The sequence below is a fragment of the Macaca nemestrina genome, chromosome 15 (genome assembly GCF_043159975.1).
Source record: "Macaca nemestrina isolate mMacNem1 chromosome 15, mMacNem.hap1, whole genome shotgun sequence".
NCBI classification, from domain to species: domain Eukaryota; kingdom Metazoa; phylum Chordata; class Mammalia; order Primates; family Cercopithecidae; genus Macaca; species Macaca nemestrina.
The window spans coordinates 86,603,400-86,739,185 of NC_092139.1; the positions used below are offsets into that span (position 1 = coordinate 86,603,400).

A 135,786-nucleotide genomic window follows, 5' to 3' on the forward strand; every position below is an offset into this window, starting at 1 on the left:
TCACCATACCCGGCCTTGCCCACTATTTTTTTGGAGACAGTCTCGTTCTGTCGCCCAGGCTGGAGCGCAATCTCAGCTCATTGCAACCTTCACCTCCCAGGTTCAAGCGATTCTCCTGCCTCAGCCTCCCGAGTAGCTGGGATTACAAGCACCCGCCACCACGCCTGGCTACTTTTTGTACTTTTAGTAGAGACAAGGGACAAGGTTTCGCCACGTTGCCCAGGCTAGTGTCGAACTCCTGGGCTCAAGTGATCCGCCTGCCTGGGCCTCTCAAAGTGCTGGGATTACAGGCCTGAGCCACAGGGCCCGGCCCACTATTTTTATCACTCAAGATTTTCGTCTGCAGCAGCTATTATTGGGGTGGCTACCTAATGGGAAATTTTTCTATTTCCACTATTCCTTCCACATTTATTGACAGGAAAGTTAGTCTAAGGAAGAGCTGTACCCTCACTTACTCATATCCTCCTTTTCCTTTTTTTTTTTTTTTTTTTTTTTTTTGAGACGGACTCTCACTCTATCGCCCAGGCTGGAGTGAAAGTGGTGCCATCTCGGAGCACTGCAGCCTGGAACTCCTGGACTCAGGCGATCCTTCCACCTCAGCCTCCCGAGCAGCTCGGACCACAGGCACCCGCCACCAAGCAGCTAATTAAAAAAATTTTTTGAGCCAAGCGCAGTGGCTAACGCCTGTAATCCCAGCACTTTGGGAGGCCGAGGCAGGCAGATCAATTGAGCCCAGGAGTTTGATACCAGCCTGGCCAACATGGTGAAACCCCGTCTCTACCAAAAACATAAAAATTAGCCGGGCGTGCTGGTGGCGCCTGTAATCCCAGTTACTCGGATGGGTGAGCCAGGAGAACCACTTGAACCCGGGAGGTAGAAGTTGCACCCCAGCCTGGGTGACAAAGCGAGACTCCATCTCAAAAAAAAAAAAAAAATGTAGATACTGGGGTCTCACTATGTTGGCCTGGCTGGTCTCGAACTCCTGGGCTCAAGTAATCCTCCTGCCTCGACCTCCCAAAGCTCTAGGGATTACAGGCGCAAGCCACCGCGTCCGGCCTAACCCTCCCTGTTTGGGATCTCCTGTTATAGTATTAGCAAATGGAAAAGCTCCAGACAGTTGAGCACACGCGTTCTTTGTAAATGATGACGTCTGATACAGTGATGCTTTCAACCGGGTTGTGTAACGCCTATGTGTGCACGGTCTCTTCTGCAGTCTCCACTGAAGGTGGCCCGTCTGCGCGTCCGCTCCCGGCTTACCCCGCGCTCCCTGTTCCCGGCATTCCCAGCGCTCCCCGCGCTTCCCGCGCTCCCCCGCTCCCGGCATTCCCGGCATTTCCCGTTCCCGTCGCTCCTCGCGGCCGCCGCCCTCCGGCCGGCGAGCCCCGCCCGGGCAGCGACTGTTAGCGCAACAGCGGCCTGGGGGTCTGGTCCCGCCCGCGCGGCCGCGCTATTGGGCCGCGCGCCGCGGACGCGCGCGCTACGCGCCACCGATTGGCGGCCTCCGCAGCCCGCTCCGCGGCTCCCCCAATGCGGGGCGGCCGCGTGCGGGGATTGGCCGCGCGCCGCGAAGGTCCGCCCTCCGCTCGCCCGGCGCGGCAGGCTGGTCCCGGCGACCGGAGGGTCTGGACAGGCTTTCCAGATGGCTGCGGCGGTCGGTCGGTGAGGCTCTCCCGGCTGTGGTCTGGCTGCGGGCGGCTCGGGTAGCCCGCGGGCGCCTCAGGTAGGTGCGGGGCGCGAGGGGCGCCCCGCGGGCGGGCGGGCGGGCGCTGCGGCCTGCGCGAGGGCGCGCCCTTCCCTCCCGCCTCCCTCCGGGACCGAGGCCGCGGGTGGGGCGGGGCCGGGGCGCGGAGCCCGGCCTTTGTGAGGCAACATGGCCGCGGGCGGTGGAGAGCGCGGGGTGGGGACCCCTCCGGGGCTGGGGGGCTGGCCCCGGGCCCAGGCGTTGCCGACTCTGGTCGCTGTCCGCCGGGGTAAAGAGGCTCCTCTCCCTGCGGGCCCGAAGCCCTAGCATCGCCTTCAGGCGGGAAAGGTGTGGGCAGGGACAGTGCTCGCCTGGGACCCTGCTGGCGTTAACACAGTTTGGGAAATCCAAGAAGTCGCCTAAGTCTTTTTGTCCACCAAATGCTCACTGGTTGAGTGTCACGTAGATAATTGGGATACGGTTTTATTGTAACAATGAGCATGGCGGAAATAAATGGAAGGTGGCAACCTGTTGACAGTGATGCCTGTCTGGTGTCAACCGATGGACTTGGCTTTCTTGTGGCAGGAGTCTGATTTGCCTTTTTGCATGCTTGCATGTACCTTGATCCTGTACGGCAGTCCCGTCTATGGCTGTCGACTGTTCGAGGCCAACCACCAGGCGAGGATCCACTATTTCCTGGCCAGACTAGACTCCTGGCTGTGGGTGTGGCCCAAACCCTGCTGCAGGCCTTCACTCACAAAAGGGAGTGAATGGCCAGCGCGGGGTACCCAGTGTTGCCTCTAAGTGCGGGATGTGAGGCCTGTTGGAGGATGACAAAAGGAACGGATGAGGTCATACTGCCGCTGGGTTGGGCGGGAGGCTGCAGCGGGAGAGACTTGACCAAAAAGCAGCATCCATGGCGCTGGCACTGGTGCTGGCCGGTCGCGGCCAGTGCCTCGGTTAGCTAGCACAGCAAGTGGACTAGGAAGAAGGGTGCTGTCCAAGTGTATGGGTTTTCTCCCCGTGCCAGGGGTCCAGGGGAGCTTGCCTTGAGCCCATTCCTGTCTGATGGTCCTGTTGGCAAGGCAGGGTTTGCATCCGGTGTTTGGTCAGCTGGAGCAGTGGGGAGGCCTATGGGCGGAGAGCTCCCCTTTGAGCCCTTTGCGGCCAGGCACTGTGTGGAGCACTTCCCAGGGGTTGTTTTGTAGTCTCACCACGACCTTGGGGTAGGAAATGTGCTTTCTGGCTGGCTTGCCCAGTCTTAGACTCTGTTGTTGTAGCCCCCTCCTTTGTGATGTCATCCAGCCTCCTGGCTTTAATGCCAACTTTCCTTGACATCTTAACAGCTCCAGCCCTGGCCTCCCTTCTAGGCTCCAGCCTGGTGTTTCTGGCCACCTCTTCTATATCTCCATGTGTTACTCTGGCGCCAAATAGCCATATCCAAACCAAACTCAAATCTTCACCCATGCCAAAACATTCCTTGGCCTGTCTAAAGTCCCTTTGATTCCTCTTTTTCTTATAACTTCATGCAGTTGACAGGAGGCCCTGTCAACTCACCTTCTATTTCTAAGCACAGACCGTTTTCCACCACCTCCAGGTTAACATCCTGGCCCAGCCTACCTAGTGAACCTCTAATTCTCTTTACTGTTACCTTTGGTCCTCACTCCTCATCCACCACCTATAGTTTTTCTGGACACAGAGTGATTCTTCTTCCTCTTCTTTTTTTTTTTTTTTTTTTTTTTTAAGACAGAATCTTGCCCTGTCGCCCAGACTGGAGTGCAGTGGTGCGATCTCAGCTCACGCAACTTCTGCCTCCCGGGTTCAAGTGATTCTCCTGCCTCAGCCTCCCAAGTAGCTGGGACTGCAGGCTTCCACAACCACCATGCCTAGCTGATTTTTGTATTTTTAGTAGAGACGGGGTTTCACCATGTTGGCCGGGCTGGTCTCAAACTCCTGACCTCAAATGATCTGCCTGCCTCAGCCTCCCAAAGCCCTGGGATTACAGGCGTGAGCCACTATGCCTGGACACAGAGTGACCTTTTTTTTTTTTTTTGAGATGGAATCTCACTTTGTTGCCCAGGCTGGAGTGCAGTGGCGCAATCTCCGCTCACTGCAATCTCCGCCTCCTGGGTTCATGCCATTCTCCTGCCTCAGCCTCCTGAGTAGCTGGGACTATAGGCACCCACCACCATGCCCGGCTAATTTTTTGTTTTTTTAGTAGAGATGGGGTTCAACATGTTAGCCAGGATGGTCTTGATCTCCTGACCTTGTGATCCACCTGCCTCGGCCTCCCAAAGTGCTGGGATTACAGGCGTGAGCCACGGCACCCGGCCCAGAGTGATTCTTTTAAACCATAAGATGGTATAAAACAGAGGTGGTGTAGATGCAAGCCAGCTTGCCTGCTTGTAAAGCAGTTCCATCACTTCCTAGCTGTGCGACCTTGAGCACATGAGTGAACCTTTCTTTCATAGTGCTATGTGAGAACTGGGTGAGTTAAAATGCTTAAAAGTGCTTAGAACAGGGCCTGGCTGAGGGTTGGTTGCCACCACTATCCTGGAATCAGCTGATGCCACTGCGTGGGCTTTCCTTTCCGGTGGCCCATCTCTCTCACTAAAAGCCAAAGTCCTGGCAGCAGCCTCGGAGGACCAGCCCTGATCCATCTGCCCTCATGGACCTGGCCCACTCACATTCCCTCAGCACACTGCCCCAGCTGGCCACACCACATTCCTGACCCCGGCCCTCTGGTTTTCCTCTTAGTGTCACCTGGAACTTCCCCTCCTCCCAGCCCTGTTACCCACCTGGCTTACTCCTCTGCCTTCATGTGGACGCAGGTCATGAGGCCTTCTTGGATCCTCCTTCCTAAAACTGCCTCCCCTTCTTCAGGCGCTTTCCTTGTTTTGTTTTTGCTTGAATACTTCTTGGCATGTGACAGTGTACATACTCTTCTTAGTTGTTAGCGGTCCATCACCCCCACTAAAATGTGAGCTCTGTAGAGCAGGGTTTTGTCCACTTTGTGTCTGCAGCATCTAGGATGGTGTGTGTGTGTGAAGAATGGAGAAAGCTTGTAGAGGGGAGGAAGGAACTTGACCAGGACTGCCCACCACTGAGCTCTGGGACCGGGCAGGTTTCCTGCTTTCCCAAGGAGCTCACTCACTTGCACGGCGCCAGGCTTCCCTGCTGTGCATTTCTTCAGGGCCGCTGCTCAGCCCCTATTAGCACCTTTGCTTGGAGTGTCTACTCTAGCTGCTGCTTTGCCTTCTGTGGTAGCAGGCTTCCCCATTCCGCCACACTGTTGGTCTCTAATCCCCTGCTCCTTGTAGCTTCTTCATGTAGCTTTTTGTGTCCCAGAATCACGGATTGACTCACCAGGGTCTCCATGGGACTGCCAGGTTCTGAGGTGTCTGGTAATCTGTGGCACTGGGCGCATTGACCCCTCGGTCTGTTCTCTGAAATGGTCTTTCTTGGTTGTCAGGAGACTGACCTCACCCCACTTAGTGTTCCTCATGCCTACCTGGTTGCCGCCCACAGCCTCCTGAACGTCTTCGGCACTTTATAGTCAGTTATGTGCTGTGTTTCCTGGATTATAGTCAGTTATGTGCTGTGTTTCTTGGATCCTTAGCATCTTTGATGGACACATCTTTCGAGATGTACTGTGTGAAATTCCCATTGGATTCAGAAATGTTAGGACATCCTAGAATCCAGGAAATGGGGTGACAGCACAGTGGTCATTGCCCTGCCAGTGTGTCCAGGCCCTGTAACCTTGTCTCTTGTCCATGTAGTGCGTTCCTCAGAGTAGATTGCCAGTAGATAGTTGTTCAATGTATTGAGTAAACCTAAACTAGTCTCTGGTTTTCATGTCGTGTCCCCTTCGAAGTACAGCCACCATGCCCTATCCCTTGTTAAATGTGTGATGTCTGCATCTCCTGTTCTTTCTGGGAATCTTGGGAGGATGTTATGTCATGCAGTGCGGTTTGCATGTGTGCATCTTTACTGGTGTGCACGCATGTGCATGCATGCGTGTTCCTGTGCACGTTCTGGGAGTGTGCATGTGCGTGTGTCTGCATGTGCTCCTCCTGCTCCGATGCAAGGTTTTCTGGCTGCCCCCTCAGACCCATCTTCCCTGCTTCATGTTGTCCCTTTCTTCATGCTTCCTCTGTAGTAAGGCTTCCTACAGTTTCGTCCTTAACCCTCATCTCGGGGCGGCCTTCCTCCTGTGGGTTTGGCGACTACCTCCTCAGTGCATCTTGGCCTTCCGTATCTGGGCCAGTCATGGCTCCAGAGTTGTGGCCTCGGCACCTTCAGAGCCTGCCTGGAGGTCCTCTCCGTTCTCCTCGCCAGGCTCCTGTCTGCATGCTGGAATTTGGGTGTCCTTCCTTGTCTTTAGTTCCCTCTTTTCTCTGCTCTCCACCTCCACTGGGTCAACAAGTGCGGTCAGTTCTGTGACACTGTTCTTGGCCCATTGCCTGGGCCTCTTTTACACCTTTGTCCTCTGGCCTGGAGGACTGTCCCTGTGCCTCGGGTGCAGTTGCTTCTGCCTGGCACAGCTGTGGGTCTCCCCTCTCAAGCAGAAACCTACTTGTGGCATGAGAGTCGCTTCACCTTCAGTGGCTCCTTATTGTCCCTAGGGCGGAACAGGCTGCAGATGGCACCCAGGCCTCTCTGTGCCTCGGCTCCAGCTGTCTCTTGTGGCTCCCCACCCCAAATCCTGGCAGGTCCCTTCCCCACAGCCACCCACCCCTCTCCTCCATCGGGAACAGAACTATGCTGCCACCTCTGGTGACCTCAGCACGCTGCATCACTGTCCCCGTCCACGTGCTACCCTGTGGGCCCAGGAGAGCCCTGGGGTCCCTGAGTAGCAGAGCGCCTGGCCATGCCTCTGAGGCCCCTAGTGCCGCAGAGTTGAGCTGAGGGTCTCGCGCTCGCCCTCTGACTGACCCAGCCCTTTCAGGTGAGTGGATTGCTGTGCTCTAGTGGCCTGAGGGAGGCCACGTGCCTTCTGTGTGTTCCAGAAAGGGTGCCTCCCACCGCATGCTTGCTTATCTGAGTTAGAAGAATGCTGTGGTGGGGTTTAGTGTAAATTTTTAAAATATTTTTTGAGCCTTATGATTACATAGTTTTTGTGTTTCTGAAGTAGGAATTAAAGTGGGCAGTTAACAAAATATTTAACTTTGGACTTAAGTTATAATTCAGGTTCTGAAGAAAAAAAGTAAGGTTAATTTGTTCTGATGCCTAAAAGGTCCTCTTAGGGAATATTATTTGAAGCCCTTTACTGTGCTGTTAATAGTGCTTGACTTTTAACTTGGTACCAGGGAAGTGGAAGGTTTCTGTCATTTTGTGATGATATTTTTAAATTTCTTTGCAGGTAGAAGAAGAAAGGTGCCACTCCGGCATGAAGACAGACTCGCTTAGTCGCCAATCACTTAAGCTGAGTGCATTGTGATTTCCAATAATTGAGGCAGTGGTTCTAAAAGCTGTCTACATTAATGAAAAGAGCAATGTGGCCAGCTTGACTAAGCCGCCAGCACACAGCGCGGCAGGACGCGCCTGGGTCTCAGCGGACTTTTGCATGTTAGCTGTGTAGATTTATGTGAGGGCTTGTAAAACTCTGGTCTTGTAAACTAGTCTTAAGCGCTTTTAATATGGAGACAGATGAGAGCCCCTCTCCGCTCCCGTGTGGGCCCGCAGGAGAAGCGGTGATGGAGAGCCGAGCTCGCCCCTTCCAAGCGCTGCCCCGTGAGCAGTCTCCACCACCTCCCCTGCAAACGTCCAGTGGTGCAGAGGTAATGGACGTTGGCTCTGGTGGTGATGGACAGTCCGAACTCCCTGCCGAGGACCCCTTCAACTTCTACGGAGCTTCTCTTCTCTCCAAAGGATCCTTCTCTAAGGGCCGCCTCCTCATAGACCCGAACTGTAGTGGCCACAGCCCACGCACCGCCCGGCACGCACCTGCGGTCCGGAAGTTCTCCCCTGACCTTAAGTTGCTTAAGGATGTAAAGATTAGCGTGAGCTTTACCGAGAGCTGCAGGAGTAAGGACAGGAAGGTGCTGTACACAGGAGCAGAGCGCGACGTGCGGGCGGAGTGCGGTCTGCTCCTTAGCCCTGTCATTGGGGACGTGCATGCTTGTCCCTTTGGCGGGAGTGTTGGTGACGGGGTAGGCATAGGGGGTGAGAGTGCTGATAAGAAGGATGAGGAGAATGAGCTGGATCAGGAAAAGAGAGTGGAGTATGCAGTGCTCGATGAGTTAGAAGATTTTACTGACAATTTGGAGCTAGATGAAGAAGGAGCAGGCGGGTTCACGGCTAAAGCAATCGTTCAGAGAGACAGAGTGGATGAAGAGGCCTTGAATTTCCCCTACGAGGTATGTTGGCAGCCCCTCCTTTAGAGGGCTCTTAGCAAAACCCAAAGAGAGATTTGGAAATTGCAGCATCTTTTGAAAGCAGGGAAATTGAAAAAAAACCAAAATCGTCTCTGAGGTGGAATAATGTTAATGTGGAGAAGAGAAAGATGTAAGGAGTCCACATTTTTAAAGTTTCCTAATGAAAAGTTTGGCCCATGGATAGGCCTTGCACCCCTGATCCAGCACCTGAGGCAACAGGTGCTGCTGAGACACTCCTTGGCAGTGTGTGCCCCTGGACCAGGTGTGTTGGTGTCAGCTGGTAGCTTCATCCCGTTTGTTTTTCAGATGATCATGCACCCTCAGGGCACATCTAGGCCCCGTGAGAGCACCTCCTTTCTGTGTCTGTTCTCAGGAATGCTGTTGAGCTCTCCTGGTGCAGGAGCATGAGCGCCAGGGGCTCTGGTGTCTGAACAGCGTGTTTTGCAGGATGACTTTGACAACGATGTGGATGCTCTGCTGGAAGAAGGCCTTTGTGCCCCCAAAAAGAGGCGAACAGAGGAAAAATATGGCGGAGACAGCGACCATCCGTCCGATGGAGAGACGAGTGTGCAGCCGATGATGACCAAGATTAAAACAGTGCTCAAAAGTACGTGGGTGGGTCAGAAGTGGTGGGTGTTCCAGGGCAGTGGAAGGGTGGTTGCTTCCTTAGCAGAAATGCTTTGAGAGAGCTCTGGTGCCAGGTAGTGGGCTGGGTGGAGGCATGTTTGAGGACAGGACAGTCATGTCTGAGGAGGGAAACACAGGATGTAAGGATGCAAGGACGTCCTGGTGCATGACCCAGATTCAGATCCTGGTGTGTGCTATGGAAACCACAGAGCAGCAGGCACTGTGCAGAGGAATAGGAGGGGACTTCTGAGGGGGTCAGGAGGAGATGTTGGTGCATGCCAGGAGCCAGCGTGACCGTCAGCTGGAGGGTGTGGAGGCCAAGGGCAGAGGTGGGTGCACAGTGAGATGGCAGGTGATAGTTGTGGTCCAGGTTCTGGTTCTGTACCAAGTGTCACAGGAAGCCACCAGAAGCAAGTGGTGTTACCTGATTTTTGTTTAACAACATGGCTTCTGGGCCACACATGGTGCATGTACTTCAGGTGGGCAGGATGGAAGTGCCCTGGTAGATGTGGCACTTCCGCAACTTTGAGTTGAGGGCAGTGGGGAGAGCACTTGGGAGGCACCCAGAGTTGCACTGTGAGGCTCTGTCATCGATGTGCAGGTGTTGGGGGAGTTGGAGTCGGTGGCTTGGAGGCACCTGTGAGGGTCTTGGTGGAGATGTGGGACTCGGTAGAGGGACTAAAGAGATGCACGGGGACTCATGCTCACAGGTGAGACCCCAGGCTGAGGGCTGGAGTGCAGAAGGTGGCAGGGTGCAACTGGGAGCAAAGCAAGGGGCGGGTGGCACATGGCCATCCTCCTTGGGCCATTGAGGGGACAAGTCAGCCATGCCAGGTGCCACATGTTGCTGCCTATGTCGTGTTGGTAGCAGTTAAGCAGGAGGGCTTTTGGGCCAAAAGGTTGCAGGCAGGGTAAACCTGGGGCTTCAGCTTCTGGGGCTGGGGACAGGAGGCTTGACCTCCGGGCCTCTAGGAGGCTGGTTTGGTGCTGCAGTTTCAGCAGGCTCATTCAGAAGGTAAACCCATGTTTGTCCTGCACAGCTCACAGGTCAGCAGCCATTCTGGCCTGGATGCCTGGACGCTCACAGATGGACAGCTGCATGTGATCCCTCCCTCAGGTGGCTGGGCCAGCTTTGTGTCCACTCACAGTCACAGAGGAGCAGCCCCAGCGGACCTGTGGCCCGTCTCTTGCCTGGCTCCTTATTCACTTTGCTTCTTTTCCTGACTTAGCCCAAAGCTGGCAGGAGGCAGCTCCATCTGGGCCTGACTCCGTGGGGAGAGCACCCCCGCAGTGTGCGTGCACTCCGACCTTTAACACTCCCTTCCTGGATCATCACCTGATGGTGACCTGGGTGTAGGTGTCAGGTCCAGGGTCAGGGCCACTTGGTGGGAACCTGGCCCTGAGAGTCACTGGCCCTTTTTCTCCTTATGTATATTTTTAAAGATTTAATTTGCTTTCTTCTGTTTTCTAATTTTTTTTTTTTTTGAGGTGGGGTCTTGCTGTTACCCAGGTTAGAGTGCAGTGGCATGATCATAGCTCACTGCAGCCTTAGCCTCCCAGGCTCAAGTGATCCTACCCCCTCAGCCTCCCAAGTAGCTGGGACTGTAGGTGTGTGTGGCCATGTCTGGATAATTTTTAAAAGGTTTTTGTAGAGTCGGGGTCTTGTTGTGTTGCCTAGGCTGGTCTTTCTAAGTTTTTAATTTGTTCCCAATACCTGTGAGAAAGTTAAGTTTTAGTTACATCTTTGCCTTATGCTCTTCCCAGCAGTCAGGCCTGGTGGCAGGTGTCAAGTTGATAAGTCGTAAACCTCTTCCTCACAACTGCCTATAAAGCAAAGAAGGGGTTGGGAGTAGTGCATTTAACTGACTTAGAAACGGAATCATTTGAAGCAGTGTTTTGTATGCTGCTGAGAGTGCAGCTCAGTTACAATGAAGACTTGTCACCTGGTCCCTGGGAGCAGTGGCTGACAGCCATGCAGTTTATTAGCAAAGCTCACCCAGCCCCAAGGCGCCTCTGGCCACAGCCAGGCAGACAGGAGAGGAGTCCAGTGTCTACAGTGCTTACCAGATGTGGAGGAAGGAGCTGAGGCTGGGACTTGTATCTTGCATGGACCTGTTCTGTGCTCCTTCATGTACTGGTTTGACACGTGTAAATTCCCACCTCAGGCCGCATGCTATCTGTCCTAGGCCTAGAGGCATAGCAGTGAGGAAGGAGAGAGGAACTTCGATTCTTTGTGAAGATTCAGATAAACACATGCATAGTACCCAACAATTTCTTGTGCAGGAGGTGCTGTGACAACAATTCCAAATGTTTTTACAGTGATTATAGGATGTTCTTGTCTTCCTGTGCAGGTCGTGGCCGCCCACCTACAGAACCGCTGCCCGACGGGTGGATCATGACATTCCATAACTCTGGAGTCCCAGTGTACCTACACAGAGAGTCTCGGGTGGTCACCTGGTCCAGGCCATACTTCTTGGGAACGGGAAGCATACGGGTAGGGGAGGCATCAGTCGTGACTTTAGGCTTGTAAGTTCTCAGACCAAAATGTGCACATCCCCACACACGGCACCGCAGCCAAGCAGAGGCCGGTGAAAGGCATCAGAGTTTCAGACTCTCGGGTTGTCCTTGTAATCCATATTGCAATTTCACTATCCACAGAAACACGACCCTCCTCTGAGTAGCATCCCTTGTCTGCATTATAAGAAAATGAAGGACAACGAGGAACGGGAGCAAAGCAGTGACCTCACCCCTAGTGGGGATGTGTCCCCTGTCAAGCCTCTGAGCCGATCTGCAGAGCTGGAGTTTCCCCTGGATGAGCCTGACTCTATGGGTGCTGACCCGGGGCCCCCAGATGAGAAAGACCCACTAGGGGCTGAGGCAGCCCCTGGGGCCCTGGGGCAGGTGAAGGCCAAAGTCGAGGTGTGCAAAGACGAATCTGTTGGTGAGTTTTGAAGGACTCTTCCTTTCTTGCTCCTGGGACCCATGAGCTTTGTTTTTCTAATGAAGGTCATCATTGTTCCTAGTTGTACTTGTCAGCAAGGGGCTGCGCACCTCCACTGTTGATGTGGCTGAAAGGCTTGTCTTTCTGTCCTTGCAAGAACCTGCCTGGGCGCAGCACCCTAGGCTCCTGTCCCTGGGCTCTGCAGGGCCTGCGTGGCTGAGGCTGCTGGGGAGATGGCTGCTGGCACTGGCAGTGGGCCCTTTTCTCTTTGGTTGTTTGTATGATCTTTCACTAAGTCTTGCTTTTTCAGTAGGATGTGCTCATGTGGCATTGTTTTGATTTATCTTGATGAGCTCAATGAGCCTCTTTAATCCATGACTCAGTGTTGGGAAACTGTCACCATTTTGTGGACAGTTCCCTCTTCAATCCTGCAATTGCTTGTTGGATGTATACTGGTGTTTCCCATTCTCTCTTCCATGTCTTTTAGCCTAGTCCCACCATTTAAGTCTTAGTTCTCTCTTCAGGTGCGGCAGGTCTCTGTGAACCCACCTGCTGGATTACTTTCAAAGAGCACTTTCCATTTTCTAGGTTTCTGTTTGTCTGTACATCACTACCCAGCCTGTCTCATAACTCCGTGGAGTGTGGGGTGCCCTAGAAGAGCCTGTGATGGGGGCTCTTGCCAAGGATGGGAAAGTGGCCTGGGAGGAAATGTGACAAATGCGAGACCCTGTGCAGGGAGCTGCCTGGGTGTGTTGCTGACTACAGAGGTGGCCAGGATGGCCAGAAGGAAAAGAGGTGGTCAGAGGTGGCGGGCGCATGGAGCCCGGGTGCTGCTGGCATTCTGGCACCTGTTTTGATGCAGGGAGGAGGTCCCGAAGGCCATCTGACTTTTTTAAGCTTTCTTTTTTCCTTTTTATTTTTATATTCTTCTTGCCCCAAATGAAGTAAAAGAACGTCTCAGAAATTCATCCGGAAGGGACCTGCCAGAATAATCTGAGCTGCTGTAGGGAGGGCTTCATTCTTTGCTTCCCTCCCCTTTGAAAGGGACGGGGAAGGGAAATAGTGTAACGTGACCTGGGCCTGCCCCACGCACTGGGCTGTGATAACCTGACTCCTATGTTGGAAGTTAAGTAATTTGGTTCTCTGGTAAATCTGGGACAGATCTCGAGGAATTTCGAAGCTACCTGGAGAAGCGTTTTGATTTTGAGCAAGTTACTGTGAAGAAATTCAGGACTTGGGCTGAGCGGCGGCAATTCAATCGGGAAATGAAGCGGAAGCAGGCGGAGTCTGAGAGGCCCATTTTGCCGGCCAATCAGAAGCTCATTACTTTATCAGTGCAAGATGCACCCACAAAGAAAGGTATAAGCCTCTGCGTTTTAACATCAGCAGACTGATTCTGTTTTTATTTCTAATGTGATGTGTTGAGGGCATGTTTTATGAGTTGCATTTTGTTCAAAGCTTATGTTTATCCCATGAATGCAGGGGTCTGCCACATTCATGGTGGTGAGCCCCTAGTTACTGACATGGTAACAGGAAGCTGTGTGCTGGCTTGTGGCACTGCTTCACACTTGCTGAGATGATCCTTTTTGTCACAGAGTTTGTCATTAACCCCAATGGGAAGTCCGAGGTCTGCATCCTGCACGAGTACATGCAGCGTGTCCTCAAGGTCCGCCCTGTCTATAATTTCTTTGAATGTGGTAAGTCTAACCTTCCCCATGTCAGTCCTAAAGAATCACAAGGTGTCACTTCAGTCAGGGCTGGGGAGGCAGGCGCTGACCACTAGCCCTCCTCTACTGGGATGGGAGGGAAGGGAAGGTAGAGAGCAAGGTGCTGCAGATGGGTGGCTGGTTTCCTGGAGCCGCGCCCCGTCCGAGTGGGTGGCTCTGCTTTCCCCTTCCAGTCTGTCCCCTCTCCCCACCTTCCTTTTGTCCTGCCCCATCTGCTTTGCTGGTTTCTGATCCTGTGTTGTCATGGACAGCCTTATTGAAAGCAAGTCCTCCCCACTGTGCACTGGGTCCTTTCCCTGGTCTCCTGGTGCCCCTGGGTGTCTGAAGGTTCCTTGGGCATGCATTTCCCACCAGCTCTGTTTTCCTTGGGCGCCCTCATCACACACCTTTGTGAAGACCACTCTGTCTTCCCCTTGGAAGCTGGAGCCTGGGGGTCACTCATCCTTTGGGGTGGTGTTTCTTTGGCAAGCAACATCTTGTGCTTTCCCATTCCGACAGTCCTGTGTCCGTCTTTCATAGACCTCAGTCCCTGTCATAGGAGGCTCTGCCCCTCAGCCTTCTGCCGTCCCTCTGGCTCACCATCTCCCATGTGCCCCATTTCCCTCCACTTTCCCAGCTATGCCCTTTGCTGCTGCCTGTCCGCTGCCCATCTCCAGTCCCAGGGAGCCCCAGGTCTCTGCAGTCAAACACAGGCTGACTCTCTTCAGGGACAGCCCCTGACTGTGCCTTGTCTGTCGCTGTGGGCAGACTGTCTACACGCTTTTAATGTCTTGACTAGTATGTTTTAAAACAAGTAATTTTAATTTTAAGAGAACCCAAGTGAGCCTTTTGGTGCCTCGGTGACCATTGATGGTGTGACTTATGGATCTGGAACTGCAAGCAGCAAAAAACTTGCGAAGAATAAAGCTGGTAATATGCTTGCTTGGGTGTCAAAGATACGTGCTGCCTGCTGTGTCTGCCTTGCTGCTTGGTTAGGGAGGGGCTGAGCAGTGGTGACAAGTGGCAGGTGTGGGTGGGGCATGTTTATTTTATTTATGTAATCATCTACTTTGATTTTTAAAATTACATGCTCATTGGAAAAGACTCAAATAGAGTAAAGTGTGAGATTTAAAAGTAGAAGGCCTCAGCCACATGCAGTGGCTCACACCTGTAATCCCAGCACTTTGGGAGGCCAAGGTGGGTGGATCACGAGGTCAGGAGATCGAGACCATCCTAGCTAACATGGTGAAATCCTATCTCTACTAAAAATACAAAAAATTAGCTGAGCGTGGTGGCGGGCACCTGTAGTCCCAGCTACTCAGGAAGCTGAGGCAGAAGCATGGCATGAACCAGCGAGGCAGAGCTGTGGTAAGCCGAGATTGCACCACTGCACTCCAGCCTGGGCGACAGTGTGAGACTCTGTCTAAAAAAAAAAAAGGAGGCCGGGCACGGTGGCTCAAACCTGTAATCCCAGCACTTTGGGAGGCCGAGACTGCCGGATCATGAGGTCAGGAGATTGAGACCATCCTGGCTAACACGGTGAAACCCCGTCTCTACTAAAAAAAATACAAAAAACTAGCCGGGCGACGTGGCGGGCACCTGTAGTCCCGGCTACTCGGGAGGCTGAGGCAGGAGAATGGCGTGAACTTGCAGTGAGCTGAGATCACGCCGCTGCACTCCAGCCTGGGCGACAGAGCGAGACTCCGTCTCAAAAAAAAAAAAAAAAAGAAAAAAAGTAGAAGGTGTCGGCCGGGCGCGGTGGCTCAAGCCTGTAATCCCAGCACTTTGGGAGGCTGAGACGGGCGGATCACAAGGTCAGGAGATCGAGACCATCCTGGCAAACCCGGTGAAACCCCGTCTCTATTAAAAAATACAAAAAAACTAGCCGGGCGAGGTGGCGGGCGCCTGTAGTCCCAGCTACTCGGGAGGCTGAGGCAGGAGAATGGCGTGAACCCGGGAGGCGGAGCTTGCAGTGAGCTGAGATCCGGCCACTGCACTCCAGCCTGGGCGACAGAGCGAGACTCCGTCTCAAAAAAAAAAAAAAAAGTAGAGGTGTCTCTACTGAGTGACAGCTGGGCCAGTATACCCCTCCCTAGTCCTGGCCCTGCACATATTCAGGGGTGTGCCTAGAGCCAACTGGGCTGTACTGGGCACACACTGTAGTGCTTGTTTGTTTTTAAACTGAGCAGCATGTGGGCATGCCAGGAGGGAGGAGAAGCGGGCCAGCGTGCTGTCGGCATCCTCCCCCAGTGGTGCTGGCTCTTACCAGCACTATTTCCTGAATCCTCCCACTCCATGTTTGTGCCTAGCCACACAGAACACCTGGCACAGCACAGCTCTGGGAAGGCCGTGTGTCCTGGTGAAGACCCACTGCCCTTTTGTACCATGCCCTTGCCATTTGCATTCATGCCGTGCATTCGTGGTAGTTGACGTTCTTTCACGAAAAGCCATTCGCCTCAGCGTCAGGGTTAGTTGGCCTCTTGTAGGGTGGTGTTGGATGTACACCAGGCCTTGGCACCCACAGGTCAATTCTTGAGGTATCTGTCATTGGCATGCGTTTTCCAGAAGACCTACTGCCCATCTTAGAGAGATTCTGCCTAAGAGACTTTTGCAGCTCAACAAAGTGGGTGTGGTGGAGGTTTTGACAGATAACTTGCAGTGGGGTCTTGTGTGGGGGTGGAGATGCCTTGGGCATGGCTGTGTGCTCTTCCCGTTGCGGGGTCACCCGCTTTCCTCCCCATGTGCTGGAACCTACTTCCCCTGCCCAGACTCTGGCTGCCTTATAGACATCTTGGCTCCATGTCTTGCCAGCACTCATAGCTCTGTGGGGTCTATGGAGCCATCAGCCGTTGGCTACGGCACCTCTGACCCCAGTGGCCATGCCTGTGCTCTGCCCTCCGGCAGCCCCCTCTAACGTCTCTCAGACCTGGCTGCATCTCTCCACCCACGCCAGCCACTGCCTTTGCCACCTGGTCTAGGTGCCTGCAGCAGCCTGCTCTCAGGCCTCCCTGTGTGGTCCAGGGCCCACGAAGCTGTTTTCTTGCGTACCACCAAAGTGGTTCCCTAACACACAGCTCTGAGCTCTTCCCTGCCTGCTCCCAGGACCCCAGGGTGAAAGCGCACATACCCAGTATGGCCTGTGAGGCTTTCCGGCAGCCTGCCCCACGTCTCTTTTCTTTAGAACGGGCTTTTCGTCTGTCCTGTCCTGACCCTGTCTCTGAAGTGCTGCCACTCCTCAGGGCCCTCGCTCAGCCCCTGAGCTGTGGGGATGGGAGGCAGCAGTGCACAGTTCACTCTGCAGGATGGTGAGAAGAGGGCAGCGCCCAAGCCTTACCCTCAGGCTCTTTTTTTTCATAGCCCGAGCTACACTGGAAATCCTCATCCCTGACTTTGTTAAACAGACCTCGGAAGAGAAGCCCAAAGACAGTGAAGAACTTGAGGTGAGTGTTGTGGTCCTGCCCTACTGGGAGCTGCGGGTGCAGTGTGGCTACCCTGCCCTATTAGTGTGAGTTGGGGGTGTCCATGGGCTGTGCCTATGCCTTCCATGCCCTGCAGGTTAGTCATCCAGCCTCCAGGTTCTTCTGTTTGTATTTTCATAAAAGAGGAAACTTGCCTGTCTTTGTATAGGCAGAGAAAAAATGTCCTTTTTCTTAGAGATTTTTGTCCTCTGTTTTGCAGCATTGAGTGTGCACCGTAAATGTCGGGTACATGTAGGTTTGTGATGGGAATGAATCTTTGAGGCAGAGTCTACAAGATTTAGATTTTTTTTTTTTTTTTTTTTGAGATGAAGCCTTGCTCTATCACCTAGGCGGTAACAGACTTTGATCCTGATCCTATTGCAACTTTCGCCTCCCGGGTTCAAGTGATTCTCTTATCTCAGCTTCCTGAGTAGCTGGGATTACAGGTGTGTGCCACCATTTCTGGCTAATTTTTGTATTTTTAGTAGAGATAGGGTTTCACCATGTTGGCCAGGCTGGTCTCGAACTCCTGACCTCTGGTGATTCACTTGCTTCAGCCTCCCAAAGTTCTGGGATTACAGACATGAGCCACTGTGCCCGGCCCTAGATTGTTCTTTATACACTTGACCCTTGAGCAATGTGGAGGTTGGGGCACCAGCCTCTCATGAGGTCAAAAATTCATGCATCACTTTCAGTCCTCCCAAACCTTAACTACTGGTAACGTACTCTTGACCAGAAGCCATACCAATAACATAAATAATTGGTTAACACATATTTTGTTATGTACATATTACTACAGTGGTCCCCAACCTTTTTGGCACCAGGGATCAGTTTCAGGGAAGACAATTTTCCTTTTTTTTTTTTTTTTTTGAGACGGAGTCTTGCTCTGTCGCCCAGGCTGGAGTGCAGTGGCCAGATCTCAGCTCACTGCAAGCTCCGCCTCCCGGGTTCCCGCCATTCTCCTGCCTCAGCCTCCCGAGTAGCTGGGACCACAGGCGCCGCCACCTCGCCCGGCTAATTTTTTGTGTTTTTAGTAGAGACGGGGTTTCGCCGTGTTAGCCAGGATGGTCTCGATCTCCTGACCTTGTGATCCGCCCGTCTCGGCCTCCCAAAGTGCTGGGATTACAGGCTTGAGCCACCGTGCCCAGCCGGGAAGACAATTTTTCTACAGATGGTGTTGGGGGGCGGGGATGGTTTCAGGATGACTCAAGCACGTCACATTTATTGTGTACTCTTAATTTCTGTTATTGCTACATTATAATATGTATTGAAATAACTATACAGCTCGCCATAATGTAGAACCAGTGGGAGCCCTGAGCTTGTTTTCTTGCAACTAGATGGTTCCCTCTGATGATGATGGGAGACAGTGACAGATCATCAGGCATTAGATTTGCATAAGGAGTGCACAACCTAGATCCCTTGAATGCACCGATCACAATAGGGTTCATACTCCTGTGAGAATCTAATGCTACTGCTGATCTGACAGGAGACAGAGCTCAGGCATAAAATGAGTGATGGGGAGCAGCTGTAAATACAGATGAAGCTTCACTTGCTCATTCACTCCGCACCCCCGCCCCCTTCACTCATGTCCTGCTATGCAGCCCGGCTCCTAAGAGGCCATGGATTGGTACCTGTCCGTGGCCTGGGGGTTGGGGACCCCTGATATATACTGTATTGTTACAGTAAAGTAAGTTACAGAAAAGAATGTTATTAAGAAAATCATAAGAAAAAATTTATTTACTATTCTTGAAATGGAAACATCATAAAGGTCTTCATCCTCCACATCTTCATGTTGAATAGCTGAGGAGGAGCGGGAAGAGGAGGAGTTTACCTTGGTGTCTCAGGGGTGGCAGAGGCAGAAGAAAATTTTTGTATAAGTGAACATGCAGTTCAAATCCATGTTGTTCATGCAGTTCAAATCCATGCAGTTCAAATCCATGTTGTTCAAGGGTCAGCCATATGAAGAACCATTTAAAACTAGCTGTGAGACGGGTGGATCACGAGGTCAGGAGATCGAGACCATCCTGGCTAACATGGTGAAACCCCGTCTCTACTAAAAAATACAAAAAACTAGCCGGGTGAGTTGGTGGGCGCCTGTAATCCCAGTTACTCGGGAGGCTGAGGCAGGAGAATGGCGTAAACCTGGGAGGCGGAGCTTGCAGTGAGCTGAGATCCGGCCACTGCACTCCAGCCCAGGGGACAGAGCGAGACTCCGTCTCAAAAAAACAAAACAAAAACAATAAAACTAGCTGTACACCTTTTTGGGTAAATGGTTATTTGTAGCAAGGGCTTCTGAAATTTTGAAGGTTGCATTCTTATTTATATAATAGCTTTATTGAGATAGTTTACATAGTATTAAGTTTGACCTTTTAAATTTTATAACTAAGTGGATTTTTGTATATTCAGAGTTGTATAACCATCATAACTACCTAATTTTAGAATATCTCGTCACCCCCAAAAGAAACTCCATACCCATTAGCATTCACTCTTAGTTCTCTCCAACCACCAAAAGCCACTAATCTGTCTTCTGTCTCTATATATCTGCCAACTCTGGACATTTCATATCAGTGGAATCATACGATATGTGGTCTTTTGTGACTGGCTTCCTTCATTTAGTGTGCTATTGTCAGCTGTAGGTTTTTATCAGAATAAGGAAATTTCCTTTTCTTCCTGGTTTGCTGAGAGTTTTTGTGGGGATGTTAGATTTTGTCAATGTTTTTTTGCTTCTATTCAGATGATCATGTATTTTTTTTTTTTGTCTTTTATTTTAGTAATATAGTGTATTATATTGGTTTTTGAATGGTGAGCCAACCTTGCATTCCTGGGATATATCCCACTTGGTCATGACATATAATGAATTTTTTAATATGTTGCTGGATTCATTTTGCTGGTATTTTGTTAAGGATTTTTGCATTTGTAGTTATAAGCAATATTGATCTGTAGTTTTCTTGTGATATCTTTGTCCAGTGTAACAACAGGTGCAGATATCAGGATAATACTGGCCTCATAAAAATGGTTGGAACATGTTCCTCTTTCTTCTGTTGTGTGGGATAGTTTGTGAAGGATTAGTGTTCATTTTTTAAATGTTTGATAGACTGTGCTCAGTGAAACCTTCTGGTCCCAGGCTTTTCTTTGTCCAGAGCTACTTAATTGCTAATTCAATCTTACTTGTTATAGGGCTGTTGTGATTATCTATTTCTTCTTGAGCCAGTGTTGATAGTTTGTGTCTGTTTTGGAATTTTTTTCCCATTCGATATAGATTATCTAATTGATTAGCATATATTTGTTCCTAGTATCCCCATATGACCCTTTTTTATTTCTATATGGTTGTGATGGTCCGTTGCTATCGTTCCTGATTTCAGTAGTTTGAGGTTTTCTTCTTTTTCTTGGTCAGTAAATTGTTACACTTGATATCTCACAGGTCTCTGAGGCTCTATTGTTTCTTCTCTGTTCTTTTTTCTTTCTGTCTCTCAGAGTGGATTATTTCAGTTGCCCTGTCTTCAAGTTTGCTCCTCTATCTTCTGTCGGCTCAGGTTCTGCTGGTGAACCCCTCTAGTGACTGTTTCATGATTTCTATCCTTTTTTTTTGAAATTCTCTATTGGGTAATGTATTGTTTTTATACTTTAATTCTTTTTTTATAAAGTTATATATATAGGGTCGGGCGTGGTGGCTCACGCCTGTAATCCCAGCACTTTGGGAGGCTGAGGCGGGCGGATCATGAGGTTGGGAGATCGAGACCATCCTGGCCAACATGGTGAAACCCCATCTCTACTAAAAATACAAAAATTAGCTCGGCGTGGTGGCAGGTGCCTGTAATCCCAGCTACCCGGGAGGCTGAGGCAGAAGAATCTCTTGAACCCAGGAAGTGGAGGTTGCAGTGAGCTGAGACTGCGCCACTGCACTCCAGCCTGGTGACAGAGTGAGACTTCTGTCTCAAAAAAAAAAAAACCATATATATATAATTTGTGTATATATATCTATAATTTTTATATATTTTTATATATAAAAATATATATATTTGTATTTTTTGCTGGGGATAGAGATGGGGTTTCGCCATATTGCTCAGGCTGGTCTCAAACTCCTAGGCTCAAGCAATCTGCCCACCTCAGCCTCCCAAAGTGTTGAGATGACAGGCGTGAGTCACTGTGCTGGCATTATACTTCAGTTCTTTAGACATGGTTTCTTAGTCCTTTGAGCATGTTTTCTGTAGGTGATGTAAAATCTGTTTCTGGTAAGTCCAGTCCTCAGAGAACGTGTATATTAAACTGCCTTTCCCTTCATGTATAGGCTGTCTCTATTTTCCTATTTCTTTGCTTGTCTCAGAATTTTTTGTTGTTGTTTAGAGTTGGACATTTAAAATATATGGCAACTCTGGAAATCAGATTACCCCACCTCCCTTAAGTTTATAGTTTTTGTCATATGTCCTTGCTCTCTATTTGTGACTGTATCAGTCTGCTAGGGATGCTGTAACAAAGTATCACATACTGGGAGGCTTAAATGACAGAGATGTATAGTCTCAAAGTTCTGGAAGCCAGAAGTCCAAAATGAAAGTGTCAGAAGGCTAAGAGAAGGCCTTTCCCCGTGGGTGAAGGATAGCGATCTTCATGTCTATGCCTTTCTCTCTGTGTGCATGTTGGTCTCCACATTCTCCATTTGTTAGAGAGACACCTGTCTCACTGGATTAGGCCCCACCCTAATGACCTCATTGTAACGTGATGACCTCTGTAAAGACCTTGTCTCCAAATACTGTTGCATTCTGAGGAACTTCAACATGTAAATTTGGGGGTGACAGTTTGCCTCATAATAGTGACTTTCCTAGACTGATTTTGTGAAGTGTGTATTCTTTGTGATTTGTGGCCACTGAATACACTGGCCCTTTAGCTGAGTGGTCTCCTGATGCTTGGACAGGGATTTTCTTTTGTTTTTTTTTTTTTTTTGTTTTCTTTTTTGAGACAGAGTCTCGCTCCGTCGCCCAGGCTGGAGTGCAGTGGCATGATCTCCACTCACTGCAAGCTCCGCCTCCCGGGTTCACGCCATTCTCCTGCCTCAGCCTCCCGAGTAGCTGGGACTACAGGCGTCCGCCACTGCGCCTGGCTAATTTTTGTATTTTTTTAGTAGAGACGGGGTTTCACCATGTTAGCCAGGATGGTCTCCATCTCCTGACCTCGTGATCCGCCCGTCTCGGCCTCCCAAAGTGCTGGGATTACAGGCGTGAGCCACCGCGCCCGGCCTGGACAGGGATTTTCTTAAATTCCCTGAGCCAGTAAGTCTCCCGGCCTGTGCTGAGGTCTGTGGGTCTGTGGGGCTCACCTGGTGTGCTCCGGTGGCTGCTAACTGTCTTAGCCTTTGTCTGCCACCTGCACAGAGCCTCCAGGTCAATCAGCTGGGAGGTTTTCCTGGGCCTGCATGCAGCCATCTCCAGACATACGCTAGAGCCTTTCAGAGGCCCAAGGACATATCCAACTTTTCCTTCTCGGGTTCTTGGCCAGCCTCTTTTTTGCCCAACTACTGCCCCAGCCTCTGGCAGCTGCAGGGTGAAACAGTTGCTGCTGACTCCTTTTGACAAATGCTCTGAGGAACTGGGCTGTTTTCACTGAGTGAGGTCAAATAAAGACAAGTCCTGCCATGAGGCTTTTCCAGAGAGTGGCCAGGTGGACCCAACAGTGACAGTTCTCTGGGCCTGGGGCCTTGAGGACCCTTTCTGCATTGAGTGGCTACCACAGAGCTGGGGAGAAGGGCTGGGAATGGGGTGAGTTAAGATGCCAGCAACTTCTTGTTCTTAGCAAGACTCATTGTCTTTCTTGAATCAACACTCCTCGGATTGTTGAAAGCCTTTCTTTACTTTCCAGAGTTCTGAAAGAATTGATTCTGACTATTTTTGCTAGTGTTTTTGTTGCTTTGATGGAGGAGAGCAGATTTTGAAGATCTTTATTCAGCCATTCTAGAACTACTTTATGGTTTTGTAAAGTTTTGTCATCTTTGTGTACTGGGGCTATTGTAAAATATGGTTAAGTGTCCATGGTAGTACTAACTTGCTCTTAAGTTTCTCGAACTCCTGGCTTCAAGCAGTCCTCCTGCTTCAGCCTCCCAGGGTGATGGGATTACAGGCGTGAGCCACCACACCCAGCCTTTTGCTCTCAAGTTTCTACATTTTTTCTGTGCTTTATGTAACTGCTTCATCGTGGACAGGCAGACAGATCGCAGGCCGCACTTGGATCAAGCACAGTCTCCAAGTACTAGCTGCTCCAGGAAGAGTCACATTTGTACCTTTTTTTTTTGAGATGGAGTCTCGCTCTGTCGCCAGGCTGGAGTGCAGTGGTTCGATCTCCGCTCACTGTAACCTCCACCTCCCAGGTTCAAGCAATTCTCCTGCCTCGGCCTCCTGAGTAGCTGGGACTACAGGCGCATGCCACCATGCCCAGCTAATTTTTGTATTTTTAGTAGAGACAGGATTTCACCATGTTGGCCAAGATAGTCTGTATCTCTTGACCTCGTGATCCATCCACCTTGGCCTCCCAAAGTGCTGGGATCACAGGTGTGAGCCACTGCGCCCGGCCACATTTGACTTTTATTTCTGAGTGATCCAACTGTGGGAAAGATGGCTCCCAGGGAGGCTTCCAAGGCCCTCTGGGGAAGCGCTTGCGTAGACCCCTGCCCACCAAGACTCTTAGCATGGGTTGTTGCAGATGATGGTGCCTGAGTTGTATGGGTCTCACGCCACCTTCCTGTTTGAGTAAAAGCCCTGCCTTTTCTTTGCTATGGGGTGGTGGAAATGTCCGTGAACCACTATGGGTTCTGGCACCAGAAGAGGGCCCAGCTGGGAGTCAGGTTCTCAGCCTCGGTTCTGGGGCTCTTCTGTGAAGTGGAGAAGCTTTTCAGAAACTATATTGCAAAGTAGTCTGAGAAAGAATAGGTTTCCCCAGGTGGAGAAGGACATGGGGGTGGGGCATGTGGTGGCTTCTGCTGTAGACTCGCCTGCCTGCGGCTTTTTCCACACCCTCCTCCGGGCCTCCCACACTACCGTCTGTCTGGAGCTAGCGTCAGATCTCCCCAGGTAAGGAGTTCAGTTCTGTGGGACTGCCACCACTTCCTGTGCCAGCTGCAAATGGGGACCCCGCCACCCAGCACAGGACCCCTTCTCATGCTTGGAAATTTGCTAGGACTCAGGGAACTCAGGAAGAACATTTTACTTACGAAGCTTATTTTTCATGAAGGGCTGAGAGTTCCTCCCCTCTAATGACACATTTGATCTCTCTAGGGAGCCCACCCTGAGCCATCTCAGCATAAGCACTGTGGTGGGGTCGTTTTGAATCACAGACAAACTTAGCCTCAGGAAATCCTCAGGGTTTTAAGAGCTCTGTTCTGGGAACCTGAGAGAAGACGATGTATTTTTATGATGCCATGCCTTGGTTTAGGGTGCCTTTTGTATGTGTCCCTCCTGAGAAGCTCTTTGACCCTCTGATTTGTATATATGTCATCTGTCATGTCCCCATTTTAAAATCTGTCAGAGGGGAAAGTAGCTTTTCCCTCAGTGGTAGGGCGCGGGTTTAGACAGGGTTGGCTGTCTCCTGTTCCTGGAAGTTCCTATTTGCTGGTCCTCCTGAGCGAGGCTCTCAGGTTGTGCTCCTGCCCCCTGCCCCTCCCAGCTGCCTGTGCAGAGGTGCCAACACCTGTCCTTGGACTGTCCCCTGGACAGCCTGGGGCGTGGGGTGGCATCCCCTCCTCGTGTGGACTCCAGAGGTGGGGCAGACGTGGCAGGAGGGTGGGTTGATGCCTGTGAGGTGTGGTGGCCACGTATGTGTGCTACTTGATTAAAAAGGGAAAAAGAGGAACAGACCTGGCATCATTTCCTTTTCATAAAGCTTGTGGTGATCTCTTCTTGGTATTTTGTTGCTAGCTGTGGGTTGGTGTTTCGTGGCTATTAAATTTAGGTATTAGTGACCAAGTGTTTTTTTTTTTCAACTTATTTTAAAATTTACATAGAGTTAAATTCACTTTTTCGTGCAGTACTATGAGTTTTGACAAATGCAGTCATGTAACCAACACTGCAATCAAGATGCGGAACATTTCTGTACACTCCCACATGCTCCTTTGTTGGCCAAACTCTGCCACCTGTATCCTCTGGTGGGCACTGAACTTCCCCTGTAGTTTTGCCAGATCCTGAATGTCCTCTCAGTGGAATCACATGGTAGGTAGCCTTTGAACCTGGCCTGTGGCTTGGTGTGGTATGATGTATCCGTCATGTGGTCATTTGTACTCCTGAGTGCTGGCCACCAGGTGGCTGTGCCCCTCAGTGCATCTCTCCATTCTCCCTTGAGGGACACTGGCAGGTTTCTAGGTTTTGGTGATGGGCAGTAAGGCTGCTGTAAGGCTGTCCAGGTCTGTGTGTGATGGACAGATTCGTTTCCTTCAGGTAAACCCCTGGGTTGGGGTTGCTGGGCCATGCGGCAGGTGCACGCTTACGTTAGCATTGCCCTCACACCTTTCTCAGTCACTAGGTGACCGTGGAAGTGTGTCTGTTTCGGGGTTCTCTACTGTCTCTTGAGCTGTGTGTCCTTTCACTGATGCCACACTTTGCTGATGACTTGAAGTCTTGGAATCAGATAGTGGGAATCCTCCGAGTTTGTTATTCTTTTTTTTTTTTTTTTTGAGACGGAGTCTCGCTCTGTCACCCAGGCTGGAGTGCAGTGGCCGGATCTCAGCTCACTGCAAGCTCCGCCTCCCGGGTTCACGCCATTCTCCTGCCTCAGCCTCCCGAGTAGCTGGGACTATAGGCGCCTGCCACCTCGCCCGGCTAAGTTTTTTTGTATTTTTAGTAGAGACGGGGTTTCACTGTGTTAGCCAGGATGGTCTCGATCTCCTGACCTCGTGATCCACCCGTCTCGGCCTCCCAAAGTGCTGGGATTACAGGCTTGAGCCACCGCGCCCGGCCGAGTTTGTTATTCTTTCTCAAAAAATTGTTTTGGCTATTCTAGGTCCTTTGCTGTTCCATGTAGACTTCAGAAACAGTATGTCAGTTTCCATAAAAAGTTCTGGGCTGGGTGCGGTGGCTCACACCTGTAATCCCAGCACTTTGGGAGGCTGAGGTGGGTGGATTACCTGAGGTTAGGAGTTCGAGACCAGCCTGGCCAACATGGTGAAACCCCATCTCTACTTAAATACAAAAATTAGCCGGGTGTGGTGGCGGGCACCTGTAATCCCAGCTACTCAGGAGGCTGAGGCAGGAGAATCACTTGAACCCAGGAGGCGGAAGGTGAAGTTGCAGTGAGCCAAAATTGTGCCATTGCACTCCAGCCTGGGCAACAAGAGCGAAACTCCATCTTAAAAAAAAAAAAAAAAGCCTGCATTTGATTGGAATTGATCCTGTAGATCAATCTGGGGAGAATGGACATCCTAACAATATTGAATTTTCCAAATCATAAACATAGTTCATCTGTCCATTTATTTAGGTCTTCTTTGATATCTTTCATGGGTGGTCGGCAGTTTTAATCACATAGATTTCATCACATCTGTGTATATTCTACTAGATTTATAGTTAAATATTTTATGCGTGGCACTGTGGTGAATAGTACCTTAGTTCTGATTGATTGTTTATTGCTAGCATACAGAGCTAGAATTTGTTTTATTTGTACTAACTTATTCTAGTAGTTTTTCTGTAGATTCCGTATCCAATTTTCTTCTTTTATTTGTCAATATAGTTAATTATGTTGATTTTTTAAAAATGTATTCCTGGAATAAGTCCTACTTGGGCATGGTTTATATTCCTTTTCGTGTGTTAATGGCTTTAATTTGCTAGTTCCCCACTGCATCTGTGTTCTGGATGTTAATGTCATGGTACGGTTAGTGTCGTCAAGTGAAGGGGAAATAGCCCTCCTCCTGAGTTTTTCAGAAGGGCAAGAGAGATGTAGAATTGGTATCATTTCTTCCTTAAAATTTGGGCCTGTAGTTTTCCTAGTGGGAAAGTTTTAAACTACTACTGTATGAACTACTAACTATAACTACGACTACTCTAAACTACTGTTGAGTTTCTTGAACAGGTGTAGGGCTGTTGAGGCTACTGAGATAGTTTGTGTCTTGCCAGGCATTGGTCCATTTCATCTAGATAGTGGAATGGAGAGGTGTCAGGCGTCTGTGGTGCTCCCGCATGGTCCTTTGGCATCTCCCAGGCACTGATTGCTTAGGTTTCTCCTGTGCTGTTTGTCAGAAGCAACAGGGATTTGTCTGCAGGTCGCTTCTGCCATCCATCTGCTCTCACGAGCTGGAGCCTCCACCTGTCCCTGGCGGGTTAACCCTCAGTAGCACATATGGCTTCAGGCAGCTTGGTGCCGGGCATCCTGGCTTAGGTCTTTTGCCAGAAACTTCTGAGCATGCTCTCTAGCTTCCACGGCCATGGCTTCTCTAGGGCCAGTCCCGAAGCCGCGGGGTATGTGGGTCCTTGTGGGCCGAGAGCACTAGACGTTGCTAATTGGTTGGCTGGTTGACAAGCCCTTGAGGTTCCAGGGCCTGATGTCTTGGTGAGTGACCTTCCCTGGAAAAAGACCCACGTTGATTTGTGCACTTGAGAGGAGCAGTGTCTTCTGGAGACCTATTTGAAGACCGTAGCCAAGCCATACTGTGAGGATTTTTCGCTTGCCAACCTCAGTGCTAGTGCCTTCCTCTTCCATGCAGTTGCAGCGAGTTGGCCTTCTTGCTGCTTACTGGAGTGGTAAGGGCAGAGGAGCTGCCCGCTGCCCTGTCTGTAGGGCCAGCGTCCCTGTGGAGTGGGCTTGCCACACTGTGGGGCCTGCACGGCGAGGTGTGTGAATCATTTGAGTCTAGGCTTCCTCCCTGCCCATGGGCCAGGCAGGCTCCAGGTCCCTGCAGACCTCTCCAGAACAGGGCCGGTGGGGGAAGCTCTGTGAGGGTGTGGCTGATGGGTAATCTCCAGTACTTCAGCATGTGGTCTTTTTTGGAAAGAGGATGATTACTGATAGAATTAGTTGGGTTAACATGAGATCACACTGAAGCAGAGTGGTAGTGTGATCAGGTGTGTCTGGTTTCTCTAAGAAGAGGGAGGAGGGGCAGGGCTAGTAGACCACATGAAAATCGGAGCAATGCTGCCATAGCCGAGGGGTGTCGGGGCCATCAGGAGCTGGCAGAGGCTCCCTGGAAGCTTCTGAAAGAGGATGGCCCTGCTGAGGCCTTGATTTCAGACTTCAGAATGGTGAGAGAATAAACCTCTTGTTCTAAGCCACTGAGTTTGTGGTATGTTGTCACAGCAGCTCCACCAGGGAGGTTGTCCTTGCTCCAGAGTGGGCTGGATGGCGTCTTCCTTTCACCCAGGAGGGGCTCTCAGCTTCAGCCAAAGGCCTAGTTGGGGAAGGCACAGCAGGCGCTGCCTCTGCACCTCAGCTCAGTGCAGCTTCCCTATGCCTCAACTGTGCAGAATCTCCCCATCCCCTCGAGTGTAACTTAGGGAACTTGTTTACCTGTATGCCTCTCTTGCCCTTCCTGTGTGTCTTCTTGGGTTGGCTGCAGAGCCAGGGTGATGACACTGTTGGAAGCTGCGCTGGGCTGGGCCACCTGGGGCTGGGCTCTGTGTGGCTGTGTGGGGCTTTGGCCTTTGGGGAGCTGGGCCTTTTAAGGCCAGCTTTTGGGTCTGGCTGACTTTCCTTCTCCTGTAGTCTCAGTTGTGACAATAGTAAAGCCTCTCTCCAAAAGTGCTTTATCTTTATAGAGTTCTGAGAAAGGTGCCTTGTAGATCAGAATCAGATCCAGATGAGGTGGGCCTGGCCAGCCAGCCATGTGCCTGGGGCTCTCTTGGGATGCCAGACTCCGTCCCACAGTGCTCAGGGCGGGAGGGTGCTGTGGGCTCTGGAGATGAGCAAGTGGATGGTGAGGTATGGAGCGTGTCCCATATCCGGTGGGTTCCTTGCAGAGTTGAGGGTATGATGTGCTAGGCGAGCTCACAAGAACAGATACTAAGCATCTGGGGAAAGCCAACCCCAGGCCCAGCCGTGAAGAGGCAGGCGGGCCTGGTGGGGACTCATGAGCCTCTGCTTTGTGTTGTAGTATTTTAACCACATCAGCATCGAGGACTCGCGGGTCTACGAGCTGACCAGCAAGGCTGGGCTGTTGTCTCCATATCAGATCCTCCACGAGTGCCTTAAAAGGTAGGGTAGGGGGGTGCCTCCCCTCCTGAGTCAGGTCAGGGGAGCTCCTCTCTGGCGTCTCATATTCTCGTGGCTGTTTGTCCTAAGGCAGAGGCATGGCCAGGTTTCCCTGGTACACAGCAACTCCTTGGCCCTGGCCACCAGTCAGTCCCGCAGGCCTGAATAGGGCGTGTGGAGAATTCCCCCCTCTGGCTAAGACGCAGTTGGGGGAGAGGCTTGGTCATTTCCCAAGGGCTTCCCAGAGCAGGCCTCCTCAGAGGCAGCTGGCTGCTCTGCTCAGGGGACACCACCTGTTGTCTGTTTTCTCTTAAAGAAACCATGGGATGGGTGACACGTCTATCAAGTTTGAAGTGGTTCCTGGGAAAAACCAGAAGAGTGAATACGTCATGGCGTGTGGCAAGCACACAGTGCGCGGGTGGTGTAAGGACTCCTTCCCTGCTGCCTGGTGGCTGCCGGGCAGGCGGCCCCTGGTGTGGCCCTTTGCCTCTGTGGCTTGGTCTCAGCTGCTGCCCTGGCATTGTCCCTGAGCCCAGCTGTGTGTGCTGGCCACCACACATTCAGCCTAAGGCAGACTTGCGGCCGTCCTGCCTGTACTTTCTCTGTCTTCTCCCTTTCCCCCGCTGCCATCCCTGTCTCTGTCCAGCCCTTGTCCCTGTGGCAGGAGGAAAGGCTCTCCTTCTCAGATAGCTGGCAGAATCCTGCTGCTCCCTGTTTCTGGAGGTGTGGGTCTTGGCGGGAGGGAGGCTCTCAGCTGTGTGGCTTTGAGTGGTGGTGCCCTTAGCTCCTGGACTCTGAGGGCTACTCTCAAGGTGGCAGCTGTGTACTGTGAGACTCAGGTGCCCAGAGCAGTGGCAGAGTGCTGCCTGTTCCTATAGAATGTGCCCTTGCTGGCGTTCGGGGTGTGGGTCAGGAGGGCTGGGGGCAGCAGGGGGCCCCGTGAGCACTGGGTGTTTGTGACACCCTTTCTCCGTGCTTGCTTTTTCTCTGTGTAGGTAAGAATAAGAGAGTTGGAAAGCAGTTAGCCTCACAGAAGATCCTTCAGCTGCTGCACCCACATGTCAAGAACTGGGGTTCTTTACTGCGCATGTATGGCCGTGAGAGCAGCAAGATGGTCAAGCAGGTAACTGGCCCTCAGCAGGTCCCAGGGCAGCCTGTGCTGCCACCCTGGAGCGTGTTCCTGAGGCTCTGTGCTCAGAGGGTTGCTCACAGCTGCCTCTCTCCTGGGCCACTTGTGTGGCTTTGTGGGCAGTGGGTGGGTCGTCCTAGCCACATCTCCCATCCCGGCCTGCTGGGAATGGTCAGTGAAATGTGGGTGATTGAGAATGCAGCCTGGGCCCAGCTATGTGGCTTGTAGGGAGATGGCTGAAGTGCAAGGCAGGGCCGGGCAGGAGATGCTGAAGGTGCGCCTGGCTCTGGGGTATGCAAAGGCTCAGGAGCCAGGGCCAGCCCTCCCTGCTTGAAAGAGAGTGTCAGGGTAGCTCTCCCTGGTACCAGTGCCCACTCCTGAGGGGTGGAGGGTAACATGGGGAGGTGAGTGTTCACGTTCCTCATTTTCCCCAAATGATTACAGAAACTCTCTGGGTTCTGGTCAGTGGAAGGGGAAGTAGGTGTGGAGGGGTTGGGGCTGCAGGTGGGGCGGCCCCAGGACTGTGTGGTGGGTGGGCCCTATGCCAGAGCCAGCTGCCAAGAGCAGGGCCTGCCTTTAGGTCCCTGAGACCATGGCCTCGGCACTGTCCCTGAAGAGGCCCTTACTCTGGACATGATAAGGGAGCGTGAGGGGGCCCACACGGGCCACCAGGGCGTGTTGAGGAACTTGAGGAGAGACATTGTTGGGAAGCAAATTGAAATGTAGGTAGCGCTTGCTTCTGCCTTTGCTGTGCATGGTCCTTGGCTCTGACGGAGGGAGAGAAGGCAAGCCCCACTCTGGCCCGGGGGTGGGAAACTTCCCTAACCAGGAGGGGGAAAAGTCCCAGCCTGGCACAGCCACAGCTGGGAGGAGCTCTGGCATCCCGAGGAACCACAGCAGCCTTGGGGCTGGCCTAAGACTTGGGGCTGAGGCCAGTCTGATGCTCCTCTGCAGTCATGATATTTGCAGAGAGCTCAGTGCCTGGGGTTGATGGGCTGGGCTGCAGCATGCTGTTCTTAACTGGCTGCGGCCGCACTCTGGTTTCTCTCCTTGATGAGGGCTCTGGGCACCACGAGCACCTCACCTCCCTGCTCTGCCCATGGCAGGAGGCCGCATAAGTGGCCTCGTGTGGGCAGAAAGGCCTGGCAGCCGTGGACTGCCCCTCACTCTCGCTGCTGTCAGTGGGCCTGGCATCACTGAGGCGGGTAGTCAGCATGCAGTTATGTGGCCACAGCTCCTGGCTGTTTGGTGTCTGCCAGGCCCTGGACGCGCCTGCCTTCAGGGTTGCAGGCACACAGCTGCTGGGCAGTGGGCAGGCCATGGAGCTACAGCCTGCAGTCCTGAGCGTGAGGTGCTGTACTTCCCAGGAGACGTCGGACAAGAGTGTGATTGAGCTGCAGCAGTATGCCAAGAAGAACAAGCCCAACCTGCACATCCTCAGCAAGCTCCAGGAGGAGATGAAGAGGCTGGCTGAGGAGAGGGTGAGTGCCACCCTAGCGGGAGAGCTGCTGGGCCACGGCCATTCCTGTGGCAGCTGTGGAGGGACAGCAGGCGCCCCTAGGACCCGTGTCTGAGCTGACACCTTGGAAATGCTTGGATCCTCCTTCCAAAATCAGATACAGGCTTTTCTTTGAGCTTCAACATGTGTGATACTTTTATAAATCACTTCAGTTTTGGTTCTGTTGTTAGAGAGCTGGCAGGGCAGCCTGGTGGTGGACCATGAAGGTCACAGCCTTGGTGGGCCACCTGGGTCCCATGTCCACCCTGGGTGTTTGGAGGTAGGTCAGTGCGCCTGCCAGGGTTGAATCTGTAGGGCTTGGTCCTGATGAAGCCCCTAAAGCCACCTTGGGAACCCCACTCAAAGAGGGGTCTGTCAGGCTGGCAGTGGTGTCGTCTGTCCTCAGGCATCGTCTGCATGGCCAGGGCGTGACGCACCCACCTGGGCCTTCTGGGTGGGAGTTAAGTGTGGCAGTTCCCTGGCCTGGGTGAGAGCCCCAGGAGGTATCTGCCACCGCCCAGGCCAGCAGGTCCCTCGCTGCTCCCTGGGGTGGGGCTTGGCCTCCTGGAGCCAGTGGGACTTTCTGGTTTGCCCCTAGTCGGAAGAGGGGCTGTGGGGCTCAAGGGCAGCAGGTGCAGGACACAGTGCTCCTGGCTGGGCCTGGGGCAAGCAAAAGCTGGGCAAGGGAGAAACACCCAGTGGGGAAGCCTGGCCTGCCACTGTAACTACACCCAAAATTCTTCACTTCTTGGTACATGTCCTGATTGCCAGGTAGGCTGCGCATGTTGTGCTCTGATGGCAGTCCAGGGGGCCTCTGCAGTCTCAGGCTGGCCTGCCTCAGGCCTTCCCTGCTTCTTCTAGCCTTCCCTGCCCTTGGGCTCCAGGGCCTCCTGGCATGGTCTGCTGGGCTCTCCCTCCACCTTGTGCCCTCCTGAGCCTCTGCCGAACCCCCCTCGTTGGCACCCCTGACCTTTGTTGTTCTTTCAGGAGGAGACTCGAAAGAAGCCCAAGATGTCCATTGTGGCGTCCGCCCAGCCTGGCGGTGAGCCCCTGTGCACCGTGGACGTGTGAGGGAGGTGGCACAGGCCAGGGCGCGGGGGCCGCCAGCAGCACTTCTGAGGAGACCGGCAGTCATGCATCGTGCACCACAGTGTCAGGCCTCCAACCCAAGCTCCTTCCCTGTGGCCAACCTGTGGGCCTGGCCTGAGGGTGGAGGCTCTGGTGTACAGGGACAGTCACGGCCACACAGCACACATGTGGAGCAGCGGCTCCCCCTGGAAAGCTCCAGGCCTGAATGGATGGACTCAGCGACTGCACCAGTGGCAGCTGGTGACTGTGGACCGTGGCGGACCTTGCTTCTGTGCACCTGCTGCAGGCTCTTTTTATGAAGGCTTTCATGAATTTTAGTATGTAATATGCACTGATGACACATGATACTTGGATGACAGATGAGAGGGGATGGCTGAGTCCTGTGGCTGGCCCGTGATGCCAGGTGGCCCATGTGCCCAGGATGCCTGCAGGGCTGCTGCAGGGACCTGGTTAGGAGGTGCACATGGTGCCCTGCCCTCACCTGCCTTCTGTGTTTCCCCTTCTTTGAAAAGGTAGAACAGAAAAGAGTATTTTAAACCTTTTTGGCTTAAAATAAGCAGAATTTTAGTATCAGAACTACCTTTCTGGGATTAGAGGCAAACCATCAAGGTGGTCCCTCTTCAGTCGGGACATGATGCCAGCGAGGATGATGTCCCGCCACCTCCTGGAGTTGCCCTGGCCTCCTAGGGCCCCTTTTTCTGATGAAGTCTTAACACCCTAAAAGCGCCTCTCTGGACACTGAGGCCCTCCCTGCCTTTCCTGGCCTCTGGCAACAGTTTTTTACAAAGATTTTTTGCAGTCGAGTCCGTATGTCCACCCATTGATTTTTAAAGCTTTTGTGATATCTTAGCATTTTGAAAGAGACTTTTACAGTGAGAGTAGAAGGTAGATTTGGAATCATGCATTTTAGCAAGTGGACCTGTTTAAACAGGAAGCAAGGGCCTTCAGTGTAGCCCATTCTTCATCCAGAGATGTTGACTGACAGCGGCTTCTCTGGATGTCCAAGGCAGCTGCCCGGTGCCCAGCTTGCTTTTCGACTGGTGGCCCCTGTGTGTGGGTGTGGGATGGAAATGTGTTCCTGCCTGAGTCTGAGGCACCAGGGTGTCCTCAAAGGCACCTATGCAGGGTGCCGTGTGCTTGTGGTGCACCATCTGAAGCAAGAGTCCAGCATTCTGCCGTGTCTGCCCTCCACCACACCCCCCACAGGTGGTACTGATGGGTTTTTGTTTTGTTTTTGTCAGGAGAACAATGTTGGCCCATGGGCCGCCCACAACATATCCCTCCCTCACCACCTGTGTGACCAAGGTTGGCTTCTGTTGACCTTTAAAAATGAAACCCTCAAGTTGCTGTAATTAGATACTTGCTTCTGTCTTGCCTCCTGTCTGCAGCTGTGAATAGTCATTTGACTGTGACTGTTGCCCTTAGCCAGCCAGATGCGCCTGTGAACCAAAGCTTCGTGCACATGTGTTCCCCTAAAGGTTGGGGAGCCTCGCTGTGTCTTGCTGTTCCCAGGCACCACCACCACAGCAGGTGCTGCCATACTCTCGTGGTCTCCGTGCCCCCACGCCCCCACCCCCACCCGTATGCCAAGTGTGGGTGTGAATCGTGCACACAGCCATGCTTCAAGGCTAGGGCAGGGGAGCCTATGCTGATGCCATCCAGGGCACTGGGCTGTGCCTGGAAGGCGAGCCTCAATTGTCTGAACGCATAAAGCAAACTGTCCAGAAGGGAATGGCTAATGTCTTTATTCTGAGTGTGAGAGGCTGGCACCCTGTGGACCCTTGACCGGGCAGATCCCCTCCTGGAGCCTCTGCAGGCTGCACCCTGCCTTTGTAACAGCTGAACAGCACCACAGGATGGCCCCTTCCTTGGCTGTGAGGGCAAGGCTGGCCACGGAGGGGCCAACTCTGCCCAGTGTTCTCCACCCCCGCGCCCAGCTGGTGCAATTCCCAGACTTATCTCTGCCTCCTCAAGTTTAAGTATCAAATCCAACATTCTGTTTAAAAGTAAGCTCTATGCCCTGACTCCCCTAGCTGTGCAGAGGGGCTTGCAGAGCTGCCCAGGCTGTCTGACCCTTTCCCTGGCACCCAGGCCCTGTGTTCAACCCCTGGCTCTCATCACAGAAATACCCCTCATTGAGCAGTTTTTTATTCTGGCTCTCATAGCCTTGGCTAGTCCACAAAGACCCCGCGGGTGGGGAACAGGCTGCAGGAGCCCATCTGCCTTCCTGGTCAGGCCCCCGGCCCCCAGCAGCAGGCCAATCCTGGTGGGGCGCAGGGTTCTGTGCCCTTTGGCTGCCTACCTCTGAATATCCTGGCCAGCAAGCCATGCCTTTGCCGCCCCTGGGGCCCTGGGAGCCCTTCAGCTCCTGTCCCCATGATGGGTCCTGGGCCTAGGATAAGGGGAAGGCCCCAGTTTCTTGGGTATCATCTGGGGGTCCTGGTGTGGGTTGAGCTGGAGGGCTGTGGGGCCCCAAGACCCCTGTGCCATTGGGGTGCTCCACCCTCTCGAACAAGATGAGCATCTCACAGTGCGGGGTCTGTGGGAACAGGTCCACTGCCACGGCCTTGACTGGCCGGAAGGGGGTGCCCTTCACCCGGTTAGATGGGGCTCTGCAGAGGCTGTGGGGGGAAAAGGCAGGCGCCAAGGTCAGCCGATGGGCTAGTCACGGGCTCCTGTGGGAGCTGGGGGCTTGGTGCCAGGCCTGGCCCCCGTCCAGGCCCCTGCTGACACTCACTCCACAAAGTTGCCCATGGCTGCCCGGGGGTTGCATGAGACGTACAGCAGTCGCCTGATGTTCTCGGCTCTGCGGATGGCCAGGATCACCTTGGAATCTGAGGAGGCAAATACCAGCTGGGTCCTCACAGCCAGAGAGTCCACAACCTGGTGAGTCACCCCATGTGTCCTCGTTCCCATGCCACCACCTCAAGCAAAAGCCACTCACGCAAGCCGGCACGGGGTGGGTCCAGTATGGCCACAAGGTGCTGGGAGGCCAGTCTGCTCACCAGGGCGGGCACCAGGTCCTCGGCCCTCCCGCAGTGGAACTCCACATTACTCAACTCTGAAGAGATGGCACGGCGGCCTGTCAGAGGGCCGCATGCCCTCCCAGCAGGGCCAGCCCTGGGGAACCCCTAGCCAAAGAGCTTGTTCGCTTGCTCTACCTGTTGGGTAGCCCTCAAGCCCTGGCCATGGCTGACGCTTGCAGCAGGGGTGGCGGCTGCCCCTGTCCCACCCCCACCCTCGGCCTTGCCACTCACCATTGTCCTGGGCGTTTACCCGGGCGTCCTCCACGGCCTCTGGGCATAGCTCGACCCCAATGACTCTCTTCACCTTCTGAAACAGGAAAGTGTGGTGTCGCCCCACCCAGGGCTACCTCAGGGAGGGGAGTGCATGGGGCCGAGGGCAGCAAAGAGGAGCTGGGCCTGGGGCATGATGGAGTCAGTTGCAGTGCCTTCGAGCTGGGGTCACTGCGGGTCTTGCGGGTGGGAAGAGGGTGCCCTCAGCAGGGCGGGAGGGCTCACCCGGGCCAGGGCCAGGCCAATGGTGCCGGTGCCACAACACACGTCCAGCACCGTGCTCCCTGCATCCAGCTGGGCCCAGTCCTGAATGACCGTGTAGAGCACCTCAGCTGCGGGTGTGTTCACCTGGGGGCAGGCAGTGCCCAGCATGTCAGTGGCTCCTCTCCTGTGGTGCCACTGGCGCCCTCTGAGGCCCACATTCCTGGTCCCTCAATCCTGCTGGGACCTCTGGCGCCCACTCCCCTACCTTGGTGCCCGACCCCATCCCTGACCCCATCTTGGATCAGCCTTGCTGATGCCCTCACCCAGCCCCCAGCTTTAAAAGCCAAGCCTATGCTGAGCACAGCCTCCTCCTTGCCCCGCTTGGTTGAGGGCTCACGAGGCCCCACAGGCCAGTAGAGTGCACCTTCCCTGCCCCAGCAAGGGGGCTTTGCCTCCCATAACTCACACCAGGGTCCCTGGATTCACCCAACTGCAGCTCCCACCCCTACACCTGGCCCTCCAGGAGGTCCTGCTGGGCCTGTCTCCAAAAACAGGGCTGCTCCAGGTCCCCACAGCTTCCTGCAGCAGTGAGCGGACAGTGAAACAGTGTTTCCCAGTCCAGAAGCCACCATGGCCTCCCTCCTGCCAAGCCCAGAGCAGCACCCCGTGGTAGTGCACTGAGGGCCACTCCTCATCCTCCCTGTGACAAGGGCCACTACCATGTGTACCTCTAGACTGTCACAAGTCAAATCAGTGATGACCAACCTCTTTCCTACTTCACCTCCCCTGTGGCTTCCCTGCCTGGATGCTCCCCCAAATCTTCCCACCTGAGCCCACTGTTCCCATCACGTCCTGATGGTGCGCCAGGCCTTCCTCAACATGTCCCCATGCCCACCAGGGACTCAGGGCTACCTGGAAGAAGGCGTGCGGAGAGATCCGGAAGGTCAGCCCTAGCAGGTCCTCATGGATGCACCGGTCCCCAGCCATGTGCTCCAGGGGCAGGCCCTCCTGGCTGGGAGTCTTTCTGTGGGCGGAGGTGCAGGTCCTTCAGTGTCACAGTCCCTGCAGGGACCCACCCCGCCCCACTCGGGCTCCTCACCGCTGTCCCTCCTCCACGAAGTAGAGGCAGGTCACTCCACTGGCCCTGCCTGGCCCTGCTGTGAAGTGCTGTGCTAGGGAGGCTTTCAGCTCTGCCAGCTCCTCCGGGCTCAGTTTCTGGAATAAGTGGTGAAAAGGTCCCATCAGGCTGTGCCGAGGCCCACCCAGGCCAGGCATCCTCCCCCAGCAGGGCCCCCGTTGAGACCTGGGGGTGGAAGTAGGCAATGGCCATGGCCTGACGGCGGCGGCTGGTGCGCACAGTCAGCTGCTTCCAGTGGCCGGTGTATGTTTCTGGGTCGTATGCCGAGTATGGAGTTGACCTGTGGGGATCACGAGCTGGCCTGAGTGCCCGGGACTGGGGAAGCAGCTCCCCTGCTCTCTCCTCTGGCCACACCTTCCTTCAACTGGCTGAAATGGCAGGCACTCCAGAATTCCCTGGGTGGGATCCCCACCCTCTGCTCCCACACCACACAGGACTTCCCAGGAGCCCCGTCACAGGTCCTCACCGGATGAACTCCTGGAAGGCCTTCACCACCTGCTTGGTGGCTTCGGGGATGTGCACGGTGTCAAACGGGGCCGCCACAGCACACGTCCCGCCCTTGTACTTGCCGAGCCGACAGCCCACGGTGTTATCCTCCCCATCCACCCCGACGCCAACCAGAAACTCACACTTATTACGATACTCAGTCTGCAGGGAGAGACAGCTGCACCTTACCCTGGTTGCCCAGCACTTGTGCCTGGAAACCCTGATTTCCCCACAGGGGCTGGCAGTCAAACAAGAGGAATAGCTGATAGCTATGTGATAAGTTACCAGAGAAAACAAAAAGATCAACAGGAAGGGTGAGCAAAAGCAAAGTTTTCAAATCCTGGGATAGGGGTTTGTGGCCACCGAAGTCTAGCCTGACCTGCTGGGGTGATGGCCTGACCCCCTCCAGTGGGCAGCAGGCCTTGTTGTGCTTGTGCCTCTGCTCGAGCAGCCAGGGCAGCAAGGCACGGTTGGTGCTCCCGATTTCCCTGTAAGAGGAGCAGATCTGTGGTTGGACTCCACCTACTGTCCCCCACCCATGCTAGGCCACTCCCCAATGTTCAGGCTCCCAATCCCTCCTTTCGGACCTCATTGTGCCCCCTGTAACATGGGTGTCCCACTCGCTAGCTCCCAAAGGGGCCGCCAGATCCTGTGCTGGGCCTCCCGACTGGTGCACAGGCAGGCTGAGGAAGCACAGGGCCGGGCAGAGCCCCAGCCAGGAGGGGTGTCTTGCGCCCTCACTCACTTGGCGAGTTTCTGCAGCACCTGCTCGCACTCCAGCTGCTTCCGCTCAAGCTGCTCAGCATAGGGCACTGTCCATAGAGGAGTCACCACGTCGGCCACTCGTGTTGCCGGTGGCTCACTCTCACCCTCCTGTCGCCTCCTCCTGGCCATGGGGTCGGCCTTGGGTCGGGCCAGGCGCACACTGAGTGGGCGGCCTTTCCAGAGGGCACCATGCAAAACGCGCAGGGCCTTGTCCCTCTCTGCAGCGCTGCGGAATGTCACAAAGGCGCAGGGTGGTTGCCCAAAGAGTTTGGTTTTGTGGGGCTGCAGGCCAAAGCGGCCCAGGAAGCGCCGGACGTCGCTGAAGCTGGCGTGGCGAGGCACGTTCTGCAGCTCCAGTTTGAAGATCTCAGAGGTAAACAAGTCATCCCTGATGTAGCTGTAGAGCCCAGGTTGAGGCCCCGGCCCTGTAGCTGCTCCAGCGCCCTCTTTCTCCACCTCCTCCAGGGCTGCCGGGTCTGCAGGGAGCACCGAGGCTGTAGGGCAGCTCGGGGCACTGCTGCTCTCCTGGCCACAGCTCTCCATGGGCTTTGGGCCCTGTGTGGGGACAGATGGGGTGCTACGGTGAGGACTAGACCCTGGGGCCTGGCCCCCCAGGTTCCCCTATGGCACACCCAAACCTCCGTCGGTGCACTCTGCACTCAACCCTGCCCCTCCCCTCCCCCATTCTACCCTCCCGACCCCATTCCCGTCTCCTTTCCTCCCCCATCGCACCCTCCTCGTCCCCACCTATTCTCTGGCAGGTTTCCTGCCCCACCCCGCCTCCTCCCACCCCATCCCCGTCTCTACCCAGCGTCTCCCCGCACTCTACCTCGTTGTCGAGGTTCTCACTCATCGTTCAGGCGGTTCTCCGCCTAGACCAGGGGTGCCACGGGGGCCGCCTGGTCACCTCGTCCTGGGCCTGTCACAAGGGAAGTGCTCAGAGGGGAAGTGCTCAGAGAGCCAGTGCAACGCCGCGAGGTCGCCGCCAGCCCCGGCTTCGACCCAGATGGGGCGGTACTCGAACCTGCGGTGCTCAGGTCCTGGTCTCAGGCTTCGGGCTGCACCGCCCGCCCGCCAGGGGCCCGCGCCGGCCGCACGCTTCGCCAGCCACTCTTAGTCCGCCAGCGCGTGCCGCGGAGGCCGAGCGTCTCTATGATCCTGACTTCCTGCAACATCATAGCCACGCGCCGGCTCCAACCACTTTAGCCAGCTCTTGGGGCGCGCGTGGCCGGGACGGAAGTGCGCGCAGGGGTCGCCGGGAATGCGCGCTCCTCTGGCTGACGGGCGGGCCGGGCATGCGCCACGGGCGTTTTGGCGGGAAGCGCGGGGCGGGCCGGACAATGAGAGTGTCCGCCGCCTGAGCCAATAAAGCTGTACTGGTTTTGAATCGCGGCGCGTTTCCCGCCGCTGGGGTCAGGGGTCGAGGTTCGGGTCGCGGGGCGGAGGGAAGAGCGGGCGGGCGGGAGGCGCCGGCGCCAGACGCGGAGGGAAGGAGCTACGAGTAGCCGCCCAGAGGCCGCGGAGCCAGCGACGACCGACCCAGCCGAGCCGCCGCCGCCGCCGCGCCCCCATGGCGGCCGCCAAGGTGCGGCCTGGCCCAAGCGGGGACAGGGTGGGCGGGCGGGGCCGGTGGGACCGGGGCCGTTATCAGCGGCCACGTGGGCGGCCCGCGCAGCAGCCACCAACCCCCGCCGGCCTGCAGGTTCGGCCGTCTGCTGGGCCTCGGTGGCGCGGGGTCGGGACGCGTGGGGTTTGGGGGCTCGAGGCCTGCGGAGTTGGGGCCTCTGGGGGTGCCGGCTCTGCAGAGGCCTGGGGGCTGCAGGGCGCCCGCGTGACCTTGGGGTGGGTTGGGGGCGGCCGTCGCCACGCGGGGCGGCCCCAGCCTCCGGGAACTGGTGCGGGCGGCGGGTTTCCTCCGGCTCGGCCCACTTGGGGCTTCCCACTAGTACGGTGCATTTATTCCTTCCGTCGCCCACGCAGCACTTCATTCATTCGGTTCTCACGTCTGGAACCGGCTCTGGCCTCTGTGGCAGAAGCTCGCGTTCCAGCGTGGGGCACAGGTCCTGGACGCTTCGACCCAGGCGGCGGCTTTGTTGGCTGAGGTGTATGGTTGAGTGCGGGCCGCTGCAGAGCCGCAGTGCTGTGGGAAACACAGAAGAGCAGCGAAAAGCTTATGTTTTCTTTTCCAGTTTGAGTCTAGTGGTGAAGTCTTAGGTCTCTTATGGACTTCTGGGTGACCAAGGCACGTGTTCTGGAAGACTCGAACCTAAAATATGATTATTGGTGCTCTCTTATCCTCTAAATTGGGTCAGGATTTCATGACTTTCACCGGTACAATTTATCTAGTTACTAACTTAATTTCTTGAACTGTGAAAAAATTGCTGGCAGAGCTATGAATCCAATGTAAATACTACCAGTCCTGTAGCGACTTTTTTCATTCTAGTAAGCAAGAGCACAACTATTTCCTAATTAGTAAAAGCTGAAATAGTTACATTTTGCTTTAAAGTAACATTTCAAAATCTATTTCGACCCATCATTGTGTCCTTTGATCTTCACACAGCAGGTATCGTCTGCATTTTATGGATGAGGAAGAAACTGATGCTCAAAGAGATGAGGCAGTTACTCCCAGGCCACTCTGCAAGTGCTGGCGGAGTTGTAGGGCCCCCCATCAGTCTGTGCACAGATCTGACTGATGTCTGTGAATCTGGGGGAGGGGCCCCAAACTCGGGTGTCTCGCTGTAGGCTCATGCACTGAGTGTATGGAGCTGGGCGTAAATGCAAACCTTTCCTAGCGTGGAAGAGAGGGCCTAATTTCTTGCTTTGGGGTGGAGCCCATCCTTGTAGCTGAAGTCCATTCACTGTCGGGGGGCAGACCACTGCAGGCACTGGTTGGGCTCTGGCTGTGAGCTGGATCCATAGGCCAGCAGTGTAACCTCTTTGTATTTCCTCAGGACACTCATGAGGACCATGATACTTCCACTGAGAATACAGACGAATCCAACCATGACCCTCAGTTTGAGCCAATAGTTTCTCTTCCTGAGCAAGAAATTAAAACGCTGGAAGAAGATGAAGAGGAACTTTTTAAAATGTAAGTAATCTGATGTCCCAGAAATAGGACCCTTTAAGGTTGAAGTTACAGCTTTTTTGGGTGTTAAGGTCTTGGCCTGACTTTTAATCAGACTGAGGTTCTTTAAAGAAAGGGCCTAAAGTTGCTTGATGACTAATCCCATGTGGAAATTTAACCCATTGCTTTTATGAATCTTCACCAGGTGCCCTTGCTGCCCTGCAGCCAGTTGCATGAAGGGCATCCCATTATTGCTGCTCTGTTCACTGACATGGCGGCCCCACTGCTGTTTCTTGCCACTGGCTTCTGAGGATCCAGGGAGTCCCTTTGGTTGAGCAGGGGATTTTAACTTTTTGCAGCAGAGTTCTTTGGCATTGTGAAGCTTATAAATCCCCCACCCGGTGTTTTTGTTGTTGTTGTTGTTTGAGATGGAGCCTCGCTCTATCGCCTAGGCTGGAGTGCAGTGGCGTGATCTCAGCTCACTGCAAGCTCCGCCTCCCGGGTTCACGCCTTTCTCCTGCCTCAGCCTCCCAAGTAGCTGGGACTCCACGCCTGGCTAATTTTTTGTATTTTTATTAGAGACGGGGTTTCATCTTGTGAGCCAGGATGGTCTCCTCCTGACCTTTTGATCTGCCCGCCCCAGCCTCCCAAAGTGCTGGGATTACAGGCGTGAGCCACCTCGCCTGGCCCACCCTTAATACACAACGTAATACTGCGATTACACGTGAAAATAGGTGATGGTTTAGTTATCAAAAACACCTGAAAAGATTCTGTACGTGTGCTTCTTGACACTTTCAGTTAAGAGCTATTCGCAGTGGTGGATACCAGCCTTGTGTCTTGTGACAGCGTCACAGCACTGCAGAGACTGGCCTGTCGCCTACACTCAGGATTGCAACAAACATCATGTTTAGTTACACACCGTAGTGAAATGAGATTGTAGTTTTTCCCTGTTCAAGTTCACGGAACCCCCCACCCTTGAAGTAGCTTTAAGAGTACAGGTTAAGGTTTGGTTGCTCTGGGGTGGGAGAGGGAACCAGAGAGAGTCATTCCTACTGTGAATTTCTTCTCTAAGGAAAGGGGCCAGGAGGGATACCTGGCAAAGGAGAGCTGTGTGTCACCCTTTGGTCACAGAGCGTGATGGACATCTCCCTGAAGCCACTGGGTGGCCATGTCTCCACTCTGCTGATGCATTGCTGCATCCCGTTTGGGAGTAGCTCCTTGCTGGGGTGAAGTGCTTGCCTCTATCCTCTCACTGCCCACGTCGGGTGGGAGGTGCTCCTGGTGGCCTGGGCCCAGGCTCTCCCTGAGGGAGGTGAGGCCAGCAGGGTGGGCCCGGGTCTTTGCGGTAAAGCCTCAGGGGCGTCCTGTTGGGGAACCTTGTGAGACAGTCTCTTGCCAGAATCATGTTGGGGCAGAGAGTGGAGTCGTCTGAGAGAGGCAGGTGGAGCTGTGCCCAGAAGGAGGGCGCCAGCCTGAGCCCTGAGTGCATTGCTAGGTTCTGGGTGCTCTGGTCCCCAGCGGGAGGGGCCGTTCCTGGGCAGGAGGGCCGGGTGTTGGCCAGGACCTATTGCCTGATTAGAGGCCTGGGCCTCTTCTGTGGGTCATCTGACCTCAGGTGACCTGCCTGCCTCGGCCTCCCAAAATGCTGGGATTACAGGCGTGAGCCATAATTCTCTTGGTTCTGGAACTGGAATTCAAGATGACCTGGAGTTTGTTGGGCTGCTGCGCTTTCTGGTGGTGTGACGGAGGTCCTTGGCCCGCACCTGATCCATGCTGTCCCTGCAGATCTCTGGGGCTGGGGTGCTCTTGCACAGTGACCATGGGATGCCCAGCCCACCCAGGGGGCTTCTTTCCCTACATTGGGCCATTTTTCTGTCTTTTTTTTTTTTTTTTTTTGAAACGGATTCTTGCTCTGTTGCCCAGGCTGGAGTATGGTGATATGATCTTAGCTCACTGCAACCTCCGCCTCCCAGGTTCAAGCAATTCTCCTGCCTCAGCCTCCTGAATATTTGGGGCTACAGGTGCCCGCCACCCCGCCCAGCTAATTTTTTGTATTTTTAGTAGAGATGGGGTTTCACCGAGTTAGTCAGGATGGTCTCAATCTCCTGACTTCATGATTGGCCTGCCTCGGCCTCCCAAAGTGATGGGATTACAGGCATGAGCCACCAAGCCTGGCCTCTTTTTTTTTTCTTTTTTGAGATGGAGTTTCGCTCTTGTTACCCAGGCTGGAGTGCAATGGTGCGATCTCAGCTCACTGCAACCTTGGCCTCCCAGTTCAAGGGATTCTCCTCTCTCAGCCTCTTCAGTAGCTGGGATTATTGGCACGTCCCACCATGCCTGGCTAATTTTGTATTTTTGGTAGAGATGGGGTTTCTCCATATTGGTCAGGCTGGTTTCAAACTGCTAACCTCAGGTGATCCCCCCACTTCGGCCTCCCAAAGTGCTGGGATTACAGGAGTGAGCCACCATGCCCGGCTTTTTTTTTTTTTTTTTTTTTTTTTAAATAGGGTCTCACTCTCACCCAGGCTAGAGAGCAGCAGTGGGATCATGGCTCACTGCAGCCTTGAACTCCTGGGCTCAAGGGATCCTCCTGCCTCTGCCTCTTGAGTAGCTGAGACTATGGGTGTTAGCCATCATATCCAGCTAATTTTTTATCTTTTTGTAGAGATGGTTTCTTGCTGTTTTGCCCGAGCTGGTCTCCACTGGGGGAAATATTGTGACTGTAGGTACAGTGGGGCGATCTCCGCTCACCGCACCCTCTGCTTCCTGGGCTCAAGTGATTGTCATGCCTCAGCCTCCTGAGTAGCTGGGATTACAGGTACCACGCCCAGCTGATTTTTGTATTTTTAGTAGAGACAGGGTTTCACCATGTTGGCCAGGCTAGTTTTGAACTCCTGACCTCAGATGACCCACCTGCCCCGGCCTCCCAAAATGTTGGGATTACAAGTGAGCCACCTCGCCTGGTCATCTTAATTCTTTTGGTTGTGGAACTGGAATTCAAGATGACCTGGAGTTTGTTGGACTGCTGCACTTTCTGGTGGTGTCGTGACAGGCAGTTCTTGGAGCCTGAAGAGGGGCTGGGGCGTTTGTGGAGGCATCGGGTCCTGCAGTGCAGAGTTGTTCTGTGTCCTCCCGAGCAGGCCCTGCATGTGGGCCACAGGTCTGCACTCTTACCTCATGGCTTTTCTTGCAGGCGGGCAAAACTGTTCCGATTTGCCTCAGAGAACGATCTCCCAGAATGGAAGGAGCGAGGCACTGGTGACGTCAAGCTCCTGAAGCACAAGGAGAAAGGGGCCATCCGCCTTCTCATGCGGAGGGACAAGACCCTGAAGATCTGTGCCAACCACTACAGTAGGTGGCCTTGGGCGGGCGTTCATGCTGGGCCCAACAGTCCTCAGCAGCTCAGCCTGGGACCTTCGGGAAGATTCTTTCAGGGCTGACTGGGAACTGGGGAGCGTGTTATTACATGGAGTGCAAGTTTGTGGTGTGTTTGTTGAATTTAAAACCAGAAATACGTTTTTCAGACGTGCCTCTGAACTCAGAGCAGGCCCGCAGCGAAGCTTAGAGCACACGGGGGTGTGGAGTCAGCCAGACGGGCCCTGATGGGAGGACGCGGCGCCCAGGCTGGGCTCGGGACGAGGAGTGAGTGCTGCAGGGCAAGGGGGCGCTGTGTGTGTGTGTGTGTGTGTGTGTGTGTGTGTGTGTGGTGTCTGGGGGGTGGGGGGTGGTGTCTGGGGGGTTGATGGGGAGTACGTATGTGGTATCTGGGGGGCTTTGGTGTCTACTGGCGGTGGTGTCTGGGGTGTGTGGTTGGGGGTGTGTAGTTGGGGGTCTGGTGTCTGGGGCTGTGGTTGGGTGTGGTGTTTGGGGGTGTGTATGTGGTATCTGGGGGGTGTGTTGTCTGGGGGTGTGGTTGGGTGTGGTGTTTGGGGGTGTATAGTTGGGGTTCTGGGGGGGTGTGTTGTTTTGGGGTTTGATGTTTGGGGGTGTGTTTTGTGGGTGTGTGTGTGTGGCGTTGGGGTGTGTATGTGGTGTCCGGGGGGGCTATGTGGTGTCTGAAAGTGTGGTGTCATGGCATGTGTGGTGTCTGGGGGGGTTGTGGTGTCTTGGGGTGTGTGTGTGGTGTCTGGAGGGCATCTGGGGGCAGTGTTTGGTGTCTGGGGGGTTTATGGTGTCTGGGACGGGGCAGTGTGTGGTGTCTGGGGGCATGCAAAGTGTGGTGTCTGGAGGGGTGTGTGTGTGATATCTGGGGGGGTATGTAGGGGGCATCTGGAGGGCAGTGTTTGGTGTCGGGGGGTTTGTGGTGTCTGGGGCAGGGAGGTGTGTGGTGTTTGGGGGTGTGTAGTTGGGGGTCTGGGGGTGTGGTTGGGTGTGGTGTTTGGGGGTGTATAGTTGGGGGTCTGGGGGGTGTGGTTGGGGGTGTGGTTGGGTGTAGTGTTTTGTGGGGGTGTGTGTGTGGTGTCAGGTGTGGTTGGGTGTTCGGGGTGTGTATATGGTGTCTGGAGGGGCTATGTGGTGTCTGAAGGTGTGGTGTCGCGACATGTGTGGTGTCTGGGGGGGCAGTGCAAAGTGTGTGGTGTCTGGGGGAGGGTGTGTGGTATCCGCGGGTGTGTGTAGGGGGCATCTGGGGGGCAGTGTTGGGTGTCTGGGGGGGGTTGTGGTGTTTGGGGGTGTGTGGTTGGGGGTCTGGGGTATGTGTGTGGTGTTGGGGGTGTGTAGTTGGGTGTTTGAGGGGGTGTGTGTTGTCTGGGGGTATGTGTAGTATCTGAAGATGTGTGGTCTGGGGGACTTGTGTGGTGTCTGAAGGTGTGGTGTCTGGTTGTTTGTGTATGTGTGTGTATGTGGTGTCTGGAGGGGTGTGTGTGGTATCCGCGGGTGTGTGTAGGGGGCATCTGGGGGGGTTTGTGGTGTCTGGGGCGGGAGGTGTGTGGTGTCGGGGGGTTGTGGTATGGGGGGTTGTGTGGTGTCTCGGGTGGGGGTGGCATCTGAAGGTATGTGGTGTTTGGGGGGGTGTGTGTGTGCGTGCGCGCGTGAGATTAGGGGTGTGAGGGTAGATGTGTGAGGTGCCCAGGCGCCAGCCTCCCCAATTATGGTGCGTTCTACCCTCACCAGGATCTTCCCTGGGGAGGAAACGGGAGGGGACGGGGTTGAGAAGGTGACCAGGTCCTGGGCGCCTGTGAAGCTACATAAGTAGAGGCCCTTGGGCAGGTTCAGCCAAGAGCTCCAGCCACCCTGTGAAGGGTCCAGCCTGGCCTGCAAAGAAGTGACAATAGGTTGTCCCAAGTGTGCCTGGCTGCCAGCTGTCCTTAGATTGAACCTGTGCTGCCCGGCTTGGTGGCATGTTGGAAATACACTTGTCCTGGGGTGTCCCTTGGTAAGCTCCCTAGTGTCATTTGCCGAGTGTGATGTGTGTCCGGCGGGGCAGGGCCCCTCATCCCAGGTGCAGGATGACTGCTGGCAGGAGCTTGAGTGGCTCAGCCCTTGAGGGCGATGCAGAGGGGTAGACAGTGGTCTGCCTGTGCCATGGTACCTCGCTGCATGGCCTGACCTGCCAGACTTCCTTGGGAACTGGCTCCTGGGTTCCCCGCCCTCCCTGCCCAGCATATCTAGTCCTGGGGAAGCTTGTACTCTGGCTGGTCCTCCTCCTTGAGCCCAATATGAATAATTTCTTTGGGGGGTCTTCCCTTATGCCCTGTGCTGCTCCCAGAGCCTGGTCAGGTTGTGGGTTATTGTGTGTGCATCATAAGTTGGTCCTGGGCCCCTAGGCATCTGGGCAGAGCCATCTGCGTAGCCAGTAGTGTCTTGTGCCCATCATGGGCCCTTAGTAGACAGGGAAAGTGGCAGTGGGTAGAGGATGCCCTCTGGGTAGGGTGTTGGGGAGGCTGTGGGCTGGCTCGGGGGCGGGGTGTGAAGGGGGCATGCAGGGGGCCTGCATCTGCTGTGGCGGGCTGCAGTAGGTGAGACCCCCCAGCTCCCAGTTCAGATGGTGACATGTGGGGTATCCTGGGGGTGCATGTGGCCTGGGCTGGGCCTGGGCACCTGGGATGGTCCGGGTTCTCAGGGAGCTGTTCTGAAGAGTGGTCACCTGCAGGGCCATCTCCCCTTGGGGCTGCCTGTGCCTGGGCAGTTGGGGTGGAGGCGTCCATTGCAGGCCGTGGCTCTGTCTCCTGTGTCCTCCAGGCATCAGTCATGGGGATGCATGGCCGTGGCCCCCAGTGGGCTCCCTTCTGGCAATTGCCCCACTTTCTAGCCTTCTGCTGCCCCCACTTTCAGACAGGCTGGCTCCATGTGTTGAGTTCCCTCAGGAGAGTCTGGACCCCCTGGCTTGTGCTCTGATGTCTGACCCAGGGCTTCTGACTTCACGGACGGGGTCAGGATGATCAGGGTTGGGCTTGAGTGCAGCCCTGGGATACAGCTGGGGCCTGCTTTGCCAGCTCTGCTTCTCTGTGTGCCAAGTGGTGTTGAACACTGCTCAGGATCTCCTTGCAGAGATAGCTTTACGGTCAGGGAGCAGGCTGCCCATTCCTGGTTAGGATGGTCCTGGTTTTAAGTAAATATGGGGCATTTTCAAAGAGGTTTGAATAAAACTCAGGCCCTGTGGTACTTTGTCTAAGCCTGGTTCTCCGACCCCAGACTGACCATCCCCGTGTTGTCTGAAGCAGACCCCTCAGGTTGGTGAGCAGGGTGCTCTGTGGCCCAGGGCTGGGTGGGCTGGCCTTTGCAGTCATCCCACCATCCTCACGAGCTTCTCTCTCCTCAGTCACGCCGATGATGGAGCTGAAGCCCAATGCAGGTAGTGACCGTGCCTGGGTCTGGAACACCCATGCTGACTTCGCCGACGAGTGCCCCAAGCCAGAGCTGCTGGCCATCCGCTTCCTGAATGCTGAGAGTGAGCCAAGGGGCCCTGGGGACCTGCCCGACTTAGGGCTCACCTGCGTGGCAGTGTGGCGGCTTATGTGCAACAAATGCTGTTGCCTTTTGGGGAGAGGGGGCAGTAACTGGGAAGTGTGTCGTGTGGGTTGCCCTGCCCCGCCGTTTGGGGGCCATGCCCAGACTGAAGCCACGAGCAGCGCCTTCCCCCTAAAACTCAAAGCTGTGCCAAGTAGCTGCTAAACAGCAGTGCCCCCTCAGCCGCCTTGTGGCTGGCACTTTGGTTTGCTCTCCAAGCTCCGGTTCCCATCAGTTGTTGCAGAGCCTGAGGCCCAACCCAGGGCTTCCTCCCAGTGCTGATCCTTGTGCCAGGCTTTGGCTTACTGGGGCCAGGGGCCCCTCATGGTTGCCTGGGTGCCAGCAGGGGCTGGCATCTCTCCTGTGGAGAGATCCACAGGCCCAGGCTGATCTCTCCCCTGCTCAGAGGTCTTTACAGTCCAGATCGTCCAAGCTGTGTCCAGTGGCTCCTAGAGTAGTCAGTGGGTACTGTGGCCTGGCGCCTGGTAGCTGACCGTCTGGTGCCGAGTGACCTTGTCCTTGCTCTGGGAGTGGCTGCCCCAGCAGCCCTTCCAACACGGTTGGGAGCCAAGACTGTGGCAAAGAGGCCCATGCCCCTTGGTTGCCCAAGGGTCTGTGCTCTTTACCGCTCTGCCCAAATGGTTACAGTTAGATGAAGGAGACAAAAAGCCAGGGCCGATGTCAGGTGGTCCAGTCCTTTTAGGTCAGAAATTACCATGAAATGGGTCTTCTGTGAATCCCAACTCTTCAGACCCGGCAGAGCATGTCCCTTCCACTGCTCACAGCTCTTAGGAAATCTCTCTCTCTTCCACAGATGCACAGAAATTCAAAACAAAGTTTGAAGAATGCAGGAAAGAGATTGAAGAGAGAGAAAAGAAAGGTGACGTGGTGCCATGGGTGGGGGTGCTTCTTTGCAGACTCACTCTGCACCTGACTGTACTTCCAGGCGGGTGCTTTTTCTGTCTGCCAGATAAACATTCCAGAGTGCTGTGGCTGCCTCACCTATCCAGGGCAATGCAGCTCCCTGGGGACACAGGTGCTCCCTGGGGACACAGGTGCTTCCTGGGGAGCCCTGAGCACTTGTCAGTGTTGCTGGCCTCACATCCAACTGGGCAGGCATTGGAGTCCAGGCATTGCCTGGAGCTCACCAGAAGGTGCTTTATCATGGCCCTCAGTTTGTCTCTCAGAGGGCTTGGTCACCTCTGCCGTGAGGCTGGACTGCAGCTGTGGTGGCAAGTGACCAGATGTCACTGAGCAGCCTGACCACGGTCTAGGCAGTGCTTGAATGCATCCACTTGGCTTCCTTTGGTCATTGAATTTCAAGAAGACAGACTCCAGGGGTGGCTTGGCCAGGCAGGAGTCTGTCCTGAGGGCGGGCAAGCCACTGTGGGTGGGTGACGGCGCTTGGGACTGTCCTGGCGAGGGCCATGTGCTTGAATGCACTGTGCTTCTGTTTTCTCACTGTACTGCTTGTGTTTTAGCAGGATCAGGCAAAAATGATCATGCCGAAAAAGTGGCGGAAAAGCTAGAAGCTCTCTCGGTGAAGGAGGAGACCAAGGAGGATGCTGAGGAGAAGCAATAAATCGTCTTATTTTATTTCCTTTTCCTCTCTTTCCTTTCCTTTTTTTAAAAAATTTTACCCTGCCCCTCTTTTTTGGTTTGTTTTTATTCTTTCATTTTTACAAGGGACGTTATATAAAGAACTGAATTCAACATTCAGGTTGTTTTTTTTTTGTTTGTTTCTAAGTTTTTGCCCTATTGAAGATGACTTCAGAAAATCCATTCCCCAGTCATGAAAATGTACTGTGCTAACTTTCTTTTCCATAGTGGAAACACTTATTTATAGTCATCAAAAATAGTGAATAAAAAACACATTTGGAACCTGGACCAGATGGCAGGACTGTGTGTGTACGGGCCCCTGTGCTGTGAGCACTGCTTGCGTAAAAGCCCCCCAGGTGTATGTCCAGGCCTGTCTGCAGCGCAGGTGGGTGCTGCACCTCACTATAGCCTCGGTTCCCGGGAGACACCCTGGTGTCTGAGGTCGTGTGTGTGTTTTGCTGTGGGTCTTGAAGCTGAGGTGTCTGAGCTGGTGCTGGTGAGGGAGCCTGGCCAGGGGTGTCTGGTGCTAAGTGTTGTATTGATGAACGGCTGTGGGCTGGGCAGCGTGGGCTCTGCCAAGGCAGGCTCCACTGTGCCTTATGGCCTGAACAGCCACTGCTTTTTTCTGTGGTGAGGAAGGGTGGGCTTTCTGTGTTTTGAGGAGAGAAAGGAAGACCACCAGAGTACCTTGGCTTTGGAGCAGGAGGCAGTAGCCAATTGAGTGGGTCTCTGGCATCGGCCAAGGCTGACTGGCCCCTGTGGTAGAGTGGCCCCTGTGGAGGGAAAGGCCAGTCCGGTGTGCTGGGTGGGGCTCAGCCCTGTAGCCCTTCTGTTGGAAAGCCTGTCATACCTTGACCTTGGAGAAAACTTCTGGGGTCTTGGCCTCCTGAACTTGAAGTCCACACTTGGCAGTGTTGGAGTTAGGGGCATCTGCAGTAACTTTAAAGAAGGAGATGTTTTCCAGTGTGCCATTGGGGGTTGTCACGTGTAATGGATTGTCTCTGCAAACACCATCTTAAGTGTGTGGTCTCAACTGCCATAACGTGCCCTGTCACCGTTTATCATGAACCAGACGTGCTTCACTGTGAGGCTGGCTGCCTGCTGCCATCACTTGCTCTTTTGTGTCCTCCACCTGGGCCTGGGCCCCGGCCCAGTTCTCTCTGGTCTCCATGTGCTGTGTCCTGTCTGGTGACTGCCTGCTGGTTTAAACACCAGTCCTTTGTCCCTCTGGGGCTGGGGTCCCCAACCCCTGGCCTACTGACCCGTACAAGTCTGTGGCCTGTTAAGAGCTGGGCCACACAGCAGGAGGTAAGTGGTGGGCGAGCGAACTTTACCACCTGAGCTCCTCCTCTCAGATAAGCAGGGCATTAGATTCCCATAGGAGTGCGAACCCTATCGTGAACTGCACATGTGAGGAATCTGGGTTGTGCACTCCTTATGAGAACCTAGTGCCTGATGATCTGAGGTGGACAGTTTCATCCTGAAACCACTCCCCTACCCTTGGTCCATGGAAAAATTGTGCACCAAACTGATCCCTGGTGCCAAAACAGTTGGGGACCACCGCTCTGGGGGATGTACTTCCAAAGGCAACTACTCAGGTTTGTTTATTTTTACATAAATGGGAACCACTTTATGGTCTCTAGCATCAGCCAAGGCTGACTTTGGTTGGCCCCTGTGGCAGAGTGGCCCCTGCAGAGGGAAAGGCCAGCTCAGGAAAGAAGGCTGTGCTGACTCCTCGTGGTTTCCAGTGCCCTACATGTTCAGAGAAAGTTCTTTGGTAATGAACTATGGAAATGATCCCTGAAAGTATGGTCTTTGCTTCTGGTTTTAAACAGCCCAACTGAAGACTCCTCACTGGCATCTTGCCTGTGTTCTGTGAGCTGTGGCCCTCATGCTCGTGGACGGCTTTTTAGCAGGTTGGCAGGGGGACAGTGGTGCACTTTGCACCCAAGAAGAGGTGAAGCCTGTGCCCCGTGCCGAGTGAGGTCCTCGTGTTGGGAGGGTGACGCTGTCCACTGCAGACAGTGCCTTGCTGTGCCGTGTCACCCTTGGGGCCACAGGCTGGGTACAGGTGTCAATTGGAGGCTTTGATGTCTGTGAAAGGGAGGGCTCCATGCACTGGCTGGAGCTTCCAGGAGGGAAGCCCTTGGCTAGGACAGGCACCCCACGCCCCCAGCACAGAAAGGATGTTTAGCATTCTGTATTTGATTTGGGGTTCTAGTAAAATTCCAGGCTGACTTCCTTCATCTGCAGATGGGAGAAATGTCTCCAAGGAGAGTCCTCAACAGTGGGAAGGCCCCTCGGAATGGCTGGGATACAGTGCCATCCTGTGGTGGGGCTGTGTTGCAGGGCGCATTTGAGGATGCAGCTTGTTGACACTGCAGGATGTGATGTGCTGCAGGAAGGGAGCTGTGCTGGCCCCACGGGAACACAGGGTAGGCTCTACAAGGACACCCATGTGGGCACTCACGCCAGCTGTCCAGCCCAGTGTGTTTCCAGTGGGTCCCCTTTGGCAGACAATGGTGAGCGGAATGGGGTCCTGCCGGTGCTAGGGACTGTGTGAGAAATGCAGTGTGGTTCAGCCTTCCATCCCAGGTCTGTCCGCCAGGTTGCAGGCTGGGGAGCCTCCTGCTTTCTGCTTCATTTTCCTCTTCCCTGGGATCTTAGCTCTTCTTGGGGAGGAAACTAGGCCATGGGCTCGGCAGCCATGCTGGTGGGGGAGGCCGGTGCTGACCTCACTCAGTTCTCTGTCTCCGGTAGTGGGTCTGTACTACTGGGGATCCCTCTGCCCAGGCCTCTGTGTTAAGGAAAAGGGATCCCAAGGCCAGATGCAATGGTTGACACCAGTAACCTCAGCACTTTGGGAGGCAAAAGCGGGAGGATCACTTCAGGCCAGGAGTTCAAGACCAGATTGGGCAACATGGTGAAAGACCCTATCTCTACAAAAAAATTTAAAAAATAACCTGGCGTGGTGGTGCGCGTCTGTGGTCTCAGCTACTTGGGAAGCTGAGGTGGGAGGATCACTTGAACCCTGAAGGTTGAGGCTTCAGTGAGCCATGATTGCACCACTGCACTCCAGCCTGGGTGGCAGAGTGAAACCCTGTGTTAAAAACTCAAGGGAAAAGGCATCTCACCAAGTAGGCCTGATTCCGCTTCTTCCCACAGTCAGCATTTGATAATTTACTCCAGGGTTCAGCTGGTGGAGGAAGGTGACTGTCCTGGCACCCTGCACAAAGCATGGACTTGGAGTCAGACCTGGACCCTGAGGGGTTCTGTGGTGTGTGCCACTAGAGGAGGCACTTCCTTGGGGAAGGTAGGAGCAAGGGGGAGGCTAGAGACGGGCGCCAAGTGGCAGGTGTGTTGCCAACCGAGAGGCTCACTCGTGGCCACTGCAGAGCCCAGGTAAGGAGGCATCTGCTCCAGTGGTGTCTGCTCTAGGCTCACCATTGTGCCCTGAGACCCCTCCACTGCCTTAGTGCTTGCGAGCACCTCCTGGATCAGGGCACCCTGAGAGCAGTGCTTACCACTAGAGCTGCCTGGGAGAAAGCCCATCACCATTTCAACAGCCACAACCCTGGACTGCCCACCCTGAGGAGCTGGGGCCGGGTGCTTCCCCAGGCGAGCAGGGGCCTCCAGGCCGAGGAGCCTCATGCCTGCACAGCATGGTAGGGCCGCATGGGGTTCTGGTTGTAGGGGAGCAGACACTCAGGGCTGGGGGTGATGGGTGAGGTCCCCCCCACAGATCACCTAGGGAGGAGTCTAATGGGTCTGGGTTTCAGAACTGGGGGTGATTGGGACATGTTGGCGTCGCCGAGGACAATGACCCTCACTGGGGAGGCTCCGGAGCTTGACTGAGGGTCTCCCGCTGGCGCCACCTGCTCTGCCAAGGGGAACCCACACGAGGCCCCGCCCACAGCGCCGAAGGCCCCGGTTCGGTCCACCTTAAGCGGCGGCGGGGCGGGTGGGATTTCCTGCGGGAGGAGACGCTCAGGGCCTATCGGGCAGGGCCGGGGCGCCGGGCTTCCCAAGGGGCCCGCCTCGGGGAGGATGGGGGCTTCAGCCTACCCTCTTTCAAGCCTGCAGTTCGGGCCAGAACGCAGAGGGCCTGGCGCCCGCTGGCCGGGCTCCTCCATCCCAGTCGCCCAAGGGAGGGCTGCGAGGCGGTCAGGAGGCAAAACAGCCACGACGCCGCTGCGGTGTCACACCCGCGCCCCCTCGTGAATGCCAGGGGGTTCCAGACCAGAGGGGTCGTTAGGGAGAGGGCTGCGCCCACAAACGCCCCCGAGGCCACCTGCACATCTCCGCGGCCCGGAACCAGGGAGCCCTGGCCTTCGCCGTGGTGACCACCGGCCGGCCGGGCCGCAGGGGTGCGTGGGTGCCCGGCCCCCGAGAGCCGCGGGCGCTCGCCGAGTTGGAGTCCCCGAGGCCGCGAGGCCCCGCCCCCTCCGAGGGTCCCGGGAACCGGTGGGCGGCCCCCGGGACCCGTCGATTCGCCCCGCCCCGTCCCTCCTCGCCGCGGCCCCCGGCGCCCGGTCCACCTTAAGGGGCGCGCTGACATCAGCGCGCCGCCGCCGCCGCCGCCAGTGGGGTGGGATTTCCTCCGCCGCCGCCGCCGCCGCCGCCGCGGGTCCTGCGCCGCGTCCAGCCCGCCCGCCCGACCCCGGCCCGACCCCGGCCGGCCCCGCCCGCCCGGCCCCGGGGAGGGATGCGGCGGCGCGGCGCCCAGGATGCCCCGCAGCCCCGGGACGCGCCTCAAACCCGCCAAGTACATCCCGGTGGCCACGGCCGCTGCGCTGCTGGTCGGCTCCAGCACCCTCTTCTTCGTGTTCACGTGAGTCGGCGCCGCGTCTGGGAGCACCGGGGCAGCGATGGGCAGGGCCCGCACAGCCCGGGAACGGGGGCGGCGGTCGCGGGGGCTGGCGGGGCCCGGGACAGTGGGCGGGCGGGGCGCCGGCTGCAGGCGACGGCAGTCCCTCTCCCCGCGCTGGGGCCGGGGGAGCTGAAGCCGTGTGCGGGCATCCCGGGCACCGGGGTGAGTCCGTTGTGTGGGGACACCAGTGCGGGCTGGGCACCTCGGGAGTGTCCAGGCAGGCCCTGTCCGGGAGTGCTGGGCCCGGGCAGGGGAGGAGGCCGGGCTGCTCTGGGTGTGGCTGCAGCCCTTCCCTCCCCATGGGGCTCCCGAGGGGACGTGGGCAACCCAGAGCCATGAGCCCTCCCTGCAGGTGGCTGTGGGTGCCTCTCGGGTCTCCTCCCGGCTGCCCGCCCCAGGCCAGAGTCAAGTTGTCCCCACGTAGGTGTGGCCTGGCCTGGTTGCCACATGCCTGCCCCACAGCCACTGGTGACCTGGGCCTGGCCCTTGGCCTCCCTCTCAGGAAGACCCAGTGGTCATCACAGTTGGAGGACCCAGGTCAGGCCACACCCAGGGCTCGATGTTAGCACAGCACCTCTGTGGTTAGCCATGGTGCACACCAGGACCCTTGAGGTCCTGTTTCTGGGAGTGAGAGCCCGCGCCTGCTGGACACTGGGCCCCTCCAGCCTCAACTTCTTCACCCAAGATACAGGCTGGCTTAGGACCAGAGAGGCATGTGGACAGCACAGCCTCTCTCTGTGGCTGTGGGGTCACCACAGGGCTTCTTCAGGCACAAGGAGAGTTGGGGGCTCCAGGCTTCGGTTGCACAGATCTTCAACCACCCACCCCCCTTCCACCAATCTGGGGTTGAGACATAGCCCAGGTGACATGAACGATGGCGACCTATTCCAAGGTGGGGCCACCCCTGAGCATGTGAGCCTGGAGAGGGGCAGGTAGGGGCTGCCTGACACTCGTCACCTTTGCAAGAATTTGGGGAGTCACCACATGCATGGCCAAGCTGAATCGGGTGCCCGTGGAGGCGAGAGAGTTACCTGCAGGCTGGGGCTGGGTGGGCACCGCAGGCTGCCAAGAGCATGTTTAAAAAAGGCCTGTGTGGACGGGCTTATTTCTGGCTCGGGCAAGCCAGTGTGTTCTTGTCACTCAGACAGTGCTGGTGTGGGGCAGAGAGAGGTGGGTGGTGGGCAGCCGGGGGAGCCTGGCCTGGGTGAACACATCCCACCAAGGCTTCTGGAGGGGTGGGCCCAGCCCAGTGCTGGTCCCCAGGGCCTCTGTCAGTGTGGGGGTCTGGCTTGGTTCCTTACTCCCTCCATGCAATTCAGTGTCCTTTCTCATGACTTTAAAAGTAATGTGTGGGCCGGGCACAGTGGCTCACGCCTGTAATCCCAGCACTTTGGGAGGCCGAGGCGGGCAGATCACCTGAGGTCAGGAGTTTGAGACCAGCCTGGCCAACATGGCGAAACCCCATCTCTACTAAAAGTACAAAAACTAGCCAGGTGTGGTGGCGGGCGCCTGTAATCCCAGCTACACAGGAGGCTGAGGCAGGAAAATCGCTTGAACCCGGGAGGCGGAGGTTGCAGTGAGCCAAAATCGCACCACTGCACTCCAGTCTGGGTGACAAAGCAAGACTCTGTCTTGAAAAAAAAAAAAAAAAAAAAGTAATGTATGTTCTTTTTGGGGAACTTGTGAAATTCAGAAAAAAAATATGCTAAGAAATTAAAATCAACCCTGCACACCCCCCAAATCCCATCCTCCTTGGACGGCTCCTCTGTTCCTGGCACCGCATCTGCAGCTGGCTGTGGTGGCTGCGGCTACTGGTTCCCTCGAGTGTGATGGATGTCAGAGGGCCCTTTCTGTGACTCTGCCTGTGAACCTGACCCAGCCCCAGGCATGGAGTGCTTGGGTGGCTCCCACTCTGCTGAGCACCAGTTTCTCCTCCTCTGTTCTGGGGTTCTGTTTCAGCGACACCAGCAGTCTTGAGGTATGGGGTTCCTTCTTGGGGCAGTGTGGGCCGTGCCTGCACCCAACCCTATGCCTGGCCTGTGCTGACCTCTGACGGCCCTGCACATGGGAGAAGGTGCCATGTGTCCCTGTAGAAGGATGGTGGCCTGGGTGCTCACCTGGGTTTGATGTGCAGTGGCCACCTAGCAAGGCTAAGAAGCCCTGCTTGCCCCTTCAGGACAGGGCTGCCCTGAGGCCACACCCCTGGGCTGAATGGCTGTCAGTGATCCTGGCCTCTTCCCCGACCCGCCCCAACTCTGCTGAGCTCCTCCAAGACCGCTCAGTTCCTGAGAAAGGGTTCTGTTGGGTCGGCTGGCCCATTGATGACACCCATGGCAGCTGTGCTGATTCTGAGTAGGCAGGGGTCCAGGCGGCCCCTTTCTTGAGGCAGGCCACTTGTCCACCTGTTGCCCAACCTCCTGCCCTGTATCTGGTCCAGGTACGCAGGAAGGAGAGCAGGTTGCTCCTGTGCCCCCTATCCCTGCCCTCAGGGCCTATACAGGGTTCCCGACTTCACTGTTTCCTCCTCGGACGTTACCAGACAGTGAGTGGCCCCAGCCCCGTCTCTGCACTCAGTAAACATGAGTTGCTGCCAGTGGGGCGGCTTCACCCATGCGCCAGGTAGGCAGGAGTTCTGGGTGTCATGTGGTGTGGGGAGCTGGAGGCCTGAGAACCAGGGACCCCTCCGTCAGCCAGATCGCCAAGGGTCTTGGGACCAGCAGGACATTCACACATCTCTCTAGGAGGGTCTGGGCATGGAAGCATGCCCGGTTGTGAGGGATACCCTCTCAGGATGGGGCACATATGGCAGGGCAGCTTGTCAGAGGCCCTCTTCCTTCAGGAAACCTTCCCAGGATTTTGTTGTTGTTGTTTGTTTGTTTGAGACAGGGTCTCACTCTGTCGCCCAGGCTGGAGTACAGTGGTGCTACCTCGGCTCACTGCAGTCTCGACCTCCTGGGCTCAAGTGGTCCTCCCACCCCAGCCTCCTGAGTAGCTGGGATGATAGGTGGGCACCCTCACACTCGGCTAATTTATTTATTTTTTGTGTTTTTTTAAATAGAGATGGGGTCTCGCTATGTTGCCCAGGCTGTTCTCCTGAGCTCAGGTGATCTGCCAGCCTTAGCCTCCCAAAGTGCTGGGACTACAGGTGTGATCACTGCTCCCAGCCCCTTCCTATGTTTCTGGGTGTTTTGTGTCCCGCTGGGCTGCAGAAGCCCTTTACACCGTGGCATAATGCTAGGCTGGGTCAGCTGCTGGCAGAGGGTTCGAAGACTCTTAGGCCAGGCTCCCGACCCTGCCCTGACTTCACTCCAGAGCCACATTGCAGAATGACAGAGACCCTGTGAATGTCCAAGGTCTGGGGCTGCCTGGCAGGCTGCCAATGCCTGGGGCTGAGCCAGGCTGGCTTATCTCTCTCTGGGGCATCTGGGATGGTGTGGCTGGTCCCTAGATCGTCCTGAGCCCTCTCCTTGCCTGGAGGCCTAACTCAGGACAGCAGTCAGAACAGGCCCTGGGCCAGACTAGCCTTGGGGGGGCCAAGAGGGACTGAACTGCTGACTGGGACCTCATGAGTCTGGGGACCCTGGGGGTGAAAACTCAGTGTGAGCCCCCCTGCTGGGATCTACCGAATGTGGCCTGGGGTATTCCTGGCCCCTAAGCCTCAGTTTCCCCATCTGTCCAGGTGTCTGTAGGGACTGGACAGGTAGGTGCAGGTACTTTGAGGTCCAAAGGCCCAGCCTGACAAGGGCACAGCGGCTTTTGTCCCGCCGGTCCCGGGCGCCCCACGGGCGAGTGCCACTCATACACAAACAGTGCTAATGAAGAACCTGATTTAAATGAAAACGTCTGAGTTAAAATTTTCCATTCCACATTTAGCTGTGGCGGACATTCTGCCCCTAAGCCACCCCCCCTTGCTGGGCGGTGTCTCCCTGCCAGCCCAGGCGGGACTTGGGGCCTCAGCCCGGGTGGGGCCTATGGTGGTGGTGCATGTCCCAGCCTGTGGCCCTGGATGAGGGATTGGAACTTCGGGGCTGGGCCCCCGGACCTGCCCTCCGCCCATTGCTTGGCTGGAGCCAGCCAGGAGGGGCTCAGAGGGACATGGCAGGCCAGACACTCCACCCCCAGCCCAGGCCCAGAGCCTGTCTCTGCCTGGCCCTCCGGCAGGCAAGCCTGGTGTGCACCATCAGGTCTGGGTGGGAGTGGAGCCTCCCCGAACCAGGACCCAGACTACTGGCTGCTGGGCCCTGCCCATAGAGAATGTGTGTCTTCGAGTGTCCCTGAGCATCCACACATGGCCTCCCCTGTCTCCATGTGTCCTCATGCATCCTTGCATGTCCTCCTGTGTCCTCCCGTGTTCTTGCACATCCCTGAGAATACTTGTGTGTCCCCACACTTGCCCTATCCACAGAGGAGCAAAAGGAAGCCCAGAGAGTGGGAGGGCCATGTCTGAGGCCAGAGTGAGGGGCAGCTGAGCCGAGGCTGGATAGGGCTGGATGCGGTGTGAGGAGGCGTGTGTCTGTGCACGCCTGTGTTCACGTGTGCACACACATCGGTCTTGGGTGAGTGATGTGCAGGCATGTCTGCATTCTTGCATATGCGCCGGCGTGTGCATGTGTGCATGTCTGCATGCAAGTGTTCATGGATGTATGTGTCTTGCATGCAGAAATGATTCATGTATGCGTGTGTGCCTTCTGTGCACCAGAGCAGGTTGTCTGTGTGTTTATGTGTGTACATGCCTGTATATTTGTGTGTGTGCACACGCCTCATGCACATGTGCTCTGGAGCATGTTTGTGCATATGTCCGTATCTTCACACATGTGTCTGTACATGCCTGCACGTGCTCCTCATCTTCCCCACTGAGCTCTGGGCCCTGGTGGGTTGGCCCGTGAGCTGGTCCCTGTTAGGCAGGATCCCACCTTGGGGATTACAGAGAGGACAGTTGCCTCACCCTGAAGGACTGGAGAGGTGGGCAGCAGCTCAGGTCCCAGTCAGAGAACCCACGACAAACCTCCCCAACCCCTGGCTTAGTGCCCATAAGGGCCCTCACAGGCACGTAGGCTGGTGGTACCCGCACTGGGCGGGGAGACCCGGTCACACTGCAGACTTCCCAGAGTGGCCTTGTGGCTGTGAGGCTGCTGTCTGGCCCGCCTGGCGTGGGAGAGTCCAGGCTCAGGGAGGACACAGCAGTACCGCCTGCTTGGGCTGTCAGGGAGCTCAAGTCAGCATGAGGTTCAGGCCCCACCTGCCTGATGGGCAAACGCACTCCTGAGGCCCCAGTTAGGGCCAGGAGGCAGGCTGGCAGCCAGCGCAGGTGCAGAGGGGCCCCGAGGCTTCCATCCTCAGGTCAGCAATGGGAGGATAGAGGCTGCCTCCCTCCTTGCAGCCCAAGGGTTGACCAATGGCACTTGCCCCATCCCTTCCCAGAGCAGGCCGGCCCCACAGGCACCATGAGAGCCTGTGTTTGATTTAATGCTCTGCTGTCAACATCTTAAAATTTTCTGTAATTTTAAAATAAGGGGCCCACAGTTTCATTTTGCACAGATTACGTAGCCAGCCTTCCCCAGAAGGCTTGTGGGGAGCACAGGCCCTGCCTCTCCCTGGAGGGCCGCTCACCTGCCTGTGCCCACCTTGCTGGGCTGACCATGCCTTAGGGACCTGTGGTCCTTGCTGAATGGCGTTGCATTGGAGGCCAGGCACGTTTGAGTGCTGCCTGTGTGCCAGGCAGGGCTGGGGAGGGTGGAAGGAAGCCTGGGGGCTGGGCCACTGGGCAGGGACAGGGAGAGCCCTCCCAGCAGAGGGAGCTGTGGCCACAGCTGTGTCCTCACCCTGGGGTCTACGCCACGGGCTGGGCCCTGGACAAGAGGAAGGGTAACTTGGGCTCCCGGCCCTGCCGAGGATGGCTGTCGTGGGAAGCAGAGTCTTTAAATAGCCTCTTGCTTTCCACTAAAAATAGTGAAGCTCTGCTGCCGTGGAGGTGGTTGCCGGGGCGGCGGGGCTGGCTGCTGGCCAGGCGGGTGTGGGTGCAGCAGCGTGGCCACGTGCGCTGGGGTGGTAAGCAGCGCGTGGGCCCCGTCCACTGCTAGTGGCCACGGAGGTCAGGGCTGCTGTGGGGGATCCCCACTAGTCCCCCAACTATGCAGAGGGCCTGGGTACAGGGAGGGACGAAAAATCCTGTGTTCCTGTCCCTGCTGCTTGTCACAGCAGCCGTCTCAGGATGTGCAGGGGAGAGACGAGGAACCTGAGGCCAGAGGGGCTTCTCGGAAGCTGAGTGGGTAGATTTAGGAACCTGCTACAGGCCGTGTGGCCCGAGGACTGGCAGGTCTCCTCAGAGGGGACTCAGGCCAGGCCCCTTGCGGGCTGAGGAAGGCACCTTTCAGGAAGACGTGTGAGGGCACACCTTACAGGGAAGCTGCGGAGGGCAGCTTGGAGTCCTGGAAAGCTTCCCGGAAGAGGGGGTGGCCTTGGAGCCAAGTGCTGAGGGCTGGGAAGATGGGAAGTGGTGGGGGACATTGTGCATTTCTAGAGTCCCTAAGTGTTCTACTTTGTCATCTGGGGAGGGAGGTGACAAACTCAAAAGAAGGGGCTGTCTAGATGGGGCTGTGCCTGTCTGGGAAGAGTCGGGGCATCCGCATTTACTGACCAAGGATTGAGGCTCCCCACACCCCAGAGTCTCCCTGGTGAGAGGTCCCACTGTGCCAGGGATGGGCCTGGATGAGGCGTCGTGGGCGCATTTTCCATCTGCGGCTCCCACCTCCAGCCTGTGCACTGTCCCCCCCAGCCCCTGGCCCCCCGCCCCGGTAGTGGAGCCCAGGGACGTCGCTGGAATGGTGTGACCTTAGGCCTGTGGGCCTGTCTGAGATGGCTGCCCTGAGGGGTTGCCAGGTCAGGGCACGGGTAGCCCACATGCTGTACTGATACGCACAGCCTCTGGTGGTTACTCGAAGGAGCCATGTGGCTGAGGTTTCTTGGCAGGGCTGTGGCAGCCTCCCCACTGCCTTTGAGCTCTGAGGGTGACCTTGCAGGCCCAGTCTGCTGCACCACATAGCTCTGCCCCTGCATCCCCTCTGCACCCCCAGACTCCACTCTCTGCCCCCACTGTCTACTGCAGGTGCCCATGGTTGACACGAGCTGTGTCCCCAGCTGTTCCCGTCTACAATGGCATCATCTTCCTCTTTGTCCTCGCCAACTTCAGCATGGCCACCTTCATGGACCCTGGTGTTTTCCCCCGAGGTAGGGCCCTGTGCTGGGCAGCTCATCTCACTTTCACTAGAGTGTGAGCGGCTAACTCGAGACAGCCTCAGGGGTTCCTGGTGGGTGGGCTGGACTTGGGGGAGGGATTCACCTGCCAGGAAAGTCAACTTCGTGCTCCCTGCCTGGCTCCTGGTCTGCAGCGGATGAGGATGAGGACAAGGAGGACGACTTCCGGGCCCCACTGTACAAGAACGTGGATGTGCGAGGTATCCAGGTCCGCATGAAGTGGTGCGCCACGTGCCACTTCTACCGCCCGCCGCGCTGCTCCCACTGCAGCGTCTGTGACAACTGTGTAGAGGTGACCGCCCTGCTGCCCTGCGCTCCCCCAGCCCTGTGCCACATCCCTGCCTGCCACGTGCCCTGACGCACTGCTCCCGCCCAGGACTTTGACCACCACTGCCCCTGGGTCAACAATTGCATCGGGCGTCGAAACTATCGCTACTTCTTCCTGTTCCTGCTGTCACTCAGCGCACACATGGTGGGCGTCGTGGCCTTCGGCCTGGTCTACGTGCTGAACCACGCTGAGGGGCTGGGAGCCGCACACACCACCATCACGTATCCTTGGTTCCTGTGGGCCTCATTGCAGAGGCGATGTGGACCGGGGACACGTTCACTGGGGAGATGGAGCCTCAGAAGGCTTGGTTGCTGCCCAGGGATCCCCAGCGGGCAGGTGGCCGTCCCTAGGTTGGGAGGGGGTTTGTCCACAGGCACCTGCTCCGTGCTGCTGTGATGGGGTCTGTGGTGTCCTGGCCTGCGCCGTTCGCCTTAACGGGCTAGCATGGCTGTCATGTGTGTGGCCGGCCTCTTCTTCATCCCTGTCATTGGCCTCACTGGCTTCCATGTGGTGCTGGTCACTCGGGGGCGCACCACCAACGAGCAGGTGCAGACCCCACGGGGGATGGGCAGCCCCAAAGGGCAGAGAGAGTTGGGCCTGCATGGGGACAGGGTGGGGCCTGGGGCACCCTTGTCTGAGGTAGCTTGTGCAGCTGTGTTGAGACGAGGCTCCAACTCTGAGACCCCCATGTGGGGCCACGCCTGCCCCATCCCCTGTGCACATCCTACCTGTGGACAGTGTAGCCACCAGTGACCCAGAAATCCCACAGCTCCCTGCAAGGACAGGCTGGGTAACCTATATGAGGGGCAGCCCTGGGCTACCCCGCCCAAGCCACTTCCCATGAGTACCAGCTTCTAAGGAACCCCAGCTCCCCTGCCCAGCCCCCTGCCCACCCTGGCCTGGACCTTGGGAGGCCAGGCTGGCTGAGGGTCCTGCATCCACAGGTGACTGGGAAGTTCCGCGGGGGTGTGAACCCTTTCACCCGAGGCTGCTGTGGGAATGTGGAGCACGTGCTGTGCAGCCCCCTGGCGCCCCGGTGAGGCCCGGCCTGGGCGGGGTGGTGGGGGCCCTCTGCTGGGTGTGGGGCAGGCAGCCTTAGACCCTCAGCTTGGTCCGTTTTGGCTCTTGCCAGGTGTGGCCAGCCCTGCCCTTGTGTGTTTGTGGCAGGTGGGCTGGCTACTGACCCCTGTGCCCTGGTGCAGGTACGTGGTGGAGCCGCCCCGGCTGCCGCTCGCGGTGAGTTTGAAGCCGCCTTTCCTTAGACCTGAACTCCTGGACCGAGCTGCACCGCTCAAGGTCAAGCTTAGTGACAACGGGCTGAAGGCTGGCCTGGGCCGTAGCAAGGTGGGGGCCTGGGCTTGGGGATGGGCTGGCAGTCAGGCCCGTGGATGGGGAAACAGGCAGGTTGGTGGGGGCCTACAAGAGGTGGATGGGGCAGGTGGAGCTGTAGACGGATTCTGGGGAGGGGACCAGGTCCCAGGCTAAATCCCTAGTGAAGCCCCGCCCCTCATCCAAGCCCCACACACCACTGACCCTGCCCCCTCCCAGTCCAAGGGCAGCCTGGACCGGCTGGATGAGAAGCCGCTGGACTTGGGGCCGCCACTGCCCCCCAAGATAGAGGCTGGCACGTTCAGCAGTGACCTGCAGACCCCGCGCCCAGGCAGTGCTGGTGAGGTCGGGGCAGCCACACCTAGGGAGGGACGTGGGTTGACCCCCATCTGACCTCAGTCTGACAGTGGTCTGCATCCCCAGAGAGTGCCCTGTCGGTGCAGAGGACCAGCCCCCCAACGCCTGCCATGTACAAGTTTAGGCCAGCCTTCCCCACGGGTCCCAAGGCGCCCTTCTGTGGACCAGGCGAGCAGGTAAGGAGGCCTAGCCTGTCCCCTGGCAGGCCTTGTCCCCCAGGCCCGCCTCCAGGAGCTCTCCCCACAGCCTTCACCCCATGGAGGCCCCACCTTCAGAGCCCGGCTTCTCCAGTGGAGGCCACATCCCCTGAGACCATGCCCCTCAGGGCTCTGCCTGGGTCACCAAGGACCTTGTGTGACTGGTAGGACCCTGCCTGTGTGCACCCAGAACTGGGACCCACGGAGGGGAGCAGGGTGTCCTGGAAGGGACTGGCGTGGGCCGTCCAGGCTTAACGTCTGTCCCTTGGCTGGCATTGCCCTAGACCAGGTAGGCGGCTGCCCCCAGGAGCACTGTGTACCAGGATGCCTGGAATTCCACCATTAGTCACTCTGTAAGGCCCACGGGAAGACTTCGGAAGAATTTGAGACGTGCTTGAGAAAGCACATTTCTCTTCCCTGAGTTGCATGAGTGCTCTGTGGTCGCTGGAGTAGTAGGCAGCGTGGGGCGGTCTGTGCAGTGAACCAGAACACCCAACAGTCCCACAGTGTCATCCTTCTTTCTGTTCTTTCTGGGCCACCCCAAAAGGCACCCTGTGGCTGGGCCCCGTGCACCTAGATGAGCCCCATCCCCGGGGACCTCTTCCCTCAGGATTGATGTCCTTCCTGGAGAGAGTCACTGGGTGGAGCAGTGAGTCTGGGCCTCCTTGGCCAAGGGTCTGAGTCTGCAGGCATGTAGGGGCTGTGCCTTGAAGGAGGAGGCAGCCCTGCTTGGAGATGAGGGCTCCGGATACGTCATCTTCCTGGGACTCCTGAGTCCAGTGGGGGATTGGGTCTGGTTGGCCCAGTGCATTGATCCCACATTTGCCCTGATCCCCTTCTGGCTTTGTGGTTCCTGAGGCTCTTGTCCCAAGCCCAAGCCCATGCCCATGTGCCCGTCACAGAGGCTAGACGAGGCCCCTCCTCCCTGTGGCTGCCCTGAGTGGTGGGCCCCTGGGGCTGTGTGGCTCCAAGGGCAGAGCCCCAGGTGTCTGCAACAGCCAGCTGTGGCCTCCCTCCCACTGCAGAGCCCTTGCCCCTCAGCCATGGATGCTCAGGGACAGGGCCTTGGGTGCTCAGGGACAGGACCATAGGTCACTGTGTGACTCTTACGGCTCCTTGAGGCCCAGTTCCTGAGGCCACGGTGCCAGGTGTGGCCCCCGGGGGTGCTGACTGGCGGCTGCAGGTAGGGTGGCAGGCGGGCAGTGGTGAGAATGCCTTCTCCCTACAGGTTCCAGGCCCTGATTCCCTGACCCTGGGGGATGACAGCATCCGTAGCCTGGACTTTGTGTCCGAGCCGAGCCTGGACCTCCCTGACTATGGACCCGGGGGCCTGCACACAGCCTACCCGCCATCCCCCCCGCTTAGCGCCTCTGATGCCTTCTCGGGCGCTTTGCGTTCCCTGAGCCTCAAGGCCTCGAGCCGGCGGGGTGGGGACCACGTGGCCCTGCAGCCCCTCCGCTCTGAGGGTGGGCCCCCCACGCCCCACCGTAGCATCTTTGCCCCCCATGCACTGCCCAACCGCAACGGCAGCCTGTCCTACGACAGCCTGCTCAACCCTGGCTCACCTGGTGGCCACGCCTGCCCCGCCCATCCAGCAGTTGGCGTGGCCGGATACCACTCACCCTACCTGCACCCTGGGGCGACGGGCGACCCGCCACGGCCCCTGCCCCGCAGCTTCAGCCCCGTGCTGGGCCCCAGGCCCCGGGAGCCCTCGCCTGTGCGCTACGACAACCTGTCCAGGACCATCATGGCATCCATCCAGGAGCGCAAGGACAGGGAGGAGCGTGAGCGCCTGCTGCGCTCCCAGGCCGACTCTCTCTTCGGCGACTCAGGCGTCTATGACGCGCCCAGCTCCTACAGTCTGCAGCAGGCCAGTGTGCTGTCCGAGGGCCCCCGAGGTTCCACGCTGCGCTACGGCTCCAGAGACGACCTTGTGGCCGGGCCCGGCTTTGGCGGCGCCCGCAACCCTGCCCTGCAGACATCACTGTCCTCGCTGTCCAGCTCCGTGAGCCGTGCACCGCGGACGTCGTCCTCCTCCCTGCAGGCTGATCAGGCCAGCAGCAACGCCCCGGGGCCCCGGCCCAGCAGTGGCTCACATAGGTCGCCTGCACGACAGGGCCTGCCCTCCCCGCCCGGCACTCCCCACTCACCGTCCTACGCAGGGCCCAAAGCTGTCGCCTTCATCCACACGGACCTCCCAGAGCCACCGCCCTCGCTGGCCGTGCAGAGGTGGGTGCTGGGAGGTGCGGGTGGGCTTCCTGGCACAGGGCAGCTGTCCAGCCATCTGCAGGGCCCCTCTTGGCTGGGCACTCATAGGTCATCCCAGGGGCCTGAGTTTTTCTCTGGGGTCGGGACAGGGAGGATGCGCCTCGCCCTGCCTTGAAGGCCCTGGCTAGCCCGTGTGGCCCAGCTCTGAGGATGTCCTGGGCACGCTCTGGGGACAGGGTATGAGAAGTTGTGTCCTCATCCCAACAACTTGTTCCCCCAGAGCTGGCGTAGACCCAGCATGTGGGAGGCCGTGGGGCTTTCTCCTTGGGGCCGGTGTCATGCGGCAGCCTGGGCCTCCTTTAGGCTGTGGCTCTGGCTTCCTGGGTCACAGTGGCCCTGTCCACCCAGGGCTCTCCCTGGGTCTGCTTTGCTGCATCTCTTGGAGGCTGGGGCTGAGAACATAACCTAGCCGCAGAATGTGCCACCCTGGGTGACCGGTCCCTGGCCCTCCCTGTGGGACATAGTTCTAGGAAGCAGGGGTTTCCCTGCTCGTAGGTGGGGAAACTGAGGATTGGAGAAAGCAGGCTGGCTCCAGGCAACCAGCAGGTTGGTAACTGAGACAGCGGGGTCAGCTGGCGCGCAGGCCCAGGCCCAGGTAGGAGAACTGCACACCTGCTGGGGCCAGGACCCAGGCTGCGGCGCTTGGTGTCCTCATGGCGTCTGTCTCCCGGTCCAGGCCTGGAAACCTCAAGCACAGGCTCAGCTGTTTCCCATCAGCAGATGCGGCCCCAGGGGGAGAGCCCAGCCCAGCCCAGCCCAGGCCACTTGGCCACAAAGGGGCTGAGGGCACAGCAGTCCATCCAGCCCTGAGCAGACCTCCCCTACCCCACAGCGTGGGAGTCTGTTCAGCTTTTGTGGAGTTGGGGAGGAGGCTGCCATTGGCAGTGATGAATGGGGAGCCCGAGACCTAGAAGTGGGCAGCATTGCAGCCAGGCAGGGATCGCAGCCCTGGGACAAAGGGCTCTCGCCTCAAGAAGGTTTAAGCAGCAAGGGTAGAGCTACTGTTGGTCAGCGCTAGTGGGCAGGAGGGCAGCCCCTCGTTTTCCTGAGAGAGAGCAGGAATGAGGCCAGGCAGAGAGACCAGGCTCCCAGGGCAGGGCAGGGCAGGGGCTCCGGTCACTGCCCACCTGGCTGCCCCATGCTCTCTGGGGCCAGTGCTGCCTAGGAGGGACCCAGGGGCCCGGGAGGGTGGTGGCAGTTGTGGTGACATCTGTCTGTCCTGTGACGGCACAGCCACTCCCCAGGCAGGCTCTGCATCTCCCGCCTGCTTTCCAGGTGAACCCTCCGAGCCCAGAGGGCAGGGACTGCCTGGGGCCCCACGACCTGGCTACACTAGTCCACGTCTGCGTCGTCTCTGTCCTGCTGCCTCCTCTGTTCTCTGTCCCCATGTGTTCCTGTGTTCACTGTGTGCATGCGTGTATGTGCTTGTTTTGATGCAGGGACCACCCTCAGCTGAAGACTCCCCCAAGTAAGCTTAATGGGCAGTCCCCGGGCCTGGCCCGGCTGGGACCTGCCACCGGCCCCTCAGGGCCCTCTGCCAGCCCTACGAGGCACACGCTGGTTAAGAAGGTATCCGGCGTGGGTGGGACCACGTACGAGATCTCGGTGTGAGGACTGACTGCCACCCATCTGCTGTGGTGCCACGGGGACCAGGACCCCGCAGCGTGCTCCCCCCCACCGACTTCTCTGCCCCAGGGACAGAGAACCACCCCAACCTGGTGTGGACCCATCAGCGGGAGAGAGTGCCACGCCTCCACAGCTTGCCCCAAGCGCTCTGCCTGCCCGTCCACTCATCTGCCCATGGGGAAGTCGGCTCACTGGGCCAAGGGCCACTGGGCTGTTCTGTGTCTGGCCCCGTCCCATGGCTGGGGCAGTGAGGGGCCCCAGTCAGCCTCTTTGGGGCACCCTCTCTCAGCCAAGCTTGGCCCACTCCCATCACCCATGCACCCCAGATCATCGCCAGGCCAGCCCCCAACGGCCCCCTTACGGACGGGTCCCAGAGATGGACAGAGGCATCCAGAGCCCCCACCTTCCTTCCAACACAGCCTGTGGGCTCCGGGACCGAGTGTCCCCCGCCAGGCTACTCCTAACTAACGTGTTGCCTTTCACGGACCCCGCTGGAAGCTTGTAGCTTGGCAAGGCCAATGCTTCTGCCCTGGCCTGCTCTGGGTGGTGGTGGATAGGTGGACAGACGGCCAGCCAGCCAGCTGTGGCGGGGGGCCCGGCTCCATGTGTCCTGTGTTGCCCGGCGGGCGGGCTTGTGTCCCGTGTCTGTGTGCTGTGCTGCCGCACCGTGTCTGATGTGTCAGTGCTCCGGCCGCCGCTGTCCCTTTCATCAAAGCCTTAACCTTTGCTTCATGCTCTTGTGGGAGGCGACGGGGGGCAGGCGGGAGCAGGCACGGGGGTGATGCTGCCACAGGGGGCCAGTGACACCCAGAGCCCCCTCCCCAGCCCTCAGGCCCTCCCTGCCAAACTGGAGAATCCCCGCCCCAAGGCATGCCACGTCCCCAGCCCTGGCCTGGCTGCGGTGCTTGCGCCGCTGGAAAGCACACTGGGGAGGGGTCCGTGCTTCCCTTGGTGTCAGGGACCTGAGAGTAAGCACACGACAGCGTCCGCTTGCGTTGTGTCTGTTTTATGTTTTTATATCTACATCTATATATCTATAATTTTATTAAAAAAAAGAAAAAGAGTTATTTTGATTCTTTCCTTGGGCAAGGCCAGGGCTGTTGCTGCAGGACACCCAGGTTAGGGGAAGGCAGGGGCCAGGCCCCAGAAGAGGGAGTGGCTGCTGTCTGGTGTGCAGGGGTAGGTGGGTTCCTCGGGGGCATTTCTGCCGACTTGGGCCAACTCAGAGGCCTGCGAGGAGGGGGCGGCCAATGGTCTGTGGCTGGGAAGTGTGAGGGTCTCTCGCCTTGGGTCTGTGTCAGTTCTGGCAGTGACAGGGTGTTTACGGGAAAGATTTGGGTCTGCCGCTACCCACAGGGGAATCCCAGGAACCCAAGTGCTTGGGGAGATGAAATGGGGGTGCATAGGGGCCACCTGCTGGCTCAGGGCCCTGTGGGGGCTGCTGAACCTGCTGGAACTCTCCTGCCTGCCAAATCCCAGGGGCAGGGTTGAGGGAGTGTGAGGGATGCGCAGCTGTTCGGGGCTGAGACAGCCTGGGCTGGGGCTGTCCAGCGCGGGAGGCGTGCGGGCTGTAGGGCCCTGAAGCTGACCTCCACCTTTCTGCTTCTCTCTCATGGACGCCGCGGCCCACAGGGGGCGGATTGGCACCTGCACCCGTGGATGGGGGCGGCGTGGCCAGCCTTGGGTGCCTCCTGGGCTGCACCTGTGCCACCTTGGCCGCCCGGAGGACCGCCCACCACTGCGGGCCCCCTGGAGCCCGGCCGCCGGGGCAGCCCCACGCGGGGCTATGTGCCGCCTGCACTTGGCTGCCTCCAGTCTTTTCCCCAGCCTCTCCGGGCCCTAGCAGGATGACAAGTAGGCAGCTCTGGGGCCCGGGACAGCCCAGCTGGGGACCCAGGAGGTCAGACTACCATGGACCCTCGGGCAGGGCTGGGGGTGGGCTGGGCTCTCTGCTCCACCAGCCACAGCTTGACAGGCTCCCAGCCTGCCAGGGCCCAAGACCCTGGGTCCACATGACCTCAGGAAGTCCCTCACCTGCTGCAGGGGGTCCAGCACCCCACAGGGGGCAGCCCCAGAGCTGTGGGGACCAGCACGACCTTTGCCCAGCCTCCCTGTCCAACCAAGCACTTTAGACTAAGCCACTTCCTCCTCGGGGAGCCCAGGCCTCCGTGGGTTGGGCTGGGTTGGGGGGGGTCTCAGGTTGCCCCCGAAGGTCTCTGCACTCCTCCTGCCCTTCCCCTGACACATGAACAGATGCCTTAACTTCGTGGAGCTGCCAGCCTGGTGAGCCACTGGCCCCTGCCTGCCACCAAGGTCCTGTGGTCATGGCCAGCTCTGCCTGGGCCCCACTGGGGCTGCCTGCACCCAGAGACGATGCTGCTGGGAGCTCAGAGGGCCCGAGGCCCAAGCCCTGTGTCCTCCAGCAGTGGTATGGCCTACAGCAGGGTGGCACTCCGGCCAGCCCTTCTCCGGCACAGGGTCCCCGTCCCTGGGTGCACCCTGGGCTGCGGCTCTATTTCTCCCCTTTGGGGACGAGAAAGCCGCAAAACTCTTCTCTGTTGTTCTTAAGGGCACCCCTGCTAATTAATTCCCTAAATAAAATGTTTGGTGTTGATCTCCACAGCTCTGTCTACCAGTGTGGCCCCCTGTACCGGACAGGGCCCTGGGTTGGGGAGGTGACAGGAGCTGGGCAGGGCGGGTGGTGGCTAGGCAGGGAGGGGAGTTGCATGAGGGGCATGAGGTCAGTGGATCAGCAGGGTCAGCACTGAAAACCTGACCTCTGAGGTCCCCGGGAAGGCCTGGCCCAGGGGGCAAGACCTGAGGATCCCTCGGTCCTCTCTGCTGTTGCCTTTCAGTGGAGACCTTCCTAAGACGCCTTAAGAGTCAGAGCCCTGTGCAGAGGGGCTGCCTTCTGGATGGCAGGTGGGATGTGGGGTGGGAAGCCAGCCCTGAGGCTGGGGTCTCCACCCTGACGGACCCTCGCTGCTGGGTCACCCGGTGTCCCTCCCCCAATTTCCACAGAGACATGCTCACCGGCCACATATGTCATGACTCTATGTCCAGCCACAGGCCCAGCCCTCAGGACAGACCCCGCCTCCACCCTTCTCTGCAGCTCCTGGCAGGGACGGTGCACAGTGGTGCTATGTGCAGGGGGCCGGCGCGGCCACTGGGCATCTGGGGCAGTGCTGGTCGCCTGGCCTCCTCGCTGGGGCCGTTGGGCTTCCGGCCTAGAAGGGCAGGAAGCCGTCCACCTCGAGGCGCAGGAAGGGGTCCAGCAGGGCCCGGAGCTTCCAGACGGTGGCACGGCTCAGCAGGGGCGGCACCAGCCCCTCGAAGGGCGTGGGGTTCACCACGTACACGTAGGCAGCAGTCCAGACCAGCAAGGTGCCCAACAGCAGCCTCAGGGTCAGCAGCCTGCGGGCGGCGGTGGTCAGGGGCAGGGGCGCGCGGGGGGCCTGGGGGCTGGTCTCTGCCACGCAGTCACCTACCAGAGCTGGCCTGCCAGGCTCTTGGAGCTTCCCAGCTTTGGCCTCCCTTTCTGTCGGGGAGGGGCTGGATCAGAGCCCACCCCGAGGGTCCAGGCTGAGGGCAGGGATCCCTGGCTTTGGGAAACCCTCCTCAGACAGGGGTCCCCCCACCGCAACCCCAGCCCCTTCCTTCTGGACAGGCTCCTGCAGCCTCTTTTCGGATGCCCCCGCCCTGGGCTGCCCTCCTGGAGCCCATTTGTCCCCCTCGCCCAAGTAGGGCCCTGGGTGGGGAGGCTGGTGTCCAGACCCAGAGTGGGGCGTGGGGGGCTCACTGCCATGCTCACCATCTGCTGCTCCTTCCTGGCTCGAGTGCGGCACTGGGCCCGCTCCCTGCAGGGGCCTCACAGTCAGGACCCCATGCCCTCCACCCCCAGCCTGGCACCCACCCCCTGGCTTGGTGCTATGGAGGTCGGGGGTCAAGGATGGGTCTGCCCTGTCCTGACCAGGACCCCTTCCGAGACCTTGCTCAGCCGGCCTGGCCCCTGCCCCCACGTCACCTGAGTATCTCCAGCTGGATATCCTCCATCTGGTCCAGCACGCCCCGGATGTCCTTCTTGAGGTTCTGGGGGCCAGAGGAGGTAAGCATAGCAGGCCCCGGCCCCACCCTCCCCGGCCTCTCGCCTGTCCAGCCCTGTCCTTCCAGGTGCTGTCCTGTGGGGACCTACCAGGAGGCCGGTGGCCTGGTTGTTCAGGGCCATGTGCATCTCAGCCACGCTGTCCCACACCTGCGGGGAGTGGGGTCACGCCTGAGGAGCAAGACCCACTGGGTGGGCCCCCAGCATCCCTCCCCCTCAGCCAGGCGGGCACCTCTGTGATGACCATCTTCTTCCTCTCAAAGCACAGGCGGATCTGCTGCAGCTCGTTCTGAGGGTGGGGCCAAGGGTGGGCTTGGGCGGCATCAGCAGGGTGGCCGGTACCTCCCTGCCGGGCCCACCGGCCTGCTGCACGAGGGTTCCCCCCCCCAACAGCCCTCCCCCAGGCCCACCGGCCTGCTGCACGAAGGTTCCTCTCCACTGAAACCCCCCAGGCCCACCTGGGACTGCTGCACGAAAGCCTCTTGCCCCTGGCACAGCTCCCGCCGCAGCAGCTGCAGAGGTGCCCTGTTCCCCAAGGGCTGTGTGCCAGCTGGGTCAGGGGGCTGTGGGAGAGTCCCCAGATCAGCCCCAAAGCTGTGGGCTAGTGGGGTGTTGGCTGCATGGGGTCCCTGGGCCCTGTACTTACCCAGGCCAGAGCAGTGCAGCTTGAGTGTTCGGGACACAGGGGCAGGAACTGCTGCCCCGGCCCTAGGAGGGCCCCCAGCTGCTCTCGAAGGTCCTGGTTCTGCCTTTTCTGGGGTTGGGGGCAGAGAGAGGGGACTGCCTGTTATGGCCGCTCCTGGGGCTGGGGCTGGGGCAGGGGTACCAGGCGGTGGGTGGGGTGCTCACCAGGCTGTGGTTCTCCTGCTCTAGCTGCAGGAAGGACTGGTCTGCAGAGCCGCTGGGCTCTGCAGAGGCCAGGGCCCCTCCCTCTGGTGACAGGGGTGGGCATGGGCAGGGTCTGGGCTCTGAACCAGTGGATTCCCCCTGCCTGGGAGCCCCCTGGTTCGACCCTGGGTGCAGGGGCCAGCCCCACCCAAGCCCTGCCTCCACGTCTCCTTGTCTCGGCCCCTCAGGGTCTCTCGCTCTCTGCTCCTGGCTGGACAGAAAGAGCCCAGGAGCCTCACCCTCCACTCTGGCCCCCCTGCCCCCTGCCCCTGGGACTGGGAAAGGTCTCTGGGACTGCACTGAGTGAGCAGAGGAGATGGGGCCCAGGCAGGGCCACCCTGCAAATCCCTGGCAGGGCTGGTCCAGGCATTCTCCATGGCTGCCGGAGGCTGGGGCTGGGGGACACTGGGGGTGGGGGTGGCCACAGGGGCCCAAGGTTTTCAGCCCCTCCATCCCTCCCTGCAACCCCTTCCTGACCCCAGGTCCAGGCTCTGGCCTGGCCCAACCTGCCACCCTCTTACTGAGGGCTCTGGGTGACCCATTGGCTCCCAGGCTGCCCCAGGCAACAGTCACAAAGGCCTGGGTGCAGCCAGGGAGGTCACAATGGGCCCCTCCCACCTGGTTCTGAAGTTGTCCCGCCTGATGACCGCACTGCCTCTGACCCACCGACCCACGATGCGAGTTTTTTTCTTTCTTTTTATGGGAAGGGGCCTTGCTCTGTCACCCAGGCTGGAGCGCAGTGACACAATGATGTCTCATTGCAGCCTCCAATTCCTGGGCTCAGGCAATCCTCCCACCTCAGCCTCCCAAGTAGCTAGGACTACAGGTGTGTGCAACCATGCCTGGCTAATTTTTAAATTTTTTTGTAGAGATGGGGGCCTCACTGTGTTGCCCAGGCTGGTCTCAAACTCCTGGCCTCAAGCAATCCTCTTGCCTCAGCGTCTGAAAATGTTGGAATTACGGACGTGAGCCACTGCACCCAGCCTGGTTATTTTTCTTTTTCTTTTTTTTTTTTTTTTTTTTTGAGACGGAGTCTCGCTCTGTCGCCCAGGCTGGAGTGCAGTGGCCGGATCTCAGCTCACTGCAAGCTCCGCCTGCCGGGTTCACGCCATTCTCCTGCCTCAGCCTCCCGAGTAGCTGGGACTACAGGCGTCCGCCACATCGCCCGGCTAGTTTTTTGTATTTTTTTAGTAGAGACAGGGTTTCACCGTGTTAGGCAGGATGGTCTCGATCTCCTGACCTCGTGATCCGCCCGTCTCGGCCTCCCAAAGTGCTGGGATTACAGGCTTGAGCCACCGTGCCCGGCCGGTTATTTTTCTTAAGATGTAAAACAGATAATACACACACACACACACACACACACACACTCTCACACACAGTGTGGATTCAAAAAATATCAAACAATAAAAATGGTGTCCAAGACTTTCCCACCGGACAGGAGCCTCCTCTTTAAGCTCCTGGAGGTGGGCTGCCATCCCCTGCCCCTCGTTCCCACTGAAGAGGTCATCCTGTAGCCCAGCTTTTCTTTTCACCTAATGTATCTCTGAGGTTTTAAAACATTCTTTTCTAGCTATGTATTGAACACTTACTTTATGCCAGATACAGTGCATGCCATTGTTACCCTCTGTTTACGGGTGGGGAAGCTGAAGCAGGAAGCCCTTTAGTCACCTGCCGAAGGCCACGCTGTTACCGGTGGGACGGGATTTGGGCGGCTGAAGAGCACTCATCCAACAGTGGGGCCGGATTCACGCCCCAGGCCCGTTCCCTCCTGCTCCCTGGTGCTCCTCACGCCATCGGCCCCGCTGCCCCTCACTGCCCCTGAGTCCTAGTGCCTGTGTCTTCCTTCTTGAACCCCTCAGCCCTCAGTTAACCCTCAGAAAGCTGGCTTGGAGAAGTCCTCATGTGGTGGGAACAGCCCCGTTCCCTGCTCTCTCGGTGTCCTGGCCCTGCTGCAAGGTGACTTCGCCTCCTACATCAAGAGGCGGGTCCTGGTCTCCACCCCTGGGCTCTGGGCCGGCCTTGGATGCCCTTGGCCAACGGGATGCTCCTAAGCTGCCGTGGGTAGAGGGTGGCACGACACTTGTGCGCTGGGCCTGGACCTCTCTTCCTTGGCTGTGGGGACTGTCCTCTCTGCAGGAGGCCTGGGCTGGGCTGCAGGATGAGAGGCCATGGGGCAGGAGAGGCTTCTGTCAGCCCAGCCGGTCCCCAGCTGCCTGAAGATGGGTGGACAAGCCCCAGAGAACCGGCCCATATGGCAGCCAAGTTGCTGGCCATGTACCGCCGAGCCCCGGGCTGCCATGGTTGTTGTGCCGCTGAGTTTTGGAGTGGGCTGTGATGTGGGAGGAGACACTGAGAGGCCTCACAGGCCTACAAGCATCTTACCCTGACCTCGTGCCTGCTGGACATCGGGCTGGGGAGAGAATCGGGGCCAAGGGCGTTTTCCCACAGGACTGGAAGGCCGGTCGTGGTCCTTGGTAGTGAGAAGCCTGTAGGGTCCCCTCTGATCCCTGCACCTCTGGGGGTCACACCAACTGTGGGTGATTCCTTCCTCACAGCGCTGGGTGCTTGGTGAACACATTCTGCCTTGAGACCTGGCATTTCTTTGATAACATTTCTTCTCATTTCCTGCTCATTCTGGAACTCCTGTCAGTCAGATGTTGGGCCTTTTGAATTGATCCTGTGAGTCCTTCTTTCCACCTTTGCTTGTAGATAGACTTCCCTGAATCCAAACACACACACACTCTTTCTCTGCTTTTTAAAAAATTGGTTTTGGGGCCGGACGTAGTGGCTCACACCTATAGTCCCAGCACTTTGGGAGGCCGAGGCAGGCAGATCACTTGAGGTCGGAAGTTCCAGACCAGCTTGGCCAACATGGTGAAACCCAGTCTCTACTACAAATACAAAAATTAGCTGGACGTGGTGGTGGGCGGCTGTAATCCCAGCTACTCAGGAGGCTGAGGCAGGAGAACGGCTTGAACTCAGGAAGCGGAGGTTGCAGTGAGCCGAGATTGTGTCACTGCACTCCAGCCTGGGCAACAGAGCCAGCCTCTGTGTCAAAACAAATAAATAAATAAAAATTAAAATTTGGTTTTGGATTTTAGCAGTCCTGTTTTTCATTTCCAAGACATCTCCATCGTTCCCCAAGCTCCCCTCTTCTTGTTCCAGAGAATTCTGTTCTGCTCTTACGGATAAAGTGGGTTTGGGGGAAGGCAAATCTTTTCTTTCTGCATTTTCTCTCTTGTGGTTCTGTTTTGTTTAGTCTTGGAACTTCCCATGAGACTCAGTGCTCAAATGTCTGGCTTTTCCTTCTTTTCGATCCCTGTTTATAGGGGAGGCAGGCAGAGCTGCCGGGCACTCCTCTGTCCTTTTTAACTTGAGGAAGCCAGACACCCAGGTCTTGGGAGGGAGTCCTCTTGCCTCCAGGCGGCATCTCGGGCTGCAGGGCTGCCGTCTGGAGTGGGGACAGTACCAGCTCCCACTGCTGTCCTGCCATGCTTGTTCGCAGCATGTGTCTCCTCACACCAGTGACGAGGCCACTGCTTGGCTGCCGCTTGCCTTCTTCCTGCCAGGCTGTCCTGCTACGTCAGCCTCCACTCTCCACCTAAAGTGTCTCGAAATATCTTGTCTGCAGATGACCTCTCTCCTGTTCTCGGTGCCACATGGGGCCTCCCCAGCAGAGGCGGCTGGATACCTGGTCCTAGCTGCCAGAGGCTGTCTGTTTAGCTGCCAGAGGGTGGCAGCAGCCTCTAGGACCCTCTCCTAGCCTGTGCCCTTTTCATTCTTTGCTGGAATGTCATGGGTCTCAGGAGGTGCTGAGCTGAGAGACCCCATGGGGCAATTTGGGATGGGGGCTAAGGAAGGCCTCTTGGAGGAGCCCTGAGGCGAGGTGGCCCTGGGGTGGGGTGGAGGAGGTCCTGAGCAGCAGGGGCGGGGACTGCCCCTTGCTCTCTGTGTCCCTGAGTGAGTGGGGCGGGGGCTGCCCCCTGCTCTCTGTGTCCCTGAGTGAGTGGGGCGGGGACTGCCCCCTGCTCTCCAGGTCCCTGAGTGAGTGGGGCGGGGACTGCCCCCTGCTCTCTGCATCCCTGAGTGGGGTGGAGGCTGCACCTGCTCCGTGTGTCCCCAGCCTGCTAGGTGCCCCACAGGGGCCAGGATGCTGAAGAGGGAAAGGTCTTCATGGAGACGGGTGGCCCCTGTAATAAGGAAGACAACACTGGATTCCTGGGCGAACAGCAGGGCAGGGTCCTTAGGTCCCAACATAGGTGCCCAGGCCCAGGTGAGATTCCCCAGTGGCCCCGAGGGGGTGCCCGGGACACCCTGGGTGGCCCAGTGTCCTCCCATCACCCTTGCCCCTGGGCATCATCCTCCTTGGCCTGGAAACCCTGAGCTCCCTGACGCCCCCGCCCCTCTCCCTACCTGTGCCAGGGAAGGCTGCTGCTCTCTGTCAGCCCTGGAGCCCCTCCTCCCCCAGCTCCTCTCACCCCTCCCTGTGGTCCTTGCCAATCGCCCTGAGCCCGAAAAGGTGGGGGACTCTTGGAGAGACGGGGTCCTGGATCCCCAGCCCTGGGGTCCCCTACTCACAGGGTCAGATACGCTAACAAAGGCCAAGCACCCTGCCAAGCGGTGTCCTGGATTGGGGTGGGCATGGGGGTTCGCCTCAGGTCCAGGCTCCGGGATGTCGCGCAGGACAGGGCGCGGCTGCGGCTGTGGCGGGGGCACTGGCTGGAAGCCGGAACTCCCGGCCTTGAGGGCGGAAAGTGTGGCCAGTACGGCGTGCTGGGGGGGCCATGGCCCCGTTGCCAGGCAGCGCCTCCCTGGATGCCAGTTGCCATGGAAGCCGGTTCCTGCCCATGTTGCCACGGTGTCCAGGTGGCCTCGGGGAGTCTGGTTCAGAGGGGCCGCCCTGTGCCCTTGCCCATCCTCCGATGCCCAGGTATGGGCTGGGAGGGCAAAGAGGAGGAGAGGCTGCGACGCCCAGCATGGAGACCCAAGTCCTTCCTGCTGGAACTGGGCTGCGGCCCAGGGCAGGGGCCAGATGTGGCTGTTCTGCTGTCCGCACTGCGGACTTGATGTTCGTACCCCAAGCTCATTTTATTTATTTTCTATTTTTATTAAGACAGGGTCTCACTCTGTTGCCCAGGCTGGAGTGCAGTGGTACGACCACAACTCACTGAAGCCTCCAACTGGGCTCAAGGGATTCTCCCACCTCAGCCTCCTGTGTACTGGGGACCATAGGTATGTGCTACCACGCCCAGCTAATTCTTTTTTTTTTTTTTTTTGAGACGGAGTCTTGCTCTGTCGCCCAGGCTGGAGTGTAGTGGCCGGATCCCAGCTCACTGCAAGCTCTGCTTCCCAGGTTTATGCCATTCTCCTGCCTCAGCCTCCCGAGTAGCTGGGACTATAGGCGCTCGCCACCTCGCCCGGCTAGTTTTTTGTATTTTTTTAGTAGAGACGGGGTTTCACCGTGTTAGCCAGGATGGTCTCGATCTCCCAACCTCATGATCCGCCCATCTCGGCCTCCCAAAGTGCTGGAATTACAGACTTGAGCCACCGCGCCCCGCCGCTAATTCTTTATTATTTTGTTTTTGTAGAGACTGGGTCTCGCTGTGTTGCCCAGACTGGTCTTGAACTCCTGGCTCAAGTGATCTGCCCGCCTCAGCCTCTCAAAATACTAGGATTACAGGTGTGAGCCACCTCGCCCATGCTTGGCTGCTTCCAAGTATATCTCAAAAGCCAAGAAATAGGCCCTGAGTGGATGGACCTTGGGGTCACTGGGCCAGCTCCAGCCCTTAGAGGACCCCATCTCTGTGTCCCTTAACATGGGCTCCTGGCCCACACCCACCCAGGCTGCCTGGCAGGGTCTGCTCCCTCTCCAGCCCTTGGAGCTGCCCTATGTGGAGGGTTGAGGGTCCCAGAAAACCTGGGAGAAATGGCCATGGGCCCTGGTGTGGGCACTATCCTTCATGTCCTCCCAGGGCCTGGACTGTAGCCTGAGGTGTGAGCACTCCTTTGCCTCAGGAGGGGAAGAGGTGCGTGGTGGCCTTCAGTCAGGCCCGTGGGGTTCCAAGAGTGGTCTTGGGCCTCCCAGCTTCCCCTAGACTCACAGCCAAGAGGACGGGTCTGCGGGGGGCTGTGTGAGGGATGCGGTGGCCTGCAGAGTGCCCCGCCCTGTCCAGGGCAAGGGTGGCGAGTGGACACATGCCCTGAGTGCCGGGCAGCCTCCTCTGCCTTCCCACCCTGTGGGGCACCCCTGAGGGGACAGAGAACAGATGGGGGCTGGGTCCTGGGAACAGGGTGTAGGGGAAGGGCAGAGTGCTGGGGATGCTGGGCCCACACCTCCCTGTCCCTGGGGCTTCCCCATGTCAGAGGCGAGGCTCAGAGAGGTAAGGGCTCACCCTTTGTCTGCCCTGTTCCCAGTATGGCCAAGCCGCTCCCAGGGTGCGGGCGATGGCAGGTCATTTGTCTCCCTCCTGAGTGAGTCTCTGGACACGGATTCTCACATTTTTTATTTAAGAATCAGAGAGATACAAGAATGTCAAGGAAAAATCCTCTCATGGACAAGGCAGCCCCAGTAAATGACTGTTAGCCGGCATGACCAGGGCTCCAAAGCCTCAGGAGGTGGCTGTGCTGGGGCTGCCAGGCCTCTGGCTCCAGAGTTGCCCGGGCTGAACTGAACATACCCACCCCTGCCCAGGCCCAGGGACACCCTGCCCCTGAGGAGACCCCCGGCGTGGCCAGTCCACCTTCTTGGCACTCCCTGCCCACCTACCCCTTCTAGTCGAACAGTGGAGCTCGGGGGGGACAGGGTGGCAGAGTGCCTGATGGTTGGTGCCAAGGTCATTTCCCAGGTCCTTGTTGGGGCCAAGAGCCAGGACTCCTTGCCCATCCCCGTCGCTGCCCTGTGCCCGCCCAGCACCTCCTGGGGACTAGGCTGCCTGTTGGAGCAGGAAACACAGTGCTGGGCTGTGAGCCCCTGGGGCCTGTCTCTGTGCCCCAGGACCAGGCTTCTGGGTTGAGGGAGAGACCAGGGGCAGGTGAGGAGCGGCAGGGCTCCCGGAATCCCTCCATGCCCGCCCCTCGGTCTCCAGGACTTGTGTGCACGTACAGGCTGGAGCTGTGGTGCAGTTCCCAGTCTCACCACCAGATGGCACCATGCCCCTACAGAAGCAGTGCCCAGCGCAGGCCAGGCGGTTCTCGGGAGCTGCAGTGGGGGCATCCGCCCAGCCGAAGCTCTGGCAGGGCAGGGGCAGTGCTGGGGGAGCCCCCTTCCCACTTGGATCCGAAGTTCCCATGGGGGCCTAGGACAGGGGCTGGCCGGGAAGTCAGAAGTTCCCTTGTTGGGTCGAGGGTGTCTATCCCACATTTCACATGGTGACGAATCATCCCAGACACGCGGGCACTGTCCCGGGGCTGTTTGCTACCCCTCCCAAGGGGCAGGGCTCCTGTCCTGGGGCCTTCCCAAGCATAGTAGCCTTCGGGCAGCCCCAGCCTGGCCCCAAGTTGTCCCACTTGTCAGTGGGCAGCGGGGTCTGGAGGAGGGGTCCTAGCTCCTGTCCAAGTTCGTGACTGCCCCTGACCAGGGTGTGGCAGCCGCTGTGGCCTGGGTCAGTGAGGCTGTGGCCAGAGAGTGGCCCGGGTGTAGGCGCTGCTCTCAGCTAAGAGACAGCCCATCTGGAGGAAGAACCAGGAACCAGAGGTTCCCAGCCCACAGGAGGCCAGCTTAGGGTCAGTAGGGGCCCCCCGGCAGGGACTGCAAGAGGCAAACCACATGGAGAGTCACCTGAGAGGGAATGATGGAGGCTGGGGGAGGTGGAGCCCCCACCTCCAACTGCTGCCTCGGCCCCCACAGCAGGCGAGGGCGGGAGGCTGGCCCTGGCTCTGGCCTGGGAGATGCCAGCCAGGCCTTGGTCTGGGGCGGAGGGCTGGCCAGGAGGCTGGGTACGGCCACTGCTCTGGAGTGACCACACCATTTCCACCCTGCTTGCCTCATTCTTCTCATGAGGGCCTCAAGGGGACACACCAGAGGTTTACTGGGGGCAGGGCTGGGGAGGGATCTCAGCACTGGCCTTCTGGGGCCATGTGTCCGCTCTGCCCCTTTCTGACCTGGACTGGGGCCTCTGCCCTCCCCCGGGCCTGGTGACAGAGCCCTTTTGGAGGCCCTCAGGCCCAACAAGCGTGGTTCTTGGAGCCAGGCTGAGGGCTGGGCTGTATCCTGGTGGGGTGGCGTGGGGTGGGAGTGAGGCTGGGAGCAGGTCGAGGTTGGTGCCTCAGGCTCTGGGGAACGGGCCTGGGATGGCTGGAGAGTGGAGGAGAGGCTCTCTCAATCCTGGGCTTTGGGGTCTGAGCCCAGCCCTGTCCCGAGGCAGGCCGTCCCCTGCAGCTCTGGATTCCCATGTTGGTTGGAGTTGCGGTGAGAGGTGCTGGGGCCTCCCTTGCCTCTGCCCAGGACACACAGCTGAGAAGTCATGCTCTGCTGCCCAACTGTAGGGGTTTCAAGCCCCACTGGGGCCTCCAGGTGGGCCCTTGGGCAGCAGGACCTTGTGGCGGGAGGAGGGGACCCTGGGAAATCAGGGACCAGGCAGGGGAGGGAGAGAAGGCAGAAGCACAGTGTGGGTGTGGTTACCCGCCCCTTCCCGAACTGTTCCTCCCGGCGCACCCCACTCCAGTCCTCTGGGCCAGCTGCCAGGGGGTGCCAGAGGCCACCTCCCTCCCCAAAAAGAGGTCTCACCATCAGAGCCAGTCTTTGAAGCTCCTGGTGACCTCAGCCTGTTGCCCTTGACCCTGAGCTCGCCTAGATCAATTGGGAGGCTGCTGTTTGGGCCTCAGTTCTCCCATCCTCAAGGAGCAGGTCCTCTGTCCCCTGACAGCACCCCTCCTCGCTGTGCCACCACCACTGCCAGGGTTCTGACCTGTGGATGTTCCCTAGGGGGTGGCTCTGGGCCCTCAGGCAACCGGCTACTCTGGGTGGTGGTTTGCACGTGAATAGTGTCACACTTGGGTCCTTTGCTTGAAGTTGGCTCTGCTGAGTGCAGCCTGCAAACATTTTCAGGAAACTCAATCCACAGCTGGAGGCTTGGGCTTCTCCCCAACCCAAATGGCCCCCAGCCAGCCAGAGAGCCACGACAACCCAGCCGCTAGCAACTGCCAGCAGGAAAACCACTACCAGCCGCTCACAGATGGACAGCCCATCCCAGCAGCTGACCCCACCTCCCCGCCCCTCTGCTGACCAACTCAGCAGCTCCTTGGGTGGGTGTGGCCGCCCTGCTGCCCCCACCTGCTCCCGGACCCTGTGCGAAGCGGTGCTTCAACTCAGCGGAGCCTTGCCTCTCTCAGAGCTGCTCTGCTGCCTGACCTGGCAATGTCATGGGTCCTCTGGGCACCGGCGCAGTTGGGTGGGATCAGCTTTGGCCAGCAGGTTGGGGACAGGTGGGTAAATCCTCCTCCCTCTATGCTGTCTCCGCTTTCCTCCTCCTGCCCGGCTTCCCTGTCTTTACCCCACTCTGGCTCCCAGGGTTGCACTGCTCAGAAAGCTGTCGCTGCCGGGCTGCTCGCAGGCCTGATTTTCTTGGGAGCCTGGGCTCCCAAAGAAAAGACCCTGACCAGCCCTCCCGCCCACCACCCACACCGCCAACCAGCTAGCCAGCAACCGGGCCAGGAGTGATCAGGAGGGGCCCACCCGGCCACCCACCCGGCACCTCCAGCCAGACAGCTCTGCCCACTCAGGGCCGTGAGCTGGAGGTGCCAGGAGCCTTCCGGGAGGCGGTGTGAGGCATTCTTCTTAATAAGTCCCGCATCAATGATAAAGGGCCGTATCAACCCCTCGCTGATGTGCAGTGAGTGATAAACGTTTAATTTATCTCGGGAACTGGGCGTAAGTTATAAAAATGGTAATTTCTTGGAGATTCAATTACGTGTTTTCATTGTTACCCTCGGTAATCAAGGAAGCGATTTTTTATAAAAGACCGTGGGATGACACTGATCTCAGGAGAGGATCTGGGTTGGGTGGGGGCTTTGGGGACGAAAAGGAGGGCAGTGTCTGCTGGGGACAGGCAGGGCAAGTGGAGCTGAGCCACCTGGCTCACCAGTTCCCCTAGCCCTCCAGCTCCTCCAGCCCTCCAGCTCCTCCAGCCCTCTGGCCTCAGTCTTCCCGTCTGCCGATGGGCCCATCTCTGGTAGGGAGGGTCTGTGTTTTGGGATGAGGGTTGATGAAGTGAGGCGTGACTCCTGGGCCATGAGGGTGGCTGTGAGGGTGGCTGCATCCCTTTGCCTCCCTGCCTGGTGCCTGAGGCCTCTGCGGGGAATACAGAGGGGTTCCTCGTGGAATGCGGGACCTGATTTTTTCCCCAAGTGATGTCTTGGCTCTAAATAACATTTGCAGGATTAATGGTGCCGGCAGCCAACAGCACCAGGTGATTGGAAAAAGGGTTTTATGGCCCCGTGGGTAAAATTGAACTTGCATCCGAGGTGTATTTCCAAGATGGGATTTTCCTCCCTGGCAGAGGCGGCACATTCCACGCTAATTATAATGGCAACTCCTCGACATTCATCACCCGCAGTGGGGGGGACACCGGTCTGGGGCACAGGGGCAGGGTGTCCCTGGAGTCACCTCCAGGCCCCCTAATCTCAGCAGACCCTGGGGGGGCTGCTTCTAGGAGATGCGCCCTTACCCAGTGCGGGGCCAGGGAAGGGGGAGGCGGGAGCCCCCAGAGGATGAACGAGCTCTAGCTGGGCTGCACCGGGGAGGAGGCTGGAAGGAGGCCCCAGGCTGAAGGTGGGACCCAGCTAGTGCCTGCCCAGGGACCCACAGGAGCCTCGATGAGCAGACTCCGGGGAGGGGCCTGGCCCATCTTGTCGCAAGGGGCTGGAGTCCTGGGCTGAGCTGGGCAGTTGACCTTGGATCTGACTCAAGTCTTTTTACCCCAACTCAGGCTCCTGCAGCCCAGCACAGCGCCCAGCCAGGATGGGCAGGAGGAAGCCCTTCCTCCGAGGGGCCCTCACCGCACCCTGCCTGAGAGGCCTCGAGCCCCAGGGCTCTTGTCTCAGCACCGGGCCAGAGATTCGGGAACTATGGGAGTTTGGGGGACCTTGGTGGCTGAGGGTTGTGCTCATGGAGGACTCCTTGAGTTTGGAAGATGAGGCCCACCTTCTGCACAGCCAATAGGTCATTGTCATGGGGACACTGACCACCAGCACCAACCTCCATTCCCTGCTGGGGACACCTGCCTTTATCACCCATTTCCCAGGTGAGGACAGGGGCTCAAAGAGGGGCAGGGTTCCTCTGAGGTCACACAGCAGGTGAGCAACAGAGCCAGTGAGGGCCTCGGGGTGTCCTGCCAGGGGCTGAGGTGTGCCCACATGCAGGAATCCAGGGGTCCTTGGGCCAGGGCCCTGCCAATAGTTGGGGGCTGGGGGAGGGAAGGGAGCATTGCCAACCCTGTAGCCCCTGCCCTGGGGGATAGGGGGAAGACGCATCCCCAGGGGCCCGATGGGCAAGGTGGGCCATGCTGTTCCCTCTAATCTGCCACAGGTGAACCTGACAGGAGTGGGGATGGAGCCTGGCATCCCCAGGGAACCTCCTGGACTAATCACTCCACATGCTCGCAGTAAATACTGGGCTCTTCTTCCCTTCCCAGTAATTGAACTTATTTACTTTTAACTAAGATTAAATGTTCTCTGTGAGCTCAAGATACTGACTGCCCTGTCAGGCTCAGTCCACTCTCTACTCTTCCTGCCTCCGGGGACTCCCCCAGGCAGGGAGGGACCAGGCAGCCCTGGGGGAGCAGAGTTGTTTCTCCAGGAAACTCCAGGTGGAGAATCCATTTACATCATCACCACTGTCACCATGAGCATGGCCATAACCACCATCATGGCCAGCTCCACCAGCATCACCACCATTACCACCACCACCATCACCATCACTACCACCACCACCACTACCACCACAACCTCCATCACCTCTACCATGACCACCACCACCACCACCACCACCATCACCATCACTACTACCAACACCACCACCACCACCACCACCATCACCATCACTACCACCACCACCACCATCACAACCTCCATCACCTCCACCATGACCACCACCACCACCACCACCATCACCATCACTACTACCAACACCACCACCACAACCTCCATCACCACCACTACCACCACCACCATCACCATCACTACCACCACCACCACCACCACAACCTCCATCACCTCCACCATGACCACCACCACCACCACCACCACCATCACTACTACCAACACCACCACCACAACCTCCATCACCACCACTACCACCACCACCATCACCATCACTACCACCACCACCACCACCACCACAACCTCCATCACCTCCACCATGACCACCACCACCACCACCACCACCATCACCATCACTACTACCAACACCACCACCACAACCTCCATCACCACCACTACCACCACCACCATCACCATCACTACCACCACCACCACCACCACAACCTCCATCACCTCCAACATGACCACCACCACAACCTCCATCACCATCACTACCACCACCACCACCACCACAACCTCCATCACCTCCACCATGACCACCACCACCACCATCACCATCACTACCACCACCACCACAACCTCCATCACCTCTACCATGACCACCACCACCACCACCACCACCATCATCACTACCACCACTACCACCACCACAACCTCCATCACCTCCACCATGACCACCACCACCACCATCACCATCACTACCACCACCACCACTACCACAACCTCCATCACCTCCACCATGACCACCACCACCACCACCATCACCATCACTACCACCACCACCACCACCACAACCTCCATCACCTCCACTATGACCACCACCACCACCACCACTATCACTACCACCACCATAACCACAACCTCCATCACCTCCACCATGACCACCACCACCACCATCACCATCACTACCACCACCACCACAACCACAACCTCCATCACCTCCACCATGACCACCACCACCACCACCACCATCACTACTACCACCACCACCACCACCAGCACCACCATCACCACCACTACCACCACCACCATCACAACCTCCATCACCTCCACCATGACCACCACCACCACCACCACCACCATCACTACCACCACCACCACCACCACCACCACAACCTCCATCACCTCTACCATGACCACTACCAACACCACCACCACCATCATCACTACCACCACTACCACCACCACAACCTCCATCACCTCCACCATGACCACCACCACCACCATCACCATCACTACCACCACCACCACTACCACAACCTCCATCACCTCCACCATGACCACCACCACCACCACCACCATCACCATCACTACTACCAACACCACCACCACAACCTCCATCACCTCTACCATGACCACCACCACCACCATCACCATCACTACTACCAACACCACCACCACCACTATCACCATCACTACCACCACCACCACCATCACAACCTCCATCACCTCCACCATGACCACCACCACAACCTCCATCACCATCACTACCACCACCACCACCACCACAACCTCCATCACCTCTACCATGACCACCACCACCACCACCATCACCATAACTACCACCACCACCACCACAACCTCCATCACCTCTACCATGACCACTACCACCACCACCACCACCATCATCACTACCACCACTACCACCACCACAACCTCCATCACCTCCACCATGACCAACACCACCACCATCACCATCACTACTACCACCACCACCACCACCAGCACCACCACCACCACCACTACCACCACCACCATCACAACCTCCATCACCTCCACCATGACCACCACCACCACCACCACCATCACTACCACCACCACCACCACCACCACAACCTCCATCACCTCTACCATGACCACTACCACCACCACCACCACCATCATCACTACCACCACCACAACCTCCATCACCTCCACCATGACCACCACCACCACCATCACCATCACTACCACCACCACCACCACAACCTCCATCACCTCCACCATGACCACCACCACCACCATCACCATCACTACCACCACCACCACTACCACAACCTCCATCACCTCCACCATGACCACCACCACCACCACCACCATCACCATCACTACTACCACCACCACCACCACAACCTCCATCACCTCCACCATGACCACCACCACCACCACCACCATCACTATCACCACCACAACCACAACCTCCATCACCTCCACCATGACCACCACCACCACCACCATCACCATCACTACCACCACCACCACAACCACAACCTCCATCACCTCCACCATGACCACCACCACCACCACCATCACCATCACTACTACCACCACCACCACCACCAGCACCACCATCACCACCACTACGACCACCACCATCACAACCTTCATCACCTCCACCATGACCACCACCACCACCACCACCATCACTACCACCACCACCACAACCTCCATCATCTCCACCATGACCACCACCACCAACACCACCACCATCCATCACTACCACCACCACCACCACCACAACCTCCATCACCTCCAGCATGACCACCACCACCACCACCATCACCGTCACTACCACCACCACAATCAGAACCTACATTACCTCCACCATGACCACCACCACCACCACCACCACCATCATCACCATCACTACCACCACCACCACCACCACCACAACCTCCATCACCTCTACCATGACCACCACCACCACCACCATCACCATCACTACCACCACCACCACAACCTCCGTCACCTCCACCATGACCACCACCACCACCACCATCACCATCACTACCACCACCACCTCCATCACCTCCACCATGACCACTACCACCACCATCACCATCACTACCGCCACCACCACTACAACCTCCATCACCTCCACCATGACCACCACCACCACCACCACCACCACCACCATCACTACCACCACCACCTCCATCACCTCCACCATGACCACTACCACCACCATCACCATCACTACCGCCACCACCACCACAACCTCCATTACCTCCACCATGACCACCGCCACCACCATCACCATCACTACCACCACCACCACCACCACAACCTCCATCACCTCCACCATGACCACCACCACCACCACCACTATCACAGTCACTACCACCACCACCACTAGAACCTCCATCATCTCCACCATGACCACCACCACCACCATCACTACCACCACCACCACCAGAACCTCCATCACCTCCACCATGAGCACCACCACCACCACCATCACCATCACTACCACCACCATCACCAGCACTACCACCACCACCATCACTACCACCACCACCACCACCAGAACCTACATTACCTCCACCATGACCACCACCACCACCATCACCGTCACTACCACCACCATAATCAGAACCTACATTACCTCCACCATGACCACCACCACCACCACCACCATCACCATCACTACCACCACCACCATCACCACCACAAACTCCATCACCTCCACCATGACCACCACCACCATCACCACCACAAACTCCATCACCTCCACCATGACCACCACCACCACCATCACCACCACTACCACCACCACAACCAGAACCTCCATCACCTCTATCTACCATGACCACCACCACCACCATCACCACCACAACCTCCATCACCTCCACCATGACCAACACCATCATCACCACCACAACCATCACCACCACTACCACCATCACTGGTTCCACACCACCATCAGCAATAACACCACCTCCATCACTACCTCTGTCACCACCACCATCACCATGGCTATCACTACCACCACCACCACCACCATCACTATGGTCACTGTGACTGAGCCCATCATCACTGCTGTCATTGGCACTGTCAAGCCCACAGTGGATTTGAGGGCTGCCATTGCTTGGCACTAATTTCTCAGGCACAGGAGACTCCATGCTGGTCTGATTGCAATGGAGGGGATGCCTGACAAGGCTCTTTAAGGGGTGGGCATTGTGGAGTGGGAAGGGAGAGGCTAGGGCAGGCCTGGAGGACTTCATGTCATGGGCAATCTCCCCAGCCTCCTTCTGTCTCAGCAGCACCTCACGCTTCTCCTTGACTGAGCTGGAGCAGAAGAAGCAGGCAGGGGTGGGAGAAGGGGCAGGGGCGGCCACAGCCACCTCTACCTAGGCTGGAGAACAGCTTCCCGGTCTCCCTAAAGCGAGGGGCCACCCAGAGGAAGCACCTAGCCATTCTCGCCTCCAGACTCCACCCAGTGCTTGGATAGCCAAGGAGGCCTGCTTGGGGTTGGGGCTGGGCACTCAGCCAAAGGGGCCCGAGAGCATGCCGTGTGCAGATCTGCTCCCATGAGGTGGTGAGAGCCTGCTGCACAGATCTCTTGCCCCGAGCCTTGGCTTGCTTATCTGTGAAAGGGGTGACGTGGTGCCTGCTGCACAGCAGGCCACAAGGGCAGAGCAACAGGACAGAGTGAGGGGCCGTAAGGTGCTGCCTCGTAAGAGAGCTGTGGACTGGCCTTGAGGGGTAGCCTGTGTCCTTTCGCTGAGAACAGTGGGAAGTGAGCTGCGAGCTTGGGCCCACAGTGGTGGTCTTAGGCTGCCATGGTCACATAATGCCACCTCCCAGTGCCTGCGGCAGCACCCCTGGGCTCTGCAGCCCCAGCCAGCCGTCCATGTGGCCCATCCTGTCCTCTCCGGGCCCGTCTGTGTGCACGCAATGGAGTGTCTCCTCTCTCCTATGGCTCCCTGAGGCTGCTGGTCACAGGGCTGACGAGGACACTGGAGGCCGCTGCGGGGCTGGCCGGGAGCCGGCGGGATTGCAGCAGCCTGGGATCTGCAGCTGGGGCTGACCTAGCACAGCAGGCCACTGATGCCACCTCTCATGTGGCAGGTGCTTCACAGCCTCCCACTGCAATCTAACCGGCAGGACTTGGGGCCAGGTGAGGCCCATCCTGGGGGCCATTGGGGACCTGTATCGGCCACAGGGCTTGCGAGCAAGGGCCCCCCAGGGCCCGGTGGAAACAGCTGGAGGGAGGGTTCAGTCACCCAGGCCCGCCCAGAGCCCTGCTCAGGGCCCAGGATGAACTGATGGGGGCAGCCTGCAGGCGATGCCAGCAAGAGTGGGAGCTCCCCACAACAGGGTGGGCCCCAGCCAGCCTCACCCAGAGCAGGGAGGGAATGTGTGGACGTACAGGAAACCTCTCCCATGTCCAGGAAATATTATTAACAATTAAAAATGTTAAATCTTGGTGACATTCCCGATGGCCAGATAATTAATATAAGAGCAGATAATAATTACTCAATGATTAATAACTGCACTGAATAGTTTTCAAAGTAATTGTGATAAAGAGAACGTTAAATGAAAACTCATCAAAGTTGCTGAGGCCCCGTACAGAGGGCACCTTAGTGCTGGGGGTGGCCACGTCGACTGGGCCGAGACTGGCCTCCCCGGCCTGCTGTATCCTGGTGGCACGTATGGGGAGTTGTTACCCATACTTGAAGTGTGAGGACCCCCCTGCATCACACACGGGGTGAGGACCCTGCACGCACATGCAAAGGCAGTGGTGTCTCTTAGTACTGGGCCAGGTGGGCAGAGTCTGTCTCTCTTCCTGCCTCACTGGGATCGTGGATGGCCATGGGGTTGGCTCAGGAGTCTGCCCTGTGCCCGCAGGTGTCCTGGATATCTGGGCTAGTGGGCGGGGCATCATCTGCCCCATGGGCCAGTCTCTGGTTCTTCGATTGCCCCAGTCCCTCCAGGCCTTGGGTGAAGCCTCTCCACCATCCAACTTGACCTGCCATGTTCCGGGTATCTAGCCCAGGGCTACTTCATCTGCCAATTCTCGCTAAAGTGTGAGTGGTTGCTTGGCGCTACCCTAATCTTTTTTTTTTTTTTTTGAGACGGAGTCTTGCTCTGTCGCCCGGGCTGGAGTGCAGTGGCGCGATCTCGGCTCACTGCAAGCTCCGCCTCCCGGGTTCACACCATTCTCCTGCCTCAGCCTCCCGAGTAGCTGGGACTACAGGCGCCCGCCGCCTCGCCCGGCTAATTTTCTTGTATTTTTAGTAGAGACGGGGTTTCACCGTGTTAGCCAGGATGACGCTACCCTAATCTTGGCAGCCTCATGTGTTTATTGGTGTGGAGGTTTCAGCTGCAGGGGGATGAAGAGGGCGATCCCAGGCAAAGCAGGCCTGCTCCCTCTACCCTTAGGCTGCTGACTCTGCAGCCCTGGACAGTGGCTGGGAGCTGCCAGGAGCCCAGGTCAGGGCAGGCCCTGGGGACCTATTGCCCATCACATAAGCCAGTTTCTCTGATCCTGGTTCCTTGCCCTGTCTGGCGCGCCTCCCAACTGACACCGCTGTGCAGCTCCCTCACCTCATCCTCTGAACAGGACCATCCTGAGTTGTCACAGCTTCCAGACCCCTCGAAGCCACCGGGTCCCCTATCAGGCTGATGCTGTCCAGACATGGCCTTCCACGAAGCCCTGAGTGGACATGCTGGCCTGGACACCAAGGATGAGGGACCTCGGCACTTTGCATCTCAGGGATGCTGGGTGCTCACCCACAAAGACCCAGAGGGGAGAAAGGGAGAAAACGTCTGAAGGGTTTGTGACCACCTTGGGGTCTTGGTGGGGCCAGGCAAGGTGGCCATACCTGTAATCCTAGCAGTTTGGGAGGCTGAGATGGGAGGGCTGCTGAAAGCCAGCCTGGGCAACATAGAAGACCCTGTCTGTACGAAAAATAAAGTAATTAGCTGGGTGTGGTGGCAAGTGCCTGTAATCCCAGCTACTCAGGAGATGAGCCCAGGAGTTGGAGGCTGCAGTGAGTCATAATCGTGCCATTGCACTCCAGTCTAGGTGACAGAGTGAGAGCCAGTCTCAAAAGAAAAAAAAACAAAACAAAAGAAGAAGGGCTTCCAGATCACCCTGGGGCCACGTGGGGATCGGCTGGCTCCGGAGGCCACAACTGTATTCTAACCACAGTGGTAATGATGGCTTTGGGCAGGACCACCGATGGCCCAGAAATCACTGGGTGAAAGGCTGATGCAGACAGGCCTGTGGCTGAGCTCAGCTTCCCCACAAGATCCTAATTCCAGAGAGGGGAAGGTGTCGTCCCGGTGGAGAGCCCTCGGAGCTCAGCCCATGAAGGAGAGACACGTGGTGCCCCTGCTGCAGCTGCCGCTCCCCAAGTCACCAGGAAATACAGACCACTGTCCGCAGCCACTGCACTGCTTCCCTTGTTCAGAGGTCATCATCCCACAGCGATGGCAAAGATGACAGTGACCACGGGGTGGATGAGAGCCCAGTGGGCTGTGGGCCAGACAGGTGCAGGCCCAGCCTCAGCTTCCCATCCCTGGCAGGGCCAGGGCACGGCAGATGGGGCGCTTAAACTGCTCTTGCTGCTTCGAGAGTAACATGCTTCAAGGCACAAGATTTTAAAAAGGAGGCACCTGGAGACATGAAGGCCACGGGTGGCAGCCTCATGGGGAGGGCCGTTGGGGGCCTTCCCGATGCTCGGCACAGATGGGTGCTATAGGCTATGGGCCCGGCAGGTGTGGTCCCGGCCTCAGGTTCCCGTCTCCCACTTCTGGGAGCTGTGCTTCCCTTGTGGCCTCTGTTTCAAGGTCACTTCTGGATGGGCAAACAGAGGCCCCGTGGCTGGGTTTGTCCAAGGTCCTGAAGGCCGGTGTGGGAGCCCCCAGGTACTTGGCCCCTGCGGCCCCCACGCCGCTACCCCCAGCCCAGGCCATCAGGTCCAGAACCTCTTGCCCTCCAGCCTGGGGTCACTGTGCTGGGAGTGTGCCCCGACTGGCACTCCCTCATTAACAGCGTCCCAGCTCTGTGTTCTGGGGTCAGAGCTCTGGGGCTGTTGTCCTCCGGGCCTGGCTGCTCACTGAGGCTCCTCCAGGAGCCCTGCCACCCACCTTGTGTGCCTGCAAATGTCCTTCCCATAAGAGCACCAGCACCACGGCCCTGACCCCCTGCCCTGCCTCCCCCGTCATGGCTCCCCACCAGCGCAGCTCAGCTGCTGCCCAGAGCCCATCACCTCCCTATGCCCCAACTCGCTCCTAGTGCCTGGCATCAGCCTGGGAGGGGCTGATGATCTTGGGGGAGGATCCTGCCACAACTGCGGGACCTGGGACAGGGATGGAAGTCCAGGCCTCCAGGGAGGCTGGGAGGCTGGTCCCAGTCCCTGCTCAGCCATGAGGGCTGCCCCCTCCCCACGCTGGCCTCAGTTTCCCCATGTGTAGTGTGGGTTTGCGGTAAAGGTGATGCACTGCCATGGCGAGATTTGTTATTGAGGGTCCTTGGAGCTGGGCCAGTGCAGCGTGAAGTCCTCGTGTGACCCCCTGGGTGGGGTTGGGCTGTCTCAGGAGATGATCCCAGCTGCTATTTCATGTATTGTGAGGACACCAAGTCCCACCCTAAGGCCATGAGGGCAGAAGGCCAAAGCCATGAGCCTTCTCTACTTGGAGACATTTGCCCTGGGGAGCAGCTGTTCCCAGACCCTAGGTGCCTCCCCCATGAGTGATCTGCGGACTGTGGAGGGCACTGCTTACATCTGCCCCAAAGCCAGTGGCAGAAGCTTTGTGGGATGAGGGTGGTTTATGCTCTCAGAGGCACTGGGCTCAGCCAGTGGCTGGGGTGGAACCGGGGCCCTCAGGGACAAAACATCAAAAGTCTCTGAGCTCCTGTCCAGGGCTTGGATGAGTTGTGATTGGTGTCGCCCCAGCACCCAGGGTCCCCCAGTGCACCTGCCACATGGCAATCCCTCCCCAGGTCTCAGCACCCACCATGAGTCCTCAAGGATTCGGGTGATTCAGTGGCCTGCCTCGCTGGGCCTCCCGTTAATAATGCATTCTGCTAATAACCTTCCCTACTGTGTGTCATTAAACACATCCTCTCGCTGGTGGGTAGTGGAGCAGCTGGTGGTGGCTGGGGAGGCCCAGACCCCCAGGAAAGAGGGGACCCTGGGAGGCTGGGGGCAGGAGGGGACAGGGCTGGTGCACCACCTGGGAATAGGTAGAGGGGCTCCAGCTCTGGGCGACATCATGAGATACTTGCAGGGTTGGGGGGCGGCAGGGCAGAAAACAGCCTACAGGGGCCAGGCTGGGGGCTGCCCTCCTCGTCCTATGGTCATTGCACTGTGGGAATGGGAATAAGGGCAGGGCAGTGCTAGTGGCCCACAGCCCTGGGGGGCAGCAGCCCAGGGATTGTTACAGAACAAGGTTTGCATAAAAACAGGCTTGAAGGCAGGTGTGGGGTGATCCCTCCTGGAGGTGACGGAAGGGAGTAATGTGGCAACGTCCTGGAAATCATGGTCAGAAGGCCCAGCTGGGGACTGTGGCCTGGAAGAGGCACTGCCCCCACCCCCATCAGCCAGGGTCTTTCCCTTGCCCCTGCCCACTCCTCAGGGCCCCGCACTGTCAGCCCTGCCTGTGGGTTTCTGCCCCATGGGCAGAGCATCAGACTTAGCCCGGGTGGAGGACATGGTTTGTCCTGGGGGCAGGTCGGGGGAGTCCCAGGCCAGAACCCAAGGCCACCCGGGGGGAGCCCTACCCATGCCTCATCTGGTGGACCAGGGAGGAGTCCTCCATCAGGCATGGTTACAAAACTTCTCAGACTTAATTAAAATCAATCTCCAGTGACTCAGACGCCATTGATTTGGGTCTTGACTGATGGGGAAAATATGATCATCATCATGGGAAACGTCGATGGGAAGTACCTGGGCACAGGGCCGGTCTGGGCCCAACACAGTAACTGAGCCCCCGCTCTGGGCCCAGCCACGGGGCTCTCATGCAGAACCCTTGTCCAGGTCCTTCCAGAAGGGTCTGCCACTTGCTGCCTGGGTGTCCCTGAATTCTCACCCCTGACTGAACCCAGGGGCCTCACAGAACCGGGATCCTGCTGGGCCGATGGGAGGCTCAAGGGTGCGTGTCTTGGGGCCAGCAGCAGCCAGTGCTCCATGGAGACCACCTACTCTCGTCACGTGGCTGGGGTCCTCTCGGTGTTGCACCAGGGGCCCTGGGCTGGCAGGACTAAGTCTAACTGGGGATCCAGGGCTCCTGCCCAGTCAGCCCCAGTGAGTCAGTGCAAGAGGGAAGGGCCCTTTGGTCAGTGCTGCACCCTTCGCTTACATGGGCTTTGAGGCCTGGACCCAGCCTGAGGCCCACTGGGCAGCAGAGGTCAGCACCTCTGTAAGAGGCAGCTAAGGCCAGACTTCTCCATCCAGCCTCAGCAGGGAAGCAAGGGTGGAAAGCAGGTAGAACATCAAAAGGTAGAATAGCAAGGCGGAAGGAGGTGATGCTGTTCGGGGGCTGGAGAGAAGTGCCTTAGACCAGAGCGCCTGAGGTTCTCTTCTGGCCTGGCAGCCTGGAGCCTGGTCTGGGGCCAAGAGGCATCCAAGCTGTGAGGCCTCAAGTGCAGGACCAGGCAGAGGAGACCCGGAGGCAGCTAATGTCGGGGAGGGTTGACTGGGGATCGTAATCTAGTTTTCTGTTTTTCCTTGGAAAAAGAGAGACATAGCCCCCAACTCACCGGCCCTTAAAATAGAAAGTGACAGGCTGGGTGCATTGGCTCATGCCTGGAATCCCCACAGTTTGGGAGGCTGAGGCAAGTGGATTGATTGAGCCCAGAAGTTGAAGACCAGCCTGGGCAACATAGGGAGGGAAACCCCCTCCCTACAAAATACTACAAAAATTAGCCGGGCGTGGTGGCGCATGCCTGTAGTCCCAGCTACTTGGGGGCCTGAGATGGGAGGATCGTTTGAGCTCTGGAGGTGGAGGCTGCAGTGAGCTGAGATTGCACCACTGCACTCCAGCCCAGGTGACAGTGTGAAACCCTGTCTCAAACAACAACAACAACAACAACAACAAAGCAAAAAACAAACAAACAAACCAAAGTCACATAAAATGTCTTCATAAATACAACAGAGGCAAACCTCATGTGATTTCTGTTCATGGCCTTGGAGGTGCCAAAGGCCCAACAGGAGTGAGAGGAGGAGGGAGGGGAGGGGTGTGAGGGCCAAGCGTAGAGGCTGGGAGGGGCCGCATGGTGGTCTGAGTCCACTGCAGGTGGCAATACTGGCTTTGGTGTCCTTGTTTCATCTCCTGTGACCTCTGCCTTTGGCGTGTCCCCAGGTACCTCCTGTGGGCTCCTGGCTGCGGTGGGGTGGGAGGAGGAAGCTGAGGGTGGCCAGGATCTGTGTCCATCGAGGGGTGTCCAAATTCTAGTGGAGGGAGGGCTGGAGGGGAGTGGGGAGGGGGCTTTGGCCAAAGCCAGGTGCTGGGGTGTGATGGGTCTCCATGGTTGCCAGGACCTTGTGGCCATTCCTGGGACATGCCTTTCGCCTTAATAAGGGCCCTGGGTGTTCCAGGGGTCCCCATCCCCTGCCCCTGGGGGCTCAGCACGCAAAGCCCAGCCTGGGGCCTGGGCCATGGTGGCCAGGGAGGTCAGAGTGCGAGGCCTTGGTGACCTTCAGGTGGGCGATGAGCCAGGGGGTGTGGACATGTGCACAGTGCCGGGCCTGGGTCCTGCGCTTCGTCAACCCTGCATGCCTAGACCACAGCCTCTCCGAGCAGGGCCCGGCTTGCTTTGTGCTGAGTCTTTTGTTACTTTAATTAATGCCCAGCTTCCTGACGCTTAATTAAACTGGAATTGCTGCATGTCCAATAGCTGAGCGTCCCATTAGATACAAGTTAATGCAACTGTCGCAGTGGCCGTGAAATGAGGCTGGCACGGACCCCAGGGAGGGACGCAGAATGCATCTTGGAGGACGGTGTGGCCCGACCAGGCAGCTGCACACAGGGCTGCACTGAGCCCGCACTGGCCAGCCCTCAGCAGCCCCAGTACTTCCACAAGGCCCTTTCCAGGCCCCTCGGGGAGGACTCCCCTTGTGGGCCCCTGGCCTCCATCTCCTCTGCACGCCCGAGGGCAGCCTGGTTGCTTCTTGCTGAAGTTTGCTGTTCCAACTCCATGAGAAACTCAAACCGGTGTATCAACATTTGGAAAATGCAGAAAAATCAGAGAAAGGAAAGTAGGGACCCCCCACCCCAGAAACGAGCCGTCCTCCCACGGGCCTGCCTTTCGGGCTCCATAGGGGCTACAAGATGCTCTCCAGGGCCTGCAGTAGGGGCCGGGGCAGGAGCTCTGGGAAGTCGTCGGGCGGAGGCCACGTTGTGAGGTGCCATTGGTTCCTCGGGAGCCGGAAGTTCTAGGATGGGGGGGCAGGGCTGGGAGCCAATGAGGGTGAGGCGGGCTGGGGATGCTGGGGTGATACGGTGCACCCACCAATCTCTGGTGCCAGCCTCTCACCCTGATGGCCCTGTGTCCAGGACAGCCTCAGGGTGCCTTCTGCCAGTGGTCAAGGGCATTGTGCTTGGTTGGTCCATCACTCCAGAGTCTTTTAAAATTAAACTAAATTAAATTATAATTAATTTTAGAGACAGGGTCTCGATCTGTCACCTAGGCTGAAGAGCAGTGGCACCATCACAGCTCACTGCAGGCTTGAACGCACATGCTCAAGTGATCCTCCCACCTCAGCCTCCCAAGTAACTGGGACTGCAGGTGTACGCCACCATGCCTGGTTAATATTTAAAGTAACTGGGACTGCAGGTGTGTGCCACCACACCTGGCTAATATTTAAAGTAACTGAGACTGCAGGTGTGTGTCACCACACCCGGCTAATATTTAAAAACTTATTTATTTATTTATTTGTTTGTTTGTTTGTTTTTAGATGGGGTCTTGCTCTGTCACCTGGGCTGGAGTCCAATTGTGTGATCACAGCTCACTGCAAGCTTGAACTCCTGGGCTCAAGTGATCCTCCTGCATCAACCTCCCAAGTAGCTGGGACTATAGGTGCAGGTCACCACACCTGGCTAGTTTTTAAATTTTTTTGTAGAGTGGGGCTTTCACTATGTTGCCTAGGCTGGTCTCAAATTCCTGGCCTCAAGCGATCCTCACACCTTGGCTTCTCAAAGTGCTGGGATCACAGGCCTGGGCCACCATGCCCGGCCAGCCCAGACTCTTGGTTCAATCTTCTAGAGGGCTTGAGTGGGGCGAGGAGGTGGCAAAGCGGGCAGCAAGGGGGCCGCCCTGGACAGGTCTCCCTGTCTGCCTACCCGATGGTACTGAGCGGCCTCTGCACTGGGCTCCCAGGCTAGACTCAGTGGTTCTGAGGCAGGAGCAGCCTCCTCTGGAGGCCAGCTCAGGTGGCAGAGACCCAGTCTGCCCTGGAGCTGTGGAGCGGAGGGTAGATCTCTGCTGCGTGGGCTGCAGGGCCTGGCTCTCTCTCAAGCTTGTTTGCTGTCTGGGTCCTCCTCTTTGGGGCCAGGGCTGCATGCACCTTGTCTCCGTGCTGCACCTCTGCGGTATTAGCTTGGTGCCTGTGAGAGGCTGGGTATCTCAGGAGATCACAGCGGGTCCCAGCACCACCTGGTTGCATCCTCCAAGGACTCCCCGCAGCTCAGTGTCTGTGGAGCACGAGTGAGGTGTTGCCTCCCATGTTCCTGCTTAGAAGGATGCAGCCCTGGAAGCCCTCACTGTGGAGCCTCTGAGCCCCTCATCTGCAGAACAGCCGTTGCTGCTGTTTGCACAGAGAGCAAATCCGGGGCATGTTTGTTTAGTAAGATTGCCTCTGCCGGGGCCTGGCCCAAGGGACAGGCCAGGCACAGAGGGGTGGGGGCTCTGTGCATACTGAACACCCCCCGAGAGTGGCTCTGTCCACAGCCGGACCACTCTGGAAGTGACGGCTCTGCAGGCCTGAGGGCTGGAGCAGTCCAGCTGGACACTATGCCCACACAAACAACAGGGGTGGGCGCTGAGGGAGGATCCTGGCTGCCCTGCTTAAGCCCTGCAGCCTGTGGGGCTGTGTCCACCCCGGTCCCATGTTGCTTCTACCTGCATGGTGGCCCCACCACACCAGGTGCTGTCCTGCCCTCCAGTCAACTTCCTGGGGCTCTGAGCAGCCTGTGGTAGCACCCCACCTGGGCGGAGGGTTGGAGGGGCAGCCCCCTTCCCTCTGTGCAGGGAGCCTGAGTGGGGTTCTGTCTCGCTTTGAGACAGTGGGGCCGGGAAAGCGTGGCAGGTATCAAGTGCAGACAGCAGATGTGGATGCATGTAGGGGGCTGGGCTGGGGCCAAGAACACGCACGGCCCTGGAGTCAGGGATGCTGGCTTCATGTCCTCACTCTGCCATTCAAGAGCTGGGGGACCTTGGGCAGGTGGTGCAGGAACAGGGATGGGTCTGCCTGGAGCATGCGGAGGAGGGCTGTGCTGGTCAGGAGGCGTTTTGGGGAGAGGGCATCAAGAGAGGTTGACTTAGGGAAGGGGGTCAGAGTGCAGAAGAAGTGGGTCCAAATCCCGCTTCAGCACTGAGACCCTGCCTCGGCAGGGGTCCCCAAGTTTGGCTCTACCCCCTGAGGGTCCAGTTACTGCACACCTTGCCCACCCAGGAGCTGGGGGCCCTGGTTCTATTTCCCAGGGAGCTGTTGGCATTTGTGGGCTCCTGGCTGGGGTGCAGGTGGGCTCTGCTCCTCTGCCCTGCCAGCACTGTGTACTGAGCCATCCTGCAGAGACTCCAGGGGGCCATTAAAGGTGGCCACACATTCCTTGACCCTCTGTGTGTCTGTCAGTCTTCATCCCTCCCTGGACCTAGGCAGGAGCTGGACAGCTTTGACCATTGGTGTTGGGTGGACATGGTGCTGGGCTGCACCCCAGGCCCTCAGAACCCAGCTGTTCCGCTTTCTGCTTTTGACCCTGAGCTACCTTGAAGGAATCTGACCATCAGGGAGAGCCCATGGAGCAGAAGGACCTGTGGGGCTCCGCCCTGTGACCAGCCTGCCGAGGCCAGGCCTGGGTACACAGCTGGGGCTGAGTACACTGAGTGCCCCCTCGATGCCACGCGCAGCAGAAGAGCCACCCACACTGCCCTGCTGGGCCCTGCCTGGACTCCAGACCCACAGACCAAGCACACAAGAGACCCGGCTGCTTTGTCATGCAGCAGCAGGTAACCGGGCCCGTGTTTCCCCATTCCCCTGCCATCGTCTCAAATCCTGTAGGGAGAAAGCAAGTGAGGTCCAGTGGAGGTTGGAGTGAGGGTCTGACTCGGGGCTTTCTAACCCAAGTCTGAGTCCCATCCAGCACCAATGCCACAGGGGAGGGTGACTGGTGCTGCTCACACTAGCAAGCTCCTACCTAGGCCTCAGAGCCCAACTCCACAAGGCCCCTGAAATATCCCTTTAGGGCACCGCAGCCCCCTTGCCTTCCTCTGCTATGACATCAGCCACTCTGATGGTATTTGTGGTTTGATGTGTTTAAGTAAAAGGCTTGTTGCTGAGTTTAATTGACCCCATATGTCTGCCTGAGGAGGCCGTGAGCTGTTAAGGGCAGATGTAAGCTGGGTTCTTCCCTGGGTCCCCATGTCTTGCTGGGCACGCACAGGGCACACACGAGCATGTGCGGCAGGGGCCGGGACCAGCGGGGGATGGGGAGGCTTGGCACCCACGCCCCCGCTGCCCACTGTTTCCACCGCAGCCTAGGAGAAAACAAGGACTTCACGGCTGTCACAAGCATTTCATCTTGTGCATTTTACAGTCCACGACTGCCGTGAATGCTGGGCTCCTGTCAGAGCTAGAAGATTCATAAAATGCATGTGAATTATTTTATTTTATTTTATTTTATTTTATTTTATTTTATTTTATTGTTTTGAGATGGAGTCTCACTCTGTCACCCAGGCTGGAGTGCAGTGGCGTGATCTCCGCTCACTGTAACCTCCACCTCCTGGGTTCAAGAAATTCTCCCGCCTCAGCCTCCCAAGTAGCTGGGATTATAGACGTGCGCCACCACACCTGGCTAATTTTTTTGTATTTTTAGTAGAGACGGGGTTTCGCCATGTTAGCCAGACGGGTCTCAAACTCCTGACCTCAAGTGATCCTCCTACCTTGGCCTCCCAAAGTGTTGGGATTACAGGCGTGAGTCACCGCGCCTGGCCAAATGCATGTGAATTTTTATGTTCAATTATTCCAGGTTCCCTGCTACAGGCAACCTATACAGGTTCCCATGTGCAACCCACCCCTAGGTCCCTGCCCAGCCCATGCTCAGCAAAGGCCAGCCCCACACCCACCCCACATCCTCTTGGCTGGTAAATACTCTCCCCTTCTTCCTTCTCCCTCCACATCTCAACTACTGGAAGGGAAGAGCTCCTCAGTCTACTTGGAGTCCCTCCTGCACAAGAGGATCCAGGATGGTCCAGGAGGACCCAAACCCTGGGCAGTGGATCGAGGATGCAGGGCTTTTGGAGGTATGCACCCACCAGGGCAGGTCCCTCAGGCTCAGCCTCCCCGCACCTCAGTTTCCTCTCCTGAAAAGTGGGCTTGCGACTGTAAATGTTGCAGGGAGCTGCTGAGAAAATGGCTGCTGAAAGCTTGGCAGGAAGTCATTGTGACCAGGGATGGGGCTGGGGTGTTTCTGTCAGGCCAGGGCTGGAGGCAGGGGCTGCCTGGGGTCAGGCAGTGCAGGGGTGTGGCCGGCATGGTGGGCGCATGGGGGATGGCTCATCAGTTGCGGCCTCACGTCCCTTCATTATGGCGCCCGCAGAAGATGTTCTCTGATTAGTCTGCTGAATTATGAATTAGGTTCCGGGTCCCTGTGCAGCTGTTCTCGGCTTGTCATCCCCACCACTTTATTTCCCCATCTGCTTATAAAACCAGGAGCGCCGTCCCGCAATAAACACTTCAAACGCTTTTTTTAGGGGCTAATTAATTGTGTTGCATTTCTTCGACACAGCATGCAGGCCGGACCTGCCCCGAATTCCCAATGTGGGTGCGGCTCCCGCTGAGCACCTGGGGAGGGAGCTGGGCCTGGAGCCTGGGGGGCTGCATGTGGCCACCCCAAGTTTGCTTTCTCCAAGGCAGCCCTCCAGCTTTATGTGGTGGGCTGGGCTGTCTCAGGAATGCGCCGGTCATGTCAGATTCCCCCCAGATTCCCCCGGGCACCCTTTGGCTGAAGTCCTCCTGCTGGGACCATTGGACACTCCTCAAATTATCTGTGGCACATCCAAGGTCAAGGTCATGCCCTGCTGCCAGCTACAGCGCTGACCCCGAGGGCCCCACCTCCCAGACCCCCTGAGCATCATGCTAAGCCCTCCCTGCCTTGCCTGCCCAGAGCACCTCTGCCCTCCAGGACCCGCTCGGCGAGTGCAGTGGGCAAGTGCGGTGGGTGGGTGGCCCGTCTAGGTGAGCCAATCTCTCCTGGGATCCATGCGCCTCTTTGGAGAATGCCTTTGGGAGCCCCAGCCCTGCTGTGCACCCTGAGGCCTCACTCTGTCTGAGGAACCCAGAGAGCATCACAGGGGAGGCTTAAAACAATGACAATAAGAAAACAAATTCACAATCACCAAGTCACAAAACAGCTAAGAGGCAATTGAGTTAGGCAACCGCCCACCGGTGCCCAATGCCGGGAAAGCGGCTGTTTAGGAACTGAGTCTTAACGCGGGCTGCACATGGGTCAGAGGAGGTGTTCAGTCTGTGGCCAGGCATTGGGGCCCCAAGCCAGCCCTCCACCGCAGGCAGAACCTTGCCCAGCTGCGGCTGGAGCCTGGAAGCATCCACTGCATGCCTCTGGCAGGGTTGGGGGTTCTTTGTCCCCAAGGCCAGCGTGGCTCCTACGGGCCACCATCATGTCCACAGGGACTGGCGGGAAACTGGGTCTGGGGACTCGCACCCTCTGGTTCCTCACGTCCTCATCCTCAGGCGCCCTCCCAGCCCAGCAGGGGTCCTGTTTTCCAGCCATGGGCAGGATGTCGCTCCTCTGCCCCATCTAGCTAGAACTCAGGGTGCCAAGGCTGGTGGAGCCTCCCTGCAGCCCCAAGGGAGGAGGCGGGGGCCAGAGAGGCCCTGGGGTGGGGCACACCTCTTCCCAGTGAACCTCGGATCCCTCAGGCACCCACGCTCCCCACTGAGGGCCTGGGGCCACAGCACTCTGCCTGTGAGGGGTGGGCGCTTGGAGGCTTGGGGACATGTGCGCCCACAGGCACGTGGGGAGAGCCTGCTGAGCGCTGTCTTGGTGCTGGTTCCGCACACTGGCCCCTGACACAGGGCTTGGTGTAGCAGCTTGTTGGGGAGGTGGTGCGTGGAGCAGGATGGGGACCGGGAGTTGGTTGCTGTGGGCTCTGCGGGGCGTGAGGGCTGGTGTTTGCCCCAAGCTCAGTGCCCGCCTGTGACCACACCTGCTCATAAGTGACCTCTGGGTGGCCCAGGGGTGAGCGGAGAGTGGACCTGAGCAGGCGACATGGGCCTGGAGAGGAGCTTTGTCTCTCTAGGAGAAGGCAGCCTGTCCTGCCAGACCTGGCACCGCGCCACCCCAAGGCAGGCCTCACAGAGCCCTCGGGAGCCCCACTCAGAGATGGAGACACGCTTCCCTGTGGCGGGGCTTCGCTCAGAACATTTTTATGGGCTGTTAATTGTTATGCTTTCATTTAATTCTGGGTGTCATTCCATGTCAGCCAAGCCCGACAGGCTGGGATTTATGCCTCCAAATTATGGGGCTCAGGCTGCTCAGAGGTAAAACAATTACCCATCAATCAGCCACCAACCGGCTTTTGCTGGGGCTGGCAGCCCCATTAGCGTGCATGGGCGGCCATGGCCCAGCAAGACCCCTTGAGGGGCAGGACTGCCTTTGAGGGCAGGACAGCCTGGGCGAGGTCTCACCCCAGGTTGGCCCTGTGCTGTGGCAGGGCGCAGCTCTCTGGGGAGGTGGCCACTCAGGGAAGGAGCCCAGGGTCCACATTCACACCTGACTGCAGCCCTCGGCCTCCCACGTGGTGGTGTGACCCCAGGTGGGCTGAGGGTGACCTGCCGGAAGATGCTGCAGCATCATCAAGGGCAGGACTAAGTGTCCCATATGCTGGGCGCCTGGGGGCCTGGGGGGCCCTGGCCAGCCATGGTCACTCAGTGGGAGGGGCAGGGTATCCTGCCTCCTGAGCACCCCCATCCCTAGGAGGGAGGGACCAGGTATGACCCACTTAACAGGGAGGGAAGCCTTGGCTGTCAGAGGGAACACCTGGGTCTGTCATTGGGAGGACCTCCCGGCCTGGGCTTGAGGACCACCTGGATCTGTGCAAACGTAGATGTGGGTAAGGTGGGTCAAGGGAGGGGATGTGGGCACGGGAGGTGTGGCTGGTGCAGGGGAGGTGAGGGAGGGGAGGTGGGGGAAGGGAGGGGAGGTGGGCAGGGGAGGTAGATTGAACTGGATGTCAAAACAGCTCAGGAGTGGGGGTCGGGGAACCTGGGCCACAGAGCGGATCCTGTCTCACTTTGACCCTGGTGTGGTTGAGTTGGCGGCAAAGCCAGGCCCCGTGGTCCTTTACCCAGGGAGAGCCTGTGCCTCTTGGGCACTGCTAGGCTAGCACACAGCAGCCCTAACTGAGCGCCTCCTATCTCAGGTGGTCTCCCAGATGCCCAGCTGGCTGCTCATGGGGAGGGGGGCTGGATGGGACAGTGATGGGAGGTGGGCTCCCCCAGCCCCAGTGACCCTCTAGGCCAGGGATTGGCTTCTCTCCCTGCAGAGGCCACCCTTCCCTGCGCCTCGGTCCACCTGCCCTGGGATTCGTGTCCCAGCCTGCCCAGTGTTCATCCTGGGTGATCTGCACATGGGCAAGGTGCCTCACCAGGTCAGGGTGGTGTCCGGGTAAGCAGGTGGAGGGCTGTCCTCACTGCCCAGCAGTGCTGCCCCAGCTGCTCTGACAGCCAACCTGGTCCCCAGCTGGGGCATCTCATGCCCAGACCTGCTGCCCATTGGTGCAGGGCAGCCCCCGCCAATGCAGACACTGTACCTCGGTCTCCAGGACTCCCTCTGCCCCTGCAACTCGACACTCTGCTCCTGTCCTGCTGGGAGCCCACATCTATGGACCCTCCCTCTGGCAGTCTCGCCCCATGACGCTGCTAGAGGTCTGCCCTGCCACCCCGGGCATACTCCCTCATCCCGGGGCTGCGAAGTCGCGTGTGGACTCCCAAGGCAGCCTGTGGCTCCCTGCTCACGGGGGGCTGAAAGGGGGCTTTCCAGTCACGCCCTGCCCTGGCCTCCTGCCTAAGGCCCTAGCCCTCATGGGCCAGGCACAGTCCTCAGGTGCTTGGCTCTGCCAAGGCTCTGAGACCCCACCCTAGAGAGACCCTGCCCCACCCAGACTGCCCCTGCGGCAGTGCCCCAAGTGCCCCCGAGCCCGGCCTGGCTGCTGCCAGGGTGACCACCAGGGGCAGGCAGGCAGATAGAGGGTGGCGGCTGGGCCCAGTGTATCTGGGTGACCACAGGGCCTGAAGGCGTGGTGGCCCTGTCCTGCCTTCAGCCCGCTTGGGTCAGAGTGAAACTGGACTCCTAAGTCAGGGTCGGGTCCTCCCAGGGTCGTGTCCTCTGGGACCGGGGGCGAGTCATTCCGCCTCAGTGTCATTGTGGGCAGAACCTCCCACATGTAGCATTGAAATCTTTCAAACTGAATGGGAAAAGCCCCGTGTTTTCTGAGCCCTATTATCATAGACCAGTACTGTCCTAAGAGTATTCTAGGGACAGACAGTGGCCAGCCCCGTAGCTCAGTCATTTCTGTCTAAAGGGTGAACAGGCTGGGTGCAGAGCTTGAAGATCAAGGCGTTGAGTGGAACCCAGTGGGCCACGCATGGCTCTGACACCCATGAGTCATTCACACGATGCCACTTGCTCATTGCTGTCCCACCCCAAATGCAGCACTAGTGGGCGAGATCCCCCCGGCATATTACCTGTGGGATGTGGCTCCAGCTCCTCACTCCCAGCTCACTGCTGCCTCAAACTCCTGGACTCAAGGAATCCTCCTGCCTCAGCCTCCTGAATAGCTGGGACTACAGGCATGTGCCACCACACCTGGTGAATTTTTTTTTTTTTTTTTTTTTTAGAGAGGGGATCTGTCTATGTTGCCCAGGCTGGTCTCAAGTTCCTGGGCTCAAGTGATCCTCCCACCTCGACCTTCCAAAGTGCTGGGATTGCAGATGTGAGCCACCACACTCAGCCTGTTCATCCTTTAAACAGAAACAACAACTGAGCATACAGGGCTGGCCACTGCCTGTCCCCGGTGCCTGTGCCGGGGGTGACTTTCCAGCTGGGGCTCAGCGTTGCGGGTGGGAAGATCTCCCGGGGCCAACATGGCTTGGATTGTCAGGTCACATGGGTCACTGTGGGGGCAGAGTCCTGCAGTGGCAGAGCCACACAGCAGTGGGGCGGGGCGGGGCAGGGCAGGGCAGGGAGAGGGCCCTGGATGGCCCAGCCTGCCAAGGGCTGCACGGTTTCCACCCCTGCCCCCAGCTGCAGTGGGACACTTGCCATGGGGGAGGCTGGGGGAGGCCTGGGGTGGCTCCTCGGGCTCTCAACCAGGAGCTCACTCACTCCAGGTCAGGCTGGAGGAGCAGCCCCAGGGACCCTGCAGCCCCCACTGCCCATGCCCATCCTGGGCTGTCTGATGCCCAGCAGGGCCTCTGGGCTTCTCGCTCCCAAGCTTGGGTGGCCATGCTGGCATTTGGAGCCTGGGGAGCTGCTGACAGTGCTGGTCCTGCCCGCGGAGGAGGTGGTACCAGGCTGTTTGGAAATGTCAGGCTGATGGGTGGCGGCATTGCCCAGTACCTCATCCCTGCTCCCACGCCAAGAGGCTGGACACAGGCTGGGGCCCCAGTGATGGAGCCAGGCCGGGAGCCAGGCAACACGGCTGGGCAGGGAGAGCTGGCTGGAGGCTCCCAGGCTGCGGGGGATCTGAGGCTGATGGACGAGGGGCCTCTCCTTGCCGCCGCAGCTTCGGCCTTGGTGGGCCGGTCGATGCGGAAGAGTGATGGTGCACGTGGGGCGGTGGGGCATCGGAGGGAGGTTTATTGATGTCGGCTGATTTCCCTGGGGGCCCCTTGCTGGCAGCAGCCACCATGCTCCCTGAGAACTAACCTTATCAGGCTGAAAGGGTGGTGGGCAGCATGATGGATGGACTCTGGCTGTCGGCTGGCTGGGCCTGGATGGAGCCCCGAGATGGGCACACTGTGGGCTGTGATGAGAGTGCTGTGGGGTCCCTGGGGGAGCAAAAGGAGGCCTCTGCGAGGGTCTGTGCTGGGAGGTAGACCTGAGAGAGGGGAGACAACATCCCAGGATGGGCATGGGCATGGGGCAGAGGGCACGGGTGACACCAACGCAGGGCCCCGGGGGGTGGGATGGAGGGGCCTGGGTCTGGGGCATCAGGAGAGGCCTGGGACTCTGGACCTGGTCCATCTTTCTTGTCCCCTGTGTGAGCACCAGCCCTTGCAGCTGAGCCCTGGGAGGAGCCTCCTGCCCACGCAGCAAAGCTCAGGGCTCTGTGGCCTCCTCCGGGCTCCCAAACAGCGGGTTTGCTCCCAGCTGCTACCCCCCCGACCCTGACACCTTCTAGGACTATGAGACTGCCATCCCCAGGCCTTGGCCCTCGATGAGGAAGGGCCCTTCTCCACCTGTGGCTCTGAAATAGGTCTCATGATGGTGCCAGTTTAATGACAGGAGCAGTGGCTAATCCAGTGGTCATTATTGCATGGGCTGTCATGCCCTTCTCTGTCCGTGCTCCCTGAAGAGGCGGGGGCTCCATTGCCGACTGCCACACAGAGGAGCATGGCCACAGAAGGAGGCTCCTCTGCTCTGAGTGGGATGTTGGCTCCTTGGGCCACATTGGGCTGAAGGACAAGGAGAGGCAGGGGTGGGAGGGCCCTGGGCTGGGTTGGGCCTCACAGATGGCATGGTCCTGTGGACAGTGAGTGGCCTCTCCTCCCCAGGTCTCGTCCCCTGAGCCCTGCTCCTCCTTCCGGCCTCCCCTGGCCCCACACCTCTCCCACTGGCTTCCTCTCTTGGCCTCTTTCTCTCTGCTCCTCGTCTCCATCTCTCATTCCTCTGGGCCTTGCTTCATAGAGTCACCAGCCCGTGTGACAATGTCCACTTTCCCCGGCCTCATGTCTCCACCCTAGACTGGGACCTGCCTTTCCCGGCTCTTGGGCCACCTGAGATCATGGAAACACATGGCTGCTGCCCCCACACTGACCTGGCTCAGCCCTGGCTCATGATGCTTCCTGTGCACCCTGGTCCCATCTGTATCTCAGTTTACCCATCTGCCACACAGGGCTGAGGGCATCTGCCTTGTGTGTGACTGCCAAGCCATTTTGGCCTCCTCAGGTCTGGCCACTCTGTGATGGACATGGCTGTGCCCCCCGTCTGCCCTGTGTGGACCTGGGCATATTAGCCCCTTCCACAAGCCTGGTCTACAGACGAGCGCCCACGGGGCTGGCAGTGTCTGAAGAGTCTCGGGCAATGTCCACTCACCTCCCAATCTGGTCCCAGCTCTGCTCAGACTCAGACTGGAGGATCCCCCAGGGCAGTGACTCCAGCTCAGAGCCTAGCTGAGTGTGTCCCTAGCAACTAGGTATGGCCCAAGGTCCAGAGTTGGAGCCTGACCTCTCTGTGCAGGGCCTCTGGGAGGTCCCCAGGAGAAAGCTCAGGGCCAGTGAGGTAGGGACAGGTGGCTATTTGAAGCCCCCAGTGGGGGATCCTGCCTGGGGCGCCTGTGCACAGTGGAGACAGATGGCTGCTGGCAGGACACATGCCCCCATCCTTCGGGGCCGGATGCCTTGGATTGGGCGTGGAGCAAGGACCTGGCAGACACAGAGGCCAGGGCGGGAAGGGCCCGGGCCCCGGGCGGTCTCTTGCCCTGTGTCAGGGCTCCAGGCCTATGGTGGGGCTGGGTCTACCCACCCTGTCACTTTCCCCACACGGCTTCGGGGTCCCAGGGGTTCAGGGGCCCCTCCTGCCTGACCCAGCCTTAACTTTTTGTTTCTTCTCATTACAAAAGAAGCATGTTCGAAAGAACCCCACAGTCCTCATGAACCCTACAGTCCCCCATGAACTCCAGAGTCCTCCATTAACCCCACAGACTCTCATGCACCCCACAGTCCCCTGTATACCCCGCAGGCTCCCATGTACCCTATAGTCCCCCATGCACCACACAGTCCCCTGTGTACCCCACAAGCCCCCATGCACCCCACAGTCCCCTATGTACCCCACAGTCCCCCATGTACCCCACAGTCCCCTATGTACCCCACAGTCCCCCATGCACCCCACAGTCCCCTATGTACCCCACAGGCCCCCATGCACCCCACAGGTCCCTATGTACCCCATAGGCTCCCATACCCCACAGTCCCCTATGTACCCCACAGGCCCCCATGCACCCCACAGTCCCCCATGTACCCCATAGGCTCCCATACCCTACAGTCCCCCATGAACCCCATAGTCCCACATGCACCCCACAGTCCCCCATGAACCCCACAGTCTTCCGTGAACCGCACAGGCCCTCATGAGCCCCACGGCCTCCTATGAGTCCCGCAGCCCCTCACAGTCCCCATGCGAGGGCCTCGCTTCTGGCCGCTGACTGACTTGCCAGTTTCCTGGAGTTCTTCATCCAACTTTCAAGGTTGCCGAGTCCCAGGAACACCTCAGAAACCTCATGAAACAGTGACAGGTTGTCAATCAAGCGGCAAGGTTGACATGTTTGAGCAATGTTCAGCCCGGGAGGCACTGGGGCCAATTAGAAGAGACTCCCGGGTAGCAGAGCCCCTGGGCTCAGGGCCACAGGGTGGATGGTCAGCCCTAATGCTGCTGCCCCCACCCAAGGATTTCTCCCCAGCCCTGGACTTGGGGCTGAGGGACTCCTGTACCCTCCTGGCCACCTGGACAGAGTCCCTGCTGTGGCCCAGCCTAGGGCGTTGGCTCAGACCGAACCTGCCCAAGGATGGAGGCTGACACCTAGGAAGCAGCTCCTTGCAGCGCCCCGGGCCTCCATGGGGCCCCTCTGGGCAGAGTGACCTGGGGAGAAACCCGCTTCTGTGAGACAGGTGAGGATGCTGCCTTGCGGGCTGAAGGCCAGGGGGAAGAGGCACACTGGGGCCACTCAGGCTGGCCAGTGGTCAGGGCGGCCACCCCTCCCTCTCCACAGGATCTGGCGACCACTGTTCTGTTTAGCCCCTACCCCTCCCCACCTTTTAAAAAGACGAGGTCTTGCTCTGTTGCCCAGGCTGGAGTGCAGTGGCACAGTCAGAGCTCACTGCAGCCTCCAACTCCTGGGCTCAAGTGATCCTCTCGCTTAAGCCTCCAAGTAACCAGGACAACAGGTGCGTGCCACCATGCCCAGATAATTTTTTTTAAATTATTTTTTGTAGAGATGGGGGGTCTCACTTTGTTCCTCAGGCTGGTCTCAAACTCCTGGCCTCAGGCAATCCTCCCTTCTTGGCCTCCCAAAGCCCTGGGATTATGGGAGCCGGGTTCCCAAACACTCTCTGCTCTTCCCTCCACCTGGCATCTCCCTCCCCAAAGCTCTGCCCCATCCCAAAGTCCCCACTGCAGATGCTGCCCCTCCCAGAATGTAGCTGGGCATGGGCTCTGCAGCCGCAGACGTACGAACTGGGCCTCCCTGGGCAGCTTCCTGGGAGCTGCGCCATGCACAGGTCATGGGACCCTCCTGGGTAGGTTGAACTGGGAGGTGACAGAGACTCTTCTAAGGTCCCTATGCTGGGTGCTGGGCTGCAGTCACATGGTGCCCTCCCCACGAATCCCTGAGGGATGGGTGTGCCTCTCTCAGCAGCACCTGCAAGGACCAGCGGGGAGGGGCGAGCATCTTTGTTCTGTCCAAGAGCCTTTTTGGAGCATGAGCATTTGCCATGTGCAGGAGAGAGCCATGTTCACTTTCCTTTCATGGCTGAGTTTGAGATGTCTGGATAGAGGGTCATCGGCCAAGGCACTGATAAGGTCTGCAGGGAATACACTGTAAAGGACTGAGCCTGGAGTGGGGGCTATCTCTCCTGCTCGGGCTGGTGTTGGGGGTTGGAGTGGGCTGGGTGAGGCTGCCACTCCTGGCCTGGATATATGGAGCCTTGGGCAGTCCTGCCCGTCCCATGGCTTTGCTGGACACAACAAGAGCTGCCATATGTCATTTGTGTGGGAATCAGTTTGCTGTTTGAGCAAAGCTGGATTTGTGAGTTTGCTCACCGGTGTGGATGGGTGACTTCTGACCAGGAGGCTGCCTGTTGTCTGTCCTTTACAGAGGACCCTCCACACCCAGGGTAGAGCTGGGAAGAAGGAGTCCTGGGGAAATACTGAGTTAAACAAGGCTGACATGTCCTCTGAAGGACTTCTCAGTGCCTTGAGCATGGCGGGTGTAGGTGAGTCTAAGAGATGGCCAGGTAGTCAAGGTGTGGACACCACCAGGCGAGGGCTGCTGTCTGTCTCCTCTGCTTACACTCCTGTGCAGGGAGGGACTTGAGGGTGGGCCTGGGGAAACTGTGGAAAGTAGGAGTCTCTGTCCCCAGACACTGTCTCTGAAGTGGGGCCAAGATTCAGTCATTTCATGTCTCCACTAGGCAGTGCTTACAGGTGTTGCCCAATATGGGCTGCATTGATTAAAGGTAGAGCTTTCTGACCATCAGGTGGGGGCGCTCTCCTGGTGAGTGGGGCTGGGAGGCAGAGCCCTGTCCTCCGCGGTGTGACCGGGAAGAAATCCCCTCCCGGAGCTGAGTGGAGCTGGAGCCGAAGGGCAGGGGCTTGCGCCTCCCACAGGCCCAGCTGTGTGGGATCTCATGGCGCACTCTGCTTTCATTCTGTTTGCACGGATACCTTCTATTTGCCACCTGCGATGCTTGTTTTCCATTTCCAGTGGTGCTGTAAGACTTCCTTTCAAAATGTAATCACTTAAGTTAAAAAAGCCCGTTCGGAGAAAATCCTCGAGTAAACAATAGTGGAGCAGGTGGGCGGGTGGAGCCGGTCCTTGGAGCCGGTGTGTGGGCTGGGGGCAAGCGGGAAGGGGCGGGGTGGAGAGGAAAGGGGAGCAGGGGGTGTGGGGACCCTCCCTGGGAAACTCCCAGCCCACCCCCCCCGACCTCTGTTACTGCCTGGCTCTGCTGGGCCCCCTGGGCTGCTGTGTGGTGGCCAAGGCTGGCGTTGGCTGCCCGGATGCCATGGGGTCTGCACCAGCAGGGGTTGGGGGACAGCGTCACAGGAGGAGGAAGGCCACCCGGGGGGACACACAGGGGCTTGTCTGAGCCCCACGTGAGGATTAACAGAGGGAATGCATTGCAGTAAAGAGCATGAAGCTGCTGTGACCTTTGCCTCTGACCACCCACCTTGCAGGGCCACGCCTGCACGTAGCCTCTGGGCAGGTGCCATGGGGTCTGCCAAGGCTGGCGTTGGCTGCCCAGATGCTGCCCAGCCCTGGGGTTCCATAGTCCTCTTGGTCCATAGCCACTGGGGCCTCACACTATTTCCAGCTGTGCTTTTTATTTGCCTGTTAACCTCCCAGCATACTTATTCATGACCAAAGTGACGGGGAATGGGGCGAAAGTCCGAAGTGTCCTTCACCAGCAAGGGGCTGCTGGAAAAGTGGGACTCCTGTCCCAGGCCACTTTGGGTGGTGTCTGTGTCCCAGGACTCTACAGCCAAACCCAATGCAGCTGGGGGCCTTCCACCCGCAAACCCACATGAGCAGTGGTAAGGACCTGCTGTATTGAGCCAGCTCCTCACACGCGCCTTCTTCCCAGAGGGTAAACTGAGGCCTAGGGTGTTGCCTCTAGCCTGAGGCTGCATGGCTGGGTGGAGCCAGGCCCTGACCTCTTTGCTTCTTCACCTGCCCAGGGCAGGTGTTTGGATGCTAAGTCGACTGGTGCCCCAGGGCGCCAGGCCCTCCTTCCATCTCACAGTCCCTGCCCCTGAGGCCCGTGTGTTGGGGCTGTGTGAAGGTGGCCCTGTCTCCTTTCCAGGTGAGTGGTGCGCACCCTGGTGAGCAAGGACCGCAGGCCCTGGCTGCAGGGCCTCCCTGTGGATGGAGGCGTCTTCCACACGGCCAGTGGCCGGCACGAGCACTCTGGGGTCGGACACTTGAGATGGGCTGGAAGGAGGGGACATAGAGCCTTGCACAGACAAGGGCAGCTCGGGCCTGGGTTTGAATCCTGACCTAGGCACCCTGTAGTGAGGACAGTCACAGGCCGGGGACACTGGTGTCCAGCATGTGCCCAGCTGTCACCTCCACCCTGGGTTTGGCATGGGGCTGGCAGCAGGCCGCAGAGGGATGGGAGTCAGAGTGAGAGGGAAGCGGTGGGAACTCGGGACACTCTGTGGGCTCCATGGGAACAGCATTGGCCCTGTGGTGTGGGCGGCCTCAGCAACTGGGCAGGGGCTGTCAGAGCCCAGGGGATGCTCCCAGAAAGTGGGATGGGAGCCCAGAGCCTACAGCCCCTGATATCACTCAGCCCGGAGAGGGCCCACTGCGTCCACCGTGCAGACGAGGAAACTGAGGAGGGCCCTTGAGTTCCCTGCCCAGGCCTCACAGAGAGCAGGTGACAGCCGGAGCCACCCCAGGCTTGTCCGCCCCCATGAAGGGATCCTCAGGTGCCCACCCTCTTCCTGCCGCCTGGGGGCATGACTCCTACTGCTGACTTGAGAGTGAAGCTACCGCCACCGCCTCCCTCCACACCTGGATCAGCCTGGGCCATGCCAGGGGCATGCCTGCTTCAGGCCCCATGGGCCTACTGGACTTGACCATTAAAAAGCAAGTATTGGGCCGGGCGCGGTGGCTCAAGCCTGTAATCCCAGCACTTTGGGAGGCCGAGACGGGTGGATCACGAGGTCAGGAGATCGAGACCATCCTGGCTAACACGGTGAAACTCCGTCTCTACTAAAAAATTCAAAAAACTAGCCGGGCGACGTGGTGGGCGCCTGTAGTCCCAGCTACTCAGGAGGCTGAGGCAGGAGAATGGCGTAAACCCGGGAGGCGGAGCTTGCAGTGAGCTGAGATCTGGCCACTGCACTTCAGCCTGGGCAGCAGAGCTAGACTCTGTCTCAAAAAAAAAAAAAAAAAAAAAAAAAGCAAGTATTGGGGCTGGGCGCAGTGGCTCCCACCTGTAATCCCAGCATTTTGGGAGGCTGAGGCAGGCAGATCATTTGAGTTCAGGAATTTGAGACCAGCCTGGCCAATATGGAGAAACCCCATCTCTACTAAAAATACAAAAATTAGCTGGGCCTGGTGCCTGCCACCTGTAGTCCCAGCTACTTGGAAGGTTGAGGCAGGAGAATTGCTTGAACCTGGGAGGTGGAGGTTACAGTGAGCCAAGACTGTACCACTGTACTCCAGCCCGGGCGACAAAGTGAGACTGTGTCTCAAAAAAAAAAAAAAAAAAAAAAAAAAAAAAGCATGTATTGGGACTACAGTCAACAATAATTTATTGTGCGTTTAAAAATAACTAAAAGAGGCCAGGCACGGTGGCTCACGCTTGTAATCCCAGCACTTTGGGAGGCCGAGATGGGCAGATCATGAGGTCAGGAGATCGAGACCATCCTGGCTAACACAGTGAAACTGAAACCCTGTCTCTACTAAAAATACAAAAAAGAAAAATTAGCCAGGCGTGGTGGTGGGCGCCTGTAGTCCCAGCTACTCCACAGGCTGAGGCAGGAGAATGGTGTGAACCCGGGAGGTAGAGCTTGCAGTGAGCCGAGATGGCACCACTGCACTCCAGCTTGGGCGACAGAGCAAGACTCCATCTCAAAAAAAAAAACCAAACAAGCAAACAAAAAACTAAAAGAGTATAATTGGGGTGTCTGTAACACAAAGAATTGATGAATGCTTGAGGTAATGGACACTCCATTGGATGTGATACTAACCATTGTATGCCTGTATTAACGGATCTCATGTACTTTGTATCTCATGTACCCCATAGATATACCCACCTACTATGGTCCCACAGAAAAGGCATGTACTGAGGCCAGGCACAACGGCTCACACCTATAATCCCAGCATGGTTTGGGAGGCCGAGGCAGGAGGATCACTTGAGGCCAGGAGTTCAAAACCAGCCTGGACAACATAGCGAGACTCCCATCTCTACCAAAAACAAAAAAACTTAGCCAGGTATTGTCATCTGCACCTATAGTCCCAGATACTTGGGAGGCTGAGTCAGGAGGATTGCTTAAGTCCAGGAGTTTGAGGCTACAGTGAAGTATGGTTACACCATGGGTGACAGAGCAAGACTATTTCTCTAAAAAACAAACAAAAAACAAAAACAAAACACAAAAAAGCATGTATTTTCCTGTCCTTTCACCACCCCATGACAAAGACAGTACTCGCTATTGACACAAAAGGTGTGAAATGCCCACATGCTAAGGAAGAGAGAAGCCCCCAGAACCCAACCTGGGGGTGATACAGAAGTGCTGGAAATGGAAGAGTGTGGTCCCTTTAAATGATGTGAAATAGGGGAAGGGGGCTGGGCGCGATGGCTCACACCTGCAATCCCAGCACTTTGGGAGGCTGAGGCAGGCAGATCACCCGATGTCAGGAGTTCGAGACCAGCCTGGCCAACATGGTGAAACCCCGTCTCTACTAAAAATATGAAAATTATCCGGGCGTGGTGGTGGACCCCTGTAGTCCCAGCTACTTGGGAGGCTGAGGCAGGAGAATTGCTTGAACCTGGGAGGCGGAAGCTGCAGTGAGCAGAGATCAGGCCATTGCACTCCAGCTGGGCGACAGAGCAAGTCTCCATCTCAAAAGAGGGGAAGGAAAGTGCTGGGTAGAGGAAGGCGTGGTCCCTGGCTAGGGCTCCACCCCCACGGACCTAGGCGAGGACAGGCATTTCCTGCCCAAATGTTGCATTTCCCAAGACCACCCTCGCCTGCCATGCCCCATCCTCTGCCTATAAAACCCCTGAGACCCTAGCAGGCAGATACTCAAGCAGCTGAACATTGAGAGGAGTGGATCAGTGGAAGAACACACAAGAGGCTGGACGTCGAGTGGAATCCACCGACAGGCACTGGCAGGCCTGGCATTTGTGAAGCTGGCTGCAGCAGAATGATGCGGAGTTTGGCTGGGGCAGTCGGAGGAGAGCTCAGGCCACCCAGGAGAAAACCATCTCCCTTCTGGCTCCATCTGCTGAGAGCTGCTTCCACTCAATAAAACCTTGCACTCATTCTCCAAGCCCACCTGTGGTCAGATTTACACAAGGCAAGAACCCCAGGATACAGAAAGCCCTCTGTCCCTGTGATAAGGCAGGGGTCTGGTTGAGCTGGTTAACACAAGCTGCCTATACATGGCTAAACTAAAAGAGCACCCTGTAACACGCCCACTGGGGCTTCACGAGCTGTCAATATCCACCCCTAGACACTGCCGTGGGGTCAGTGCCCCACAACTTGCCCGTCAGTATGCTCCCCTACAGGGTTGAGCAGCAGGGCACTGAAAAAGCAAGCCACACCCTCATTGCATGCCCTGTGAGGGGTACAAAGGAATTTTCCTGTTTCAAGGGAATGGTCCGCACTGCCTTGTCCAGCTTTTCTGCCCCGAGCTGTGAGGACAGCACGGCTTGGGCCCTGTCCACAACTTGTACTGGGAGCCTGAGGCTCCGTCACTCACTCGGCTGCTTTCTCCTGTGCTACATGAAGCCCAGGAGCTGACTGTGCAGGTGTGTCTGAGATTTCATGGACATAGACGACTCCAGGACAGCTCCTTAAACACCAAGCTCAAGCAGGTGTTGCCAGCTAAGTGAGGTCGATTCCTGGCAGCGGATCTCAGGGAACTGGCCTTGGACCCCACCTGCCTGCCCCCGCAGGCAGAGACCTTTCTAGAAGATCACAGATGCTGCTGCGGGATGGATCGGGTCCCAACCCTGGCTGGGAGTGCTGCCCGACAAGCTGCTGTAATTCTCAGTTCTGCTCCGGAGGCCTTGGAGGTGCTGCAGGCAGGCGAGTGGGCAGGTGGGGTTGGGGGTCAGCATCACAGGAGGGGGAAGGCCACCCATGGGGTCACACAGGCTTGTGTGAGCCCTGCATGAGGATTAACAGGGTATGCATTGCAATACAGAGCACAAAGCTGCTGTGACCTTCCCCTCTGATCGCCCTCACAGGGCCTAGCCTGCACGTAGCCTCCTGGGCAGGCACACCCCTGGACCCCTCCCTGGTGCTCTGCTGGAGGCCATGCTGGGCTCTGGGTCTTAACGTGCAGAGCTCTTGAAGACCCACACTCCACCCTTGGGCCCCCTCTTCCTTCGTGGGTCCTGGAGGGGGCTGTTAGGGGGAGTGAGACCACGCCGCCCCTGAGCACCTACTGTATGCAAGGGCCTGGCATTTGCGAAGCAGGCTGCAGCCATCCCAGGTGGGAGACAGGGAATGGGGGTCCCGGAAGTGCTGGCTCTTCCAGTGGCTGTGGGGGCATCAGGGGGCCTTGCTGTGTATCCGTGCACTGAGTGATCCTCTGGGGGGCTGAGCGCTGGCAGGAACCCATCACGTTTCCCAGGGGCAGGGCTGGGCATGAGAAGCCCTATCTTGCCTCTCAGCGAGGCCATGTTTCACACCCCACAGATGCTTTGGAGGTGACAGATCTGGGTCAAGACTGGCCTTCCTGGTGACTGGCCTTCAGATGGACGCTGGGCGGCAGGTGGTCCTGGGCTGCCATGGCTGGTCTCCTGTGCTGGTCCCCAGAGCAGCCTTCCTTTCCCCTCCCAAGACACCCCATCCTCTGCCGAGGCCTGCGAGCAGCTGCTGTGTGCCCACATTTTGCTTAAACTCCAGGATGGCCTTACCCAGATGGGGAGGCTTGGTTGGATTGAAGGGGCTTGCTGGAGGTGCAGGGGGACGGGAGGGCAGAGCCCACATGCATCCTGAGCTCCCTCATCGTCCACACCCCATGCTCATCTCCCCAACCTGGCCCTGATGCTGTCAGCCCTCAGCTGGGGGACGGACCCCGGGGACCTTAGAGGCAGGGCTCCCGCAAGCACTTTGCTGCACATATCTGTTCCTGAAAATGCCTCAACCCCACCAGGGCAGCAGGCAGCAGGGTCCGTGGGACAGCCAGGAGTCCCGCTGATTGTCCCGAGGGATCACCCCAGCCTCAAGAGGAGGACCTGCCCTTCTCAGGGCCCTGCTGCTGCTCCTTCAGCTTGCCTCCTCCATGCTGGCCTCCAGGCTGCTCACACAAGGATTAAAGGAAGGAATGAAGAAAACCAAAGTCAGACCACTACCAGGACCAGGCGGCAAGAGACCAGGCCTGGACACCACTGGTGACTGGGGGTCTTGGGCTGCTCAGCACATCCCTCTCAAGGCATATACACAGTGCAGCGGTAAAGGCTGTCCCATCTGGGGCTGTGTCAGGTCTCTGTGGGAGGAGGTATGTGGCAGGCCCAGCTCAGTTGATGGATTCGGATCCATGCATTTGGCCTGCCCTAGTCAGGGCAGATTGCAGCAACTGCCTGCTTAGCACTGGGCAGCAGGAAGTTTCCTTTCTAAGAATGGAGGGAGCTCCTGCTCTCAGGCCTCAGGAACGAGGTGCTAAGGGGGCTTTCAGGCAGTAGCCTCAGGCGGAAGGAGCTCCCATCCCATGCGATTGGCTTTGCCCTGACACTGGGGGTGCCTCAGGCAGGTCACTCTGCCTTCTGTGTCCTCCTCCTTAGTGGGCTGGTGGACTGAGCCAGGAGTCGGGCTTGGGGCTGTTCCAGGCTTGCAGGCAGGAACAGGCCTGGGACACCCCAGAGACAATATTGATGCTGTTTCTGCCCAAACAAATGCCAGCTACTAATTCCAAACTCTGTTGGAAAAACAGAAATCAATGCTCACTTGAACAGGGAGGCTGGCCCCTGAGGAGCAGTGTGGTGTTGGGGCCCCAGGCAGTGATTACGACAGGACAGGCAGGCAGGTGAACAGAGCTCTCGACCTTAGACACGTCCTGTGCGGCTCCCCCAGTGACCCGGACTTGGGGCAGCACGTTGGGGGTCAGACCAGTGGCTTCTTGGGGACCTGGCCTCGAGGGGCACCTCTCATGCCTCAGCATCCTCCTCTGCAAAAGGGAAGCAGGACCTGGACATGACCCCCTACCCTGGCTCCTGCCACGTTCCCCTGACTTTATTTACCACCTGAGATACTCATAAATAATAGTTGAGGGGTCAGCGAGCGAATGAAGTAGCCAACAAACCGGCCGGGGAATGCGCGTGCAGGTGGAGAGAATGGGTGCTGGGCTGGCCCGGGCACAGGTTCACCGGCCTCTGGATGCAGCTCACCCGGCCTGACGGCCGGGACAGCCCCACCCTCCTCTCGAGGTGCTGGTTGGGGCCTGTTTCCCCATCCATGTGGCATCTTGATCTCTGGGTCCTACCACATCCCTTGGATCTCAGGCTCCCAGCCAGGAGGGGCTCTCACCACCATCTCATGACCTTCCGAAGCCCCAGCCCTGAGTGTGCACCTTTGTGCCAGGCTCCATGGGCAGCAAGCACTCGCCCCTGGCCTGCTGGGCACTGCACCCAGGAGGTGCCCAGGACTTGCTGGGACAGCCGTCTGCTGCTATGTCCTGGGCTCGTGTCCTGCCTGCAGCTTCCGGGCTGGGGAGCTTGGGCAAGGCTCTTGGCCTCCCCCACCCCCACCCTGGTATCCCTCAACCGTCCCCCCGGACATGGGGTTGGTGCCTGTATTGGAGGAGCTGGTGGGTCAGGCAGCTCTGGCCCACAAAGTCAGCCCTGGGTCTGCCAGCCGCCCCTCTGCCCTGCCTTTCCTGGGTCCCGCCTCCCCTTTCTAGGGCTATGGCTGCTTGTGGACAAGCGTCTCATGGGTAGGAAACAGGGCCTCTGAGAGCTCCTGGCCTGGCTGGGTCCTCAGTGTGTGGGTCTGTGAGCCAAACCCATGCCAGGCAAGGGTTTTTACCTCTCTGAGCCTCAGTTTCCTCATCTGTAAAAATCAGCAAGAGGATGTCTCCTTGTTGGACACACAGCAGGACTGAGATTATAGCCACAGCCGGCCCCACCCCAGCCCCTGGTCAGGTGGGGGTGCTGCCATCTCCCAGCATCCCGCCCGGGCCCCTCCCTCACCTATTTCGAGACCTGCTGGCCCCACATGGGCACCCAGCGTCCTTGGGGGCTCACCACAGGCTGATGCCCCAAGCCCATCCGTCTGGCCTGGCAGGGGGCCCGACAGCTTAGAAGTGCCAGTGTCTCCTTGCAGACCCCTGGTCAACGCTGTAGATTCTTCCCTCTTCTGTCATGGGCCCCAGGAAGGAGGGTGGGTGGGGCCCCGGGCTGGTGCACCACCCCAGAAGGCCCCAGCTCCCGGCAGGAGCCCCTCCCCCTGCAGCCCCTCCTCTGGGAGCCACTGCCTCCCTGTTCATTCCAGGCTGGACGCGGCCCCCATTATGACCCTTTCTCTCCAGTCTGTGGGCCTGGGGTGGGGGTGGCTCTGGCCAGGCCCTGTGCGGCCTCCCCATCTCCCCCTTCACCCCCTTCATGTGGGCATGTGGCACATTCTACCTACAAGCTGATAGCACTCACTGAGGGCACTGAAAAACCGGAGAGCCCCAGGAGCCAGGTCACGTGGTGACCGTGACAGAGACACTCCACAAGGTGCCCCAGCCAGGCAGCTTTCCACAGAGTGGCCCTGGGTGGGGGAGGCTTTTAGGTTGGATGCTTGGTTAGGCACCTGCCAGGTGACTCTCAGCTGGGGGCAGAGAACCCGGGGCCAAAATCTGGGGGCCGTGGTCCCGGGGTGCTTCGCTGGGCCCCACAGCAGGCACATGCCCTCCCACCACGCAGGGGAGCTCCTCCTGCCCATGAGCCCTCCCTGCACTTCCTCACCCGTCCTTACCCTGCCCCAGCCTACCCTAGAGCGGCCCGTCCCTCAGGCCCTCCTGGCCATGGGGTCAGCCTGGTGCCTGCTGTTTTGCCCTCAGGACGCCTTTCTCCTGAACCCTGCCAGGAGCCCTCAGCATTCACTGAGTCTTGGAGGAGTTCCCTAAACACACCTGTGTTCACTCTGGAAGGCTGAGATGCGGGGGCAGGCGCCGGTGGGTTAACGATGTTGGGCGGGGCCCGCAGTGGAGCCAGAGAAGGCCCTCCCAAGGCGAGAGGGGAGGGGGCTGGAGGGAGGGGCAGTCAGGCCATGGTTGAGATTGAACTCAGTGACTGAGCAGCCAGTCTGCCAAATTGTGGTCTCCCGGCTTTCATTCTACATTAAAAATTGATCCGAGTTGGGAGAAGTGAAGGCAGCGGCCATGCCACGGAGAAACATTAGCTGTTCTATAAGGCTGCTGGAGACACAGCCTCCTCCTCCAGGAAGGCTCCCAGAGGCAGCTCCAGACCACCAGGCCCGCTTCCTCCACACTCATCTGCCCTGTGCTTGCCTCAGATGCCGGGCAGATCAGGAGCCCCTCTGAGTCCCCAGCCGGGCCTGGGTGGGTTTGTGTTTGCACGAGGAGCCCCTGGTCCTCACAGGTTCCCCCTGCTGATAGGGCAGTCCATCTCGTCCTCACCCCTGCCCACTCTGCCGGGGCTCCTCTGTCACTGAGTTCTGCCTGAGGGGTTGAACCACCAGCCTCGGGACGGGGGAAGCCCACTGCACACCACCTCCCTGACATCCCGGGACATCTTGCAGAGAAGGAAACTGAGGCTTCGAGAGGCAACCGTGTCTGAGCAGGGCACACAGCCGCAGAGCCGCCTTCTGCACAGCTCCCACTTGCACCCGTGTCTCCAGGGGAGCTGGGATTTTCCAGGGGCAGGTCCTCAACTCTCGGGCATGTGGCTGGGCCCTTCCCGACCCTCAGAGGAGAGCAGGAGCCACGGGACAGGAGTAGACATGAAGAAGCCTCCGCAGGGTTGGGCTTGCCCAAGGCGGCCTGCGGCCAGCGCTGGGGTCCACGGCCCCAGTGGCCTTCTGAGGGAATGGACAGGTCTGCCCCATCTCTCGCCTTGGCTCAGGCTCTCCGTGTGCTCACTGAATGCGGCTGCCAGCTGCTGCTCCCCCATGGGGTCTCGCTCACCGCGTGCTGGGCTCTGCTGCTGCTGTTGGTCCTTGGCCTTGAGAATTCCTCTCTGTAAACGTGTGTTTCTCTCTGTGAACATGTTTTGCCTTCCACAGGCCTCCTTAGCCTCATCAGAGCCTCCTGAAATGAGTTTCCCGGTCCTGTGTGGGCTAGGGGCCGCCCCCCTCCAGTCCCCCAGGGTTCACAGTAGCCTGTCCTTCTGTCCTGTGGCCTCGGGGCCCTGGGGTGTGGGGGGTCTCCTGTCCTTCCCCTGAGCCCTGGGGCAGGGGACCCCTGGGTGGATGCCCCACATCCTCATCCAGTGTGCCCACTGCTGGCCCCAGGCCCATCGCGAGGGGCCCTGTGGAGTTGAGACAGGAGCCCACCTATAGGCCCTGTGTGGCCCGGAAGGTGGGGATGCCAGAGGAGCTCTCCTCCAACACCCCTGACTTCTGGACTTCCTGAGGGAGGGACTTCCACTAGGAAATTAACCCCGGATGGGCTTGGTTCCCAGGAACTCACTTCGAGCCTCCAGGAAACAAATAGCCCCAGAGGGCAGGACACTTGGTGTCGGAGGCACAGGAGTGGGCAGGGTCGCCTGGGTGCCGGTGACCTCCGCCAGCTCATCCTTTTTCACACCTGGGTGGGCTGTCCCCGGAGGGCTCTTAGGGTGGAGGCGGGGGCTGGGTGGGGGCAGGGCAGGAGCAGAGGCTGGTGAGGCCTGCTGGGTTGGAGGTGGGGGTGACTGCTCCCTGGCTGCCTTAACTCCATTCATCAGCCCGCAGGCACCCCTCTCCAACCCCCAGTCTTTGAAGCCACAATAAATATTGATTTGGGCAAATCGATGCATTTCTAAGGACCTGGGTCGATAACAAAGTTACAAGGATCAGGGCAAAGTCATCTACGTGCTCAACTCCAGCACTGAGAAGAGCCTGGCCAGAGCTAAAAGGCCACTGGCCATGTCCCGGGTGCCAGTGCCACCAGCTGGGCTACCCCAGGGGATAGGCAGTGTGGCCCCTCACTCTCACCTGGCCACGAGCAAGTTGGGGTTGACTGTCAGAGTTCGACTGCCTGTCTCTGCACCTCCCCGGGCCTGCCCCCTGCCCAGCTCCTGGCTGCATGGCTGCCTCTCCCAGTCCTGTCTGGGTGTCTTCCCGTCGGGATCCCGGATACTCCTATGGGGTGCTTGGCACCAGGACCTGAGCAGTTCTGCACATGGTAACCACGGGTCCAGGGTAGAGCTGAGGGCCCTCATACGACGCCTCCCTCGGGCTCTCACTGTGGCCCTACCCCTAGATGGGAACTCGTTACCTCGTAAGCTGCCTCTTCCATCTCCACCCCCAGTAGTGCCTCACCCTGACCCTGGGCCACAGAGGGGCACCTCCCCAAATGCACACACCAGCCTCGGCCTGCTTAAGGTCACCTGGCCATCTCTCTGCTTTGGCCTCGGCCTCCATGTTTCTGCTGTCTTCCTCTTTGACTCCCTGTGGGGTCTGTGGAGACCCGAACATTGTGGCCCCACCTGGGTGCTGTTTCGCACTTGGCTCCCTCCACTCTGTCCACCGTCCACAGTTCAGCCCTTCATCCAAGCTCCCCAGGTGTCTCAACTGCCCTCTCTAGAGGGCAAGGCTGGGGCCCAGGACCCTGGGAGGAGGTGCCTGTCCTCTGAGTCCTCCTAAGCCAGAGGCTGGGCAGGGATGTGCTCAAGGGCAGTGGGCATCTGGGCTAAGCCCTGCCCCCTCCTTTCTCCTGACATCCCCTGCCTTCCCCCCACCCTGCCCGGTCTCCCTCCCTCTCTAATCATTCCTCATGGCTCCAACCCACTCTGTTTTCTTCCTCTCCTCGAACTTCAAGGCTGGGTCTGGTGCACTCCGGTGGGGCCACCTTATTTATGAGAATTTGGGAAATGCAGATGTGATGTTTCCAGCTAATAGCCCCAAATCACCTGTGCCGCCCCATTAGCGGGGAAACCATCCTGTGTACATTACATACCACCTAAGTGGGAGCCGAGACAGCGGTTTTATGACCCCATAAAACTTGGGAGTTTATTGCTATTGAACAAACATGTAATCCGATGCTTCAAGTTCAATATATGTAGCCAGCAGCATCTAGAGCCAGCCATGGCCATGGCTCCTACAGCTGGGCCAAGCTACTGAGACATCTAGGGGATTTGGAGCCGATTGGCGATTGATCTGCTGTAGGACAGGGGCAGGATTTACGGTGGCCTTGCAGGGCTGGTCCTTCTGCATACTAAACAGTCCAGAAGACAGCAAGGGGAGGGCAGCTGCCTGAAGCCTAGGGCAAGTGGCTGCTTGCGGGTTGCTGGAGCAGAGGCTTTAGCAAAGGGGTATCCACCTTGAAGACCTGCCCCTGTAAAAACCCAGCTTCCTTGGAGACTTGGCTGCGGTGGGAGCCATGCAGAAGGTGGCTTCTGGCTGTGTGCCCTGCCCTTCAAGAGGCACCGTCGCCTCTTGAAGCCTGTTTCCTTGTCTGCAAGATGTCCCAGGATGGTTTGTTGCCTAAGAGGTGGCCCAGAAGAGCTCCTGGAAGGGAGGGGCAAACAGGCCAGGGCAGGGGTCAATGGCTAAGCCTTATCCACCACAGCCCCTCACCCAGCTCCCATTCATCCACTGTCCACCATCCATTCATCCAGACACTCATCTATCTAACCATCCATCCCTCCACCCATTCATCCTTTCACTCATCCACCTGCCACTGATTTATCCATCCATCCATCCACCCATCCATCCACCCATCCATCCATCCATCCATCCCTCCATCCATATACCTATCCATCCATCCATCCACCATCCGTCCATCCATCCATCCACCATCCATCCATCCATCCACCATCCATCCATCCATCCATCCATCCATCCATCCATCCATCCATCCTTTCATTCATCCATCCACCTGCTCACCCATCCATTCATGTGTCCATCCATCTATCCATCCATTTACTCACCTGTCCATCTGTCTATTCATCCACCCACTCATCCATGAGTGTATCCATCCATCTGCTAATCCATCCATCTACCCATCTGTCCATTCATTCATCCCTCCCACCATTCATTCTTCCATTTGTCCACCTGTCCACCCACCATTCATCCACACAGCCATCTCTCTACATACCCATCTGTTCATCCCCCATCTACTCACCCATCCATTTTCACCTACTCACTATCCATCCACCCACCTGCCCATTCACCCACCTATCTGCCCACATACTTGTGTGTCTGTTCACTCATTCATTCGCCCTCCATCCACCTGCCCATCTGGCCTTCTATCCTTTTCCTCAAAGCTGCCCCTTGTCCAAGGACAGGGCTGTCCTTACAGTCGCAGAGATGATTGGAGCCTGAGAGAGCCAAGGTGACTTATCTCACCATGCAGAAGGTGCTGGCATTATTGCTTGCTCAGGAAACCCTACATCCTCTTGCCCTGGGCTTCACACCCCAGGAATCGCTTTCTCATGTCTATGTTGCATATACTTATTGTAAGTAAAGGAGAACCTCATGGCCGATGGTAGTTTGTTCACTTCCTCCCAGTCTTATTGTGTGCACCTATTCTTTCTTCCAAGTTCACAGTCTCTCTGGGCTTGTATAGCGTGCATTTCACTCACCACAGACGTCTCTTCAGGAGCTGGTCCATGGTGTTACTCTCCCAGTCAATGTTTAAACATTTCCCCACTGTTGGATAGTGTAGCTGTTTTCACCTTTTTGCAGTTATAAATATGCTGTGGTCATTGTCTGAGCCAGCAGAGTGAGGTCCGCCCTTCTGAGTGTTTAGTTAGCATAGATTCCAAGAAGGGGCATTCATGGGTTAAGCATCTCATGACTTGGGACACCACTTGTCTGATGACAAAAACCTGGCCCTGTGATCCCTGCCCTTGGTGGAGGTGGGAGGGCCTTCCGTGGTGCGCGGCCGGAGGGGCTGGGGTGTGCTCACTCTGAGTCTAGTGGGTCTCACATGTGGGCAGAGTGGGGACAGGGCAGCCTGCTCTGTGGTTCACCCCACGGCGTCCGGGTTGCCTTGTCTGCAGTTTGCTCACGTTGCCCTCGGTGTTGCTGCTTCAGATAAGTTCCTGCCATGTTAATGCTATTAATTTTTTGTCATGTTAGTGTCAAAAATTTACCCGCCTCATTGCTTGTCTTTTAGCTTGATGTTTTCCTTTGAGCCACCTGAGAGTTTAGCTTCCACACAGTCAAAGTGAACTCATCCTTCTCTTTATTCTTGGAAAGTTCCTTCTCACCAGGGATTTGGTAAATATTTGCTTCTGTTTACTTCCTGTTCCTTTCAATGGTTTAAGTTATTTTCTGTCAGCATCAACTTATTCCCCAGCCCACATCCGCAGGCCTCACACTCTAATTAAGAGGATGCCCTATGGCCGGGCGCGGTGGCTCACGCCTGTAATCCCAGCACTTTGGGAGCCCGAGGCAGTCGGATCACTTGAGGTCAGGAGTTGGAGACCAGCCTGGCCAACATAGCGAAACCCCGTCTCTACTAAAAATACAAAAATTAGCCAGGCATGGTGGTATGTACCTGTGATCCCAGCTACTCAGGAGCCTGAGGTGGGAGAATCGCTTGAACCCGTGAGGTGGAGATTGCAGGGAGCCGAGATCATGCCATTGCATTCCAGCCTGGGCAACAGAGTGAGGCTCTATCTCAAAAAAAAAAAAAAAAAAAAAAAAAAGTAAGAGAAAAATAAGAGGACACCCTGGGTCCCTCCCTCTCTCCCTCCCTCCCTACCTCTCCTTTCCTTCCTTCCTTCCTTCTTTTCTTCCTTCCTTCTTTCCTTCCTTCCTTCCTTCCTTCCTTCCTTCCTTCCTTCCTTCCTTCCTTCCTCCCTCCCTCCCTCCCTCCCTCCCTCCCTCCCTCCCTTCCTTCCTTCCTTCTTGCCTGCCTGCCTGCCTGCCTGCCTGCCTGCCTAAACTTTTCTCAATAGCCTCAAGGCTGCAGCTAAGACCTGCCCCTGGCCTCACTGACTTGGTGGCACAGATGTGCAAAGCACAGAAAGCAGAAATTCAAGTCAGGGCTGAGGACTGGGGATGTGTGGGGGGCTGCTGGGGGGCTGGGGGAGAGAGTGGCAGGGTGAGCTGGGGACGCTGGAAAATTCTTGTAGCTATGACTGATGACGGTGGCAGGTGCAAAGGGTGGCTTTTCGGAGGAGGCACATTTTGGCATGTGCTCCAGCACCAGGAGCAGGGGTGAGGTAGCAGATGGAGGAGAGGAGGTCATATGCCTGGGCAGGGGCTGGGTGGGACTGGCTGACAGCTGACCTCCCTCCTGTGCCCAGAGAGCCATGGCCTGCTCGGTGGCCAGCATGGGATGAAACCTTTGTGGTCCCAGCTTCTGATCACTGGAGGTAAGAACTAGTTTTTGAGAGATGGGAGCAACTGCTGAGACCCAGGGGCTGGGTCACGGCCCAGCGTGTGCTTTTGAGAACTTCGCCATGGCCCGTGTGGAGCGGACAGCAACCCCCAGGGAGGGGGCTGGGTGTCCCAGCCTGTCTGCCAGCTTCTTGGCGCCACCTGTGTTGGGACACCTGGGTGGGTTCCAACCTGGATGGTCCTGGGTGAGAATCCCAGCTCTGCCACTCATGTGAGATGAGGGCTGAGCCTCTGCCCATCTCAGAACCTCAGTTTTGTCACCTGTACAATGGGATGGTCAGTTAGCAAGGAAACGCGTGTGTGTGCCCCGTGTAGTGCCGGGTGCACGGGAGGCACTCCCAGAATGTTTCAGAGGTGATTCTATTCAAGGACTTCCTGGGCCCCTTGGTCATGAGACTCTGAATTCTCAGCCTCTGACCTGAGTGCCACAGCCCCTAGAGGGTTCCTGGCCACTCCTGGGTCTGTGTGGACCTCACTGCTTAAAGCCTCCCGTGTGCACGGAGGCACGACACCCCCAACTCAGGGGCAATCAGGTCTTTGGGGAATGATAGAATTAAGCCCGTGGAACGTGCATTTGCTCGCTGTGCAGCCGCAGCAATCTTGCTGCTGCAGGGCAGAGGACGTTCTGAAGTGAACGTCCCCTCGGCTGCCTCACCGGCCTCCCGTGCCAGCAGATGGTGTCTGATGTGGTGGCCGGCACTGGTGCCCCTTGCCCTCTGAGCAGCAGTACCATCGAAACCCACCTTCCCGGCAGCTCAGGATCACTGCGGTGGTTTCCAGTCACAGATGCCCTGGGCAGGGGCTGTGAGACTGCAGGGGAGACAGAGGTCTGGGCCCTACCACGTGGAGGCAGCATGCAGGAGGGGCCCATTCCTGCCCCCCGGCAATACAAGAAGCCTATGGGGGTGCCCAGGGGTCAGGGGCCTGAGAGATGTGCTCGCTGAGAGCCAGCATGCTCACCCCCAGCTGCCAGACGGAGTAGTTTCCAAAGACGGCCAGGCCCTGAGAGTGAGCTCCTGTCCTGAGATGGGCAACGGAATATTCCTGGGACACTGCAGAACTGTTACTAAGCCAGGCACAGATGGGGACCAGGCCCCTTGGCCCCTAAGACAGGGCTGGCCCATGGATAGAGCACGATGGCCCCGCCCTTGGGCACAAACCCGACAATTAAGTGAGATGGAGACACAGGCTTGGCCTGTCACCAAGAAGAAAGAGGCACAGAAGCAGCTACAGCGTTTCTTGCTTCCCTGTTTGGGTTGATGCTGGCTCAGCTACCAGAGCTGGCCACAGGAACAGAGGTCAAGACCCAGAGGGAGGGAGGGGTCGGGTCTGCTTTGTCCAGGGCTGGCTGGCCCCAGGAGGGCGCTGAAGCTGCTGCAGAAGCAGGTACCAGGTGGTCAGTGTAGCTCTGTGGCCAGCACCTGAAACTGGACCTGGGCTGGGAGCAGCCTGAGATGCGGGGCAGAGGACAGCAAGCCGGGAGTCTGAAGAGCCCCTGTTCTGGAGGCAGTGCTGGGAGATAGAGGCTGGAGGGGTGTCTTGCAGAGCCTGGTCTGCTGAGACACAGGCTGGGACAGGCTGCTGGGTGTACTGTCCCTGGGGGGTGCAGGGTGGCGAGTCAGGAAGGCCCCAGGAGCTGGGTTGGGGCAGGAGTCAGTGAGCAGGGCAGGACCCTCATCTGGTGGGAGGGGAGGTCTCCAGCCTGGGATGGAGGGGTTCCCTGTACCAGCCCAGCGTTTCCGGTGCAGCAGCCACGTCATTATGGTTGGAATGTGACCCCATTAGCCCTGGGGTGGGGCTGTTTGACATCCCGAGGATTAATGATCAGAGAGAGGAGGGGCTGCACCGCTTCACAGCAGGTTGAGTTAATTATCAGCCTCCATTAGCACTTGACCTGTGGCCAACACCCACACGTGTCAACTCATTACTGCTAATTGCAGGGACTCAGTGACCTCTCCGAAATTCTGTCACCTCTGTCACGGCCCCTGCCCTGTGGAGGCCTATGGAATGGGAAGTGGGGAGAGGAAGGAGAAGGGGGCGGAGTCAGCCAGAACCTCTTGGCCAGGCCTGGAGTCACCCTGTCCTGCCACAGCTCTCATGGGTTTAGAGCGGGCCCTGGTCACGGGTTGAGAGCGAGCCCTGGGGCAGAGGGTTTGCAAGGGTCGGGGTGGGTGACTCTGCCGAGGGTGGTGTTCTGAGTGGGTCTCATTCCCCAGTCTGCCCAGCCTGGCCCCACCCCAGCTCTGCTGCCCTGTTACTTTGTCCCCCTGTGTTCACCCTCCACTTCCTGCCGGGGACACTCCAAGGCCTGCCAAGGTTGGAGCAGGGGTGGGACTCAGCCATTCAACAAACGCTTCTGTGGTTATGCAGGGCTGGGCATCGGGGTGGGGGCCGACTGAGACCCTCCAAGCATCAGATTGTCCAACTGCTCAGTTTTCACTGGGACAAGTGCCTCACTGAGGGTGAAGGGGGCTTTGAGTGCCCATCACGGCAGCCCTGGACAGGTCCCGCCTCTCATAGCTGCCCCACTCTCTGGTGCTGCCTCGGTGGCAGATGGCGTTGTCCTAGAAAGGTGAGGCTGGAGCTGTCTCTTCCACCAGCGGTGGCCAAGGTCGCTTCCAGGGTCTTCCATGCAGGCCTCCAGGGTCACCCTGGGTGTGGCTGAGGGCATGCAGACCACACTGTGCTCCCCCCCACCCCCCATGCCCGTTGCTTGCCTGGCATGCTCCTCAGCTGTCCTGCCCCGCAAAAGCCGTGTGGTCTCCCCTGTGAGCAGAGTCGGGCTCCATGATCCTCCGGAGCAGCTCCAGGGACTCTCCCCAGGCAGTTTTAAGGGGGGCCCCGGGACCTGCGAGGTCCGCAGAAGTGGTCCTTGTAACTCTCCCTGGGGGCAGCCTCTCGTGCATTCTGGCAGGGGCAGCCCCTCCTCATCACAGGGACCCTGTGTGCCAGGCCCCAGCTGCGTTGCCGCTGAATTATGGATTTAATAGCAGAGAAGCCTTGCAGGCCGCCTGTGCTGGCTTGGGAAACCAGGGCCCAGCCGGGGCCTGTCACCGTCCTGGTGCCGCCCTGCTCCCTGTCGGCGCCACAGAGCAAGCGGAGAAGATTTATCTTCCCAGCTTTACGAGGTACTAACGGAGGAGGCTGAGAGGCAGGAGCTGAATAATTGATGGCCTTCTCTGGCTCAGAATCCGCTGAAAATGACAGGGCGCAAGGCAGAGGGGCCGAGAGTGCTGACCACAAAATGCTAAGAAGCCACTCCAGGGTGGTCACGGCCAGAAGGAGGACCCCCACTCAGGACGGGGTCACAGGCATTTGGGGTGAGTGTCAGAGACTCCTGCCCTGGGTCATTCCAGGGGGCCGGGATCCCCAGAAGCCAGGCCTAGAGGCCCACAGGGCTGGCTCACCCCCGCTTCCCTCTCACACGCCTGTCATCACCCGTGCTTCAGCCCAGCAACCCCATGGTTTGTTGGCCCTGTCCATAGCCCCCACTGCCCGCTGTGTGCTGGGTGTGGGCCTCCGAGCTCTGCTCTCAGCCTCCTTAGCCCCAGTAGAGGAGTGGAGGATGGGGGTTTAAAATGGAGTTCGATGTGGAAGTGGGTGGGCTATGGTGCCCCCTCAGCCCCTCCTTTCCTAACAGCCTCAGCCTCCCCCCAGGAGAATCCCCCACCTGCTGAGCACATCTGGTTTCTCCCCAACATTCTGTCTCCAGCCAGGAGATCTCTACCCAGTGAAAAACAGTGACACAGGAAAGGTTCCCTTGTCCCCGGTGCAGGGTGCAGGGTGTGCGGCGGGGGAGTGGCTGGCTTCTTCAGTGCCACGCTGCTCACACCTCTAGCGATGCATACAGACGGGCAGGCTGTGGGGCTCTGACCCCGCGGCAGTGTCTAGGGGTGAATGTTTACCCCTCTTGAAACCCCAGTGGGCATGTGTCACAGGGCGGTCTTTTAGTCTAGCAGCCTATAGGTGGCTGGTGATAGTCAGCTCAATTAGACCCCTGCCTCATAACAAGGACAGAGGGATTTCTGTATCCCAGGGTTTCTTGCCTGGGTGTACCGAAAAATTGGATCACACGTGGGCTTGGAGAATCAGTGCAAGGTTGTATTGAGTGGAAGGAGCTCTCAGCAGATGGTGGAGCCAGAAGGGAGATGGTTTTCCCTTGGAGTCAGGCAACATCCTCGGGATGTCCAGCAGCTTGTCTTCTTCCACCAATGTGCTCCTCTCGCCACCCAGTGGCTTCTGTCTCTGCCTTGCTAGGGTCCTGGGTTTTTATAGGCACAGGATGGAGGCATGGCAGGCCAGGGTAGTCTTGGGAAATGCAACATTTGGGCAGGAAATGCCTGTCCTCACCTAGGTTTGTGGGGGTGGAGCCCTAGCCAGGGACCACGCCTTCCTCTACGCAGCACTTCCCTTCCCTCCTTCTGTATCATTTAAAGGGACCACGCTTTTCCCTTCTCAGCACTCCCTTTCCATATCAACAAGAGGCCAGGGACCGGCTGGACCCCTAGGAGCCAGGTCCTACGGATAGGTGAGCCGGCACCCCAGGGCAAACACCTCCACTGGGAAAACCTGACTGCCCAGAGCTCGATTCTTTACTTGTAAAAGGGGCCATGAGTGACATAGGCTTGGCCTGCTGTACCTTGAGGAAGGGAGAGGCTAAAAATTCTGCCCTCCCTCCTAAAGCCAGCCAGGCTCTTTATGGTGGGGAAGGAAGGATTTGTTTGTTCGCACTCTTCTGAAATAAAAGTTTTCTATTCTCCCTCCTGGCTGGAGTTGGGAGGGCCCCATGGGTGGGCTATGTGATGTGGCACAGGGTACCCAGGGCAGGGCTGGGAAGGGTGGGGTGCAGGGGCCACCCACCAGGTGCCTGGGCTTACTGCACTGAGCAGACACGGGCTCTGGCCCCCCCTCACTGTCCCTTCCAGGCCCAGCCTGTGTTCAGGGCCCAGGACAGGGTCTGGCCAGCAGGCCCCGGGCCTCCAAAGCTTTCCCAGCCTCTGGAGTGTGTGTGATGATGAGTGTTCATGGAGCTTCCTGCATGCTGGGCCCTGGGCTTCTGAGAGGGCCACCGGGTGGAGACTGAGTCACAAGGTGGAGGGCCAGTCCCAGGGACTCCAGGTGACCTCGTGTCAGCACCACACCCTTCTCCCATGGGCAGTCCTGGGCGCCCCTTCCTGGCCTTGGGCCCAGTGGCTTGTGGCCTGACCCCGTCCACTCCCTGTTGGTTGTCCCAGCAGCAGCAGGAGCCCACGCTGGAGAAGGTGTTATGGGGCAGGTGGAGGGCCCGGCTGGCTCAGATCATCCCCCAAGTTTCTTTTCAATTCACACTTGTTTAGTGCAGCTTTTCCTCCTCAAATCCCCCTCACACAGGCAGACACCCTCTTGGCCCAGGGTAATCTGCTGAGCCTTTGCTCAAATATAAGCAGCTTTGCTGCTTTCTAAACACAACTAATCCAATTTGGGATTTGGGGATTCGAGGTGGGCAGCACTGGGCCTCAGACGAGCCCCCATCACCCAGACCCATGCAGGAAGAGCCAGGCAGGGTGGGGCCCTGGGGCCACCTGGTGGGCTCGGGGCCAGCACGTCACAATGTCCCCATTCTTCACACTACGGGGCTTCCTGGTTGCAGAGTTGGGGGGACTCATCTGGGAATGCTGGCCATAGAGGCAGAGAGTCCCCATCCCGCTGGGCCAGCCCTGACCTGGCTTCTCCAGGGCGGCCCAGTGTCCCCTTCTGCCCTTCCCCTGGCCCCCACCGTCCACATCCCTCTACCTGCCCACCGTGGACAGCAACCAACACAGTGCAGTGTGGCCCTGCAGTGACACCAGCTGCAGAGAGGTCAGGCCCAGCATCCCCGGTCTCCTAAAGGGTCAGGAGGTCCCGGGAGCTGGGGGTGGGGCCAGGCTGTGGGGCCTCCATGCCCCGGGGGCCAGGGCAGACCCTCCTTAGCTGGCAACCACTGCAGACTCATCCCCTGGCCAGCACTGGGGGTCCTCCCTGCCCCTGCCCCATCCCCCTACCTTGCCTGCTGAGACACAGGGCTCCACGGGTCTCTCTCCTGGGGCCAGGCTGACTGTGGCCTGTGAGGGGCTGTCATTGTGTTGGGTTTTCCTGCCAGAGGCAGAAACCGCAAAATTACCTGGAACATACACGCCCCAAGTGACAGATTCAATTCAATTCCACAAATATTGACCTCGTGTCTAATCCACTCGTCTTCCAGTGCCAGCTCGTTCCTGAGGGGCCCAGCCTGGCAGCCACAGATCCTGTTTAATCCAAGCCCCACAATGTCACCAGCTCATGGCTTGGGAGATGGGCTCGTTCAGGCCCTGGCAGGTGGGTGGGGCCAGAGCTGGGCTCTGACCTCTGTACCCACATCTACCACCATGGAAAGTGTGGGAAGGGGGGTGGGGAGGCACGGCCAGTTGAGGGTCCAGGCCTGCCCCAGCCCGCCAGACGCTCGCCCTGGCTGCCCTGATCTAGCAGCTAATCTGTGCGGGGCACTGTGGCTACATGGTGACTCCACACTGGGACATTTATCAGAAATGGAACTGATGGATTAAAGTGGAACCAAGCGAATTGATTTTTCTCCCTGGGCACTTAAATGCTGAACTTAATCAAGCGATCAATTCCGTGGGCAGGGTGGCTATGGGGACAAGGATGGGGGACAAGGGGGTGGTGGCCATGGTGGGGACTGAAAGGTGGCTATGGGGACAGATGAGGTGAGCCAGGTGGCCCTGGGGTCGAGCTCCAGCCCAGCCTCTGACAAAGAGGCCCTGTGTGCAGAAGTCTGGGTGCGATGCCCTCCCCCCACTGACTGTGTGATACTTGCCAGTCCTGTCCCGGCTGAGCCTCGGTGGCTTTGATGTAACCCTGTGGGGGCTGGTGGCAGGGACTCATTCACTCATTCATTCATGCGTTTGACACACACTGCAGCAAAGGAAAGGTGAAAGCAGCCACAGGCTGGCCAGGGACGATTCAGATTTCAGAATGGAGCATGCCTGCCCCTCCTCTTGTGAGGTCCAGCCTTGGTGTGTGTGGATTCCCAGACACCCTCCAGATCCACCTGCCACTCTGCAGTGCCCCGCCCACCTGTCCACATACTCTGTTCTGTGGTTTGATCACTGTCCTTCTGCTCTGCGGCCAACTGGATGGCCCAAGCGGACTGAGTTGGGCAGGGTGATTCCTGTGGCTGGAGCCTCATTCCTGTGGCTGGAGCCTGTGGCTGTGGTTGGAGGTCCCATGGGCAACTGAGGCAGCCTGGGTGGGCATGTCCCACTGGGACTTAAGCTCCTAGGTGGGCTGTCCAAAGTGGCTCTTATGTGGCTGGGGTGTGGTCTCCTTCCAGCCTGGCTGTGGTGGCTGGGTGGCGTTAGAAGGCACTGAAGGAAGGGCAGGTGAATTCGTGCTGGACGTGGTCTCAGTGTCATGGGCCCCGGGAGCCCATGACATCACTGGCCTCTTGGATTGTGGGGATTAACCCTGTCACTGGACACCCCCAACACACTCCCTCCAAAAGAAAGGTGTTGGCACAAGTGAAACCCCTTGAGTGATGGCTGGGATTTCAAGCTCCATACTGGTCCCCACTAGGAAGCTTTGGGTCTGGCTGGTGGAACAGGGTGTACCTGCTCCTCCGCGTCTCCCTGCATATGGCAGCCCTCCCAGCAGGGCTGATGTGGGGTGCAGTGAAGCAGCAAAGCCCCCCACCCCACCCAGAATAAACAAAGGCTGCAGACCTGACCCAGGGTGAGACAGGGCCCCTGTGGACCACCTACCCAGGTGGCCTGTGGCAGCCCCTCCCAGCTTTCGGTCGGGGTGGCCCAGGGAGGTGGCAGCCCCAACCCTTCCTGGCGATACCCTGATTGATCACAGAGAAACACTGAGCTGGGAGAGCCGGGGCACCCAGGGCTGGGCTCCCGGGGCAGCTCCCAGGAGCTGCAACTGGACCTGGCACTAGGAAGGAGCTGTCCACCGAGCACCGAGGCCAGGGCCCAGGACGATGCCAGGCACGAGCTGAGGCCTTGCTGGGCCGGCCGAATCTTCACACTCAAGACCCCAAGCCCCAGCCACTCCTGGCTCTGAGCTCTGGGTGTCTGCAGCCAGGTTTGGCAGGATGGCCCCACCCTGCCCTGACTGTGCCACTGACTGGCATGAAGAACTCTAAACTTCACTTACTCCCGCAAAGTAGACGTGGCCCAGGACTGTGTGGTGGATCCTGGTCTCCAGAGCCCTGCCAGGCTCCAGGGCAAGTGGGG

General features: G+C 57.9%; 6 protein-coding genes, 1 long non-coding RNA gene, 1 other non-coding gene and 1 pseudogene across 23 annotated transcripts; 5 read left to right on the plus strand and 4 right to left on the minus strand.

The window, feature by feature from the left end:
- The first annotated feature begins 1,576 nt into the window (after positions 1-1,576).
- On the plus strand, positions 1,577-34,632 carry LOC105480708 (DGCR8 microprocessor complex subunit). 4 transcript variants are annotated; one of them, XM_011739817.2, is made up of 14 exons: positions 1,577-1,720; positions 7,044-8,040; positions 8,506-8,665; positions 11,037-11,179; positions 11,344-11,626; positions 12,788-12,985; positions 13,222-13,323; positions 14,164-14,262; positions 16,690-16,772; positions 28,843-28,943; positions 29,257-29,363; positions 29,936-30,063; positions 31,437-31,550; positions 32,555-34,632. In XM_011739817.2, the coding sequence occupies exons 2-14, from the start codon at positions 7,321-7,323 to the stop codon at positions 32,636-32,638; spliced, it is 2,322 nt and encodes a 773-aa protein (XP_011738119.1). In that variant the 5' UTR covers positions 1,577-1,720; positions 7,044-7,320; the 3' UTR covers positions 32,639-34,632. The 4 variants fall into 4 exon arrangements, with proteins under 4 accessions (XP_011738119.1, XP_070936125.1, XP_011738121.1 ...); XM_011739819.3 differs by having other exon boundaries at positions 1,585-1,720; positions 29,257-29,339; XM_011739818.3 differs by lacking the exon at positions 1,577-1,720 and adding an exon at positions 3,439-6,629.
- Positions 34,386-39,735, minus strand: LOC105480709 (tRNA methyltransferase 2 homolog A). The gene is made up of 12 exons (XM_011739820.3): positions 39,375-39,735; positions 38,526-39,100; positions 38,160-38,268; positions 37,761-37,942; positions 37,460-37,574; positions 37,256-37,371; positions 37,069-37,180; positions 36,178-36,300; positions 35,914-35,989; positions 35,601-35,717; positions 35,394-35,490; positions 34,386-35,277 (listed from the first exon to the last, which is right to left on the minus strand). The coding sequence occupies exons 1-12, from the start codon at positions 39,396-39,398 to the stop codon at positions 35,049-35,051; spliced, it is 1,875 nt and encodes a 624-aa protein (XP_011738122.1). The 5' UTR covers positions 39,399-39,735; the 3' UTR covers positions 34,386-35,048.
- Positions 39,736-39,969: 234 nt separating this feature from the next.
- LOC105480711 (RAN binding protein 1) lies at positions 39,970-50,444 on the plus strand. Of its 3 annotated transcripts, none has more exons than XM_011739822.3 (6): positions 39,970-40,130; positions 41,497-41,633; positions 44,803-44,960; positions 48,370-48,498; positions 49,372-49,437; positions 50,039-50,444. In XM_011739822.3, exons 1-6 carry the CDS (start codon positions 40,116-40,118, stop codon positions 50,137-50,139), a joined length of 606 nt encoding a protein of 201 aa, XP_011738124.1. In that variant the 5' UTR covers positions 39,970-40,115; the 3' UTR covers positions 50,140-50,444. The 3 variants fall into 3 exon arrangements, with proteins under 3 accessions (XP_011738124.1, XP_011738125.1, XP_011738123.1); XM_011739823.3 differs by having other exon boundaries at positions 50,042-50,444; XM_011739821.3 differs by lacking the exon at positions 39,970-40,130 and adding an exon at positions 40,219-40,787 and having other exon boundaries at positions 50,042-50,444.
- LOC112426486 (small nucleolar RNA SNORA77) lies at positions 49,471-49,595 on the plus strand. Its single transcript, XR_003017827.1, has one exon. It is a non-coding gene; the product is annotated as a small nucleolar RNA SNORA77 (small nucleolar RNA).
- LOC139358665 (uncharacterized) lies at positions 50,202-54,657 on the minus strand. Its single transcript, XR_011613890.1, has 3 exons — positions 54,222-54,657; positions 53,291-53,382; positions 50,202-52,953 (listed from the first exon to the last, which is right to left on the minus strand). It is a non-coding gene; the product is annotated as an uncharacterized lncRNA (long non-coding RNA).
- Positions 51,781-51,972, minus strand: LOC112426485 (small nucleolar RNA U3; annotated as a pseudogene).
- Positions 52,297-71,007, plus strand: LOC105480706 (zinc finger DHHC-type palmitoyltransferase 8). Of its 6 annotated transcripts, none has more exons than XM_071080022.1 (11): positions 52,297-52,678; positions 62,132-62,253; positions 62,415-62,572; positions 62,657-62,829; positions 63,052-63,154; positions 63,553-63,644; positions 63,811-63,952; positions 64,157-64,277; positions 64,361-64,470; positions 65,720-66,720; positions 70,018-71,007. In XM_071080022.1, the coding sequence occupies exons 2-11, from the start codon at positions 62,217-62,219 to the stop codon at positions 70,226-70,228; spliced, it is 2,148 nt and encodes a 715-aa protein (XP_070936123.1). In that variant the 5' UTR covers positions 52,297-52,678; positions 62,132-62,216; the 3' UTR covers positions 70,229-71,007. The 6 variants fall into 6 exon arrangements, with proteins under 6 accessions (XP_070936123.1, XP_011738114.1, XP_011738112.1 ...); XM_011739812.2 differs by lacking the exon at positions 52,297-52,678 and adding an exon at positions 52,708-52,751; XM_011739810.2 differs by lacking the exon at positions 52,297-52,678 and adding an exon at positions 54,739-54,987.
- A 407-nt stretch (positions 71,008-71,414) lies between these two features.
- On the minus strand, positions 71,415-74,156 carry LOC105480707 (coiled-coil domain containing 188). Of its 2 annotated transcripts, XM_011739815.3 has the most exons (9): positions 73,337-73,970; positions 73,134-73,241; positions 72,946-73,050; positions 72,720-72,776; positions 72,578-72,637; positions 72,410-72,474; positions 72,197-72,242; positions 71,874-71,923; positions 71,415-71,799 (listed from the first exon to the last, which is right to left on the minus strand). In XM_011739815.3, exons 1-9 carry the CDS (start codon positions 73,826-73,828, stop codon positions 71,613-71,615), a joined length of 1,170 nt encoding a protein of 389 aa, XP_011738117.2. In that variant the 5' UTR covers positions 73,829-73,970; the 3' UTR covers positions 71,415-71,612. The 2 variants fall into 2 exon arrangements, with proteins under 2 accessions (XP_011738117.2, XP_011738116.2); XM_011739814.3 differs by lacking the exon at positions 71,874-71,923 and having other exon boundaries at positions 73,337-74,156.
- Positions 74,157-78,209: 4,053 nt separating this feature from the next.
- On the plus strand, positions 78,210-85,205 carry LOC105480704 (uncharacterized). 5 transcript variants are annotated; one of them, XM_071080025.1, is made up of 8 exons: positions 78,210-78,305; positions 78,489-78,607; positions 78,964-79,055; positions 81,739-81,887; positions 82,422-82,798; positions 83,751-83,781; positions 84,301-84,615; positions 84,900-85,205. In XM_071080025.1, exons 4-7 carry the CDS (start codon positions 81,838-81,840, stop codon positions 84,506-84,508), a joined length of 666 nt encoding a protein of 221 aa, XP_070936126.1. In that variant the 5' UTR covers positions 78,210-78,305; positions 78,489-78,607; positions 78,964-79,055; positions 81,739-81,837; the 3' UTR covers positions 84,509-84,615; positions 84,900-85,205. The 5 variants fall into 5 exon arrangements, 4 of the variants coding, with proteins under 4 accessions (XP_070936126.1, XP_070936129.1, XP_070936128.1 ...); XM_071080026.1 differs by having other exon boundaries at positions 78,249-78,305; positions 78,493-78,607; XM_071080028.1 differs by lacking the exon at positions 83,751-83,781.
- Positions 85,206-135,786: the final 50,581 nt, after the last annotated feature.

Bases quoted from the DNA above. Each gene is read 5' to 3' on its own strand.
- LOC105480708 (XM_011739817.2), top strand. From the start codon at position 7,321: ATGGAGACAGATGAGAGCCCCTCTCCGCTCCCGTGTGGGCCCGCAGGA. The intron at 12,986-13,221 runs GTATAAGCCTCT...TTTTTGTCACAG, and splicing joins AGATGCACCCACAAAGAAAG to AGTTTGTCATTAACCCCAAT. The intron at 13,324-14,163 runs GTAAGTCTAACC...TTTAATTTTAAG, and splicing joins CTATAATTTCTTTGAATGTG to AGAACCCAAGTGAGCCTTTT.
- LOC105480709 (XM_011739820.3), bottom strand. From the start codon at position 39,398: ATGAGTGAGAACCTCGACAACGAG. The intron at 39,101-39,374 runs GTAGAGTGCGGG...GTCCCCACACAG, and splicing joins GTGAGAACCTCGACAACGAG to GGCCCAAAGCCCATGGAGAG. The intron at 37,181-37,255 runs GTGAGGAGCCCG...CTCCGCCCACAG, and splicing joins TTCGTGGAGGAGGGACAGCG to AAAGACTCCCAGCCAGGAGG.
- LOC105480711 (XM_011739821.3), top strand. From the start codon at position 40,767: ATGGACTTCTGGGTGACCAAG. The intron at 40,788-41,496 runs GCACGTGTTCTG...GTATTTCCTCAG, and splicing joins TGGACTTCTGGGTGACCAAG to GACACTCATGAGGACCATGA. The intron at 48,499-49,371 runs GTGAGCCAAGGG...TCTCTTCCACAG, and splicing joins CCGCTTCCTGAATGCTGAGA to ATGCACAGAAATTCAAAACA.
- LOC105480706 (XM_011739810.2), top strand. From the start codon at position 54,884: ATGCCCCGCAGCCCCGGGACGCGCCTCAAACCCGCCAAGTACATCCCG. The intron at 54,988-62,131 runs GTGAGTCGGCGC...TGTCTACTGCAG, and splicing joins ACCCTCTTCTTCGTGTTCAC to GTGCCCATGGTTGACACGAG. The intron at 62,830-63,051 runs GTATCCTTGGTT...TTAACGGGCTAG, and splicing joins GCCGCACACACCACCATCAC to CATGGCTGTCATGTGTGTGG.
- LOC105480707 (XM_011739814.3), bottom strand. From the start codon at position 73,828: ATGGAGGGGCTGAAAACCTTGGGCCCCTGTGGCCACCCCCACCCCCAG. The intron at 73,242-73,336 runs GTGAGCACCCCA...CCCCAACCCCAG, and splicing joins AGCAGGAGAACCACAGCCTG to AAAAGGCAGAACCAGGACCT. The intron at 72,638-72,719 runs GTGCCCGCCTGG...CACTCCCCGCAG, and splicing joins AGAAGATGGTCATCACAGAG to GTGTGGGACAGCGTGGCTGA.
- LOC105480704 (XM_071080025.1), top strand. From the start codon at position 81,838: ATGCTCTGCTGCCCAACTGTAGGGGTTTCAAGCCCCACTGGGGCCTCC. The intron at 81,888-82,421 runs GTGGGCCCTTGG...AAACATTTTCAG, and splicing joins AGCCCCACTGGGGCCTCCAG to GAAACTCAATCCACAGCTGG. The intron at 83,782-84,300 runs GTGATTGGAAAA...ACCCCAACTCAG, and splicing joins CCGGCAGCCAACAGCACCAG to GCTCCTGCAGCCCAGCACAG.